This window comes from Pyxicephalus adspersus, chromosome 7 (assembly GCF_032062135.1).
Source record: "Pyxicephalus adspersus chromosome 7, UCB_Pads_2.0, whole genome shotgun sequence".
In the NCBI taxonomy this organism is placed as follows: domain Eukaryota; kingdom Metazoa; phylum Chordata; class Amphibia; order Anura; family Pyxicephalidae; genus Pyxicephalus; species Pyxicephalus adspersus.
In genome coordinates, this window is record NC_092864.1 from 64,650,415 (window position 1) to 64,794,593 (window position 144,179).

At 36.7% G+C, this 144,179-nt stretch overlaps 4 protein-coding genes across 4 annotated transcripts; 3 read left to right on the forward strand and 1 right to left on the reverse strand.

Moving 5' to 3' along the window:
• Nucleotides 1-1,777: 1,777 nt before the first annotated feature.
• LOC140336091 (putative olfactory receptor 2B3) lies at nt 1,778-4,346 on the forward strand. The gene is made up of 2 exons (XM_072419144.1): nt 1,778-1,844; nt 3,724-4,346. Exons 1-2 carry the CDS (start codon nt 1,778-1,780, stop codon nt 4,344-4,346), a joined length of 690 nt encoding a protein of 229 aa, XP_072275245.1.
• A 12,901-nt stretch (nt 4,347-17,247) lies between these two features.
• Nucleotides 17,248-18,177, forward strand: LOC140336092 (olfactory receptor 5AR1-like). The gene has a single exon (XM_072419145.1). The coding sequence runs from the start codon at nt 17,248-17,250 to the stop codon at nt 18,175-18,177; it is 930 nt and encodes a 309-aa protein (XP_072275246.1).
• Nucleotides 18,178-29,274: 11,097 nt separating this feature from the next.
• Nucleotides 29,275-30,207, forward strand: LOC140336093 (olfactory receptor 5V1-like). Its single transcript, XM_072419146.1, has one exon. It carries the CDS (start codon nt 29,275-29,277, stop codon nt 30,205-30,207), a length of 933 nt encoding a protein of 310 aa, XP_072275247.1.
• A 10,413-nt stretch (nt 30,208-40,620) lies between these two features.
• Nucleotides 40,621-92,322, reverse strand: TRPM2 (transient receptor potential cation channel subfamily M member 2). The gene is made up of 32 exons (XM_072416839.1): nt 92,188-92,322; nt 91,264-91,349; nt 89,842-90,013; nt 86,132-86,315; nt 85,819-85,985; nt 84,122-84,302; nt 80,440-80,501; nt 79,527-79,727; nt 78,721-78,823; nt 78,233-78,354; nt 75,922-76,272; nt 74,223-74,360; nt 73,362-73,491; nt 72,188-72,333; nt 71,400-71,512; nt 67,820-68,057; nt 66,362-66,480; nt 65,352-65,484; nt 63,569-63,740; nt 62,740-62,923; nt 59,495-59,676; nt 56,413-56,545; nt 54,611-54,698; nt 52,559-52,646; nt 51,101-51,246; nt 50,167-50,243; nt 47,757-47,858; nt 47,390-47,476; nt 45,282-45,387; nt 44,485-44,586; nt 42,402-42,518; nt 40,621-41,955 (listed from the first exon to the last, which is right to left on the reverse strand). Exons 1-32 carry the CDS (start codon nt 92,320-92,322, stop codon nt 41,830-41,832), a joined length of 4,491 nt encoding a protein of 1,496 aa, XP_072272940.1. The 3' UTR covers nt 40,621-41,829.
• Nucleotides 92,323-144,179: the final 51,857 nt, after the last annotated feature.

Consider the following 144,179-nt stretch of genomic DNA (forward strand, 5'->3'; position numbering starts at 1 on the left):
GTATTGAATCCAATACAAAATAAATGAATGAGTTTCTATTTGAATAGAAACTCATTCATTTTTATTTCACGTCATCACGCACGCAGGGAGGAGCCGTCCGGTTTTTTTTCTCCGCCGGACGGCTTCTCCCTGCAGAGATCATCCGGCGCTGGACGAAGACGAACGTGGACGATCAGCGGGACCAGGTAAGATGCCGGCCGGTATCTTGTGTTCAGCCGGCCGGGATCATGTGTTCAGCCGGCCGGGCGGCGGAACGCAAAATGCCGGGCAGTGGAACACAAGATACCGGCCGGCATCTTACCGGTCCCGCTGGCACCCGACGCTGGAGAGGGAGATCGACGGACGACGATGGACGGAGGACGACGCTGGAATAGGAAAACGACGCTGGAATCCTTACCTCCATGGTCCCGCTGGATGTGCGGGACCATGGAGGTAAGGATGTGACAAAATTACGGGGTTAACCATCCTAGCCATTTTTTTTTGCCCGACCTTCGTACGGGCATACCGGCTAGGTGGTTAAACTATCATCTCCAAAACACTCTATGGCTAGCAAACACTCCCAGTTAGCCTGAGAATCCCCCCACCCTCTCTAATTCTCATAACTAAAACTCTGTCCATAGCAGCTAGAAAAACACACCAGGCTGTCATAGCATGAGCAGAGCAAGAATTGGGCTGGTAATGGATTTCTGGGGAACCCAACCAGAACCCTTTACAAGCTAGCAAAGGAGGTGTGCCCCCAAATCCTCTGGCTAGAGTACGTTTGTCTCCTTAGACTTCGACAAGTTCTGCACCCCCTGACTATCTGTTCTCACAGGCTAACAAAGAAAAAGCTGAATTTGAAAATGAATTTGAAAAAGCTGAAAAAGCTGGAAATTAGAGCATGAAGAGTTCAAACTGCAGCAAATTCAAATTGTATTCCGATCACTGTGGACAAAACTGAAGATTTAAATCCTCAAAACCAAATCTGTTTGCCTAACAAAGAACAAATGCCACAAGGTTGTAAGTGGAGGTAGGACAGATCTCTAGTACTTCCCATGAGTGGGAAGTTATAAGCTTGATACGCACTGAGCATGTGCAACGTGTGGTTCAAACTGAGCATGTGCTATAAGGTTCATTTAGACATAGGTCTGTGACAGACGCATATCTAAAGCTGCATACACACGTGCAATTCTTGTCGTTGGAAAGGATCTTTCACGATCTTTTCCAACGATAAGAACCGCAAGATGCATGAACAAGTGCTGTACATACAGCACCGTTCTGCTCTATGGAGAGGGGAGGGGGAGAGCGATGGAGCGGCACCCTGCTGCGTGCTCTCCCCCTTCCCTTGTATTAGGATTGCTCATCGTTCATCGTCCGTGGATCCGCCAGGACGGATCCACGGACGATGAACGACCTGGACTGTACACACGCCAGATTCTCGCCTGATATCTGGCCGATGCCGATTATCGGGCGAGAAAAATTTCATGTGTGTACACAGCTTAAAGCCGAATTGCAAAGATTGACTAGCAGCAGGTCAGTGTTTTATGGGTGACATGAAGAAATATGTGTATTCTTACCACTCCAATACCAGAATGTGTGAAATAATATTACCCCAAAGAATGAGCAGAAAGATAACTAAGTAGTAACCTATGTTTATTGGCCTAGTTGGAAGAAGCCAGAGTTCAGAAACTGGCAGATTAGGAAGCCACATATGATTTTCTTGGATAGCTAAATTAGAGAACTGTCATCTAACCATTTGGATGACAATCGACTTTCATCTAGAATTTTCTTTCCATCTATGTTTAAATTTACTGCCAAAAACACACGGCTAAACCATCCAAATAAGAGCATTGCAGCTCGTCCAGGTAAAAAAAGATTAAGATTGTGATGGTCATTTAACAGGTAAAGGGGCTGGGAAAACCTGGTAGGACCATGGGAACAGACAAGCAGATTTCGAGACCACAGAACACAGACAAGAGAAGACAGCACAGGAGAAGCAAATATTGCTTTGCCCTGACATAGCAAACCTTTAGGAATGAAGTCCCCGATTTGAAGCTAAGTAACAAATAAATGTGCAAAATATTGTTAGATGCTTAGTAGGTCAGGATTTTAGGACTGCTCACTCAAATATTGCTTGTGTGTCGATGTATCCACTGTTTTTCTTAGTGCTCAATTGCCTGTTTACCTTTTTTGTAGACACTTTTACATCTTTAATTCGGTTCCATTTCAAAAGTTACCACCAGAAATACATTACATGAATATATAAAAAAAGATTTATAGACTGTTTTACCTAGGACCTACCAAAGGTTTATTCATCTTATTGCTAAATACACTCACTTTCATTTGGTGGGATAAATTAGTGGATTTTAGATAAAGTTTCCTAAAAAATCTTTAGAGGTGATAATAGACATTTCTTGGACACTATCATAAAGCTTAAATATTGATAAAGGAATAGCTATAAACTCTAGCAGCAATTTAGGGTACAATCAGCAGATATAGTTATTTAAAATTATAAGAAATTTCTGTATTCTGTAACTGAGTACATGGAATTTCAGTCCAAGCCTATGATACATATTATCTCAGGCATTATGTTATCTATTTCTGGGTGCACCCCAATGCAATATAAACCAGATCAGGTCTCTGCTAATTGTATTTAACATGTTTTTACATATGCACAGGATTTATTTTGTCTCAGCAAAAAATTGTGCCAAAGCTGTGCGCCTACAATGTGCAGGCGATGCTCGATGTACAATTAGAAAAAAATGCTGGTAGGCAGCTTTTGAAGCAAAAGAGCCGCACAGATTGTAAACTTTAAAAAAGTTGTCTGCAAATCTTGGAAAATGCACTAAAATCCCCTTTAAAGGATAATGTCATGCAAACATTAAATTTATTTTTGAAAATTCTATCTGTAAACTGTTTTTCCTGCTAAAGACGTATTTACCCATTTAGCCAATTACTTAGCTGGAGTCAGTTACATACCTTACTAATCTAAATCTCCACTCTGAGATTGTTATAATTCTGCAGCATTGATTCCACAGAGTTTATTTTTTTATATACTTGGTAGACCGGTATTAAAGGCTGTAACATCATGCCATCTCTTGTTTGAACTCAGTGCAGAAAAAAATACACCTAAAACGTCTTCCATACACTAAAATTTCAATGATCAGCATTACATTAAAATGATGAATGGCTTTGATAATTAATCGTTTTACTTTGTTAAGCTATTTTGCTGAGAGTTTTGCAACTACCTTATTGTCTAGTTGTTGCAGTAAATTCTAAGGAATACAGCTTGTATTATACTTTTGTGCTTTTATTAAACAACAAATGATGCATATACAAATTATTTACCGTTACAGGAAAACACGCACACACAGTTCTACAAATATGCATCCATACACCCATGGACATGCTATCTAGCCTTTCCTAATTCTGACATTAGGACATTAAGTGATCACAGAAAAAACAGTGCTTGATTTTCATAGTCTTTATAGTAAAGCTTCAAAGTGGTTCCAGGTCAGCAAGGTTTGATTATAAGTGGATACAATGCAGATAAATAACAGCACACACTCCTATCCTAGTAGGGCTGCAGAACTATAAAACTTCATAAAAGATATACAGGTAGACCCCGGGGTACAAGATAGGGAATATAAGTTTGTTCCTAATTTGAATTTGTATGTAAGTCAGAACAAGTACTTTATTTTAAAAATGCAATTAGGACAGATGTTTGTCGCAACATATTATTAGGCTCCTTAGGAGAAACTGAGTGTATTCTGTTAGCTATAATGGCCTATGATCGTTTTGTAGCTATATGTTACCCATTACATTACACCACCATCATGCGGAAAATTGTCTGTATCAGAATAGCTGCATGTACATGGTTGTGTGGATTTCTTCTTTCTATTTCTCATGTGGCTCTTACACTCAGTGTTGATCTTTGTGGGAACAATAAAATAAATCATTTTATATGTGAAGTACCAGAAATCTTATCACTGTCATGTGAAAATATTGTCTTAGTGGAATTTATTATTTTTGTGGTTGGTGTGATTATTCTTATTATTCCCGTCACATTTATTGTGGTGTCATATATTAAAATAATCCTGAGTATCCTAAAAATTGCATCATCAGCTGGACGGAGGAAAGCCTTTTCTACATGTGGATCTCATATGATAGTTGTGACAATATTTTATGGTTCAGCTATGGCTGTCTACATGAAACCAAGGTCAAGCTCTATACAAGGAACAGACAAATGGATGGCTGTGTTTTATGGACTTGTGCCTTCAATGTTAAACCCTATGATTTATAGTCTTAGAAATCATGAAATTAAGGTGGCATTTCTGAAAGTTAGAAGTAGATATTCAATCTGCTGATAAGACACAATAAGTTTTTCTTCAGCTGAAGCCTAGTGTCTTTGGTTGGTCATACATAGATGGAAATCTAGATTTGAATGATCATTTTGATTATTTTAGGTATTTATTTATAGTTACTGAGTGCGTAGTGAGATGGGCACTCTTTTTTCCCTATTTACCACAGGCTACGTCAACCAAACTTGTGCCAGCACAGTGCAGGATCAGGTCAAGCAGAAGCAGGAAAAAGAGAAAAAAAGATGGAGGCACCCACGCTTAGGAAGATGGATAATTGGATGGCACGGGACCCAATCCAGGAAACCTCCCGAGGGATCGAGGGATCTTTGGAAGTTAAGCTAATTATGTTTTTTTTTTTAATTTAGTTCTGCTTCATTTAAAGAAAAGCCCATGTATAACCAGACTAATGTAATATCATAAAACTAATTTGAATACTTTTATTTTATGTACTTTATACATTTATTTTGTTGACTTGTATTTTATATCTATATTGTTAAGCTTGCTGTAAGAATAAATCAATTGTTCATTTAAACTGTCAAGAATGTCAATGCAAACCTAAAATTTTTGCTTTAAAGGTCATCTAAAGTCACATTCCTTACATAAAGAATACCAAAGAGAAACAAGCACACATTATAGATGTTTGAAAGATTGTGACACCTTTTCTATACCATTTTCTATATTTTTATATAAATGTCTCAAAATAAGTTGTTGACTTCTTCCATTGAATTTTAATAAACAAAGTAATATTCAAATCATTTTTAGTCTTATGTACATGCTATGAGAAAACCTTATTGTATATCTCTAAAACCATTTCGAAGCTCATGAAGGATAGTTAGGTGCATTTTGACTTTTTTGTATAATGTGGGGATGTATTAAATGTGAATACCATCACAAATTTTACAGCAGTCAAGTATGGACAAGAGTTTTTTACTGACAGTTTTTCCAACGTGTGTTATGAGTATTTCATTATAAATACTGCATAAGAAAGGATATACTATTTATAGGAAATGGTTTTCATTATTTAATAATAAAAGCAAATTTAAACAAAAAACAAACATTTGGATCCATCCAAGTTTAAATCCACAAACTATGATAAAGGGAAAGTGTATTCCAACTCATGGAACACATTGGATGTTTTATACTTGTTTGTTATGAGCAGAGAAAATATAACTACATTCTGTAGGTTCTTCAGAGTTTGGTCTGGCACTACTTTTTTGGAACTTTTTATGTGGATTGCATTCTCTAGCTGTGGCTGGTATTGTTCAGTGTTTTACAGTAGACACCACGGGGTGGTAAACATCACCACAAAATACCTGTAGTCTGAACAAAGCCTAAGCGATCAACCATTACCTAGCTTCAATATAAAATTATAAATTATAATCAAGATAATATTCTAATATTCTTCTGACAGCAGCACAGTGTCTTAGAACCTTGAAATGTAAAATCAGTTCTACCTCCAAATTAATTTTTTTTAATGTAAATACTTTAAAATGTTATTTATACACTTAGTGTACTTTATTAAAAAAAACATTAAACAATCTTTAATGTTTTGAATACAGTACAGTGAAACTTTTAATACATATGCCCTAAGGTATAAAAATGTCTCTCAGGGATATATGCCAGAATTATTAAGGGTTCTTTAAAACACAACTAGTTACAGTTAAAAATGTACAGTTTGCATTCATATCAAGCTATGTTTATGTTGCAGTTTGAAATGAACAACATTGAATAAATTGGAAAATACCATTCTCAGCCATTTTTTCTGACAAAGTATTTTACGTGTTTTGAAATTCCCTAATTCTTTTTTTTTGTTTTTAAGTTTTTATTTGTATGACTTTATAATTAGGCGGTGGAAAGAAATTCCTATTACTGCAGTACTTTATCTTACAGTTCTGTGAAAATCTCCAATGAATACAAAAATATAGGTCTGTACCTTTGCTTTACATACTGCATTACTAAATACACGGATTTGTAAAAAATTACACTAGTTTTATGCATAATTGTGATGTGTGCACCTACAACACAACAAACTACTAGCATAGTAAAATATAGAGATACAGAAAATGTAGGCAATCTGGAGCAGTAATTTAGTGTACATTTAGATTATACATTGTTTTAAGCTTTTAGATATTGCTATACTGTGTCATATAGCAAATGGAATTCCAGAAAAAGCTCAATATGCAGTAATAAAATTCTATTTTAATGTTTCTGCATTTTATTTTGGATTGAGTTGATAGTAAAAGAAACATTCACTGCAGACTGGTATAACCCCAGGAAAACATTGTTTGTATTGTTGATACTGTGTGATTTCTGCCATAACGTGAAACCATGCATAAATGTGATGCAAAAATTGTACTCCTCTTATCCTTCCATTTCTGCTACTTCCATCTTTTCCTGGTCTTTTAGGTTTAATTGTGTTCAATAGAATTTAATGGCTGGACAAGGATTGTGTAAATCCAGAAGTGATGTATCTGCTCTAATAAAAAGCTTCCTATCAGCATTTTTAAATATTGCACAAAAATCCGTCCAAAAGGTTAACACCGGGCAAACTTTAATGTTCTGCCAGTTTTTTATATAATATCAGTTACCATTGATCTAGTGAAATAATCAGAATCTCCACTGTCAGATTCAGCAGCTTTACCCCTCTTTGATTCTTTGATTTCTCTTCTTGTTAGACCAGGAGAGATAAATTATAAGGTTGTGCTCTTGTCTGTTTAGGCTCAGTGCTAAAAATGCAAAACAAAAAGAGAAATATTCCTCCCAATAGATAGATCACATACCTGCCCTGAAATTATTCAATACAGACAAAGCAAAACATATATGGGACATTAAAGGCAGCAAATATAACATTACACATATTTTTATATAATAAATATTTAATTAAAAACAAACTAGTAAAACAATACTATTTTATGTTAAAATACATCATAAAAACTGTCACCATAAAGGTGTATAATTAAATTTCACAACACATGAAGTAGAATGCACCAAGGGCATTATCTCAATCTGGTCACAGAAAAACAAGGGAAAGGGATCACAGAGAGGTCAACCTCTAGAGGCAACAACAAATAGCTAATATGGACATTAAATCGTCATCCTATAGATACCCTGATGCTGTAAATGACCATACCAGTGCTCACACAGCTATTTGCACTGCTTACTCCATGATCCAGATGCATGTTCCCCTTACTTTCTGGAGTCTCAATATATATTTGACAACTTCTGTAGGCTAAAAGGTCTCTCTTGTCTGAGCTCAGTCTTGAAAACAAACCCCTAAAAACCTGTTATATACCAAAGTTGTTACTGTCAGAATGACATAAAAGAAAACTAAAGCATTTGATAATTCACACTTTTGCCTTATTAGCCTCAGCTCTCAGCGTGAAAGTCTCGGGAATCCTAACATTTGACTTATAGTTTTTCAATGATAAGAATACAATACAGATGAATAACATCATAGCCTTCTATTTCTGAAAAGTAAAGTAAAATAAATAAATAAATAATAATAACAATGACAATAATAATAATAAATAAAAGAAAAGCTGCAGTAATAAAACAAGTTATTCAAAGAGATTAAGATTCTTGCAGATGCACATTCTGATTAATTGCATTGAGCTCCCGTCTTGTCAGCAAGCTCCCATTTTTCTTGCAACATTATTCAATGAATTAGAGATTCTTTTTGGTCCATAATTCTGACCCTTCCTCTTCCAGTCCTTTTACATTTAGGAAAATTACAGTAAGGTAAGACAATGGGCCTCATTTAATAAAGCTCTCCAAGACATGAGAAGATAGACTATTACTGGTAAATGTGGGTGATCCAGCAAACCTGGAATGGCTTGCTTAACCTCCCTGGCGGTCGAATTATGACAGCCCGTCCAATTAAATTTCCACCCGGTCACGCCCCCGCTCACACGTCCCATTGATCATGTGGCAGACACAAGGCCAGGGGACACAGATGCTGAGTGGACATCAATGGAGGACGCTGCGGGCTCGTTGGGACCACGTAAGTCATTTACAATGCTACCCAGAGTGTGGCTTGGAGTTACCGCTTTTGGTAATCAAAATTAAATCCAAGCCACACTCGGGAATACCACAGGTTAAAAAATATTTGCTATTAGTTTGCAAATGTTTTCGATTCTGGACTAGACCCATTTCACCCTCATGATAGTCTATCTTCTCCAGTCTTGGAGACCTTAAATAAAACAGGCCCTGATGCTTGGTTACCACTGGATGCAGACTGACTTGTTTTGCAGTAACCCATGCTAAGTAGCATGCCTGGTGTGGGCCTAGCACCCTTACCTGTAGTGGCGGCATTCACACTATATATGACATAGGCCCAGTCAGAGGTCCATTTCTGCTTTTGACAGATTTTGGACTTAATGATTTGCTTGCTTTATTTTTGTCACTATCTTGACTTGAGAAAGCAAATCCTGTGCAACCCTCAAACTTTGGATTTTTAATGTTTTTGGAGTGCTGGTGACTTTATGTTCTGTTTCTACACAGCACCATCCATGGTCATCATTTAGCACACCCTTTCTCTATTACAAAGTCTGATGTAAAGAGTGCATTTCTATCTTGGACATTTTTTCTCCATAATTTTTGCCTTTGTTTTCAATGCCCTTTACTTATGTAGAAAAACTCCCTACTCTGTCCACATTTAAATATAAGACCAGTTATGTTCTGGAAGTACTAAGGGGCACAATCTCCTTTTAACTACAATTAGGATGAATCAAGTTCTGAAAGTCTTGCATATAATATTTGTTGTACGTGCCATAATCTTGTATGATCCTACACAATTATCCATTTTTATATAGTATGTTTCATTACTATATATAATTGTTATGTTCTTTTTATTTGTAGTTGAAATATGTTATCTGTTCTTATTCCTGATACTGTTTGATAAATTGGGCCTTATTTATAAAAGAGCTCCAAGGCTGGAGAGGATACACTTTCATCAGTAAACCTGGGTGATCCAGAAAACTTGGAGTAGATCTTGTGCAGGATTGAAAACATTTGCTAAGAAATAGCAAATTACTTATGAAAGCCATTTCAGGTTTGCTGGATCACCCAGCTTCACTGATGAAAATGTATGCTCTCTAGCCTTGAAGAGCTTTAATAAATCAGGCCCATTGACTTTTAGATCTTTATCTTGTTGTTGAACTTCATTCTTTTATTTACTTACTGCTCTTGCATCATTATTATAATCAAGTATTATACCTAGTACATACTGTTGCCAAGCCTGGTTTAGTTATAAACATTAAGAGAAGCAACAAAAGATGGCTTTTTTGGCAATAAAATGAGAATTTATTTAAATAAGATTCTTCAATGAATTCTTTGATACATATAAATCTGCAATGTAAAGATAGTAGTTCAAAAACTCAGGGTTCACATATAACATATAATCAATTGTGAATATTCATAATTTTGTCCCATTGCCCGATGCGTGACGCTGTATGGCTTCATCAGGGGATTCAGAGACTTTGGTTAGGAACAGACACAGAAAGAAACATTATGTTACCATTGTTTTCAAGACTTGATATATACATATTTTGACTGTGTGATTGTTGTGGAACACCATGGAGGATTGACATAGTGTTCTTCCACAATACCCCGCAAGGATAATGAGTTAAATTCTATGTAGAACTTACTTGTTCTGTGGATAATTGTGTTGATTGAAAATTATCCACAGAACAAGTACCTTGCTAAGCAGCCTTATCCAGCAATGCAATGCATATGCTCCTCTCGTACCTCGTATTGTTGGCACTTTTTCTCCCAGCCTTCTTATAGGAACAGAATATTTGATAACTTAGATTGGCTGAGAAGATGTATGGATGGCTGTGCATGTTACTAAAACTCATGAAACTGTGCTTAATGTGTGCATCTTGAGATGTGCATATATGGTTTGGTGTATAATTTCACTTGTACCTGTCAGCATTTTTTGGTCAATGCACCAAAATTCCACGTAAAATGTGAAGAACAGACAAATGATACACGTATCTTACCATCTTACCTTCTTAAAATCATTTTTTAATAAATTTTGTATTCTAATTTTATAAATTTTTTAAAAACGTTATATTCTGTTAAGGAATTTATTAGAATTAGCTGCAGGGATTCAGTATTTTGTTTCAGCATGACTGAATGGCTAAAACAAGCATAGCTTCAACATATTCCCTTGCAGAATGATAATTTCCTTTTATAGGTGACCTAAACTCCTTTTATTAATCAACACCATTACAAGTAAAAATATAGCATAAAAATGAGAAATGGTTCTGCAGTATTTATACATAGTTACATAGTAGGTTAGGTTGAAAAAATACATAAGTCCATCAAATTCAACCACTAGGGATTTAAACATATCCCAGATATAAAACCCTATAAGACATAGTTGGTCCAGAGGAAGGCAAAAAAAACCCTGGTATAATTTGCTTCAACAGGGGAAAAAAATTCCTTCCTGATTCCATGAGGCAATTGGATGTTCCCTGGATCAATAGTCACTGTTATTTTTATTTTAAAGCCTTAGTACCCAGTTGTTTTCTGTGCTTCTAGAAAAACATTCAGGTTTTCCTAAAGCAATCTATAGTAGTTGCTGAAACTACTTCCAGAGGGAGCCGATTCCACATTTACACAGACCTTACAGTGAAGAATCCCTTCCTTATCCGGAGCTTACACTTCTTTTCCTCCAGACGCAAAGAGTGCCCTCTTGTTCTTTGTAATGATCTCATAGTGAAAAATGGGGAAGAGCGTTTTCTATATGGACTGATTATATATTTATACAGGGTGATCATATCCCCCTTAAAACGTCTCTTCTCAAGGGAGAATAGATTCAGTTCAGCTAATCTCCCCTCATAGCTGGTTCCCAAAACTGGGCTGCATATTCCAGATGTGGTCTGACCAATGCTTTGTACAGGGGCAGGATAATGTCTTCATCTCTGCAGTCTATTCCTCTTTTAATACAAGAAAATACTTTGCTAGCTTTAGATATTGCAGCTTAGCATTGCATGCTTTTATTAAGTCTATGATCTACCATAACCCCCAGACCACATCTGGAAACTTTCCATTTCTGACCTCCCAAATTTTATCTATATTAAATGTCATTAGCCACTTGCTGCCAAATCAAACAGTACATCCAGGTCTGCTTGTAGATTATAGACATCCTGTATAGACTTAATTCCATTACATAGTTTGGTGTCATCTGCAAACACAGAAATGGTACTTTTAAACCCAAACTGTATATCATTTATAAAGATGTTAAACAGTAAAGGTCCCAATACTGAACCCTGGGGTACACCACTAATAACCTTAGACCATTCTGAGTATGAATCAATAATTACAACTTTCTGGATGCAATCTTTAAGCCAGTTCTCTATCCATTTACAGATTGACTTTTCTAAACTTATGGACCCTAACTTGCATATTTACCGTCTGTGGGGTACAGTGTCAAATGCTTTAGCAAAGTCCAAGTACTGCTATTCCACTGTCTACCTGTTTACTTACTTCCTCATAAAAAGAGAGTAAATTTGTTTGACAACTTCTGTCTTTCTTGAAGCCATGCTGACTATCACTATATTATTATTTTCTAGCAGAAACTCTTCTATGTGTTTCTTTATCAAACTCTCTAAGATCTTTCCAACTATTGACGTTAAACTAACGGCTCTGTAGTTACCTGGTAATGACTTTGCTCCCTTTTTGAATATAGGAACCACATTGGCCTTACACCAATCCATCAGTACCTTGTCAGTGACTAAAGAGTCTCTAAAAATTAGAAAAAAATGGCTTTGAAAAAACTGAGCTCAGCTCTTTGAGGACACGTGGATGTAATCCATCAGGTCGTGGTGCTTTGTCAACCTTAATTTTTCCCAGCTGTTTCTCAATCATATCAATACTGGGTCATTGAAACTCATTTAAGGCAGTGACATTGCTAATATGAATTTGGACTTGAGCTCTGCCATTTTCCTTCATGTGCACAAAGCTAACAAAAAGTGTTTACTAAATCTGGCCAGTTACCAACCCAGCGGCATCCTTTAAGTGGCTCTGCATTGTTAGAAAAAACTAGGTCCAGCAGAGTATCATTTCTAGTTGGGGCTTTTAAAAACTGTACCATAAAATTATCTTGTATTAAATTCACAAATTTCCTCCCTTTTGCTGTTCCTGTAGTGCCATTACTTCAGTCAGTGTCAGGGTACTTGAAATCTCCCATGATTAAAACACTTCCACATGTTGCTGCTTTTTCTATCTGTGCTAGTAGTTGATTTTCAATTTCTTCTTTAGCACTGGGGGGCCTATAGCAGACTCCAATAATTAATTGTGTGTTATTCAATCCCACATTCAATTCAATTCATAATGCCTCAACCTCATTGCTTGTTCCATCTGCAATTTCTTCGTTCACATTCACTTTTAGATCATTTCTCCCTCTACAAGCTAGCAAAGGAGGTGTGCCCCCAAATCCTCTGGCTGAAGTATGTTTGTCCCCTTAGACTTCGACAAGTTCTGCACCCCCTGACTATCTGTTCTCACAGGCTAACAAAGAAAAAGCTTATTTATATTAATATTGGGGTTCCCCATAACAAAAATGGGATGACACCATTCACAGGTTGGGACTTCTTTTATGAAATATCAAATGAGGAACAAGGCAAAACTGGAACTGGAGCTACTGAGAGAGCAGCTTGCAGAAGCATCTAGGTGTTTGCATGAAGCTGTTGATTTGGAAATTAGAGCATGAAGAGTTCAAACTGCAGCAACTTCAAATTGTATTCAGATCACTGTGGACAAAACTGAAGATTTGAATCTTCAAAACCAAATCTGTTTGCCCTAACAAAGAACAAATGCCACAAGCCTGTAAGTGGAGGTAGGACAGGTCTCTAGTACTTCCCATGAGTGGGAAGCGTGAGCTTGATCAGTTCTACTAGTAACAAACAAGTTGAACCACGCAATAGGAAGGTCGGGTCTGTGACCCCTGGAAGAGTGCTGTAGACTGATTTTATTAAGATAGGGATTCCTAAAGAGAAGATAGATTGAATCACTACACTAGCTTTGCTTGAGAGGTGTATTCTTACCACTCCAATACCAGAATGTGTGAAATATTAATACCCCAAAGAATGAGCAGAAAGATAACTAAGTAGTAACCTATGTTTATTCTAGTTGGAAGAAACCAGATATAATTCAGAAAATGGCAGATTAGGCAGCCACAGATGATTTTCTTGGGTAGCTAAATTAGAGAACTTTCATCTAAGCGCTGGATTGAATGACAATGGACTTTCATCTAGAATTTCCTTTCCATCTATGTTCAAATGAACTGCCAAAAACACACGGCTAAACTATCTAAGAGCATTGCAGCTAGTGCAGATACAAAAAGATTAAGATTGTGATGGTCATTTAACAGGTAAAGGGGCTGGGTAAACCTGGTAGGACAATGGGAACAGACAAGAGAAGAAAACAGAGGAGAAGCAAAGATGGCTTTAGACAGATGGCCCTGACATAGCAAAACTACGGAACGGAAGTCCCCGATCTGAAGCTAAGTAACAAATAAATGTGCAAATTATTGTTAGATGCTTAGTAGGTCAGTAGTTTAGGACTGTTCTCCTAAATATTGCATGTATGTTGATGTATCCACTGTTTTCTTTAGTGCTCACTTGCCCGTTTACTTTTTTTGTAAACACTTTTACATCTTTAATTCAGTTCCATTTTGAAAGTTACCACCAGAAATACATTACATGAATATATAAAAACTATTTTATAAACTGTTTTACCTAGGACCTACTAAAGGTTTATTGATCCTATTGCTAAATACACTCACTTTCATTTGGTGGGAAAAATGAGTGGATTTTAGATAACGTTTCCTAAAAAATCTTTAGAGGTAATAATCCTGGACATTTCCTGAACATTGTCAAAAGATCATCTATTGTGCATATAAAAAAAGCCCTGACTAGATTAATTACCCCAAACATTTAGTGATAAACTATTTTCCAACTGCTAAATATAGATCAGAATAAAGATAATATTTTTTTTACATTTGAGACATACACCCTAAGGTATATTATTTGCACTTAGGAATATGTCCCTGAATTATTAGGTGCCCTTCAAAAAGCAAAGTCACAGGTGGAGATTCACAGCTTGCATTGATGCCAAGGTATGTGCCTGTTGCACTTTGATATCAAAAAGTATTACATTTTATTAGAAAATACATTTACCACTGTTTTTTAACTGTCAAATATTTTGCCTTTTCACAATTCACCAATTCTATTTTCTTTTTTAATTATCCCTTAAGCTGTTGAGAATTTCTAAATACTACAATATTATTTATTGTCCTGTGTTTTGCCTAATAAAACGTTATCAATTTAAAATTAAATCAAATTGTTTTATTTCAGCACATGAACAAAGTAAAATAGATATTTACATATACATATAATTACAATGCTGGGAAAGTAAATCATAAATCAATACATCACCAGATATTGCATCAGATTTACTTCTTTTTGGCTGGGGGATTCCCGACACTTCAGCCCGAGTGCAATCGAAGATCTGGGAGTTTTCACAGGCCTCTGGACAACACGTCTGTTCCTAGAGTGATAGTCCCAACGTGAAAAATCCCTTCTCTTCTTTTAACACAACCTATTTTCTAAAATTGCGCAACCTTGGGCCCAGAATGTAATTTTAGACATATTTCCAGTGTGACTCTGATAACTTGTTTATGTTAGTAGTCAAAACATGACTTTCAGTGTTATTTCATTAAGGTCACGAAATTCACACATCCATACAGACCAGCTGCATCACATTTGTATCACAGTCCTGTTTAAAGTTTAAAATTTCGACCAATGTTTTTCTGTTCTACTAAACATACTGATTACTGCAGGGTATGTTTGTTTTGATCAACTTATTTCATTTTTAGGTATTGCTCCTACCACATCCTATCATAATCCCTGTGTAAAGCTTAAATAATGATAAAGAAATAGCTATATTCTATAGCAGTAATTTAGGGTACAATTAGCAGATATAAGTATTTTAAAGTAATTTCTGTATGATGTAACCCAGAGCATGGAATTTCAGTCCAAGTTTGTGATATATATTATCTCAGGCTTCATGTAATCTATTTTTGGGTGCACCTCAATGCAATATATATCAGGTCATGTGTCTGCTATATTGTGAAAATATATTTAACATGTTTTTACATACACACAGGATTTACTTTGTCTTTGCTGGTAGGCAGCTTTTGAAGCAGATGTTTAAAAGAAGTTGTCAGCAAATCTTGAAAAATGCACTAAAAATCCCCTTCAAAGGATAATGCAATGCAAACATTAATATTGGTATTGAAAAAACTTGTCTGTAAACTGTTTTTCCTGCTGAAGATTTATTTATCTCTTTAGCCAATTACTTAGCTGGAGTCAGTTACATCCCTTACTAATCTAAATCTCCACTCTGAGATTGTTATAATTCTGCAGCATTACTTCCCATTGATTACTTGATTCCACTGCATTTATTTTTTTATTTACTTGTTAGACCGGTAGTAAAAGACTGTAACATCATGCTCTCTCTTGTTTGAATTCACTTTAAAACGTCCTTTATATACCAAAATTTCAATGGTCAGCTTTACATTACAGAGATGAATGGCTTTGATAATTAATAGTTTTACCCTGTTAAGCTTTTTTGCTATGAGTTTTGCAACGACCTTATTCTCTAGTTCTTGCAGTAAATTCTAAGGAATACAGCTTGTATTATACTTTAGTGATTTTATTTAAACAACAAATGATGTCTATACAAACTATTTAACCTTACAGGAAAACACGCACACAAAGATCTGCAAATATGCATCCATACACACACATGGACATGCTATCTAGCCTTTCCTAATTCTGACAAAGTAATGAATGAAATAGAGATACACTTAAGAAGCACCTAGCTTCAATTACAGCTTGTCACAATTTCCTTGGCAAATAGGAAGCTAAGCGATCGTAGAAAAAACAGTGCTTGGTTTTCATCTTTGTATTAAAGCATCAACTTGGTTCCAGGTCAGCAAGGTTTGATTAGAAGTGGATACAATGCAGATAAAAAAGCAGCACACAATCCTATCCTAGTAGGGCTGCAGTACTAAAACAACTTCATAAAAGATATATAGATTCCTGCAAATGCAAATTGGTTATCTTTAAATATCACAAACTTCTATCTTTTAGCCTGCATTGAAAAGCAACACCATACTGATGAATAGAAGTGATTAGAGCAAAGTCTGCATATAGATTAAATAAAAAAAAAAAAAAAAAACTTAGTATGAGTGGAAAATCACTAGCAATTTTTTTAGCCAGTTTTAGGAATCTTGAATAGCGTGAGGCCAGTCTCAATCCATTTCTGGAGTCTAAATCCAAATGGTGGAAGCAAATGTTCAAAGCATCAGAAACCACTAATTATGAAACCAGTGAAGCCCTCAATCTGCAAATCTACGACCCTTCTAAACAGCTGCATACATGCGACAAGTCTGCTAAAATTACAAATTTAGGTTATCCAGACAATTGCTTTTCTTATAAATCATGTTTTTCAATATTGAATCATATAACTCTCATTTCTGCATACATATATTTGGCCAGATCCCTCTCTGGGCCTGATTTGTTAAAGCTTTTTAAAACTGGAGAAGAAAGACTGTCATGGGATAAAACCAACCTGGAATTGATCTCCAAAAAAAAAGTGTTATTAGTTGGCTAATATTTTCAGTCCTGGACCATATCCATTTCAGGTCTTCTTGGTCACCTATGTTTACCCATGATAGTCAATCTTCTCTCTCCTTGGAGAGCATTAATAAATGGGGCTCAATTAATCAAATTATTCCATATAGCCAGTGAGCAATCTTTTTCATCATACTAGCATTCATTTAAAAAAACCTGTATTAACGTATATATATATATATTTCTTTATTGTATTTTGAAGAATGCCTTTAAGAAATGACTCAGTGGTTGTCGAATTTATTCTTCTTGGACTTTCTAGTAATCCAAAAACCCAAGTTATTCTTTTTCTAATATTTCTACTTGGATATATGATCATATTGATAGGAAACACTCTCTTCATTATTCTAATTGTAACAGACACCAATCTTCATTCACCTATGTATTTCTTTCTTTCAAACCTTTCTTTCCTGGATCTCTGTTATTCAACTTCAACTGTACCAAGAACATTAAGAGATTTGTTGTCATCAAAGAAGATCATTTCTTATGCAGAATGTGCAACACAGATGTACATTTCTCTCTCTTTAGGAGAAACTGAGTGTATTCTGTTAGCCATAATGGCCTTTGATCGTTTTGTAGCTATATGTTACCCATTACATTACACCACCATCATGAGTAAAGTGGTTTGTATCAGAATAGCTGCAGGTACATGGTTGTGTGGATTTCTTCTTTCTATTTCTCATGTGGCTCTTACACTCAGTGTTGATCTTTGTGGGAACAATAAAATAAATCATTTTATATGTGAAGTACCAGAAATCCTATCATTGTCATGTGAAAATATTGTCTTAGTGGAATTCATTATTTTTGTGGTTGGTGTGATTATTCTTTGGACTCCCGTCACATTTATTGTAGTTTCATATATAAAAATAATCTTGAATATTCTTAAAATTGCTTCATCAGCTGGACGGAGGAAAGCCTTTTCTACATGTGGATCGCATATGATAGTTGTGACAATATTTTATGGTTCAGCTATGGCTGCCTACATGAAACCAAGGTCAAGCTCAATACCAGGAACAGACAAAATCATTGCTATTTTTTATTTTATTGTAACTCCAATGTTAAACCCTATTATTTATACTCTTAGAAATAATGATGTTAAGGCAGCATTTCTGAAATTTAAAACTAGAAATAATTAGGCGGAAAATGTATCTACAGACATGAGATCATCAGATGTTACCAATAAACCATGAAGCTGAACATCAGCCTTACTTTCAGGCTTGCACAGTTGTTCTCCTCTATGGTACTAAAATTTCCTGCACAGTTTTTCTTCATATTGTAAGCTTCTCACGGTTTGCATTAGAAGCTTCAGTGGACCAGATAGGGTCTGTCTCATTTCCAGGCAGGATGACATCCAGCTTCCTCTAGCCCTTTCTTGAAAATTTGTTTTATTTCAAACATTTAAGTAGTGTTCATGTTCATGTGAAGAGAGGGGTGTCAAGAAAGAATACATTTAGGAAGATTAGCATGGAACCAAGATTTCAGTTACTACTCATGGCCATTAATATATTGGATGAAGTCTACTGGCAATGCTTGGCCATACAGTAACATTGAAAAAAAGATTATGTAAAAATACAGATTTAAATAGCTACAAATTACTTTATTGTTTATATAATTTTATAGCAAAAACATTTTAAAAACAGCTTTTATAATCTTCACAAGCTTCATAAAAATAGCCAATGTGTATTCAAACAATGGAAGTTTTATAGTGCTATTACTAAAACTAAAGAGATAACTAGACTTTTTCCTTGTGGTCTGGTAACCTATTTAAAATGTTTGTTAGGCATGCTATTGGGAAATTTATAAATCAATAAAACTCTTCTTTAAAAAACAGTGTCATGTTGGAGGTCCCCAGGGCCAAATTAACCAATTCCAAATTAACCAATTTGACTAAACAATTTTAACTGTTTGCTTTATCAGAATATTTATACATATATATATATATATATATATATATATATATATATATATATATATATATATATATATATATATATATATATATATATATATATATATATATATATATATATATATATATATATATATATATTTACATTTATATCTATATATACATCTAAATATATCTACTATAATTTTTTTATGCAAGGTACCACCAAGGTAAGATCTTAAAATTCTCCTCCTCAGCTACACTAGTTTTATTAGTCTTATATGTGAGTAGGAAATTTTTCTCCAAGTCTGTCAATGTAAACTGGATCCCTAGGTCATGCTCCCATGTACCTACATCATAAGGAATTCGAGGTAAAGCCTGACAAACCAGAGTAAGGTAAAGTTGACAGATAAGATGGAACAGAAGGGGAATCTTGAGTGCATGGGTGTTTGAAAAGTTTAGATATATAACTACCCACCCAGTTTGTGGAGTTGAGTCTGTGATTAGTATTGAGAAAAGCTGCAAGCAGTCTGTAATCAAGACATTCAATACTAAAGAGGTTCCTGTTGAGCACAAGCTTAGAAATGAGCAAAACTGGAATCCTGCATAAAAAGAAAGATTACCCAAAGGTGTTTAATAAAAGAGTACATGTCTTGGGAAAAGAGCTAGTTCAAAAAAAAAAAAGATTGAATGATAAAATAGGAAGAGCCAGTAAGGGTAAAGGACCAATGCAGAAGCTTTACGATATAATTTAAAGTAGCAAAGACTAGGACCTCCATAGAGCTAGGGGAGCGCTAGACGAGTTAAAGATTCCCATGTATAACGCAATATGGCAGATCCTAACTTGGGAAAGCTGTAATGTGAAGTTGATGGGGATGTGATCTTCAAGGGATAACTGTAGTGCACCACTGAAACAGGAATGTCTGATAAAGGGATACAGGTTGTAGTGTGGCATGCATGAAGCCCCAGTGCAAGCAATCGAACACTTTTCAGCATCATGGGACAGAAGGCATTATAAGTGATGATGTTTTATAGTATTATCCTGGATCTCTCCACTTGTTTCAGGTGAACAAGAGAGGGCATATAAACTTTCAGGCATGTCAGCAAAGAGTTTGGCAAAGATCTTAAGGTTTACATTAATTAATAAAATAGGGGTAGCAAGATAAAGGGTTTCTGTCAATACAGTGTTAAAGGTATTCTCAAGTATTAGAGAAAGAGTATCAACAACATTTTTATTCAATAAATTAGTAAAGCTATAGCCCTAGACTTTTCCTCATCTGTAGGGCAGAGACTGGGTGCTGAATTTCCTGGGCAGAAATCTGAACCTCCAAGGTTCATTATTTTCTCAGTGTTTTTTGCAAAAGTTTATTTAAAGTCTGCTTTAAAGGTTAACACAATTGAAATATAACATTTAAAAAAACAAATATGGTGAAATAAACTGTCTTACATGTAATATTATGCCTTAACCTCCCTGGCAGTATGATTATTTTAGCATTTTTAAATGTCAAAGCAGGACAAGGGGACGTCGATCCTGGCCATGCATCGCCAAGGGGACACATGCTGGGCCGGCATCGCCAGAGAACTCAGGGGGTTTGTGGGGACCTGGTACGCCCTCAATTACACCCCGAGTGTGGCTCAGGGTTACCGCTTTTTGTATTGAAATTTAACCCCGAGGCACACTCAGGATTACCGCTAGGGAGGTTAAGATTTATTATTCAGTTTAGCCAGTTATTTAGAATTAAAATTGGGCCTCTATATTATTCTACATCTCATCAGCTTTACCTCCAATTGATTACTTGATTTCTAATTATTTATTTAGATCTTTTCTCCTTACATGACTAAATGGCTAATGTCATCTGTGCTTCATCTCAATCCCATGCAAATAGAACATTTACTTTGCTACTTTTGTAAACCTCATAACAAATAAATAAGCACAAGCTCCTCTTCACAGTATTTATACCAGTTATTAGGAAATTTAGGATTCTGCAATCGAGCATTCCTGAATTGTTTTATTCAACTATTCCTTTTATGAGCAAGCTCACTTTTCTCCACTGCAGTTCACAGTTTGTCTTGTTCACATCTGGGTTTGGACTATGAATCCATCAGAGCAGCCACAATCCACAGTAAATTGGCAGGAAAATTGTTTATTTGGTCATTCTTTCTTTGTTGTTCCTCACAAGACCAAATAATAGGGTTAAAATAAAAGTGGGTTGATCAACGAGGTACAGATTATTCCTATTGCAGTATGGACAGTAAAATAGAGGAGCTTGCACTATGCTATAATGAAGGATAGTGGAGTTTTTCATCACATATCTGAGTTTGCATGAATATAAGACATAAAAAATGGCCAAGTAAAATAATGCTTCTATGTTTCATGGCTTAGTGGATCTTTAACATATTCTAAACATGTAATTCACAGTTGTCCCTTGTAGGATTCACAAGAAAAAAATCTTTCCCCAGAATCTTTCCCCTTTTTTCCCAGGATTGGGCAATTTCGGAGTTGTTTCATTTATATCTTGTTAGCATTTTGTTTTTGTGCTCAATTTCATTCTACAGCCCAAGGGTAGCTATAGCTATAAGTTTTCTATGAATTCAGGAACAAGAGCAGTAGGCTGTTAGCCATCGCTTTCCAAACCCAACATGAAATTACCTATGTGTAATATGTAGTAGAAAATTCGGGCCACACACAATACCAGACGGAGGATATTGCAGCCTCCTTCCATAAATGTTATATGGACCTGTACGACATTTTTACACATCAGATAAATCTTCAATATGCAATAGGTTTCAGTAATCCTGGGGTAAAATGATGTCTAGGTGGTAAAAAAAACTCTGTCTGCATCGGATGTACCCGGCAATCACCGACACCTGTCGGGAATGTGGTGGAAATGGGGGGATGCTCCTACATATTTTTTGGAGTTGTCCAGTATTGAGACCTTTTAGTCTGGTGTTAGGGACAATACTCAAAAAATCACTGACTGCCCAGTGCATAAAGGTCTGGCTTTCCTACTCCATCACAATTATAGGCCCCTGAAATCATACTGTGGCTCACAAATCCGTCACCTGGTAAATGCAGCCAGGTCCTGTGTGCCCTTGCTGTGGAGATGACCACATTAGGCTGATGGAGGATCTCACCTCCACTATACATGGCATCGAAGAAAACTTCCATACTGCGTATTATTGGAAGCAATACAAAGAATCTGATGTCTACAGAGCATAGTTGCACCCAGACCTGAGAACCTCTTAGGGATCTACTTATTGCTTGGAATGAGCCCTGGTGCTCCTCCGTGCTGAATTGTTTTGGGGAATTTCTCCTTCTCTTACTAAGTGTATTCTGCTGGCCATAATGGCCTATGATCATTTTGTAGCTATATGTCACCCATTGCATTACATCACCATCATGAGTAGGATAGTTTGTATTAGGATAGCAGCTGCAACATGGTTATCAGGATTCCTTCTTTCCATTTCCCATGTGCCTCTTACACTGAATGTTGATCTTTGTGGGAACAATAAAAAAAAATCATTTTGTATGTGAAGTACTTGAAAACTTATCACTGTCATGTGAAAACATTTTCTTAGTAGAAATTATTTTTTATGTGATAAATGTAATTATTCCTATTACTCCTGTCACATTTATTGTAGTATCAAATATTAAAATACTTGATCTGCTGTTTTTGCCCTTCTGCTCTTGTCATCAAGCTCTATCTCTTGCTGTGGATCTGCCTTTACAATTGGGAAGAAGTACTCCATTGCTATTTGGTTATCAGTGTTATTTACAGTAGTCTCTATATTTGATTCATCCTGAAGAAGCGACTTAATAGTTGCGAAACGCGTCAATGTAAAGTAGAACTACTAAGAGACCACATGTTATAAAAGAGATTCATGTTCAAGACCTTGAAAAAGAACTTGTGATGTATATTGTAACATTGTTTATGATATATAGACAATTGTACTTTTTTCTTTTTTTTTTTTGTTGCATTTTTACATGATTCTTTTTCCACCTGCCTGGGTTGCTTCCAACTTGGCAGGAGTCCTGTACTAGAATTAGTACAGCCCCCACTATACTAGAATTTGTACTACAGTTCTTTTCTTTTGGGATCCTGAAGGTCATTTATAAAAGACTGAGGAGCTAGCCAGCAAAATGGAAATTAGATTTTTTAATCAAGTTGATAGGTTTATGGGGAAAAAATAGGAATAGCTAGAGCATCAGATAGGCCTTTGCAGCACTAGGTCTCAGGTTTGAATTTCAGCCAGGACACTATCTGCATGGAGTTTGCATGTTCTCCTTGTGTTTGTGTGGGTTTTCTTCTGGGTAATCCGGATTTCTCCCACATTCCAAAAATATGCAGTTAGGTTAACTGGCTTCCACCCAAAATGGACCTTAAGACTATGGTAATGACATATGACTATGGTAAGGACATTAGATTGTGGGTCCCTTTGAGGGACAGTTAGTCATATGACTATGGCCTTTGGAAAGTGCTGCGTAATATGTCTGTGCTATATAAATACTGTGTAGTAATAGTAACAATAATAATAATAGAGGAAGTGTTAGAAATATCTACATTCGCCACAGGTAAAGTGTTGTATTAATCATGGATTCGATACATTAGATAGACTAACCTTGATGAAGTCATGTGACAAAATGCATAAGTTATGCTTGGTTTTTATTTTATTTTAAGCAGCTTTAATAAACTTTGTGTAAGGGGGCTTCATGCATGTAAAGCTAATCAGATTCATTCAATTCAAGAGTAGCTCTGCAATCTTCTAAATTTAACCACTCATCATTATCATACTTCCTTATCATCAACCAAGAAACTCCCTCACTGATAGCTTTTATGGACTTAATTTTTCAATTTCAGCCTAAACTGACTAACACAAAAAAATGAAAGCATTATAAAAAGAAATATTCTTTTTCGAAGGCCTACATTTGTCCTGTTGGAAAACAGGGTAATTGTGAAAAAATATTTAAGTTAATTCACAGCATTTGTTTCCAGTTGCACACAAGGAATTTTCACCTAAAATTCCTAATAAAGTTTGTCAATTGTTCTGATATTTTGACTGTTTGCATGCAATATATACATGACATGCAAGAAATTTTCTTTCATTGTCCCTAATAAAGTTGACCAGTTGTTCTCATAGTTTGACAGTTCACCAAGTTTTTAGATCAAGTTATAGTTTTATATTATGTCATATTCATGTACGAGGGGGTGCTAAGAGGTTCCTGGCTTTGCCCAGAAAGAAGAGAGCCAGAGTTATGAAATAACACATTTATTCAACATTTTCCCCCTGAGACTGATGCACTTGGTACAGCGTAGTTGCAGCTTTTCTAGACCGTTCAAAAAAAAGTCCCATGGCTGGACCACAAACCATCTCTCAGCAGCATCTTTGACGTCAGAAATGTCCTCAAAATGTTGCCCCATCAGGTGTTTCTTCTAATTCAGGAACAGATAATAATGAAGAGGCCAGGTCAGGTGAGTAGGGGTGATGGTGGACCAATTGGAAACCCAGGGTGTTCAATTTAGCAATCACAACGTTGGACGTGTGCGCAGGTGCATTGTCCTGGAAAGAAACGATCCCTTTGGTTAACTTTCCACTGCGTTTCGTCTTAATTGCCTCCTTCAGCTGGTCTAGGAAGTTAGCATAACACTGTCCAGTGATAATAGAGCCCTGAGGTAGGTAGTCCACCAACAGAATGCCATCTTTGTCCCAGAAAACGGACGCCATGACTTTTTTGGTTGATTTCTCGGTTCGGAACTTCTTCGGCCATTGGGACCTGCTGTGTCGCCATTCCTTTGACTGTTCCTTGGTTTCAGGATCATAGATGTGGAGCCAGGTTTCATCCTCAGTCACTAACTTAGCCAAAAATTCCTGTGCAGCTTCAAAATGGGCCAATACGGCTTTGGATGCTTCAACTCGTTCCTTCTTCTGATCACTGCTCAAAACATTTCGGCACCCACTTCGCTGAAAGCTTGCGTATGTCTAGGATACCAAACCCAACATGCTCCCGTGAGATGTCAAGTATCTGGGCTATCTTTTTTGCGGAGATTCGCTGGTCCTCAATAATCAGCTCATGGACAGCATCGCAGGTTGCCGGGTCAGTTGAGGTTGGGAGGGGCCCACTGCGGGGCTTATCTTCAACGGTTAAATGCTCAGTCTTGAAACGAGATATCCAGGTTTTGACAGTGCTGTAGGAATGACACTTCTCCTCCAGTGTTTGTCACATCTCAGTGTGAATGTGCTGACTTTCCCTGAAGAAATAAAAACTTCATGACAGCCCGTAACTCCAACAATGTGAAACTTGCTTGTGCCTCTGCCATCACAGCTTCTCACTAAAAGAAAAAACAGTTTTAGGAAGTTACATACTAAGATATTAGGCTGTCATATGCCCCCACAACCATTTTTCTATTTCATCTAGAAGGGGGCAAGGCCAGGAACTTCTCAGCACCCCCTCGTACGTGACGTAAACAAATGAAGAGCAGAAGATATGTCGTTTATCTATCTTACTTGACAAAGTTGATGATATTTTGGAGTTTGAGACAGGCCAAGGCTGGAACAAATATACATGAGTTGTGTAACCATGTGGTCTTTGTTATCTATTTCTTTATGTATAACCATATTTGAATGTATTGAATGGTATATATCACATTGTAACTACATTTGGGAGACGTCACATCCATTGGGCGTCACCACACACATATATACATATTTACACTCATGTATTCCTACTAAACTGCTGCTGTAACTTTCTATGAAGATTTTTGAATAAATACACAAGCTTTTTATGATGCAGAAAATACATTCCTGTTCTTAATGTGCCCATACAATAATTAATAATATTATTGCTTTTTTACACTAGTAAAATCAAAGTATTTATTTGCAGTCACATAGAGAAAATTTTCTCCCATCTGGCTAATAAAGTTCATCAGTTGTTCTCATAGTATGACTATTGACATATTTGAAAATGTCATCATCTGGTCTGGTTGAAATAGGTCTGGCAACAGAAGTAGGCTTCCAAGAGACCATCAGCCTCTGGTGGAACCTCAACCTAAACTAAACCCTCTTGGGTCTGGTACCAGAATTCACCAAACTATGGGTAGTTGCAGGAAGTAAGGCATCGGCAGCACTAATAAAGACACCACCAGCACTCAGCAGCAGACAGAAATAGGTCCCATTATACATGTTTTCACATGGTAGTAAGTAGTGTCAGTGTTCGAATAGACGGCTATTCGATCTAATAGCCCAATATTTTTCGGGTGATCGATCGCCAAATTCGAACATCATTAAAGCCAATAGGGGGAAAATGTTTGGGTTATTATTCGTGACTGTGTAGAACTACAAGAGCAATCAGCTCCGCTCCCCTGATTGCTCTTGCAGCCCTGATGTAACTGTCCAAGAACACAGGAGTCCCACAGCTGTGCTCATGAATAAATGCAGCTGTGGGAATCATCTTGTGACAGGATTATTTACACAGCTGCGTTATTTCATGAGCACAGCCGTGGGACTCCTCCTGTCAGTGTGGGATCCCTGGGCACTAGAGGTTAAATGAGCACAAGTCCCCCCATTTATCACCTCTAGTGCTCTGTGATTGGCTAAGGAAAGGTTAACATTGATGACAACTCAAGAGTCATCAGGATTTTCCTTTCCTCAGCCAATTAGAGAGCAGCCCTAGCGGAACTGTAGTATGTGTTTTTGGATAGAAATTCTCTATCCAAGAACACAGTGTTCTTGGATAGAGAATCTCTATCCAAGAACACATACTACAGTTCCGCTAGGGATGCAAAAGCAATCAGGGGTGCGGAGCTCCGCTGACAGCTGGTGTCAGCAGCAGGTACCCCATCGAAGCAGCAGGTACCCCAGACTCTTGCACAACCCTGAAATGTTTAAATTTTAGGGTCCAGTTCATTGGGTTTCCACTGCATGGGCATTTTAGGCCAGATGATGAATCTTTTGCTGTAGGAACAGTGTGTAAACCCAGGGAAGCTGGGGGTGGCAAGGCACATAATATTCAACATCTTCTCCTATCTAACACATAAAGAAGAATCATTTGTTGATATGGTAGAAATATTGTGCTCAGTTAAACCTACCTTGTCCTTCCCATCCCCCATTCGCTTTTCTAAAGTTGAAAAAAATCTAACGTTGTTGCTATTACTCATACTCATACCTTACTCAAACATTACTAGTTGCCAGCACTAGTACATTGTCAACAGGACAGGAATCTTGGACTATACATGTACAGGGAAGGTCCTCTGTGCCTTTCCCTCTTCATTCTGTTTGGTTAGGAAACAGAAGTGCACTCTAATCCCTTCCTGCATGCCAACTGAACACATTCCTGGCCAAGCTACTGGTTACACAGCCCCTGCCATACAAGTTAGCGGAAGCCAACAACTTTAATGAATTCAAGCAGTGTGCTTAACATAATTAAGAGATACCAAGCTGCTATTTTTTTAAACCGAGCAATTACTGCATTCCATGGACATGTGGCTTGTAAAGTTTCTACTTTCCTCAATTTTCAGTGAGTAACTAGGTCTTTGGAACAGCAGATATCTGTACATGGCATCATGGTTTGTGGCATTTTGGTAAATGGCATTTGGCTGAATAGTGGTACTGACATGTCTCCATGGTGGGATCTGGTATGGCCCAGTAGGTTGGTCATGAGGATGAGCTCCATAGTTGGCTCTCATTCCTATTCTTTCTCCTCACAAAGATTAGCACTCTGCACACACACCAACATGACAAAGCTGTTTCACCCTTCAATATGGCATGTGTATGTTCAGTTTTTGTCATGCAATTCTCCATCTGGTTAGTCTAGGTGAGAAAAGTCACACTCCTGCTTTTCACTACGCCAAACAAAAAAAAAATCAGCATTGTGGTCAACAGAATCATAATGAGGATGGAAGAGGGCGTTCCTGGAAGAGGAATAGTCAGGCAGACATCTATCGGGCAAATCTTAGGATGTAAAGGAGGATGAAGGTCCATGGTGGGGGGCAAAGGGAGCAGATTCACAGTCCACCTTGGCAAAAAAATGTCAAGTTGTATGCTAGCTTGTTTTTTGCAGTAACAAGGTAATGTTTTCAAACCTTGATACAGCTAGTGTAAAGAAACACTCTTAGGCCTTCACTATTTCAGCAAATTTCAGCAAATAATCTTCAGCTCCTTTTGTCTCAGCCAGCTAACCCTAGATTTAGCAGCAGCACAAGCACCAGCAGCACCAGAAAGAGTTGTGGTGACTACAACAGCACAGCCACATAATGGTCAGTTGTTTCCTGACGCACTAAGGCATAAGGGCAGGGAATTACAAGATCAGAAAGGCAGATGGTACGGGAAGTGCCTAATTACCTAACTCTCATTCCCATGGATTACTGGGCCATTAAACTGATTTTCTTTGTTTCACTCATGAGATACTTTTCTCTTATAACTGAAGTTAACTTTAATAAAACTTGTGAAAATAACTGAATGTGCTCAAGCGTATAACAGATTCACTAGGGTATACATGATACAACCAGGAATACAGTAGGATATGCCAACAAAACTATAAAAACACATGTTAGAACAATGAGAATTTATCTTTAAAAATGTCTACAAACCTTTGAGTTCCAGGTAGGTTTTTTAAATTTACAAATCTACTATAAACAAGTTCTTACTCAAAACATTATTGCATATTATTTGTTTTTTGTTAACACAAATGTACACTGTTTTAAAACAACTTTTTGTATGTTATGCATATATATAGCAATTGGATATCAAACAAAAACCTGAAAATCTAGAACAACGTAATGTACAAGCAATAATATTAAACTACATGAAACTACAATCACATACCATTTCATCTCACAGAAAATAGGCAAACTATATATTAAATTGCGTTGCTTAAAAGTGTCCGAAAAACACCCCCGATATTAAATTTATAAACATAATAATGTTTTATTTGCACATATTGTTGTCCATTCTGTATGTTAGATTTTAGTCTTTTCAGCTCCCTTTTGCTGCCACTCTTTTGGTACAATATCAGAACTTAGATATAATTGACAATGCTAAGCCTGGCAGCTTTCATATATATATAGGTAGGCCAGTGAATACATATGATATTATAACACAAGTTATACAAGTCAGTAAATAAAAAACCATAAAGCTATAGAAGATATCATAATAACTCAAGTAATCTGCTGACATTTGTTTTCTTATAGATATGTTGGCAATGGAGATACCAATACTAAGTGTACTTGTCTTGTGATCCGAAACCAATACAAACTGTCCAGATGTTGTAGAACTTACATCTTTGGTGTTTTAAAACAAAGTTGAGATTTTATGCATCTAAATCAAATCCAATACTAATAATATTTAAACAATGTCTTTTAAAAATAATACAGTGGCTGAAGAATTTATTCTTCTTGGGCTTTCTGGGGAAAATGCTGTGCAATTTGTTCTCTTTTTTGTTTTCTTAACTGTTTACATAACTATTATAACTGCCAATTCTCTTATTATAATTCTAATAATACTAGATAGTAACCTTCACTCTCCAATGTATTTCTTTATCTCCAACCTCTCATTTTTGGATCTTTGCTATTCATCATCAACAGTGCCAAGATTACTGAGAGATTTAATGTCATTGAATAAAATCATCTCCTTTGCAGAATGTGGAACACAGATGTACTTTTCTTTGTCTTTAGGTGCAAGTGAATGCATACTGCTTGCTGTTATGGCTTATGATCGGTATATAGCGATATGTTATCCATTGCATTATAATATAAAGGTTAGTAAGACAGTTTGCATCCGTTTGGCCTGTGGTACCTGGGCAACTGGATTTCTGATCACAATTTGTAATGTTATAATGGTGCTTAATGTTAACCTATGTGGAAATAACAAAATAAACCATTTTGTTTGTGAGGTAACAGAAATATTATCACTTCGATGTGAAAGTATTCTGACTATTGAATTAGTGATATATTTTGATGGTGTGTTTATTCTTATGATCCCTGTTGCTTTTATTATGGTAACGTACTTGCAAATTATTGTAAGCATTCTCGAAATTGTGTCATCAGCTGGGAGGAGGAAAGCTTTCTCTACATGTGGATCTCATTTGATTGTGGTGATAATATTTTATGGCTCAGCTATAGCTACCTACATGAAACCGAGGGCAACCTCTTTACCAGGAACTGACAGATTGTTTGCTGTTTTCTATTTGATTGTAACACCAATGCTAAATCCTTTAATTTATTCACTAAAAAACAAGGATATTAAAAGAGCCTTTTATAGACTTACAAATAAGATTCTTAGTTAAACTACATATGAAGTCAGGGAAAGGAAAAAAAAGACAGGCTTTTAATGGCACTAGATATAATGAAAGATAAAGATGTTTATTAAATTCAAAGAAAATGTGGTCTAAATTTTACAAAGCTCTGCTGTGATAGGAATTCATCTAACACAGTTTCCTAAAAAATAGGACAAAAGTCTGTAGTCACTTTGCACAGACTTGGGCAGGTTGAAAAAGAAATTTGAAATAACTTGGTCCCGATGCGTTTCGCCTATTTAGGTGTTCCTCAGGGGATTTGAGAGTTCAACATATTTTATCTGCCAATGTATGGTATAAGGGACCATGTGTAAAAAATAGGGATAAATTATTTGCTCTCCTCCCAGAGGGTAACTCTTCCATTATCAGCATCATCCCTAAACCAGGAAAAAAGCTAGCTATATATCAATATCATTGATCAATTGGTCAACTTGTTCTACCTCCTTGAGGCGATGGACTATACTTTGCTATTTTATCTGTGCCATATGTCACTCCATCTGGTCAAATCATACAGGTATAGGTCTACTATGATTGAGATCAGAATAGGGATCAGTAAGGGTAGCCCCTTCTTCTTTTTTGCTTTGGCCATTGAACTGCTCATAATTGCTATCCTTGCCCATCCTTATATTGCAAAGCCTCTTCAAAAGGGATGTGCAGATAATGACCTCATGTCAATTACCTTTCCCCAGATTACATTCTATTACCTTTTCACCTGTTCTTTGCTTCTCATTCCAGTCCTCATATGAATAAGGCTAAATCTGTTGCACGCAATGATAACTTACCTAGGGATCCCCTTAATCTTCTGCATGCCAATTATGAGTTTCATTGATGCTCAAAATCTCCTAGCTCAGAGTTAACCTTACTCCTTCACTTGCTACATTATATCGAGAGTATAACATCCCCCCCCTTCAGATTGTCAAATTCAAGTAATTAGAGGACCCATACCTAGAGGGTCATGTTCTTTTCTCTTACTGTTTAACTGTTACTGGGCCTATTTATGAAGTTTTGGAGTGGGGGACCTGTTTTCCTTGTCTACTTTTATGCTTTTATTTTAACTAATAAAACAAAATGGAAAGTAATATGTGTCATAACGTGTTTACTTTTGATTTATGTTTAATGCATATGCTGTTTTTTTGTAACAATAAAATTGTTCAAATATAAGCTGCATGTGAAATATAAATAATTTTGTGTAATGAAATTTAACATGTGTTGACAATTACCTAATTTGCAACAAATAGGTTTCCATAATAAACACTAGAATTTTTAAGGTTTAATTTTAAACTAATCACACTTAATATGTGATTTAAAATGTGGTTTATCTCATCAATGTAAATGAATACATATATTTTTATCGCTTGAATAAGAGATCTGTTTACATGGTAGATAGCATTAAGTTTATTTCTGACTTGTCTATATTGTGTTCAGTTTTAATTGGTTTCCACATTTCTTTCATGTTTGCATAGGTTTTCTTCAACTCTTAGTTTGTGACTTACTATGAAAACGCCAATTTATATGCACATGTTGTACTGACATATATACTGCATTCCCTCGTACATTACTTATGGGAGCCAGTGGACCAACTTTTAAAAGCTTGAACAGCTAAACAGAATAATATTTGTCAAACAGTTACATTTTAAATAAAATAAAGATAAGAAGGTAGAGATCTGCTGAAAAAAAGATAGAATATTTGTTACAATCATTGACATTTACAAGTTTTAAATTGGTGCATTAGTCATGCATATTAGATTACTAGTTTAGGTAGACCCTTGATAAACACAACTGAAAATAGTGAAATAACAGAAATTTCTTTATCCAACATGTTACCATTTTTTGACAGTGTGCAAGTGTACATTACTGCTGAAATGAACACAAGAAAGTATTTTGCAGTTTCTTACCAGGGATTGAGTCAGAAGTAGCTTTTTACACATCACTTATCACTTGATAAATCTTCCGATGTAAAACTGTACAAATTTTCTTGCAGAAAGCAGGCTTGGTTGCAAATATACGTGTAAACAAAAGATTACATAGAGACAGGACAGTACATAGGATGCTGAATTTTAATATGCAAACACAAGGCTGATAATGGTACCTAAAGACCACTACCTGGGAGCTGTTCTGCAGCAAATTCCATGGGCCTCATTTATTAAAGCCCTCCAAGGCTGGAGAGAATACACTTTCATCAGTGAACCTGGGTGATCCAGCAAACCTTAAATGGATTTCTTCAGTCATTTTTTGCTAAAAAGTGTATCCTCTTCAGCCTTGGAGAGCTTTATTAACCTCCTGGGCGGTTCATTTCTGTCTGGATTTATATGTCTAAAAGTGGTACAGTAGAACGGGCAGTAGAATCGGGTTTCTTGTCTAATTTTTATCCCGGCGTCATCTCGCTTGGAGCAACACACCACGCCCATTATTTTGGCACTTCCTTTCTTGCGCTTGGTGGTACATGCTCCATAAAGTGATGACCAGTCAGGCGTTCTGGGTTCACCATTGTAGTAGCACGCCTTCCAACTCAACCTGTGTCCATCTGTGGTGTTTGGTATTTCAAACATATGGCCTAACAAACCTTCCAAATGAAATCAGGGTAAGGTACAGGCCTGTCATTCTGTTGTTTAAAGAGAATGTAGGCATTCCACAAACATTATTCCACAAGATGTCTGAAAATCTTTTTATAGTACTTTCTTTGTTGTTTTCTAACAGCCGAATAGAAAGTCATCGCCGTGTCGGCTCTGTCAACACCTCCCATGGTGCTATTATAATCCAAGACAACCTGTGGTTTTAGAATCTCTTTCCCACCTCTTGTTCTTGTCACAACAGTGGCAGTGTTATGCACCATGCTCCAAAGGCAGACATCTTTCTTGTCATGCCATCGCAGTGCCATCTGCCAGGCAACTATTTCCTCAGTCTTGAGCTTCTGTTTGGCGAACATGGATGGCATTTTGTGCCGGTTAGCCCTAACAGCTCCATAAGCATCTGTTTTATGCTGAATGAGGAACTCAAATAGTTCAGGGGAGCTGTAAAAATTTTCTGTAGTTACACAATAGCCTTGATTGAGCAATGGCTCAAAAAGTGACAGGACAGATGATGTTGCCACTCCATAACTGCTGAATCTGGGGCTACATTTTGTGCCTTTCCCAGTGTATATTAGAGAGTTCCAAATATACCCTGATTCGCACAGCATAAATGATTTCCCACCGGACTGTGCTCTCTTGGATGCTATGTATTGCACCCAGCTGAGCCTCCCCTTGTACTCCATTAGACTTTTGTCTATACTTATTTCCCTTTGAAGTTATCTAGGATCATCTGATAGACCCTCAAAATTGCTTTGAGCTGAGGTGCAGGATGAGCGGTCTCAACAAAAGTGTAATTATTGGAAAAATGTAAGTATTTCATGATCAAGCCAAATCTATGTTCTGACATAATTGTGCCAAAAAAGGTGTAGCAATCAGTCTATTTGTGGACTCATACGACTTCTTCAGGGGTTTCCGCACCACTCCATGGAGAATAACTAGGCCTAGAAAAAGCCAGATGTCCTTTTCGGTGACAGGTTCCCACTTCCTGCTTCTGGAAAACCTCCTGTGCGTAGCAGCTAATTGTTGCTGGGCGTAAATTGGGTAAATGGGAATCTTGGGGACATTGGCCGATCCTGACTAATGTCAATCGAGCACGAAGTACAAACATCACTAACGTCAGTGACAGAATCTTCGCGGTCACTTTCCGTGTCCGATGACAGGTCTCCAGGCGAATCACCGTTGCTTGACTCCACTAGCAATTCCAAAGCGCTCTCGCTGTCTTCAAGTTGTTCAAAAACAGCTTGAGTTGAAAGACGCCTTTTGGAAGCCATGGCAGAGGTCAGGGCTGGCGGCAGGCAGAGACGCTGTCAGAATCCAGGCAGAGGTCAGGGCAGGCGGCAGGCATAGACATTGGGCCTGATTTACTAAAGCCCTCCAAGGCTGGAGAGAATACACTTTCACCAGTGAAGCTAGGTGATCAAGCAAACTGGGAATGGATTTTTTCAATGTCATTCGCTATTTGCTAGCAAATGCTTTGAATCCTGGACCAGATCCATCCCAGGTTTGTTGGATCATCCAGCTTCACTGGTGAAAGTGTATTCTCTCCAGGCTTGGAGAGCTTTAATAAATCAGGGCCATTGTCAGAATCCAGGCAGAGGTCAGAGCAGGTGGCAAGTAGAGACATGGTCAAAGGTCAGGCAGAGGTCAGGCAGGCAGTAGCCAGAGACGTGATCAAGGTCAGGCAGAGGTAAGGCAGATGGCAGGCAGAGATGTGATCAAGGTCAGGCAGGCGGCAGGCAGAGATATGGTCAGAATCCAGGCAGAAGTCAGGCAGGCAGAGACATGGTCAAAGGTCAGGCAGAGGTCAGGGCAGGTGACAGGCAGAGAAGTGATCAAAGGTCAGGCAGAGGTCAGTAATCAAAAGTAAAGGCAGACAGGCAGGGCACTGTAACGCTGTAACACTCACTCCAACAATCAGAAATATACTGATTACTTTGTATTGGATTCAATACAGATATTTTGTATTGAATCCAATACAAAAAAAATTTGAAATTCCAGCCACTCCCCCAACACAATAGCCACACGCACCGACGTCACCTGGAACCGCGGAGTGACTGATCGGAGGCAGAAGACGTAGCCCGAGGATGCGAGCAGACGGGCAGGACGATGAAGAACCCCAGTGGACCAGGTAATGCTTTATTATTCTTTTAGCAACCCTAGCAAATTCTAGCAAGTGTGGCTCGGGATTACTGCTTTTAACTATTGTTTTTTACCCTGAACTACTATGGGGGTTTCTGCTTGGGAGGTTAAATCAGGCCCTATGAGTGGGCTGGGGAATATCAGATGGTTTTTTAGACTTTGTAACCCAAATTGGCCACTAAGGTGTTGGCTCTCCTTGATACCTGCAACAACAGGGCAAGGTAGTGTTTAAATTGCATATTGGGCCACTTTCTGCCAGTGGTAGAACCTTGACATTCAGCAGTTCATAGAATGATTGCCTGCAAGTGTTTTAGTTACATTCTTACTATCCCTGCCCCAGTTTGCTTGACCAGTAAAGTGGCCGCCTTATGATGAAAAAAATAAGGTATATGTAAATCCAAATTGTAAATGTCACAATTACCTGTTTCTCACTAAAGCACAGGCATCTCTCTCCTGCGCATGCGGGGAGCTCTGATGCGGGCATGCCTCTCTTTCCAAGCTTTATCAACTCCGTCCAATCCACTGGCCAATCAGAAAATAGCCTCTTCTTGATCAGCCCTGGCTATTTAGCTAGCTCACAGACTGCATTCTGTGATCGTCCAACAAGCCTTTCTAGTGCCGCACCCCCTAGCTCTGTGATCTGGTTCCTGTACACCTGTTGCTTAATCCAGTGTTTCCACTGTCCAGCTCCTGTGTTAACACCTCGTTGTCCAGTCTGTTGGTTCCAAGCCAACTTCCCTGTGCTGTTCCAGTATTCCTGTCTGTCAGTGCATATCCCTGCATCACCTGTACCTCCTGTTGCTCCCAGTGTCTCCTTTGTTCCTTGTGCCCACAGTGCTCTCTTGCTTGCTGCCTGCCTCAATTCTGGGTTTTCCTTGACTATCCTCCTGCCTTGTGATTTTGTACCATGCTTGCCAACCTTGGTGTGCCCAAGGACCGCAACCTGGCTGTAACGAGCAGCACAACACCCTCACCATCAGATGCTCTGGAGAAAACCTGGTTACGGCTAGACTCTGCGCCCTCTAGTGGTCATCTCTCTCCGTGCAGGTACCTACAGACCGGTTTGTTTAACGTCCATAGTTGGAAAGGTCCTAGAGAGTTTGATAAAGAGCCACATAGAGGAGTTTCTGCTAGAAAATAATATTTTAAGTGATAGTCAGCATGGCTTTGAGAAAGACCGAAGTTGTCAAACAAATTTACTCTCTTTTTATCAGGAAGTGTGTAAACAGGTAGACAGTGGAGTAGCAGTTGATATAGTGTACTTGGACTTTGCTAAAGCATTTGACACTGTACCCCACATTTTCCTAGTGGTTGAACTTGATGAACTATGTCTTTTCTCAATCTAACCTACTATGTAACTAGCGTTGTTGTTCGAATTCGGGTCATCCTAATGTTCGACCCGAATATGACTGTTCAAATTCAGGTCGACCCGACCCGAATTTTGTTGGATTCAACACCCCGAATTCGTCCCTCCCACAATGCCTAGGGACCTCCCCCATAATGCCTAGGGCCCTCCAATAACAGCAGGGATGCTCCCCTCATGTTTGTTGTGGCAGGCAGCCGATTGGCTGTCTGTCACTGCATGCCAAACTGGCAGCCATTAGCCTATATAGGGCCAGGGCGTGCCTGCATTTTTTTATCAGGAAGTGTGTAAACAGGTAGACAGTGGAGTAGCAGTTGATATAGTGTACTTGGACTTTGCTAAAGCATTTGACACTGTACCCCACATTTTCCTAGTGGTTGAACTTGATGAACTATGTCTTTTCTCAATCTAACCTACTATGTAACTAGCGTTGTTGTTCGAATTCGGGTCATCCTAATGTTCGACCCGAATATGACTGTTCAAATTCAGGTCGACCCGACCCGAATTTTGTTGGATTCAACACCCCGAATTCGTCCCTCCCACAATGCCTAGGGACCTCCCCCATAATGCCTAGGGCCCTCCAATAACAGCAGGGATGCTCCCCTCATGTTTGTTGTGGCAGGCAGCCGATTGGCTGTCTGTCACTGCATGCCAAACTGGCAGCCATTAGCCTATATAGGGCCAGGGCGTGCCTGCATTTACCACTCCTGACAGAGATTTGCTAGCATCACAACCTTTCTGTGCTGCTTGGCTTGCTTTGTCAAAGTGAAAAGAAGTGATTTACTTTGTTAGACTGTGTCACACTCACACTATTAGTCAGATAGATTGTTGGATTGTACTGTATTTGTGCAGTCCTGAAATCTACTGTACTCAGATAGGTAGTGTGTTTCACTGTTAGCTAGATAGACAGATAGACAGATAGATAGATAGATACATTGATAGATAGATAGTCAGTCAGTGTGTTACATACACACAGCCAGAGGCAGGGTACCCTCCTTGATTGCGTGCACAGTATCACACTTGTACTGAGAGACAGACACACAGACGCAGTGTATACTGCATTATATAGTTTGTATACTGTGCTGCATATTACAAGCGTCACCTGAAGGAAAGTGCTGCATACAACACACAATGCGCACTTGCATTTTTTGTGTCAACCCCCCCAATAAAAAAATCCACTTACTGTACAAATTTTCACTTTGTGGAGAATATTTTGCAGAGTGTCAAGCCACACAAAAAAATTCTACAATGTCTGGCCAAAGAGGAAGGGGCAGCTTTGGCAGGGGTGGCAAGCAAAGCAGTATGAGTTTGTTTTTAGCTGCAGACCCGAGAACAAGAAGCGTTGCTGTTGATGGTGGGCATCCATTATTGCCACATCTTGAACAAAAGGTAGTAGAGTGCATGACCCAGCCTGGGTCAAGTGATTGTACCCCCTCTTCATCCCCATCCCAGACACAGGCCTTACAGGTGTCCCAGACAGGCCATGTTACACCCGTTCCTCCTACTTCTTCATCAGCGGCTGGAAAGTCACGTGTACAGCAGTATGTATAGGAGTCCCACCGAGGGGTTGGAAAGGCGGATCTGCAAGCATTCCTTCAAGATGCTCAGTTGTTTCACTCATCTGACGAAGTAAGTCAGTTCACAGGCTTTCCCCCACTTACTTTTCACCCAAACACTCTGAGCTAGACGAGCCAATTCAAACTGGCTCCAAAAGGCCGCTGCTTCCTTTCGGCACATACAAGGAAACTGTCTCTTCTGATGATGATGTCCTTGATCCGACATGGGGCGAACAAGGAGATCATCATAGGCAGGAAGAAGAGGAGGAGGAGGAAGAAGAGGAGGAGGAGGTTGCAGAGTGACCTCAAAGGGGGAGAGGGAGGAAGAGGGTAAAAGCTGCCCACACTCTGCAGTCTTCACGTACCAGTGAGACAAGTTACAGTCATCCATCATCGGAAAACCACAGCTATGCCTCAACAACCGCGGACTGCCACCACGAGCACCAGCTCCAGAGCACCTGTCGGCCCAGTTAGATGTTCGCCCGTGTGGGCATTTTTTAATGTCCATAGTGATGACAACACTATGGTCATCTGCAAACTGTGTGCTCAACACTTGAAACAAGGCAAAAACCTAAGAAAACTTGGAACAAGTTGCATGAGCACACATTTCAAAAGCCACCACCCGGTAACCTGGCAGGAACACCTTGTCAAAGCACAGAGCTCTGGGCGACCACCACAGCCCAAGAAGCAAGCTCAAACTGCTAGATCTTCCTCCGCTGCCTTTCCTCCTTCTGCCACCAAAGTTACTCATGCTGCGGCCAGCAATTTGAGTGGGACATGTAGCCGAGCATTTCAGGCTCCACAAGCAGTGAGCAGGAGCTCCAACGCAGTTCGGCTGCTATTTGTTGCATTGCTAGCAGTAAAGACCAGGCATCATTGCTATCCCCCACACCTTACCCCATTGTCCCAAATGAAATATGGCCCAAATGCTAACACCTTGTCAAAGCTAATCAATGCTGCAAGTGCACAGCTGATTGCGTTAGAGCTCCTCCCTTACCGGCTGGTGGACTCCAATGCATTCCGTTACCCATTCTTCTGTGAACCCACAGTACGTTATGCCTAAGCGACAGTATTTTGCAGAAAAATGTGTCCCTGCTTTGCATGCATGTGTCCATCTGCATCACTCAGTTTCTGGCAAGGTGCACCTGACAACCGACAGTTGGTCAAGCAAGCATGGAGTGGGAAGATATATTTCCTATACAGCTCACTGGGTATCTTTGGTGGCAGCAGGGGAAGATGCAGCTGCAACAAGACCTGCATACCTACCTCCGCCTAGAGCACATAGTCATGCAATCTCATGAATATAAAGCATTAGGATGAAGGTGTTTCAGAATACTTGAACATAAATTCTTTAACTCAAACTCCTAAGGGATCTCAAATAATAATTGGTGGTAAAATATACGCTTGAATGTAGGCTTTCTTCGAGAGTTGAAATGTTTTGATTTTTAAGAAAGACAAAAAAATAAAGGTTTGGCACCCTCAAGGATAAAGCTCAAAGCAGTTTACAGAACATAGATTAGACTCTATAGAACATATTTTACTTTGACATGTTTTAATTTAAATGAAACAACATTTCTAAAATGTTAGGAATTTCAATTTCTCCAAACTTTGGGACAAGTGCATTGTACACGTGTAGTCATGTAAGGGAACTAATATGTTGCAGAATAGTTTGCCTAAACAGCTTTTTATTATATAAAGGTGAAAATAGCAGTCCTTCCTGAGATATATTGTTTATTTCCTCCCCAAGTAGATAATGCAATCAAAGAAAAAAAGACGTCTCCTATCGTTTCACAAGGAAGCCGATAGGCAAAATGCGTTTGCCTAGAGACGTTTGGTTTCGACAGTTATTCTTTAAATTGAGCCAGGGATCTAATTTGTATAGCCAATCGGTCTATTCATCCCATGAATTTACAATGTGAAAAGACCACTTGTAACCTCTGTATGTTTTAAAAATTGTTATATATGGGACAATTCATTACAATATAAGTGTCTATTGCCAAAAAAACTGCTTTATCTCTATTCTCTTTTTATTGCATTTATTTAGCTTTTCATCAATACAACATTTGATTGGTGATTACTTTTTAGGTTCTCACTGTAGTTTTCATGTAATGAGTAAAGTACTAAAACTTAAAAATAATAATAAAGTTGTGCTAAAGTTTTTAATAACCTTGGAAAACAAACAATAATTTATAGTTGAGAAAAAAAAGCCCACACCTTTGAGGAAACCGTTAAATATATAGTTTAATTTTGATATAGGTAAATTTATTCAAAGATATAGGCAGGTAAGAATATTTTATTGCCACAAAAACACCTGTCTGCTCACAATTTTTTTAAAATTTGTAAGTTTAGTTCTGCAATGACTAAAAATAAAAGTACTGATTTATTTAGAGCTCCCTGCATAATAATTATTTACTGGACTTTGATATTGACAGTATTTTTTTTTCAAATGAAATGTAAAGGCAGTGAATGAGAATTTATTCATTTTCATAATAAATCAGAAAAAAAATATTATTATTATGTTTTACTTTTGTTGTACAATAGTGCACTGTACAGCAGCACTCTGTGTTAATTTTTCAAATGTAATTTTTTAACATATAAGGAATTTTTAATATTTTTAGATGACCTTTTCACTGTATTTCACTATACTTATATTGTATGATATGCCTTATAACATTGATAACTTTTTCATGTGAAATATCAGTGTCACATTTTATAAGTATAAGGCCAGTTGAGTACCAGAATAAAAAAAAGCTATTGAGCTACAAATGTAGAAAAGGCTGAGGTCGGAGGAGGGGAGAAAGTATGCATAACCTACTATAGCAGGGGTGTCAAACTCAAATACACAGAGTGCTAAAATTAAAAACGTAGACAAAGTCGCGAACCAAACTTGAAATTATTAAAAAAATTGAGGACGTTTTTCCTTCATATTAGATATAAAACCTTTTCATATGGAAACAAAGAGGTTTTGCTTAACATTCAATCTGCAACAAGCCTATAATAGAAAAATAGCACCGCTATTACAGTTCCCTGCATCAATAAAACAGTCCAATGCGGGACCTTGCATAGGCAGAAAGGCTGCTGGTCTATAGACGCATGTGATGCCGCTACTACAATTCCCGGCATTACTAGTGTCCATAAAACAGTCCAACGCGGGACCACGCATAGGCAGAGAGTGATGCCAGGAATTGTAGTAATTGTGCTATTTCAATGCAGTGGTGGGCCAGCTGCAATTTTAGCATATGCATATTTAGAATCCATTTGGGGGCCAAAAAAATTCCTTTTGGGGGCCAGAGTTTGACACCCCTGTACTATAGGATGGTGAAAGAATAGCGTCCATTTATCTGGATGTCTATTGTAGATACCGCTTGTTAAGGGGTTCCTGCAAGTCCATCGAGAGCATAAACACTGGGCAAGCTATTAAGGGATAACTGTAGCCATTTAAAGATATAGTTGCCTTTAAAGCTTTGGGAGAAGTAATATATTTTATATTGTATATTTCTATATATATATTATATTATTGTATAATTATAATTTTAAACATATTCTGTGACAAATGGACCCAGACTATATATTAAAGTAATATTATATGTAAATACTTGCATCCCAGATACTCGTTACACAAGGCTTTTAGTGTAATGTTCATAATAAAGCCTGGCCCCTGCTTAAAAGTAGGCTGAGCAAAAGTAACAAGCCTTTACCAAGAATTTAAAGGGGAATCATACTCACCTAGGCTCCAGCGATGTGACATTTGTGATTTCCTTTGTGGGTGCTGAAATTCTTTCTGGGGTTTTGGATCTTCGGTCATCTTAATGTGCAGCTCTGCTTTGAGTTTTCTCAAAGAGTTATGTCATTTTAAAGTAGCTTGTTAAAGGGCACTAAGTATAGTCTACCTGAAGCTGCTGAGTACATTCAAAATGTGACAGCAGAATAGTAATGTATTGAAAAAAAAAAAAAAAAAACCTCAAGCTAAAGCAGGAACTGTATATTAATAATATGCATTATAACAATCTACTACTTTCTGAAGAATGTCTTTGTGATTTGCATAAAGGGGTATCTTCTGGTCTACAACTTGCCAGCGGACAGATAATTCTTGATCATTACTTTGAATATTCTGGAAACAAACAAAAAAGTTTGCTTTACAATTTTACAACTTTACAAATTTTCCAACCAATTTAAATATTATTAAAATTTTAAAATGTAATAAAAATAGCAATGGTCACCTGCTAATTAAGGAACCTAATAACAAAATTGAATTCTTAGAACAGAAAAAAATACAACTTTGTAAAGCTGCCTAAACGTGTGCATTTTTTCTATCCATCGTTATAAACAAATTGCCTTATCAGTCTGTCTATTATCTGTCTATTTCTTTCATTTTTGGTGGATAAAAAGGTAAGAACTAACTTACTCACTACTAGTCATGCCTAGTGGACTTTCTACCTCTTACAGCCTTTATAAAATGCCACATATTGAGCTGACAATAAATATTAAATTAGTATAATCATACATGAATAGATTTTTTTATTATTAGGATATAATTAGGATAGGAAACATTCTTACCTGCTTCACTTCCAGTAATGCAGGATCATCTTCTCTATCAAAGTGCAGGCTTACTGCAGTGGTTTCAATCCAAGCATTGTCCGTATTTCTTGGATCATCAACATACCCTTTATATACCTAAAATGAGTTTTTGAAACAGGTATAGTAGTCAATACAGTTTTCAAGGTATAACTTTGTGCTTTACGGCATTACAAATAAAGTATACAAACATGTACATTAGAGGTCCAGTTGGTAAACTAATCAGCCTGCTTCTATTATACTTTTTTTTTAACATCGATTTTAAAACCTTTTTACACAGTGAAGTTATATCACAAAAAAATGGTAATTATTATTGATGGTCTTAAACAAGTAGTTAAAGCGTTCCTAAACTCAGAAATTTCACTTTACAGAAAAGGGTAGACAACCCTTTTACGTAAGACAAAATTTTTAAATGTTTGTTTTTTTTTTAAAATGCAACCACCCTTTTTTTTTTAAAAAAAGGTGCGGCACCGCCCCCTAAATGAATGGGAGCGCAATGCCTCTCAGGATACCTACGTCACGCATCCCAGGAGGCTCTTGGGTGCTCCTTTTGCACCTGCCTGAGATCCCTGAGGAGCCTTTTGTGAAAAAAATTGCCAATCTCTCACATGCGCAGTGAGATCAGCAAGTTTCTTTCCCACTTACGTCACCCTATCTCGCGTCTGGGTCTGGTAACCTAGGAAGAAGAACCTAGAAGAAGAGATGAAGATGGCGGTGCCCGACGCGCTGGCTCGAAGTCGGATGCCTGGGACGACGCAGGACCTGATGGAAGACAACTCCGGACCGATCAACTGTGCTGCGGGATTGAAGGTAAGTGGATTTTTTTTTTGTTTTGGGGGACTTTTGAGTTTAGTTCCTCTTAACATATGGGATGTCTTTATTATATTGAGGTTACATGGATGTTACATAATGTTAAAAAAAGTTCCTGAAGCACTGATTACTTTTCCATTTTCCAGGACTGTCCTTTTCATCCTTCTTGGCCTCTGACCTCCAATCCGGTTTCAGTAATCCACTGAATTACTGGAAAAAACCCTGTTTGACCTTAGTCATTTGCCCCCAAATTACTTTTTTATGGCTGCTGGTGGCCCACCAAGTACTGCTTCCTTACAAAAACTAACACTGTTGAAGGAAGCTGGTGGGATTTCCTTCTTAGCACCTCTGGTGGGCCCCAGGTCTCCACTAAGACCCTGCCCACAACTGACACTGGAGGAGAAAGGAAAGGATCCCAGTAATCGTGTGACTGGCCAGATTACACTGGGAATTTCAGGTCTGTTGAAAATGTTAAAAAATATAATGTTGGAGTCACTTTAGCTGAGTTGGGCTTTTTTATGTTTATATCAAATGTTATGTGTCTAATTTTGCTACATGTATCCAGATATTGCTGTGTTTTAATGCTGAACCCCTGGCAGATATAGAAACCATCTTGGTATGTGTACAGTAGAAACACTTCAAATGCATTTGTATGTAATTAGTATGGATCCTTGATTCAACCTAAATATATTGCCACTTTAGGTCAGTCAGGTCTGTTTGGACAATTTATAATTTACAGGAGAGAGAACTACATTAATGACCTCATAAGCTTTCTGTTGGTCCTTCATTGTCCACCCACATAGTGGTATAGACCTAAGATCAGGCCAAACTGCATAACTACAGAAAGGTTTACAACCTGACTATACTGTCCGGCAGAGGAAGGAGTGTCTGATTTGGACTAGTTGACCAGAATTACAAATGATTTACCATGTAAAACATGTGAAAACATAATGCTATTCAAAATTGAATTCAATTTAAATAATTCCTCCCTCCTACAGTGTGCTTCTTCCTCCACCTCTTAGATTGTAAGCTCTTCTAGGCAGGGTCCTCCTCCTGTGTCATTGTTTCTATCTGTCTGTCATTTTCCACCCCTGTTTAATGTACAGTACTGTGTACAATGCTGGTGAGATAAAATACTGTTTATTATTATTAAGATTATTTTTAATAAAATATTAATATTTTATTTGGCTATTTTGACCTTTCTGGCTATTTGCCTAAAGTTCAACAATCTGTATTACATTAACTTTCATCTTACTTCACTGCCCTTGTTCATCAGTTCTTTAAAGGTTTCTTGAAATCTGTATTTCAAAATCCTCTTTAGTTTGCGTGGAAGTATTTCTCCTGGTTCTAGTGTACCCTGTTAAAGGAAAAATAAAAATAAAACTCTGTAAGTATATTTGCATAAAACATGTGAGAACAACTAAGTTTCTTTAAAAGTGCATACACAAGTAACAGAAGATTTTTGCTGCCCTGTATGTGATTATTGCTGTAAATTTCCTACTTTCATCAAGGAAATATCTGATTGCCATTATCCTTACATTTATGGCTACAATATATTTCTTTATATTGCTTCAGGTGACTGTGTAGCTAATATAAAATATATCATTTACTTTTCTGAATCTGGTTACTGTAAAATGAAATCTATATATAAGTGTTGGTTGTTTTGTAAATTAAAGTTAAATGACTTCCCAGATAATGGTCTTTCATCTTACCGTATTGCTCCTAATTCTGCTGTCTCAATCCCTCTGATTTCATTTACCTCCATACATTTTATTCTGCATTGGGGATCAGTAAATTGTGAGCAGAAAAATGTCTATGCTGGGCAAGAAGGCAAAAAAAAAAGTCTAATTCAAATATACTTCACCATGTAATGAATCACTGTGCTAAAAGATTTTTATATTAATAAGTTTTATAAAGTTAGTCAAAAAAATTAAATTGAGTACTATATACTGGTTCCTAGCATGAACAACAACTAAAAGTGTATATGGCATTTATTAATCTCTTTTCCTCTATATGTAATTTGTATATTTGTAACCTAAATGGAAAACCTACACCAAGAAGAGCCCAGTGCTCTGATGAGATATGTTTAATAGCCAAAATTTCTAGCACTCTCCTGGACTTTTTTCTGCTAATAGAGCCATCTTTGTTTCTTTTCCACCTGTTAAAAGATAAAATGTAATAAAAGAAAACCTATTATATTTTCTTCAGCAATATTTATTTCATCTGTTTCTGCATTGAATAGAAAGGTTGAAATAAAACAATTCCTATTCCAGCTGCAGTATGTACCGGTATTAAATTACTTGGGAGCTTAGATATTCTTTAACAACACAACCATCAGAATGAATCAGAATATATACAGTATATGCAAATATTAAATACTCAAACACACACATACATATAAATAAATAAATATATATATTTATATACACATATATATAGTGTACATACATATACACTGTATAATAAACAGTATAAACAGTGTAAACATGGCACTATTTTGCTGTTAATTTGTTATGATTCTTTGCTAGCAAGTCAATCATACCAATGGCATGCCTGGTGCCCAACACACAGCTCAAAGACTCTTAGTGTGTGGTCCACTGTGTCTTGGGCAGGGACCATCAACTGATCAGCACCTGTGCAGAGTCATTGGTGCTTTCTGTGTTTCAGTGCCTAACACTAAAACAAATACAATAATGTCAAAAGGAGTGATCACTTTCTGACAGTAGAAGTACTAGCAGGATGGGGGGAAAAAAAGAGTCGTATGGGAGAGAATGATCCGATAAATGACCACTGACCACCAATGCTGGCAGGTTTAAATTTTACTACCCCTACAATAACCACCAGTGCCAGGGGTTCAAAAGATACTGATACTGATGTATGTGTGTATGGGGACAGGGGAGGGGGTAAAAAGTACAGCAGTACAGTAACACTAGGGGTGATTATTACAGTCACTAACACCAAAGTTAGGAATTATTATTGTGGAACAATAGCACAAATGCTTACAGTTATTATTGCTAGAGATAAGCGAATCGAAGCTGACGAAGTGGAATTCGATCTGAATTTCAGGAAAAAATCGATTCGTTCCGAATCTGAATTTCTTTGCGATTCGTGGGCACTAAGAATACAGGGCACTAAAGGGGATGAATGGGGACAAGTCTCCATTCATCACCTGTAGTGCCTGGACATTGTAGTGGAACTGCAGAGGACTACAGTTCAGTTTCCCACGTGACGTCACATTGTGAAACTGAACTGCAGATGACCTTTGCAGTTCTACTACGACCTCTTGGCACTACAGGGGATGAATGACGACTTGTCCACCTTCATCCCCTTTAGTGCCCTGTATTCTTAGATAGAGAAACTCTATTTAAGAATACATAGTAGAAGTACTGCACGGCAACCACGAAATAGCCGGAAATAGCCGTTTTTAACGTGATTCGCCGCAAATAAATTCAGATAGAAGCAAATCTTTTCGGAAAATTCGGCGAACCGGCCGAATTGAATTTTCGAGAAATTCGCTCATCTCTAATTATTGCAATCAACACAACCAATACTGGGGGAGGGGGGTTATTACATCCATGAGTTATTATTGTGGTTCTTTTTGCCTCCACTGACACCTGTGCTGGAGATTATTATTACAGTTAGTAATATCAATGCTGGGGTATTTACTTCCTCCAGGTGTGTTTAAGGGTACCATCATTCTTTACAGTAAAATGATGAGTTTTGCAAGGAACTAACTTTAAATAGGGTAACTTCTTTGGCTGTGGCCATAGAAAATTCTCATGATATAATTGCTTCTGTGTTCTTTGTAAAGCTTTATATATTATGTCGGTGGTAAATAAATTCTGGAAAAAAAGCTAAATTCCCTTCATTTATAAAACTACTCTTCTGACATATCTGGAGCTGGCTATTCATCCTGTATATCGATTTTTATACGGAATACCTAGTTGGTCAGGTACCTGCTTAAAATCTTTTTGCTTCTATATGTATAGTAAGGATGTTCCTAAGTAATGCACTAGATTTTCTTCATAAAAAAACAAAACAGCAAGGTATTAAAAAACACCAACAAATGCAATCCTAACATTTTAAACAAAGTACTTATGTTAGTTAGAGCAGGCATTCAATATTACTGATCAGGATGTAAATAAGCGATATCTACGTACTGTGATATTATAGGATGTAAAGCATGGTTTGGACCAAACCAGCATAAACTTCCTCTGCCTTTTAATCCAGTTCGACCAATGGGATTCCTGCCAAAACATGATTTATGATATGTTTATATATTTATGATTATATAACTTTATGCATTAAAACTGCACGTCATTAGCATTATTGGTGCATAAACTTTTACTCAAGCTTAAGGCATACTTGGAAGCATTAGGTTTAACCTATTTACTAGATATACTTTAAATGTTTTTGTGGACCGAAGTAGCAAATGCAGAGATGAGATCACTATCAAGAACAGCATGAAGTAAAGACATACATTGTTTATTATAAAGAAAAACTTTTCAAAATAAAAAAGATACTTACAGTGGCAGACCATCCTGTACCACATATGGTGAACAGTAACTTTGGCGGTTTACTGCTCCATCTAGAGTGTTGTAGTTTATTTTCATCAGAGTCTCCAGGGAGCTAAAATAAAAGGGAACTTTCCAGTTATACTGTTAAAAACACTATTACAAAAACAGTTTAAAGTATTCTAACTCTATATTTTAAATAAAAATAGTTGTGTGGCTGTCTTTTTTTCCATATTTTCTTAGTCGTTGATCTGGCATAAGTATTTTGTCTCATCAGAATTCTTTATATATCAATTAGAAAACCATTAAATATAGCAATTTGATGGGACTTTTAAGGCCAACAATAAATTTGTAATAGCACACAATTTTCAATACTTTAAAATGATTTTTTGGCTTTTATTATGTATACTTAAAAACAAAAAACATTAACATTTCACATTTAAAATACATGCAAACCAGGGATATTCCTGTATGGGGTCCCCCTAGAAAATATGGGGTTCACCCACATTATTTCTACGCGTTTGTTGTGGTTCCACAGTTCAAACATTTCTTTCCTCTCTCATAAATTTTGATAGAGCAAGGAGTGCTTTTATCGGTCAATCAATTTATCAAAAACGCATCTCTAGTAGTTCTGGACCATTGTGGTCACTGTTCAGTGCTGACCCGCTGTTTGAGTAATGGCCATAAAAGCACTCCTTGCTGTATAAAAATTTATGAGAGAGGAAAGAAATGTTTGAACTGTAGACCCAGTTTGATTGAATGAAGAGATGATCTATGGCAACAAATACGCTATTTATGGAATATTATTGCTGTCTTCGCCTGCCACCTCTCCTAAAGGAGTGAGGTTTACATGCTGCAAGTAACAGATATACCTGTCCTGTTTCCTGAAGAAGTGGCATCAGTCCGTGAAACGCATAGAAATACTGTGGGTGTACCCCATATCTTCTAGGGGGACCCCATACAACAATATCCTTGGTTTGGATGTATTTTAAATCTGAAATTGTAATGTTTTGTGTTTTTAAGTATACATAATAAAGTCTAGAAATCATTTTAAAGTATTGAGAATTTTGTGCTATTAAAAATGTATTTTTGGCTTTCAAAGTCTCATCAAATATGCCATATTTAATGGTTTTCGAATTTGATATACTATGGGGATGTGGCCTTGAATTAATAACTTCTATGAATTAGAATTCTTTTATATTCCAAATATTTATATTCCTTTCATATCTGCTCCATGTCAGTGACCCTTTTAAGAGTTGAATCTGTTGCATAATCATATGTTTCACCTAATATTTTAAGAAGAGGCCAGGATAAACACAGTCTGTATACTATCCTCATTACAGGTTCCTTTTGAAAATAATCACACATAATTACATGGAGAAGAAGCCAAGCAGGTTTTTTACTTCAATCACAATAACATGAAAACAATCACTTTCATTGCTCTGGGACTAGTATGTGGAGGATGGTTAATGGAACGGTTTCCTCCATCTCAGAACTAACACACTGGCAAAGGTATGTCTTTTTTTTATATGCACAACATTTGGAAGAAATTGACAGAAGGGGTTTTAAGTGTGACCAAAAAAAACCTTTTTATAGAAGAAAGGTTTTGAGATTTTATTGTGATACAAACAAACATAATAATCTTATGGCAATTACAATAAAAATAGGTACAACACACAACATTTCAAAGGAAAAAAGGTTACTGTGAAACCAATTACATATGTTATGGGAGATGGGTCCTTAATCTTACTAGACAAGATTCTCCTATTACTGTTTAATAACTAGAAAAGAGAGAAGGTCCCAGGCCCCGACGCGTTTCTCCTCTTAGGCTTCTTCGGTGTATTGGAGAGAAAGTAATAGTAATGTCACAGAGGCTAAATAGAGAGGTAATTGAGTCTAGGAGATATCAAATCCCAAATGGTAAATCAGAAATATTTTTGACAGCAAAAGAGACAGTGGATAAACCAACCAGGAAAAGTCCCTTGGGGGTAAAAATATATTAGAAGTTGATTACTTTAGGGCAACATTCCTGAGTGAAGATTGGCCAGAGGAGGGCAACTGAAAGCCTTTCGACTGCCTGCCTCCAGCCATTCTTTACCCAGGAATTTTACCCTTAAAGGAATCAATTTCTAGTTTTTATAGAGGGAATTTAGACATTTAGACATAATAGACAATTAGAGATGGGGCCAGATGAATTAAAGCTCCAAGGCTGGAGAGGATAGACTTTTATCAGTGAAGCTGGGTGATCCAGCAAACGTGCAATGGATCTGGTCCAGGGCTAAAAACATTTGCTAACAAAAAACAAATCCATTTCAGGTTTGCTGGACCTCTATATTTTTCATGTCACATCTTTTTATTAAAGGTTACTTTTGTGTAAATATAGTCTTAATTAAGAAAATGTTTATAAAATACTTAAATCTTACTCTGTATACGGATCATGGAAGGGTTTGTCCTTTCTAACAGCAGTATAAAAAGGAGGATTATAAATACTGAATTCAACCTGAAATAAAAGACAAATGCAAGTATTTACAATTATGTATATTTTAACAATTAACATTGTATGTAACCATTTATTTTAATGAACAAGTTGCAGGAAGATACTTAGGGGTTGGTTTAAAAAAGTATAAAGTTATAGATTCACTCATACATTGAAGTTGTTTAAAAAAATGTAGGAATCTTGATTAAAGTTTTATTTAAACATTTTCTATCTGAATCCAATATGCAAAAGTGTAAATTCTGAGATGAACTTGTGTATAAACATGTATAAATAGATCCAATGAAAGAGAGAAAGGCAATTAGGAAATCTAATACTGTTAAGTCTCTCAGCAGAGTTGTGTAGTGCCAAGCTTAGCTCTAGAGCATAATTGAAGAAGAGAAGGAAAAAAGGCTCCTTTTAAGGCACCTAACAATTACATTTGAAAAATAAAAATACATTTTATTTACTTAAACAAATTCTTTAAAACAAAATTCAAGAGTGGTATATACCTAAATGACAATATAAACGCAAACTTTAAAGGTTGTTCACTATCAGAAAAAATATTAAAATAGATCCATATAGGTTAAAAGTGTTGATACCAGAAGCCAAATAAAGCTGGTTGTAAATAACTGATTGAAAAATCACTCACTGTGTGTACTTTTTACAAATAAAAAAAAAGACATTTGAGGCTACCTAACTCATGCTCAAAGCAAGGATGCTGTCAGTACAACGAAGAATGTGACAGGTGAACAGCTATAAATTATTATTATGGTTGCATACTATATTGATATTGGTATTACAAACAAATCATGTAAAAAGAAGATAAAAAGAAGAAAAAGAAGAAAAAAAAAAAAAAGAAAAAAACCATGATCTGTACTCACCTCCCAGGGAACTTTTTCATCAGGCACAGGAAAACGTATTACATTAGAGTCGGGGTAGTGGATATTCCTAGCATTAACATGGCAGGGAGAGAAAAGTGTTTCATCTTTATCTTTTAGTTCTATGTCTCCAAGGATTTTGCTGGATACTATTGGGGAAACAAAGGAAAGCAAGATTTGTGACTGAACCAAATAAAAAGGATGTCAGGAAATAAATGAACCTGGCATTAAAATTTTAATTTAGGCCAGTTTGAATATAAAGCTGTAGAACTTTTATTTATGATTATCCTTCAGATTTTGATCCCCATGACAAAGCTTTTTGATTGCCCTTGGTGAAAATCTAGTGCCTGTACTGCTGTCCTTCACAGTCATTTAGTAATCCATCCTGCCAGATCATTATTGAACAACAGGAAGACCACTGCAGTTTCCTAAATGGTAGAAAGTGCAGAGTGTCTCCCTATAATCCCTGCTGTACTCTACATAAAACAGGGTAGTCTGTACATTGCTGGGTTTTTCTACTTTTCTATTCATCAGAGTTCATTTTTTCTAAACAAAAAAGCACTTAAAGAGAATTTTACTGTGCAGTCATGAGCCTGATATGATAGAATACAGGATACACAGTACATGTATGAGAAATGAAATAAAAAACATAACATCAATCATTTTAAATTTTAGAGAAATGTATGGCAAAAGGCAGTGTATGCAGTAAAACCTCTTTTTGTTAAAGTTCCATTTTTTTCTAAAAGCGACGTGATATGCAATGTACAGTTCACAATCTCTGCATCTTTACTGGACTGGAGTATAAGTCTGGCATTGGGATCACGGAATTCTTAGGTACATGCATTGTTAGTGGTGGGCCAATTGCTGAAGGACGAAGACTCTAGATTTAGAGGAGACCAGCAGAAACTGGCAGAAGTGGCAACAGACCAACCGAGGAAAAGCAAGTTTATTGCATAGATTTGCATACTTCCACATTATAGCATAGCTCTGCAGACCTGAGTTTAATACAGTCCTTCTTACATACATATACAAAACTATTAACACCAACATTTTACCAGTATAATGTTGGCTGATGCACATTTGTTCTTTACATTTGTTACAGTCACACAATATGAGTCATGATAAGCAGTGATGTCAACATAATCAAATACATTCTAAAATACAACTGGATGAATTAAATGCATAGCTCAAGTTGTTTTTACAATATGAGGTTATTCCTCCAGTTTCATGAATTCCATAACTCTTTTTTCACCAACTAAGAGCCTTGGAAGGTGGACCAAGTTTAATATGTACAGGAAAAACTTTTACATGTTTGCAAAAGATTTACTTTAGTTTAAAAAAAAAAATTGTATGGTAAAAAATGTAAATACCTTCACTATCTGCATATAGGTATAAGGTTGTTGGTACAAATCTTTGATTATTTCTTAGTTTTGTCATACCATACATTAATTTCTTACTCACCAATAACAGGAGCAGATTCTTTGGAGCCGAACCCGTTATCTAGGAGTGTGTTAACAATCCAGTTCAATGCCTTAGCACTTCTTAATGCCTGTTTAAAGAAAAGAGGTTTCTACTAAACAGTTATGCAAACAAAAAAAACCTAAATATACAGGCATAATTTAATGCATCATCCTAATATAAGCAAACATCTAATTGTCTTAATCTAACATGTTGTAAGAAAATAAAGAGGGCAAGTATTTAACCTCTAGTTATAATGGAAATTGGCTATGGCATAAGTAGTGCCCTTTTAGTTGCACTGCCCCATTAAGTGGGTGCTCCTAGTCTAGAACCTTCTGCAATCTATGCAACTGTGATGTTAGGTGATTGGTTAAGGGGTTTCTGGCTCTCCGGCTTGAGTGATTGGTTGCACCCTCCAGTTGTCAGGTTGGGTGTCTGACTATAGTGTGTGTGTGTGTGGGGGGGGGTAATTTACAAGGAATAGGTGTTTTTCTTTGCCTTATTACTGGTTTTAATGCCCACTGGGGCAGGTGGTTTGAATTTTATTAACGCCAGAAGCAGTGCAGGTGACAGACAAGGCGATGTTGGAAATTGTGTTGCAATGTATATTGGACACACACAAGCATCAGTTTATTCAGGAGTTAGCATTTTGTACGCTTGTTATTTAAACCTGTTTGTAGAGTAATCAAATACCTGTACCACAGCTGGCCACTGCTTGTCTTTCAAACAGTTGGAAGAGATATCACCTTCCAGAACATATAAATCAGCTATTCTTATTGCTTAGAGGCAACGATTTGAAAAAACAAATTTGGGGCAAAAGATTGACCTTTTAATATGGCTGACCAATGGCTATTAAAGTGCAAGATTGTCATCTAGAGTTTGCAGGCAGGACTGCTTCCCTGATAGACTGTTCTGTAAGCTTGAGTGGAAAAGATTGTGGACCAACTGGGAATGATCACAAACTTTCTTGATAAAAGGTTTCTATCCAGCATGGAAAGGGGGACTAAAAGGGACTACAAGGACTCTACAGTCAGGAGAAGCTAGGGGAAACTAGAATGGACTCTGTCTGGCTGACATGGGGCCATTTTGAAGCTTCCAAAGACAAAGGACCTGGTTTATAAAAATTCTCCAAGGCTGGAGAAGATACACTTAGACCAGTGAAACTGGGTGATCCAGCAAACGTGGAAAAAATCTGGCCCAGGATTGAAAACATTTGCTAACAAATTTACTAAGGAAATATAATTGGGGCCAAAGGGATACAAATTGTATTAGGATTTTAAATAGATGAGAAAAATGTTAATAAAACCCAGAGGGACCAATTGTTGATAGTTGTGCATATCTTTTCAGCAATGGATGACAAAAATTTTATTGATTAGTGTAACTATGAAGTGAAGTAATTTAGCAAATAACAGAAGGAGAGAAACCACTCAGTTCACCAAAATGTGTAATATTATCAGCCCACAACCGGGCTTAAGAGCTCAGTGTATTTCAAGAACATTACAGTTATTTGTATGAACCTGCATGGTCTTTAAAAGAATAAAGTAGGGGTGCCCACACTATTTTGGCTTGCAAGCTACTTTTAAAATGACCAAGTCAAAATGATCTACCTACAATAAAAATGCTAAACATATATTTATTTATATATATATATATATAATATATATATATTTTACATATATATATTATGTATACCGAGTATACTAGACAGAAGTGACTGAAGATAATGGGACATTGAATGGTAGAACATTGCCCTCCCTCTCTCTCTGCCTCCCTCCCCACTGTTAGAACCTTCTCACACACTGAAAGACATCTCCAGCATCCCTAAAGACGTGCAGCAGGGTTGCTGGTAAGCAGCAGGGAGGGGTAAGGCAGGGCTCCATGATCGACTCTCCTTGCCTTTGCAAACGACTAGTAGATTGCAATCTACATTTTGGGCAACCCTGGAATAAAGCATGAGGAGACACCAAATTCATGGTAACTATTTTTCAACTGCATTTTTTATGCTTGTGTAGATATTTTATAAACGTGATGTGATATGCTATCAAAACATTGTACCTGTTCCTCTAAGAAAATGAGTCTGTTTTCCATGGATCCATTTCTTTTCACTTGATCCAATTCTAGCATATCCACAACTGTATTTACTCTTACAAACACATAAAATAAAGTAGTGTATTAATACATAGCAAACCAAAGTTTAATAACTGCAATTTTGCTTTAAATATGGTCATACATCCAGTTATGTTAACTTTGTTTCAAAGGGGTATTGTATTCCCATAAAAGTCTATGGTAATGCATGAATAGACATAGAGCCTTTCACACAAGAACAGCTTTCTAATTCCAGACCAGTTACCTTTTTCATTGATTTGATGATTTATTATGCTTAAAACTGAAAAGTATGAAAGCTAAACCTAGGAATAGGTAACAATTGTCTAAATATAAGAGGCACATGTATTCTTACTTGAATCTTAGTGCTTTTTGTGTATGTGTTTTTCCTTTGTGGAGGAAATCCTGTAATAAAGACCAATCATCAAAACATGAGCTCCTACTATTAAACAAAAACTAATAATAATACAATGATAGGTGTCCTCTATTTGTAAAGTCCTCTGGGTGTAAAAGGGGTATCTTTGCTGTATCTATCATCTATAGGATGCTTACTACATTTTTGCACAGGGGAAGACATCAAACTAGAATTGCCTGCTAGAAAAGGAAGTGAAAATGGGGAGTTTGGGGGTAAACAAGTTATTTTAAGAAAATTGGAGTATACTAATCTAATACTAAATCTGATTATAGACAAAAGTAAGGCAGAATACAGATTTTACTTGGACTTTGATTTCTGGAATAGCATATTGCTTTGTGCGTCAGAATGTTGTGACTGATATTTTAATTTGGTATGTCACTATGTTTATTACATTTTTTACACTATAGGTTTCTTTATTGCTTTTTTTTGTTTTGAATATGCTTTTATAGGAACAATATGATCTGTAATAAAGCTATATGCCATTTACCTGTGGAACATATCAGTTCATAAGGATTAATGGATATGTATGACCCACTAAGAACAATCTTGCATAAGCTTTCCTATGTAAGTTTATATATTGTTGTATTTCCACTTTTTTGTGTTTGATCATTACATGCAAATACATTGAGGAGTTTATGTATTGGCATAACATTGGAGTTTATATAAAAAATAATAAATGTATGTGTAGGTAAAAAGGGAGTACTACAGCGTATTACTGTTTTGTTTTTCTATAGATCGTGCTCACTTATGCTATTGACAATTTTCACCTCTGCCCAGGCTGAATACAATTTGTGGCAACACTAACTTGACTAATTTACCATGGTGGTCAATGTGGCCACCCAAGCTGAGACAGGGGATAGAGAGGTTCAAGCTGAGAGCTTTCACAGGGCAAGACATAATGAGGTGCAAAGTGTACCACTGCATGATGGCCCCAGACACTCTTCAGCCAATATTGGACACCACAGGGGCCTCAAGTTAGTTACCAGGGGGCCAAAAGTCAGTTCTCCACAGGGGCCATTGGTGGCTACATCCCCCAATGAGCTTGCACATTCTATGCACATATAGCTAAAAGCTGATCAATGATAACAAATGGTTAAACTGCTCTAACTACTTTCCTACCTTTTTTGTTCTAAGGACACAAACCTATGGTTAAATGGTAAATGGTACCACAACCATTTTCTTCTCTATCAACAGCATTATGTGTGTGTGCCATTGTGGGTCATGTTGTGTTCCATTGTGTTCCATGCAGAAATCCAAACACAGATTTTACTATGAATTATGACAACTTTACTACTAGGCTTTTTTATTCTTCTGAGAAAACATATAATGCAAAGCTTACTTTTCCGAAGTATCACGAATCTTATGCTCTGTGCTTTGCTTCATTTGTTTCTGGAGGTGCTGCAAATAATTTTCTTTGAGATAGGTTTCCCAGGAAAGGAGAGCAGCTTCTTCATTCTTTTCTAGTTTTTCCTCTAACAGAAATGACCAATCAGTAAGAAAGAAAAGATAAGTAAGGAAACTACACCATCAAGTTGATAATAAAAGCTGGTATATAGATATGTTTCTGACCTATGGGGACCATTTTTCTATCCTGACTAATCTTTGAGTACAGGTATCTTCGCTGGATATAAAAGTACAAAAGAAGAGGAATAAACCAAAAGCTTCCGGAGAAAGGGACAGCTAAAAATCAAGCAAGGGCCAGACACTGGCAAAAGGTCTAAGATGAAAAAAGAGTTTGAACATGAAGCACATGCGATAAGCATTTCCTTTTGTGGTAGCTGCGTAAATTTAAAGATCAGTGACTGATGTTAAACCATGTACTTTGTTCATTAGGTACTAATAATTTTACAATGTTAGGGCAGAAAATGAACTTGTAATAATAACACACACATGTTGTAGAGAGAGAAATATTTGAGGCAAAGTACAGTATATACTATAAACAAATGTTTTTTAATCAGGGTTCCTCCAGATGTTGCTAGGGGTTCTATGAGCAATGAGCAATTTGTGACCCTTGGGCCTGTTTAACTAATACCAATGATCCTATTGGCCATCTGTAAGGGTGGCATTCTTCCTACTAACAACCACACTAATGTACTTTAAGCCAGCGGTCCCCAACCGGTGGTCCCCAAGAAGATTTTGGGGGTCCACAGCTGTGATCCGTGCACCCCCAAGCGGGGTCAGGAAAAGGACCCGCCGGGGGACGCACAGGCCGCAGACCACGTGCCCCGTGCAAATCCCTGACTCAGGGAAGTGGGTGGGCTGTGTTTCATGACACAGAGATCTGCAATGGCAGAGTGGGCGGGGGTTATGGCGTTATGACGTCACTATGGGAAGGTTCTCCCCTTTAATTGACAACCGGCTCCCCGCGCATGCGCCGTCAGTCAGGAGCCAGTAATTATAGTGGTCCCCGGGACCAAAATGGTTGGCGACCGCTGCTTTAAGCTGTTGATTAGGTAATTATATCAGGAATTCCCTGAAGACCTGAATGTTTTTTTAAGGGGTTCCCAATGTTAAAAAGGTAAGGAAACACTGCCATAGACTGTCAAGTTGAAACATCATGAAAAAATGAAAACCTAAAGTTAAACTCTAGGCATGTATTTTATTTTAGGTCGATGCAGCTAGTTTTAAAACTAATTAAACTAATAAAACTAATATATAAAAGTTTAAATGCAACTAGCATACAACTACAGTACACAAATGTGTTTTGATAGTAGCCTGTTTTAATCTCCTGTACAGTAGAGCTAGTTAAGTTAAGAAAGAAACAGATTTTATGATAATTTCATTAGCTTCACATGTATTGCATATGTATTTCTTATGTGTATTTAGAAAGTATGTACAAAAGACAGAAAAGAGGGGGGTGGCTCATGGGGTTGTAATTACTAAGCTAGACAAAAAGTAACTACTAATTTATTAACCATAAACTGTTTTAGCCGTATGCATTGTATAAGGTCTTGTAGCCCGACGCGTTTTGCCTATTGGCCTATTAGCCCAAAGTAATGATAATTTAGTGATGATTAGCCCGGCTGATAATTTAGAGAAAAAGAGAGTATTTCCAATTCACAAAAACAATGAAGTTAAAAGATATGTACCAATAGTAAAAGAATTTGAAAACAAGTAAATAACCATATCTTTATAGGACCAAAGGCAATATCTGCATGGATAATATACATGTTACTATTCAAATACCAATGTATTATTATTATTATTATTATTAAACAGGATTTATATAGCGCCAACATATTACGCAGCGCTGTACATTAAATAGGGATGAACATATTAGTATTCAATTCCAAACATATCAATTTAAAGGCAATTTTCAACGGATCAATTTAAAGGTAAGTATATTCCCAACATAATCATTTAAGGGTAAGTATATATAGTATAATATAAAACCGTTTACATTATATATATGGAAAACAAAACTTGACTTAGGAGTTAAAATGAATTAATAATCTATATTAAAGATACATATTAGAGGTAGAGCCAGTCTAGTAATGATTTGTGAATTTGTTAAAATGTATAAAAGATTTATGAAAAAATTGGAAGATTTGCAGTGATATTGAAAAGTTGAGTTATGGTTGAGGTGTAGGGTAAGTGATGCTGGGTTTATTATTGATTATTTGGAATAGTTGCTGCTTATGGGTTGTAGTGGATTGTCCAATTATTGTAGTAGAGGGAGGTAAAGGTCAATGGGGGGTATTGAGAGTATCCAATACTCGGTCAAGGGTTATGAGGTGTATAATGCAATACATAGTAATATGTTTTATACAATATACTGAAATATTACAAACAGCTTGGAACTAGTGAAAGGTAGATTAGTGTAGTAGTAGAGTGTGGCTTAAAAAGGTAAAACTTATAGTAATGTAAATATTAGTTATAACTTTTTTGTAGTTACGGATCGGTATATGGTAGTGAAATCAGAAGGTTGATAATTATGGCTGGAGCCTGGTGGAAGAAGATCATTTACATGTAATACAGTAATCTAGTAAGAAAGTGTTTGTATAAAAACATTGGCGTATTGATCTAGTAATTATACTTGTACATATATGTTTTACTAACATAAGGAAAATAAAGGACGTGTAAGGAAATATCTCACAAAGAGATAGCACTGTGGGGTTAAAGCCTGGTCTGGGAGTTAGTAAAGGCTGATGATCAGGTCCTTATAGAAGGAAAAGTAACAGTAAATAATAAATAATTAAAATGTATGGCATGTATGTATTGTATTTAGCCAAAAAAACCCTCTTTACAGTCTTTTGTAAATACTTTCCAAATTTCAAGGGGTGGCTATACCTATATTTACAATTTATAACCAGAGTGGGATTTAGCTATACAATATTTGCATCTGATGTGTATTTAGCCTTTTGCCATGAAATCAGCTTTAACAATACAATAGGACTTGAATAATTATAATTAGCTCTTACTAAGTTGTTTTTGTCGTCCTGCAGGTTCATGAAGAATGACATTTTTGATAAAAAGATGTAGATGGTTAAAGAGAATAAAAGGTGGAGGAGCAGGCGGCCGACCGTGATACTCCTCAATTAGATAATGTCGCTGGAATTTCCAGATCTGATCGGTATGTTCCTGGACCTGTTGAAAGGTGTAGCTAAAAAAATAATTCTAGATTAATAAATATAATGCAAATGTAACTAAATAACAAAATATTGTATTCTAAGGTCCTAATAGCAAATTATTATGCTGCAATATATGTGAATGTTTTTTTTTCATACAAAACTGTAAAAAAAAAAAAAACAACAGTTGTAACATAAAACACAGGTAAATGTGCTAGTAAGCAAAGCTTCAAATATGCTTCATTGACATTTGTTCTTGAAAACTGGTTTGTAATGACAGTTTTCTCACCAGTGTACGCACAACTTAAAAAAATGGGGAGTGGAATAAAGGTGAGTTATTTGCCTGATGTAAATAGGCTATGCATGTGATTTGACCTTTTTTTTAGAAAAGCAGTTAAAGTTTGTTCCTAAATACATTTTTTTTACCCTTTTTTGCTACTCTGTTGTTACTCTTATCTAGTTTATTAACCTTTACATCAATACTATCAATTAACTGACCTAGGACCTAGAAGTGATCATTATTACTGGAGAAATGCTGTGTCATCTTGTATCATTGTCCACACCTATACCAAACTATTTAGAAATAATTATGTATAAATAACTATGTTGCTAATGCTGGTGTAAAACACTGCAAAACCTTTCAGGATTGCCTATATATGATTTATATTCATGGACATTGTAACAGAATTAAGACTTTCTCATTGTACTGTATATACTCAAATTCAAACCAACCTGCATAGAAACTAAGGTACAGGTTGACAATCGAAAATCCGGCCATCCTGGCCCTTCAGTTTTCCGGCATGAATTATGGATCGCATTTTCAATACAAGGATTGTAGTACACTGTTTGCCTTGTTTTGATGGCGCTGTTCTGCAGAAACAGTTGTTAGGTCTTAGTTGATAAACTAAATACAGATTTTTGATTGTCAGCTTGTACCTAATTTTTACCTGAAAATACTTGAAAAGGTTTGACTGAAGTATAAACCTGGGCCACAAAACATGGCCATCACTGTTAACTTTCAAAACAGTAAATATTAGAAAAGCCAATAAAATAAACTGACTAAATACATCCACGATGTGTTATTTTAAAACCTTTACTTAAAAGGACAACAAAAATCTAATTTTATGAGCTTTCGTGCGCTCAATCTGTAAATATTGTTTTTTTTCTTACAAGTCAATGTATTTTGCACTTTTAAGTTGGAACAACATAAAACCCATGATAGATCTATGATAGATCAATTGCTCCTACATTTGATTTTGTGCATTATTGTTGAGCATCATTAGAAGGCACTTAATACTCATGTAAAGTAAAAAACTTATATTTCTGGTCTCAGATAGAAAAAAATTGTGAAATGATTTACAGGACTCAACACAGCCTACTGTGTGATCCAAGTAAAAATTGAGATTTTTTTCATTTTTAATTTTTTGGCATTTTGAATAGAAAACATTTTTGCTTTATACTTGAATATATACAGTAGTTTTACATTAGCAGGCCAAACCAGTAAACTAAAAAAAAAACTCATGTGACTTCTAATAGTTTTGAATACAATTTCAATTCAGTGAATTTCATTTCAGTGAATTCTCACTGGGCAAAGTGTGATTCTATTGGCTTGGTTGATATGATAAAATTTCACTTTGAAAAAAGTACCCACTAATGTGCATGGAAATGTAGCAAATGATTTTTGCTTGCTCATGATTGGATAGCTTAAGTGAACAGAGCTTCACTTCATACAATAAACTAGGTGAATTAGTCTTTGTAAAGTAATAATTTACTTTGCTGAACCCATTTAGAAATTTGACCTTTGAAAAGGTAACATTTATCTGATATCCTTGGCAAGCATTTAGCTTCCAGTTAGTATTTTATTTGTCAAGGTTTAAACATTTTTTAAGGAACATGTCCTCAAGTAACAAGTATTCAGAACAGTAGTGAAAACTGACTATCAGTAAAAACAGAGTATGTTCACACTCTGTGAATCTAGTGAAAGATGATGATAACAGTATTCAACTAAATGGAGAATTAATGGAGTATTGTACTGGTATATAGGATGCCACTGAGCAGAAAATATCCAAGATATCATTTAGTACAGCGGTCGCCAACCGGTGGTCTCTGGCTGGTGCACCCCTGTGCGGGGTCAGGAGAAGAACCCCACTTATGGGGACACTTCCCTAGTACAAGTCCCAGGTTCAGGAAAATGGGCGGGATGTGTCCCCGGACATAACCCGCCCACTCCCCCATAGCAGGCTTAAGCTGCGTACACACGGCAAATTTTTCTCGCCCGATCTATGGGGGAGTTTCTCCCCCTTTGATTGACACCCGGCTCCCTGCGCATGTGGGGTCAGGAGCCAGTAATTTTAGTGATCCCCGAGACCGAAAAGGTTGGCGACCACTGATTTAGTAAACTGAAGGTGCTGTGATTTTGCAATGCGCTAATGTGAAGATTGTACTTTATGATGCAAAAATGCCTGCCTAGTTGTGTAAAATAGTGGACAAGGAGAGAGGAGGGAACATGCAAGGTCACATTGATGAGTCTGTCAAAAGTTTCCAGGAGTTATATAAAAAGCCAAATGTCAAGGATGCTTAAAGGACAAGTTCAGGTTTAAAAAAAAAAAACCTAACCTTCCCTAGGCAAAAACTTCTCCACCCAGGTGTTCCGTACCCAGGTTGTTTGTAATTTTTGTCACTCAGTCTGTGTCAGAGCATTAACTTTCCCTAGACTTAAATAGGATGTACCTGAAGAACTATGACAACGTAAAAACGTAAAATGAGCTTTAGGCAGGAATTATGCATTTAGAAGGGAAGCCTAAAAATAGAAGGGGAACCTGGTACTGTTAAAGCTGGACTTGGGGGATCTGAAGCTGAACACATATATTTGAGAAGACTGAAGCACTTCTCTCTGCCGTGGCAGTTGTACTTCACTATGGCACCTCGATGAAAAAAAAAGAGATGACATGAGATGACAGAAATTCCCTGGTACATATCAACATTTTATGTCAAAACATAGCATTATTAGATGTACATATCCCAAAGTTCTTGTTTTGCCCAAACTTTATACATTGACAATTAAATCTGAGCTATCGTTATTTGCATAAGTTACTTACTTAAACATAGCAATGAGAAGGTTTAGAAGGAGAATGTTGGTAAAAAGCAAGTAAAGACACAGTAATAAAACAGTGAGCCATTGTGGAAACACTGGCTGGTGATTCTCTTTATTGGATTCAGGACATTTCTGCTTGTTTGGATCTGTTCCATTTAAAGTGCATTGTTCAATATTAAAATTCACTCCTATAATTGAAAAATAATACAGCACAATCAATTTTCAGTTAAAAAATATGTGATTAATGTATATTGGATGCTGACAATCTTTCTAACTGACAAATGTCATGGTATATCCTAATATATAAATCTTGGTAAATAAATCACAATATTATTTTAAAACATTTTGTTCCATTTGGAAATACAGGTATGGGGGAAGGCTTTAGGATAAGATGCTTTACCCACTAGGACCAATTACATTCTCTAAAAATGTAATGAAAATGGGATCATTCTGGTGGATATTTTTTATCTTACAAAATAATATTACATAAAGGTATTAAATACATTTCACAAAATAGCAAACCATCAGAAGCATATGTATATCCTAATTAGGGTGGCCACAGATCCACAATACATGTTTGTAGATAAAACTAATATAAGTATTCGCTTCGTACACTTACCAGACACTTTATAAGGTACACCTGTTCAACTGCTTGTTATGATCTAGTAAGAGAATTGTTATTTCTCCTACGTTCACTCAACAGGCGCGGGAAAGACTAGACTAAGCCATGCAACTGCATGGAAGACAAGTATGACCACTGACCTAGCTATGCTGTCTTGCTTTCTTTTATTTACAATTACAAAAATACTGTTTTAATACACTGTATTACATACCATCTATATAAGAAGGAATCTGCCCAAATAGTGTCATGTAGGAATGATAAACAACTCCACGAAATATCCAGTCAACTCTTATCTCATTGTGAATTAAGATGGCTTGTTTTGCAACTCCAAATGATACCACCCAAACAGCCAGAAGGAAAAGGAAAAAGAAGACATCCTTCATCTGCACTTGGAAAAAGGAACAAATTGATTAATGTAGACGAAGACATGAATGTAAAATAAACAACACCACTATCTAAAAACAGTATTCTGCAAAAAAGAAAATGGTATAAAATCAGTGAGAGGACTTGTAAGTAAACTTGTTCACTCATTCAGTTTACACATGATATATACCACAGATTTGTTATGGAAATTATTGAACCAATTACCTGGATTTTATACTTCAAAAGTATATGTGATGAAATTTAAAAATAATTTCCTACCAGCAGTATAACTTAGCATTTTAGTGTGTAGTTGTGTCAACAATTGAAGCTACTTAATGTGATGAACATTACTTTATAAATAATACATCACATAATAGGAACATTTTGGTGAAAAGCAATATATAGTACCTTTTTATTACAATTATTAATCAGTGTGTTTTTTCATGAAGACCTATTTAATTAAAAATGTAACTATATTTCTAAACTAAACTGAGTTTTGAGTTTAAGAACCAACCACAGAATAAATAAAGCATGACAACTATATGAAGTAACTGGTTTGGTTTATTAAACAGACTGCAAACCTTGGTCATACTGTTACTGGCAAGCAATAAGGGGTAAGACATTTTAAATATACATTTTATAAGCTACACAATGTACTCTGTACACAGTGAGTACCCCCTAAACTGAGTACATTGTTTTTGGCCAACCACATTTTTAAAGACAACACCACAGCATGTCCCTCTAACCAATATCCTATTGTACACACCAACCACAAGCTAAGAAGTGTCTAAAAGCTGTTTCTGTAAATCTAGGTGTGCTTTGTTGTAAATGGATCTGACAAAAAAGTCATAAGGTCATAGTGACCATAGAAACACTGGGATAGTTTTAAATAATTATTATTACTAATTTAAATAATATTACTATTTTAAATTATTATCAATAATATTCATATTATAATTCATTTTATTATTACTATTATTATTATTATTATTATTATTATTAATAATAATAATAATAATAATAATAATAATAATAATAGGCAGTATCCATATAGTGCCATCATATAGGGGCTGATTTATTAAACCTCTCCAAACTGGAGAAGATTATCATGGGAGGACCTGGGTGATCTAGTAAACCTGAAATGGAATTGATCAAAATCATTTTCTATTACTAGGCAAACATTATCAAGTCCTGGACCAGATCCATTTAGGATTTGCGGGATAAACTGGATAAAGTGATAAAAAAAGCGGGCCCAGGGTCAGAACATAAAACACCTGGACATTACCTGGACATTAAAGAATGATAAATATACAGCACAGATGTACTCTGTGTTATTTATTATATTCTGTAATTTTATTTATTCTGATGGGCTAAGAAAAACAGAAAAAACCTTACTAATTAGTCCACTGTTGCATGCCCAAGCACTGTATTATTTGGGCACACAGCAATTTAAAAGACTGTCTAACATTATAGATAACAAAGTTGTTGTTTTTTTTCATTTTTAAATAGACTTACTTGGTCTAGGTATACACAGTTTGTTTGCTTTTATTGTATACCACAAAATCTGAGCTGTGTCTCCTTAACTGGAGGTGCTCAAAAAACCAAAAAGATTTTGCATACATTTTACTCACCATTCTTTTAACAATTATTATTTTGGGTCCAAGTGTTTTGCTAATAGTAAATATATGCATAAGACGTAAACAGAATATCACAAAATCCAATGATAAAATAATTCTTCCAGGATAAAATGTTGCTGGAATTAACCTGTAAAAAAAAAATGAAAAGTTTGGTAGTGAGATTCTTGTAAATGTTAAAGGTCTATGTGTGAATAAAGTAAAATTGTGTTACGTTACCTAATCAAGAATGAAAATTACTTTTTGCTGGCTTGGACTATTACAGTCAACACAACTCTACGTTATCCACAAGTTAAAATAGGGGTAAATTGGTAGGTGGTCAGGCCGGTTTTTGGAATGGTGTGCAAATATAAACTGCATACTTGCAATTTATGGAATTTTGGCACCTTTGAGTGGGCACTCCACCAACATTGAAAGGTGCAAGCTCCCGATAACACTTTCTTGCAATTGCGGTCATGTTTCTTTCATATTCTTCTGATTCCAGCTTGTTCTACCTGCAATCTTTGGGAAGGCTCCGGTAAAGTAGCTCCTGCGCATGCACATTAGAGTTACATTATCCCTTCTTAGCCCCTTTTTTCCATCTTACAAAAAGATGACTGTGTACATGTTATCATGAATTAGCAGGTAATTCTTAAATTGTTTTGCCAAAAGAGAATTACGAAATCTCTTCTACAAGAAAAAAAAAACCAACACTTTCTTTCATTACACTTTAACACAAAACAGGATTAGGTGAACAGTCGCCATGTTAGTAACAAAGCAACCCCATTGAAAAGTCATAAAAAGTAGATCTTTCCAAGCTGCAGCTAAAATACTGTTATATGCATATGCAGTTATCAATAAATTGTCTAGAATAAGTTCCATAATTTTTAAACACAAAACAATGTTAAGTAAGGTATGCAACTGCTGTGACTTGGGTATGGTGTTTTGTAGAAAACGATGTTTATTATTATGTGTTCATTATATAGGCTTCACCTCAATCGTAGTATCAAAATTAGTTAATGACAAACCTGCAAATCAGTCCCCCAATGAAGATCAGAATGGCACAGACATCAAGTTTATTCCAAAAATCATTAATATACAAGGAAGCTTGTTTCAAGAGTCCAAATCGATCAGGGTCATAAATCAACTGTAAAGAAAAAACAATTTAATTAATAAACTGCAAAAAAAACATTTTAGTACAGTGTTCTGTCTGTATTCCCCTCCCCTAACTTTTTGGTTTCCCATTTAAAAGCCCATCAGTATGCATCAACGGTAGAATCTCGTGAAACTGCTTCACTCAATATTATAGAAAAAATTAAATCTGTTCCTCATCTGCACCAGTACCCATGCAGCTATAAAGAGTGGTGCTCAGCTTTTATAGTAAAAGTCAAAATAAAAACAGGGGGGGGGGGATCTGGAAGCTAGCTAGCAACTAAAAATGACTTCATGGTATTATTATCACAGGCTGACCATAATAACAATGGGCCTGATTTATTTACCTCCCTGGAGGTCTGAATAATAAGTATCTTAAATGTCAAAATGGTACATTTAAAAATGCCTATTATTTTAAATTTCCAGCCTGGTCCTGCCTCCCAGCTGCACGGTCCCCCCCTCCAGTCTCACTCTCGCACTGCCCGGCCAGCATCTGCGTTGCCTGGCCGTGGCTGTAATCATTGAGAAGAATGTGCGATCCCCGGGGCGCTACAGGTTAAAATACCTCTAGTGCCCCGGGGATCGTAGTAGAACTGCAGAGTTCAACACATACAACTAGTAAAGGGCTGCAAGAGGAATCTGATTGCTATAGCAGCCCTTAATAGTCCCTAAAAATAACCCGAATTCTCCCACCATTGACTTCAATAGTGTTCGAATTCGGCATTCGATCACCCGAACAATATCTTACAATTCGATCGAATAACTGTCGAATCGAATAGTGATATATTCTACCAACACTGGTAATTATAGCATACAACTTTTTTAAGATACTTGTATAGTCCTAATTTCATAGCTCGGAACTTTAACCCTATAACAAAAGTATGTTTCAGTCATTAGAACAATTTTTTAAATGTTTGCACAGTTCTTTACCATACTGTAACATAGAGAAATGTTTAGACTGAAAAATGATTGATTTCATTAGGAGAACAGATTCATGTAGACAGCATCAGTAAGCTGCTGCAGAATTCTATAATGTGCAACCACTTTGTTCTTAATATATTTTTTTCTGTATACCTAAGAAAAATATAGTAGGGACCAGAAGGTAAGCAATTATATATTTTTGCCATGCATTCTATAAGTTTTATATTCATTCATTATCTAGGATGATACCTATACTTACCATCAGATAAGCTTTTACATTTCACTTGTAGTATAGAAAAGATTTACATGTTTATTATTACTAAACAATTTTTTCAACATCTCAGGAAACATAATTGACTTTTATGTTACTATATGTTCAGTAACATAAACAAACTGTGGATATATCTTCCTACCTGTCTTATTTCTTCACAAACAAGTGAGAAGAGCCAGAAGTAGATGACATGCTCCCTCCAGGAAGGTGAAGGCTGAAAGTCAATCATTAAAACGTATGCAAAAAGCAGCAGAAAACCGAAGTATGCCAAAATATTCAAATGAAAAATGACTACAGGCGCCATGAAGAATGCTTCGAAACGTTCAATCATCGTCCTGCAGGTTGACTTTTTGGGCACATTTTGAATGACTGCGTGAGGCCTATAGATTAAAAATAACAATCTTTTGTAAATATCTGTTTTTTCCTATATATTTTTTTAACAAATAGAGCCAATACTGGGGAGACTGAGGAATTGACCAAAGAATTCTTACTTGGTCACTTTGCCGATGATCGTATTCTAATTATTTCTGGTATAGCCTATACTATAACCTATACTATAACTGGCACCCTAGCTATATAACTCCATACCTGCTAGAATAATGCATAGCAATTAAGCCGTACCTATTGGCAAATAGGTTTTGCAACTGAATACACAAATATTATTGCATGCAGGAACCAGCTAGACCAATGTTTTAGAAAGAAAGAGATTTACTCAAAATTCCAGTGGTACCAGAAGGCATATAGTAAGTTAAAGGTGATTGTTATGTGATCTTGCAACTGTAAAACCCTGGTCAGCGCCAGTATTCATCAGACTCCAGTCCCCCAATCTAACCCCGCAGTCTTCACCTTTAGCAAGCCCCCCCGCTATAAACGCTATAACAGGCACTAGAATCTGAGAGAGGCTATACGGACCCAGCAGCCAATGGCAGAATGGGATAGATCGGGAACCATTCTGCTAATCAGCTGCAGCACAAATCCCCTTCAGCTGTGCAAACTCAGTGCAGGGGATGCACAGCTAAAGGGAAACAATGATGCTGCAAGCCACAGAGACTAATTCCTAGAACTCCTCTGCTGCTGCAAGCGCCACTGCCGGAGGGAATAGACCGAGCGCACTCCACTGCGGTGGAACACCGCCCGGGATTGTCGACCAAAAGAGCGTCTCCTAACTGCTACATTCACGATTCAAGCAATGGCAAACCAGTTTTATTGTCTTTTAAAAAACCCCCACACTCCCTGTCCTTACCACTCATCCCAACTAATGTTCATATCTAATGCATATTTTGCAAGGAAGGCTATATACATTCAAGGAATGAAAGCAACACCTGCTTTTTTTAAGATTAAAAATTTGCTTGCATAGCACTTTTCTGCTCAGTTTAACATTTGTTGTTTTTTTTTCTATATATACTTATCTTGATGACAGACTGTTTTTTACCGCCTCCCCAGGTGTACATTCTATAGGAAACTCTTCAGTGTTAATTTCTTTCTTCATAACTTGCATCTGAATGACTTCCTCATCTTTCCTGTTGTGTTAAATACAATTTGGATATAAGTGTAATTAGATTCTTTTCATACTCAAGTTTTCACCATTATTAGCTCTGAATATTGCCAATCCTATGGAGAATATACTATGCAATATAAATGGTGTTAAGGAAGTAATAGCATTTGGCAATGGCTTCCAGTAGTTAGATTAAAGCTTGGGAACAACTAATAAAGTAAGTGGCTCATTTTCTAAGATAGCACTAAAGTACTCAATTCCTTCAACATAATGAGATCGATTATAATGCAATTGATATCTTGTTCTGTTCAATTTATGTTAAAAGCAGGAATATGTAACTACAGAGTAACAGTTGAAATCTTTTTATATATTTCAATAAACAAAAAGTCTGCTCTATATACAGTCTAATGCAGCTACCAATTAAATTATTCGCTTGTCATGAAAGGACTACCTGTGTCCACTTTCTTCATTAAATTATGCTAATGGAAAAGTAAAGATATAAGTACATTGAGAATGATTTATTGAAGAGAATTTAAATTTTATACATTTAATGGGATATCTATTATTCTTAGTAGAGATCAGATACCACCCTCAACAATGATTACTACACCCTGCGCCTGCATTTTGTATCGCAATATAATACACAAAATATGGTGCTCTGCAGAATTTTATTTATATAATAGAGAAGGAACATTCTGGATCCTTTATTGCAGAAAAGATGTGCTATGTCTTTCTAGGTTTACTTTCCCTGGCACTTTCCTTCCCTGAAATTTATTTATCCCTTCATTGCAGCAAAGGACCAAAACGAACAAAGCAGACATCACTTTTATAAAGTCCATAGCTGTGCCTTATACATGTGACAAAATCGTTTTTCCTAATTTCTTTATTGAGCAGCAACATGTTCATGGTTAATTTCCCTTGCACATCATTGGGTTTTTACAGTGAACATAAGGTAGTTTATCATGTTCAGTAAGGTAAGTGAACATGATGACCTGTAGTATATTAGTGGCCACACTCAAAATGATAAATTAAAGGATGCGGCACTCTATTAGCAATACTGTCTTTGGTGGCTAAGAAAACCATCTTACATAAAAGGATAAGCCCTTATTAGCCTACTCTTGCCATGTTTCGGGAAAAACTATGGTAAGTCTTTCAGATGGAATGGATGAAGGTATCTTTGGATAAAGAAACTCGTTTCACAAAATTTTTTGAGGTGTGGGAATCTTACATTGGCACTCTCTCTTTGAATATTAAACAAAAAATTATCTCCACCTTCAAACAATCTACATGGTATGCATATCCCCTGCTTAATAATGGTTCCCCGGTAATATGTTAAACAAGACTTGTAACCTTGTATGTGAAATCTTTTCTTCCTCCCCTAAAATGTGACCATATCTTATAGTTGGCACCACCTATAAATAATTTTTCTTCTTTTGTTTGGAAATGTATTTACCCCAACACGTGCTTTAATATTTACCCCAACACGATATGTACGTGCTTTAATTTTATGTATGTTGTATACTTAATTCCTCTGAATAAATAAAAAAAAAAACATAAATTAAAATATTGAATAATTTTTTGCAGGTGACAATACTTTATCCATTCATAAAATGGGTTGCAGTAATAATTAAAAGCAAACTGACTAATATACTACTATGTGTACTAATATAAACTATGCGTACTTTGCACACATGGCAAAATAACTGGTTCAGTCACCTCCACTCTACTATCACTTATTTTTAATTTGCTCCATCATTGCCATGTTTGCTTGTCAAGGCTAAGTAAATAGGCTGTGCCTAAGCTCTAAGTCAATCTTAGATTGTCCACTTATGACCCAGTGCTTCATCAAGAGTGGAAAAACAGAAAGACTCCCCAATTCCTTCGTAGTGGACTTGGCTCAGTTACTTGACTCTGGCAGGTGAATATGGTAGCATGGAAACAGCCAGAAGGTAAATATCAGTAAAAGTTGGGTGAAGTTACAATTTTTTGAATAGGCAACATACAGGTACAGTTTAATATTTTACGAATATGCTTAGATGTGAAATATGAAACTATGTTAAGTAACAATATAGCATGGCATTGTTAAATATGATGATGATGATGTAAAAACCACTGTGAGAGCCCCTTAAATAAAAAGGCATAAACAAATATGCAGACCTTTATAAAAGTATATTGCCTATTACATTCTACTGCTATAAATTGTTGCCTATGTTAATAAAAAGGTTACCTGAATGTTAACAGACGCGTATAAATGAGAGGGAAAAAGAGCATACAAACTATCACCCTCCATAATTCATTGTCAACGCTTAACTCTCCAAACCAGACTCGCGTTAGGAATGCCTGTAAGAAAAAAACACTTTCATAATTATGTTTGGAGTTGTCAATTCCAGGAAAATTGTCATAATTTTAGAAGGAAGGACATAAAGCTTATACAGGGATAATTAAAGAGAATGTTTACACATCTTTTAATGAAAATTCTCAACATTAGAAAATGAGCTGCCAATTCTACGTTTGTGTTGATGTAAATGTTTGATGTCCTTGTGATTATTTAGGTGAAATAAAGGGGTTGTGTGGATATAAAAAATTTGTTTTTCTGTTAAGAGAAGTGTGATGAAATCTGATGGATGAATACAGAGTTTGCATTTTTGCCATAAATGTTAAGTTAGGGTCTATACATAGCATTTTATTTTATCTGTTGTTCAATCCAAATATTCAGATATCAGCATCAAACTCTTGTTTTGTATTATCTCTTTAATATCCTGCTTATTTTCAGAAAACATGTTCCCCACTTCATTGTGTGAAAATTTAACAGCATGCCTTGCAGGATCCTGATTCCTTGCAAAATGTCACATGCAATTTACCCATGATTGAAGGCTTTTACAACTAACATTTATCACAAACAGTGATTTATATTGCTGTTTCTTCCAACTGTATTTCTAATGGCAGAAAGAATCAGAAAGCAAAGAGAGTTTTATATAAAATATAAATGGATTTGGATTTAGTAACCAAACCAACCTGGACACCTCCATGAGATACAAATTTCATATCTTTGGCCTCAAGAGCTAGTTGCAAACAGGTGGTCTGTCCCCAGGCTTCAGAAACCCGTATGAGTAGTTTCAGTGCTCTTTCTTCATCTTTTCTGTAGCTTTCAGTGAAAACACCTGATTTCGCAGAATAAAAATGTCAGCTATTAATTACATATAACGGAACTAATAGCCAATTTCAGAGATAGAGGTTTCCAACAAGTACACCCACAGACATCAACCTCTTTCCCTAGAAAAATACTGCAAGAATTAGATCACATTTATTTAATGCTATGGATGTGTTAACGTTTATTTTAGTTTTAGATTGAGAGCAGAAGCATTAAAACATCTATCAGGGTTTATCACTGCATGTGACCCTGCTCTGTAGAATAACCTGTCACAAGAAAATGATAAGAAAATAAATAAAGGTACGATCTTTCAAAGGGAGACTTGTTCCAGTGGCTATCTAAAAGGGATTGTGTTTCAAACTTAAAGATATTTTGTTTGATTCCAGTTGTTTCTACAGGATAAGAAGTAAAGGAAATGAACAAATGACCAAAAGACAAAGAATATGTTCTAAAACTAACAAAGGTTTTAACCATTTTGAGTTCAGTCAAAATCAAGTTTTGGAAAGAAGTTAAGCTTAACAATTGAGAAAAGGTAATGTAAAGACATTAAAACTCTGAATTACTGAACACTGGGCTTCACTGTAAACCAGGCATGAGCAAACTATGACCCGCGGGCCATATAAGGCCCAATACGGTGGTTTCTCTGGCCCTTTGGGTGTTCTGTGGCTCTGGCCGGTGCCACCCCGAGCAGGGTCAGGAGAAGGAACCAGCTAGGGGGACTGCATACGTCCTGGCTGGTGGAGGTGGGCGGGCTGTTTCCCTGCACACAACCCGCCCACTCTCCCATCACAGGCTCTGAGCTTGTGATGGGAGAGTGGGCGGGCTGTCACTACACATAACCCGCCCACTCTTCAATCACAGGCTCAGATCGACGATGGGAGAGTGGGCGGGGTTATGTCATCATGACGTCACGTTCAGTGGTGTCATGATGGCATAACCCCGCCAACTATCCCATCAGCCCGGCCCCTATTTCAAATTTTAATATGTGGCCCCTGGCTAAAAACGTTTGCCCACCCCTGCTGTAAACCATTTATGTACCTATGGCTTTTTGCTCATACTCTTCTGCCAAAGCCAACATATCTTCAGATGTATCTGTGTCTTCCTCTTCTTTTGAAAGTTCCTTTAGAATCTTACTACAGCCCAGGGCAGCTGCTGTGCAGTCATGGCACTAGGGATATCAAAGAAAAAGACAAATGTTGAAAACTTGTTTGCACTTGTGATATGGCCTGTGCCTACCAAACCCGCCAACACAAAAAGGAAGACCCCATAAAGTGAGGTAGATTAGTCCACATTGCATTATTAAATAATACCCTTGTAATCTTACTTTTTTGGCCTGTACCTGTTTATTTCCTGTGCTAACAGTGTGGATGAAAGGAGTAGAGAGAAAGGGCCTAATTTAATAAAGCTCTCTAAAGCTGGAGAGGATACACTTTAGTCAGTGAAGCTGGGTGATACAAAAAAACTGGAAAGGATTTCTGGATCACCCAGCTTCACTTATAATAATGTATCCTCTCCAGCCCTGGAGAGCTTTAATAAAACAGGCCCAAAGAGTAAGGCTCCAAGCTACCAACTCACTAGATGGAGTTGAAAACAAACAAAATGAAAAGTGCATGCCCGTTTTATACAATGATTCTACCAATTAGCCTAAATCTTGGTTCATTTCTGCTAACTCACAAAAATGATCTCACTAGTTTAACTTACACTGGAAATAGTTTGTAAATATGCACAATAAGCTTGCTTGAATGAATATGCAGTCCTTTCTTTTATTTCCTCTTTAAAGGATCATAGAGTTGTCAATGATAAGTATAAAAACAATATATGATGGTGGGAATTCCCTGTAAGCAGTGTTAATAAATCTAATTTATTGCAACCCTACAGTACAATAAAAATTTGCTGTACCTGTGACCAAAAGATTTCACAAAGTTCTTTACGGTTTTGAACAACAGCCCAGATAAGCAGATCTCTGATTGGATCCATTGAACAGGATAATTTTCCTTGAGACCTTTTGTGAAAAGAACGAAGCGTGACCTTCTGTACCTAGAAATATGGCAAAGAGTTCCATCATTAAAACCACTTTGTTGATTAAAAAGTACATAAATGTAACACAAAATTGTACATAAAATTTAAATTATTTTTCCCTGGAAGATGCTCGAGATTTATTGCATGTATTGTGGAGAATCCTGTATTATAAATTAGACAGAATCTTGTTCACCAAAAGTTGTGAAAAACAAATAACTGGAAAATTCTTACTCAGACTGAATCTGGCCAGAATGATTGAGACCAGATTTGGAAATTCCAAGTCAGAATTTGTATGACAAAATTCAGTGACGGGTATAGTAGAGCTTTTCCAACCTGGTCACCAGATTATGACGGCTCTCAACATCTGTTCACTAGATGGCTGAACCGTGCTACACTTATTATTGACAAATATATGTCAGATCTGAACTCGGATTGGATTTTAGTATAATTTATCAAACGCAACAGCCTTGCATATGCAATGGGCTAACTGTCAGACTAGGCAAAAGTAAGGCTTCCCCTTCATATTTATGCAACACACAGTATTATGTAATATTCCTTGCAGTTTACTTCCATTTATTTGAAATGTACCCCAATGCACACTACAGTGAATGTTGGTGGACCCACACTGCACTGCAATACCCTCACAAAGTTCCATGCATTCAGAAGCAATGCATTCAAAAAGGGTGCAGGTTTGGTTTTCATTGAATTTCTATGTGTCGGCAGCTATTCAAAATGATAAGAGGAAAAAGTTTGTTAATCAAATTCCATTGGTCGAGATGGGCCACATACCCTGATGTTAGTCAAAGTGAGAACAGGAAGAAAGAAGAAAAGCCAGGGTATTTGTTTAATGTGACAATGATGTATTTGAAAATCGTTTACAAATTTGTTCCTGATTTCGGGAATATACATAATATAAAACAAAATTCATATTGTTCAGCATACAAACACAAAAAAGGTCAACCCCACTGTGTTCTAAGGCATGGGGGTTCCTTTTGACCTGGTAGCTAGACACAACATCTCTGAATATATTAAGGTCATTTTACAGTTTATGTCCCGACGTATTTTGCCTTTGAGGGCTTCTTCAGGGGACTTTGCAAAAGAGGTTGTACTGCAGGATGATGTTGTGAGATGGGATGAATTGGATTCAATAGGGGGGTGACTCAAAAGTGCCAATAGGGTCTGGTATGGCTGTTGAAAAACTGAATGCAGAGCTTTTGCGTGCATCAGAGGCGCTGTGTAGAAAAACTGCATTTTTCTGGTGACCAGAAAGGGTCAGTGCACAATTCTTCAGCCCTTAAGTACCCCAGAGTGATGATATGACCCATTCATCCATTCATTCCAAAAAAACATGTAACTTTGCACAAAGCAAAATATTACAATTACAGTACAAGAGATAAAGGCATTGTAAGAATGACAACGTTGCTGTCATTCTTACATTTAAAGGAGTTCACGCCGACAGATCACAAAATTTTCCAGTCTTTTGTCATGATAAGTTATTTTATTACAAACATAATAGGTGACCTAAAATGTCTATAAAATATGTTCAAAATTATAATAAAGATGAGCAAAAAGAACCTACATTTATTTTGATGTGTGGAACTGCAATTGACAGCCGAGGCCGCTCTGTGCTTTTTGGCTTTGGATACAGATGTTTTGTAAAGTCACCCAGAAGTTCCCTTAAAACCTGTGACACGTGGTGCAGACGAAGTTTTGATGTCTTTAGAAGTCCACAGCGAAATCTTTCATCTTCTATTATTTTAGCAAGCTTGCTGTGGAATAGGCATGATGGATCTGTGTTATTGTAGAGGTTCAATATAGTTTCTTGAGTGGCGTATTCTTCTAAACGAACACCATGTTCAAGAAAAAGCTTGACAAAGGCAGGTTTATTGCCAATTAGTGCTGCTGTCATGACTGGGTGCAGATCTGAGGGCTAGGAAGAACAAACCAAAACTCATATAAAACCAACATTACAAACAGAATAATATATGGTTTGCTTACAGTGCCATATGTTCAGAATGGCATAGCCCTGTGGGAGACACAGCTAATAAACCTTTGTATTAGTAATTGTAAACGATCATGGATTTAGCAAAGTTACTTACACTTTTTCTGTACAGTGTTCTGGTTATGAGTGCCTGCTAAAATAACAGGCATTTTCAGCCTGTGCCATCATTAGAGGTGAGATCTAGATAACCCGTATGATAAAAATGTATTTTCATAGGAAACAGTGGAGATCAGCGGTGTTTGTTTCAAACAATCTTAGTGCCACTTCTGCATTGATTTCCAACTAACATTAGTTTACACAACTGCAAAAAAGTCTTCTGGGTTGTGTATTTCACTTCTAAATATGGAGTTCAGTTACTACACTTAAGTTAACGGGTCTGTTTAGTGTAAATACGGTACAGTCATTCCCACTTTTAAAAATATTGTAAGGCCCTGGTCCAGCAACAGTTCTTGCCAGATGCCAGACACTATTCCCCCAATCTAACGCCACACTCTTCACCTATAGCAAGCCCCCCCCCTCAACCTCGGGAGACTGGTTTCGTTTCCCAGCACATGGTTGCCCCCAGGACTTAGTGCGCAAACGATGGTGCCTGGTGAAGGGCTAGCAGAGGACCAGGGACCCACCAAGCGGTACCAAGATTCCAACAGAGACAAGTCCAGAATACAGAGCAACAGGCCATTTACAGATAATTTATCAACCGGATAAGGGCAGGGACAGAAGGGCAAGACCAAGACAGAGTCAGGGTAACAAGGAAAAGGTCGATCTTGGCAAAATATTTTCAGAGGGTCGGAAACAGGCAAGGTCAGCAACAGTAAATCACACAAATTCACACATGAGCAGCAAGTCAGCCTTGCCTAATGCTACAACAGGCACTGGTGACTGGGAGCAGAGAGGCTTTAATGCCCCAGCAGCCAATGACAGCGCAGGATTGAAAAAGGGACTGATCTGCCTTAAAAATCCCTTGGGCTGTGCACAGCCTCACAGTGTGTGCAGGGATGCCGATAAAATAGATCAGGCTGCACGACTAAAGGGAAGCAGGGCTGCTTCTATTTCTTTATTCTCCTTGCTGCTGCACGTGTCATTGCTGGACAAAATAGGCAGTGTAGAATACTGTGGTGGTGCATTTCCTAACAAATATATTGTTATAACTGTGGAAATCAGGATTTCAAATGTTGAGGATAATAAGGAAGTAATCTAAATATCAGATCACTGTTCTTTAAATTCTCCAGTTGTTTTAGTATATTCATTAGTATGCTAAATCTGAAGTGTCATATTTAAGTAAAAACTCTTGTAGCAACAAATCAGAGTGCATTTGTACTGGTCTCATTTGATCAATGTGCTATAACACATGGATTATCACGTTATGGGACACGCATCAGCACAATTTTGCATTCCTCATTTTGAATGACCATCCAACACACCTCACTAATGGAAATGCATTGCAGTGCACTAACTGAAATAGTACTTGCACATTTTTTGGTCTGTTAGGGTGCCCGCTGTATTTATTGTGTGCACAAATGTCCCGCAATGGTGTAAATGGACCCTAAATCAAAACCTAATATACCTGGTATACATGGAACATTTGAAGCAAATTTGTAATTCAGTCAATACAGCTTTAAAGTACATTTATACACAAACCTTAACCTTAAACCTTCGATAGAGAAGAAATAAATCCCCCCTTAGGTTATATTTTGCTTCTATATTTTGAGTTTTCCTAGATAGTTTTCCAAAGAAAATGGAATCCTTTATTCCTAGGAGAACTCTAAAACACTCTAACTCACACACAGGTAATACCACTTTGTTGTTAAAATGCTCAGAGTATAGGTTCACCTGAATAAATAAAAATTAGTATTGATTAGGAAGTAAATTATTTAATTAGCCAACACACCTTCCACTGGTGATCATCTGTAAAAATCTCACTTCTAGCAATGTCAACTCTGTTCCATGCTACTGCTAACTTTAGCTGGTGGTCCCAGTTCTCGTGTCCTTGCTGATCATGACTCAGAGAAGCTGGAAAACAAGAAAAAATTGTAAAAATAGTAAACAATTCAGTTATGTAGGTCTGCGTTCTACTTTCTGCATGGTGGATTTACAGACCCTAAAATACCTTGGTCTACATAGCTCAATAGCTGAAATTTACCAGCACAACTAAATAATGAAAGGAACAGCTAATTTTCGGTTCTTCTTGTTCTGTTTAAAGAGTCCCATACAGACATTAAAGAGACACAAAAAGAGAGAAAATGAGGAGGGCAATGTATGTTAAATACTTTGCAAACATAAAAATGGCATATGCTGAACAGAATAAAATATTATATAAAAATTCATTTAAAACTTATTGTTTCTCCTAAAGCATGTTCTATAGCAAGTGATAAATACCTTTAAGCAAAGCTTGAAGAATAGCAACATCAATGTCATGCTGATCATCTTTGTCTGCCTGGAAAATGGTAAGCAACTGACTGTTTCTCATGATATCTTGTATCTGAAAAAATAATATTTTGCTAAAAGACCTACCTTAAACACATTTAGGAGCATAATTACAACTAATAATAATTACACATAAGAGCTTAATTACAACCTCACTGTCACATCTTTTTTAACTCAAAGCCCCTTTGCAGCTTGATGAGGACAATGCAGGACATTTCCCCTTAAGCAATATGAAAACATTTAATCTGTTTAATAATTTTAGACAGAACAGTTTTGTACAGTTTCATATTAATTAGGTATGTATTGAATAATGTGTATTAATACTTTATATTTACCACTTGCAGGCAGCTTTTTAGAAATTGTTACTACTATAACCTGTATTCTGATTGGAGACTAAACTCTTTTGTAAATCAGCCTCTATGGCCCTTTTTATATAGACCAGATGATGGTCAAAAGAAGTGTGAAATGTATTTGTATTTTGTACCATAATATTTGCTTTGTTTTCTAGATAAGCTAATATCTGTCCAAGGACATTCAGATGTCTGAGAAACTAACTTCTTAATACTACTATACTATACTACTATAAATGTGCAACTGTCTGAGCAACCTTTAGGATAATAAATAAGTTTTCTTAGCTTGATATATTTGCAATTAACATGGTCAAAATGCTGAGATGAAGCTACCTATGTTTCAGAACACGTTTTTGACAAGACAACTCAAGATCATTACAAGTAAATTTCCTGGGGTTCTTGTTTTACCTTTTTAGTCCATTCCACTATCATGTGCTCTGTAAAGGTGTCAAAGGTATCAGGAAAAAGAGCTCGCAATTTTTCTTGAACAAGAGAGATTGTAATTTTTGAAATGGGAAGTTGTGCCACCTGAGCAATGACATCAGCCACTCTTCCTGATCCTTCCACAATGACGCATGGGGTGCTGTTGTTGATAGCATTATAGATTGTCTGCAGAGAGCAAAGAAAGTATTACTTTTTATAACTGAATCAATAACACTTTTATTTATTTAATAACAATTTTAATTTCATAGTATACTAGTGAGCAGATTGGTCAATTCTATTGTATAGAAAGGAGGGGCACAACAGAAGAAATTATGAATTTTATATAAGCCAGAAATACTGTAAGATCTCTTGTAAGAAATACTGTAAGATATTTCTCTAAAATATAATCTTTTATCATTACACAGATATTGTATGCAACACAGCACAGTTGGGTCTTTTTCCCAGTGTGCATTTATGCGGTATGTGGCAAATCTAACAAAACTGTCGGTTCACGTGAAGTGGATCAGATAACAATGGGTGTCATTTAACCTAGAAGAGGACCAGCCCTGGACCATAAAGCAATGAGACAGCATAAACTAAGGAGGAACTTTTGGAATACAGCACAACTACTTTTTTTTATATATTTTACAAATTTGCTACTTCTAGTATTTAAAAGATTTCAATAACATTTAGGGCTTTCATTTTATTTGTTTTGAAGATCTATTCCCAACTATACAACTGTAAGTTCACGGATGGCAAATACACAAAAACTTTTATTTTGTGTTATTATTGTTTCAAAAATAAAGCCTGATTTGTAAAAGTTTTTTTTAACGTCATTGTTAATTCATATGATTAAATCGATTGTATCAAGTAATTGGGATAGATAGCTGTAACTTACATCTAGAGTGCCTGGTCCTCCCTCCAGTACAACACAGACTATGGGTATCTTGATGGCAACTCCTGGAAAAAGTAAAATTGGGAATTGTAGTACAATGTATTGTGGTTGTTCATTTCATAGAATAAGACTTCTGTTTGTTATATAACTGATTATGTGTGACCTGTGTATTTTAAATGTTTTTCTCTTTATGACTTCTACAATATTTCTTCATTTCCCAAGCACTTCCTACTCTACATCTGGCAGTACTGCAATCATTTATTTCTATTACATTTTCAAGCTGATGAACCTAATTTGTAGGAGTGACTTTTGCAAATAAAGACCTTGAGTAATTGCAGAAGTAAACAGGAATCTTTGGCAGCAGAAACAATTTCTCCAGGATCCCATTGAAGGCTGTGTGATCTCTGCCAAAATCAGAGATAAGGCTGAGTGATCCTCATGCAACAACAATCCAGTTGACTGATCTCCATGTGAAATCCTGCTAGGGGATCTTTTAAATTCTGCAGCAATAATGTCTTCGGTAATAATTAATGAGTTTAAATGGGGGAATAGGCAAAAGAGGGGGAAACCAACCAATCTAAAGAGGATCGATTTAATTGATTACTGTTGTAGCAAAAATGATTCAGAGCTTTAACAAGAGAGAATCCTGTAGTTTTTGTAACTGTACTTACGATACGACATAGTTGAAAGTAGTATTGGTGTTGGAATTCGGGTTCTCCCTATATTCAACCTGAGTATGGCTGTTCAAATTCAGATAGACCCGACCCGAAAAAAACAAGTCGACGGTAAAAATTTGGGGGAAAAAAATGTAAAAAATGTGTTTAAAAAAATAATAAAAATTATTTTTAAAGTAATTTATTGAAAGTTTGTGTTTTTTTAACTAACTTTTTTTTTTACAGGTTTTCCCACAATGACATTATGATTCCCGCTGCTGTGCAGCCGTGGGAATCCTCCTATCATTGCGGGATCTCCAGGGACTATAAGTGATGAAAAGGGACTTGTCCCCATTCAACACCTATAGTGCCCGGAGATTATAATGGAACTGCAGAGGTAATCTGTACTTCAGTTCTATTGTGACGTCACATGGGAAACTGAAGTGCGGATTACCTCTGCAGTTCCACTACGATCTCTGGGACAATAGGTGATGAATGGGGATTGCTGTTGCAGTGCTGTACTATGTATTCTTGGATAGAGTTTCTCTATCCAAGAATACAGGGCACTACAGGTGATAAATGGGGACAAGTCCCCATTCATCACTTGTGGTGCCCAGAGATCGTACTGGAACTGCAGGGGTAATCTGCAGTTCAGTTTTCCACATGACGTCACGTGGGAAACTGAACTGCAGGCCTCTGCAGTTCCAGTATAATGTCCGGGCACTACAGGTGATGAATGGGGACTTGTCCCCATTTATCACCTGTAGTGCCCTGTATTCTTAAAAGACCCTTTAAAAAACCCAAATTCTCGCACCATTGACTTCAATGGTATTCAAATTCGGCATTTGATCACCCAGAGAATTTCTCACTATTCGATCGAATAGCTGTCGAATCAAATAGTGAGATATTCGACCAACACTAGTTGGAAGTTTACAGTTATTATGGAACCGATATAAGAATTTAAAGCAGTAAACTAGAATGTGGGTATCGATGGTGTAATCCACACTAGGATTCCAATACAGAGGTAAATTAAACCTCCCAGCCTCTAACTGTTTCACATTATTGCAACAAATCGATGAGCATGAAGTACTAGAATGTTGTAGAATACATTCGGAAACCTAGTTTATTTCTTGGAAGCTTTTTGATGTGCTGTTCAGTGTAAAAGACCTAGGACCTCTTTTGTTCCCTGTCAAGGTAGCTTGGCAAGTTATTTAGAAAAATCATTGCTCTACAGAAAATGACTTTTATCCACTACTTCTTAAACTTAAAATCATTTTTCTGTAATGAATTGACAGATAAATGTGTCTCAGCCTATACTACCTGCACAAGTTATTAATTCACTGCACTTTTGACGCGTGCGTGGATTGAAAAACAAAACCCTCTAAAGCCAACTGCAGGAAAAATGTATTTTTTGCAATGATTTAAAACAAGCCACTTGTTGAGAAAGGGGCCAATGCCTTTTTAAAGAACCCAGCAAAATCCTACATGAAGCCCTTTATGCTAGATGTTATCCAACTAAGGAAAAAATAATGTGATTTTATATATTAAAAGAACAAAAATAAAAAATGTCATTCCAGATTTCTTGCTGTGTAGGGAGACTACAGGAGTAAGACTTGCCATTTGAGAAATGCAGTCACCAATGAAAGCAGCGTAGTCACATCCAGATAGATAGTGTCATCAGATATCCAACATGTTAAGAAATAAGCAAGCAAAAGTCAGTCACCCCAAGCAGCTATGAAAGCTAATGCTCCACATGACTCCTTTTAAAAGGCAGACATTTTGTTCTGAATGTACATTAGAGTTTGGTACCATTGATTTCCAGAAGGAAATTTTGTGAACCTGTTGCTTTTTTTTTACAGTGGCCAAAGCAGAACTTTCTCTTTATGTAGTTCATCTCTGCATTACCTGTGGGGAGATTTTGTTTTACATTCTTCCTCCTGACCACACGAAAACGTTGAGCAAATTTCACCAAGGGAAAAAGTGTTTTCTCTAAATTCGTTAAGTTGGTCTTTATGCCTTCCGCTGTAATGCGTCTCCAATGTCTTTAAGATGCAGAGAGATGAGCCAAAGAAAGATGTATGTAAAGACAGTTAAACAGAACTGCACAGAGAAATCCTGTACTAATACAATCCGGAGGGAGACTATGATAAGCCATTGTAGCAGAGATAAAGTGGAACAGACTAAACAGCACAACATGCTCCCAATTTCATATGAGGTGATTTGGGCTTGTCATTTAACTAAATTAAGTCTATAAACTGCTCTGAGCAGATGGCAATAATGATATTCAAATTACATAATTATTGCTTTTCACTGATCTATTTTATTTGGGTATCTTTTGGTAGCAAAAACTAAGAGATAAAATTAATTAGTCCTTAAAAAGAATTTAGAAACAGTGGGGGTATATGGATACTTGTCATGCTGTTTTTTTTTACCCTCAACAGGTGTAAATAGGGGTGAATTAAAATTCACATAAAGAGGTAAATAAACTTGTTCTGATTTATCAAAGGATTAGAGAATGATACCTTTATGATTAAAAGCAAACTAATGTTACCGTTGAATACAATCAAATCCAGGGGAATTAAACTAAACAAAAATCCAAATGATATCCTGTACATGCTTAGGTATTTGAGCTGAACACACTGTAACTTAATTATTAGTATTACTAAGTTCAGATGGGCAGATGGAACAGTGGTTCATGGGCAGCTACCAGGCGTCTGCGTTTAGCAGCCCCAACCGTTATGTCAATGTTTAATGAACTTTTCTTTGAACCATGGACAGCGTATGCCAGCTGCAGTATCCAATGTATACTTCATATCATCCCATTTATTCCCATTTATTCCATATATCATCCCATTTATTCCCTGTGGGTGAGATCCTACATGAAACATTGAACTGTGAGCATGATTTCTAGGAAAGAGAAAGGGGTAACCACACCAAGTTAAATAAACATTCACTTTCCACATATTTCTCTATACAGTATACATTTAAATTTGCTATGGGGGCCAGTCATTCCTAGTTAGACACTTAATTACCTCCTTTCTCTTTTGTCTGCTCTGAAATAAACTTTTCCAGCTTTGCCCGCAGAAGGATTTCGACACCATATTTTCCATTTGTACCATCATCCACAAGAATGAAATGGGAATGATTATTATCTAAACAGGATAGACTTCCTTGGTTTTCTTCATCTATCTGGTATTCAGCTGGAAATGCTCCCTGCATATGTCAAAACACAAGCATAATACATTGAAAAGGTAATTTTGCAATTAGATCTGTAATAGGCTTGTAATGCACTGCTAAGTTGCAATGGAGCAAGGATATAAGCGTGAGTTCCTCTACAGGAGGTCAGGCCCATGTTCAACCATAATGAAGTTTTTTTTTGACAGTTTGGTCAAAAACACCAACACAAGTAGCCCAGTGGGCATAGGGTTCTGGCAGTGCTTCTCCTGTTTCTCGTCATACAAAGATGCATTTGCCATGTCCAGCTCTCCTTGTGTAAAGGCCCACTTCATGGTATCTCCCCCACACTTTTGCGACTGTGCTGAGAGACACAGCAAACCTTCTTGCAATGGCATATATAGATTTGGCATCCTGAAGGATCTGGATTTCCTGTGCAATCAGAGTGAGGTACAGGACCACCTCATGCTACCGTACAGTACCAGTAGTGACAAAGAAAAAATAAAAGGATTAAAAGGCAGATGAAAATAAGGTAGGCCACAATAAGGAAATATAAATAGTCTGTGGTAAAACCATTCCTTCTTTGGAAGTTGACTTGCTGTTGTTTCTCCTTTCCACCTGTTGTTTTCATTCGCACCAAAATGTATCCTGTGACCTCCAGTTAACCCGTGTGCTCCAGAGACCCTTTACCCTCCTGAGAACCTGTCCCCTTAAGATCCCTCCTTTAGGACCTGTGCACTTTAAATTCAGTGATCCTGTAAGTGTGGAATTTCTGCAATACTGTCTCTCCAATATCAACTCTTTATGGTGCCTAAATCTGCCTGGTTTCTGCCTGGACCTTTGGCTTATTCCTAAATCTGATATTGCTTGTTGTTTCTACCTGCACTAGCGTGTAAAACCACCAGCGAAATACTTCTCTGTACTCTGATGAAGATCTGGTGGGTCTTATAGACTCTTATAGCTCACATTTCCACTGGCTATTGTGTTGAGAATCTGCCACCTGGGCTGACCGGCTTTCTGTTGATTTGGATCCTAGTTCCTGGCAAGAAGTAGGTATAGTTGAAGAAAGTCCAGCACACATTAATTAGAAAATATTGACCATGTTTAAATTAAGATCTACAACTTAGGCAAGCTATGAGGCAATGTAAGCAGTAGCTAAAAAGGTCTTCCAAACTTTTTACTTTATCTTGCCTTATTCTAGAACTGTTGTAAATTGCATGGTCTATGACCAAAAGTTACTATGCAGAAGATTTTACTGTACAAAGAGATAGATGATGTGTGAATATAGATCACCTATACAAACAGCTATATCTGAAAAGTGTACAGCCTGAGGTCCCATTTACATTATTGCGCATACATACATGACTGAAATGCTGTGGTATTTACCTTAATCACCTTGCTAATTAATGTGCATTAGAAATTGTAAATGAAACCTTTTTCGTGAATTACACAACCCATTTGAATAATAATTTGCCTTAAAGCAACAAGTGTTAACCCATGTCCTAAGAAAGCACAAAAAATATTTTACATGAACAAATTGAAATATAGTACTTACTGTGGTAGAGATCAAACTGTTTCGATTATGAACAATTCCCCATGTAGCTATACCAATAGTAACAATCTTATTGTTCTTGTTGGCGTTGCCCATGCAAAAGTCCCTTACTGCTTCACCAACTTGCTTCATTACACCAGCATGAGAACCACCAGTTATAATCCAGGCTCCTAGGTAGCATACACAAAATATAGAACACAGTAAGCAGTTTAACACACTATACAATATTTGTTTTTTTTTTTTGCCCAAGCCTAAAAAACAAACAGTAAAATGTCATAACTTGCAATCAACACAACAGCAGCAAGTATTAAATCACCTGTAGTTTGTGCAGCTTTTACCAGACCTCTACGGAAAATGTTTTTCAATCGCATTTTCATACGGAAGTTTTTGGCCCCACCTGTTACTGAAATTAATAGATTGGGAACTTCAAGACCCCACTGCTCGGTCATCAGCTGGTAGAGGACACTGGATGGAGTATCAGAGGACACCCTTACATACTGCTGGATTAAAGGAAAACGGGAAATCAGAATATTAATGCAGAAATTTACAATGCACCAATAAAAGACGTCAAAGTTAAAAATGATGAACGTCTGGATCCACTATACTTAAATTAGTAAATGCATTAAGTGGAAAATGTTTTAAAAAAGTTCTACAGTGAATTTGTTCACTTGAAGTGTTTGTTTATTTGTTCTGTGCTAATTGAAATGTATTAATGAAATAACTGTAAGTAGAGATGGGATGAGATGTGTAAATTAGTGGGAATTCTAAAAAAAATTATTATGTTCTGGTATATATGCTTTAAGTTTGAACTGTTATGTTTTTGTGATTAGCAAATAGTATACAAATTGGTTTTTGGCTAGTAATAAAGTATACAGTAGGCGCACGTCTAATAATTAGTGGTTGTAACACCCGCCATTATAAGCCTGCCTATCATGTATCTTAATAATTGGCAGAATACTAGCCCAGGTATACCTAATACTTTTTTAGTAAATCAAACCATATTAACCCATCTCCATATACTATCTCCAATGAATGCCCGTCTGAATTTGTTCAGAAGGAATAAATAGAGGGATTAAAGCCAGCATACTACCTGCAAGAGTTAAATAAAAACAAATACACTAGAAAAAAATTATGGTATGAACTGCCCACAGCCTTTATTACTGACTTACCAAAAGAGATAACCACACTCATAACTCATAACATGACTCTTAACTCTAATCTTAACATCTTTACTTTACACCAACCATGGAGCTTTGTCATTACAGCTCAAGCTCCTTGCCAATGTGAAAACCTCTCCACCAGCCGGCAACTGTTGCTGGCACTTACCCAAACTGTGGCCTGTTCCTCCATTGCTTGTAAACCTGTACTGCAAAACCTAAGTGCATGTCATAAGACCAATCTAGGCCTACCAAACTACCATTCATTCAAAGAAACATAAGAAAAGTCTCAAAATAATGACATAACTAAGAGCCTAATAGGCAAACATTTGTCGAAGAAGAAAAACAGAAAAAAAATAAAGAGTAAAATGAAGAATATTGTATTTTTAATAGGCTGAAACAGATTGTATATCAACCTTAGCTAAAACAGACACTTGAGCTAAAGACCTCAATTTATTAGGGACATCATCCCCAGGAGAGAAATCCTAAACTTACTAAAAGGTAGGAAAGGCCACAATTCCATTGCTGGATGATTACATGTGAAAATGTAAAATGCTGGTAACCAGTCTGTAATGCGCCTGGGCACACAAACCACAACCAACTCCAGATATCCTTCAATCAGGCTTTATTCAATGTCATAAAGCACAACAAGGGTTAAGTCCAAACAAGCGAAGTACAAGAGGGTAAGGCAAAGACAGGTCAAGAACAATCCGAGGTCAGGGCAGGCAGCAGGCAGAATGGTCAGTAACAATCCGAGGTCAGGGCAGGCAGAGTTCAAGCAGAGTCAACTTTAGACCAGGTCACTATGGAGATGACAAAAGCAGGTAAACTTAAACCAACACAAGGACGCACCCAAGCACACTGTATTAAAAGAGGCTTATAGCGGGCAATGGTGTACAGGACAGGCTCTCCTTAAATGGCCAGAGTGACCAATGGCCTTGCGCCACCTGGCGCCGTCTGATAGAAGACTAACTGAATCCCCTGCGGCCGATTGGCCGCAGGGATTTCAAACTAACTATGTCCCGCCCCGGGGAGAGGCAGCCCAGTGCCACGCCCTCGGGGGGTACAAGAGGGACGCATTGTAGCACGCACACCTCTTTCCACAGCACGCCTAGGATGTGCACTACTTTGCACATGCAAAGGAGTGCTGAGAGCAGGAGTTTCAGTAACCACGTCCGAAGGGATGCTGGTGATGCCGCCTGGCTGAACAGTAGTTTGGCCAGGATGGGTCCCTCCGCCTGCAGAGAGAGACACGCTGCGAGTAGAGCAGCAGCCTCGGCCATGCTGCCTGCTACAGCGGCGTCTCCCTCTGTGGCTGGGATCCCCAGGGACACCGCGGGCTCGCAGGACGGGTAAGTTCCTTACACAGTTATTATACGTTCCCACAATGGGCTTGGTCCCGCCTACCTCCTGTTCCCTATTAATATATTTTTTTTCAAACGCATGAAAAAATCCCTAGAGGATGGGAGAAGTGACAAGAGAACCACAAACTTCAGGATCCTCTTTTCTATAGCGGACAAATTATAAACTAAAGGAATATTTGCACAAAACATTGCCTTCCTCAAATAGCATTCCTCAAATGGCCATTAAGCCCACTAGCTCCTAAATAAACTCCTTTCTGACCCTGAGCTTCTGTCCTACCCGGGCAGAAGAAACATTACGTGCTACACTTCCCAGTCCTTTCCCACAGCCTTTGTACCAAACTAGCTAAAAAGAGATTAAAGAAGATAACATTCCCCAAAGTTTTTACCCGCCTGATGACTTCCACAGACAATAACTGTTTTCCATACGCAGAACACAACCTGATTCTTCCATATTGGAAAAACCAATGAGTTCAGACACCATAAGTGGAATTCCAGGCGTCTGAAGATTGGAAGTTCCGGCAAAATGCACCTCTACTTGGACTTCAAGACCCATTGTTCCCCTAATCAACTGCTGCTCATCGGCCCACCTAACTCCCAAACACCAGCGACTTTCAACTGAGCTCTGCTGGAACCAAAGGCGACTGCACAGATGAAACTGGACCTGTTCTGCCCTTGTTCTTCTGCTAGGCTGAATAAATAGAACATCTTCTATATTCTTAAACCTTTGATATACAAAGCAGGGACTACACACAGGGACCACTTCTGGTGCCTGCTGCCATCCCCAGTGCAATCTTGACACACAGAAAGTGATTAAGACCAGGGCTGTGACCCTGAAAGTGGCAACATATATGGTCGCCTGCCTGACTGGACAACTGAACATGATGCCATGTGCGCTTAGATTTCGGAGCAGAAGTTGTGAAGATTCAAGAACGAAGCCCTTGCCCCCCGGGGGGAAGTCCTGGCACCAGCATACAGTAGAATCTCTGAAGATATATGAAGCTTCTGCAACATAAAGTAATAAACCCAGAACATGAATGTTATGGATGCAGTAGATCCATCCTTCTTACTTTTTCCAGCTCAACATTTATTTTTACAACCTTATTCCTATCATAAAATAAAATAATATAAAGGGAGAAATAGAGTTGGGGGAGACAGACCCAGGAGTGTGGATCTTCTCCTCAGCTGACATAATCTCATTCACAATTGCTATTGCTCCCTCATGAGCACCTTTGTTGAACAAATTCCCAATGCAAATTGTTCATAAACATACCCTAAAATTCAGAAACTGAAACTGCTTTTATATTTTTTTATTTCAGTAAGTTACATTCTTTTCCCATGACAGGGAAATACTAACGTTAGAAGGCATAAACTGTTTTGTCTGAAAGCTTTGGATGATAGATGCTTCTCAAAATTCTTGAAATATTAATAATACCAGCTTGTAATGGAGCAACTTACAGTAAGAAAACTATTATATAATTATAAAATACAATAATTATAAACCAAACCTTTCCAACTCTGGGACCAAGTCCAGTGAAGCTGATATCTCCAAAAGCATCTGTTGGCATCTCCTTTATATGATCTCTGTGATCCCATGTCTCTTTACTTTGGAAGGGTTGTGGTCTTGTAGCTATATCCATATGTTGCTCCTTGGGGTATCCACACATGCAGATACTCTTTCTAAACATGAAATTAAAGCTTTAAGGTTGTAAGTCTCATTTGTTGAAATACCTCTGGTAAATGACTTAAATCACAGTATTTTGCAAATTTTTTGAACAGACTTTTTTCTTATGTGGGACAATGCTGACCCCCCCCCCCCCCCCTTGCTACTGATAATTTATTTGGGATTCACCAAGTTTTTTCTGGAAGCAATGCTTAAATTTATTAAAAGACATTCACTGGGCAAATCTTGTAAATTTTAATAGTACAATAGTACTGTTTGTTTTGGAAAATCTTCTTGCTCCAGAATTTTAAAAATCACACACAGTTGAGGCACTAAGTTAGCACTAAGTTTAAGCACTATGTTAAGTTAGAAAAAACAGCATGCATTTTGGCTTATTTTTTTAACTTTCAAAAACTTCCCCTCCAAACCTCTTCTTTGGGTCACCCTCACACTGGGCCTCCTTAGGTTTTATGGTGCATAAACACTGCACAGGGCTTAGGCTACTCACACACGTACAATAATTGTCGTTGGAAAGGATCTTCAAGATTTTTTCCAATGACAAAACACTGAAAGATGCATGAACGAGTGTTGTACATGCAGCACCGTTCTGCTCTATGGAGAGGGGAAGGGGAGAACCACGGAGCGGCACCCTGCTGCCCTCTCTCCCCTTCAATTTAGTTACAATTGTTCGTCGTTTGCTGTTTATCGTTCTTTTTCTGTAATTTCTCCCTTAAAGTGGAACTAAAGTCCCAGTTTACAAAATACAGATGATTATTGCAAAAAGAGATGGGTGCCCCTTCTGCATTATTCTGTCTTAAAAACAGGAAGTCAAAAAGCCAGAAATGCATGGACTTACATATCTTTATTATTTACACATATTATTTACATATATTTAGTTATGTCATTCAGGCAAGATGGCTAAAGATTGTCTCTAGGAAGAAGAAAAAAAGGAAAATGGTGGGTTTGTTCCACTTTAACTTTCTTTTATTCTTTTCCACTTTCATTTTCCTTTTATCCCTGATGCCTTTTTATACAGTTAATATAGCAATTACACTACATTGTTTTTTTGTAGTGGATTGCACTCTTTTACTGTAGTCTACAGGATCCATTGGTGGTAAGCACCATAAATTCACCTTTCAGCTTTCAAGATTTTTATTATTAAACAGGATTTATATAGTGCCAACATATTACACAACGTTGAGATATTAAAAGGGTACAAAGTTTCATCTCATAGCAATAGAACTATTTATAATACATAAAAACTTACCTGGTGTCAGTCATTTTTGAGCTTTCCACATAGTACATGCATTCTTTTTTTTTAATATTTTCTGAAATCCAGGAGCATATGTTTTCCTGCAATAAATATGTATTAGTCAGATGTCTTCAAAACAAATGATATTAACAGTTTTTGTATTGTATGTTTTTAAATTGAAATTATGTTCACTGTCCTACAATGCAGACATCCTTTTAATGCAGGAATATAAGGAAAGCCATCTATAAGGCCACATACCTTGAAGAATTTCTTAGTGCCCTCTGCACAAAAATGCATAACATCATTGCTGTCCCAAAGTCAAGGTGCTGCTTCACAGGTGAAGATTCCAAGTACAAGGTACTAATGTTTTATAAAAGCCCAAGTTTTACATGTACTTTAAAAGTAAAACATTTTTTTTTTACAATTCAAAGTTTACATTTAAAGAAACAATATCAATTGGCTTGGGGGGGAAAACTGTTGTAGACTATGAAGAACTGTGATGTTAATAAAATTCAGTTTATAGATTAACCATGGGTCTAATGTTTTATTTTTCACTTGGTACATGTTTTCATAGGCCCCCTGAAACCAACCTCCTTCCAGCAATGTCGGTGGTAGGTGAGGGGGGTGTTGCTAGCAAATACCTATGCGAGCTCCTGATTTCGCCTATATACCAGCGAGAGAAGCAGCACTAGGTGGCACAGACATTAACTGACACTTCCAGGATATGGTCAGATTCCAGCTAAAGTGGCTTAATTCACAGCATGTGTAAGTCGGAAAACAAGCAAGTAACCAGCCCAAGTATCCAAATATTAAAAAAAAAAAAAGTAGTGTTAAATATTATCACACAATGCATATTGTTAATCTAAAATATACAGCAGCAGGCTTACTAAGCTTACTGTAGATGCATTAAAAACAGTCAATAAATGAAAACTAAATTACCTTTTCCCCGGCAGAAGGTGAAAAATTAGTCCTTTTCTTCCGTCTAATTTTCCTTGTATGTTTCAGGTTGGATACTAGATGTGATATGCTTTTAGGTTCTTCATCCTGGCTAAGGTTACCCTCGGAAGATGACATCATTACTTGTAAATCATGAATTTTGCATCTGAGTAAATAAAGCAAAACTGGCTTCCTTAATTTTAGCAGTCACTTTGACCAGAACTTTGTTCACATAAGTTTTACAAGCTGGAATATAGTGCATGTTCCATATCCTTTCAAGAGGGGACGAGTTCAAAAGGGAAAAAGAGTTGAATGGATCCACATAGCTTCAAATTGTGTTAAATCATCACGAATAAGGCAAGCCCAATGACTTTAGTAGCTCTCACTATTGGAACCTAGCCCAATATCATGCAAGCAAAGGTTTAAAAGCAACTCCTTTATTTCTATTTAACCAATGTAAATTTACATACTGAGATGTATTTACATACTGATAATCATACACTTCAGGTATTCAGGAAATTAACACAGTTTGATAAAATTTATATGACGTTTTTCTCTTTTACATGTATATACAAAACATCATTAAACTAGCTGTATGGTTGGTTTGCTAAAGGAGTTCAGGAGTTCACTCTAGAAGGGATAGTTCACTTAGCTTAGTGAGTGAGTGAGGTCCCGCCAACATCAGCCATCCAATCATGTGCAACTCTATTTTCCCTTCCTTTGTGTGTGAACGACCTAAACTCCCGAAACCACTATATTTGTTGCATTACTGTACATATGTTGGCAAAGCATAATGTTGTGAATCATAAAGGCAGCCCATTCCTTTATTTAGAAAAAAATACATGTACTGTATTTTTAACTTACTACAAAAGCACAGATGGTTCAGTGCAAATGCACTTCAACATATTTCAATGCACTTCAATGCTTAGGTATATTATTTAAAATAAACGGCACCACCACCACTCTGTGTGTAAACATTGCCATAATATGCAGTAAAATCCAATGTAAGTTGATAGCATGGGCCGGATTTAATAAAGCTCTCCAAGGCCGGAGATGATATGCTTTCATCAGTGAAGCTGGAAGATCCAGCAAACCTGGAATCCATTCCTGGTACAGGATTCAAATCAATTGCTAACAAATAGCAAATGACTTCCAGGTTTGCTCGATCACCCAGCTTTATTGATGAGAGTGTATTCTCTTCAGCCTTAGGGAGCTTTATTAAATCGGGCCCTATGAGTGGGCCTTTGGTTAAGTACTATCATTTTATCAGTTTAACATATCAGATGAGAGATGGTTTTTGTTGTGTTTGGTTTGGGAATAGTAAGGATAAACTAGTTCATGTGTGCTTAAAATCTGCTGCATTCATTTTTCTCCTAAAAAAAGTTTGTTTTCCATTATCACATATTGACAGAGACTGCATATCACATATCATACATTATACACAGTACCTTGGCCCACGTTTTAATCAAATTGCCTAAACATTTATTCTGTATAATGGGAAAGATTATTTTTACACAATTGTAGGTAAATTACAAAGATCACACAGATTTTACTATAGACAGGAGATCAATTTAAAATATAGTGTTATGTAAAAGACGCTTACAGCTGCAGGTATACATAAGGACACACAGCAAATATATATTGTAATACACTTTAGTGTTATGCCAAAATTGCAACAATTATTTATAAACACTCAGTAACCAAAAAGATCTAAATAAAAACAAAATGTAATATATAGACTGTACCTTTTCACTTGTCCTTCTGGAACTTGTTGTTACCCGACTCTTCCATACAAATAAACCACAAGTTTCTCAGGCTTGAATTTATAGTACAATTTTTGTGTTTTTTTTTTTTTTTTACACCGGGCAAATGGAAAAAAAAACTGTCAATAGGAGAGAGAGAGTGCTTTTCAGAAACATTAGCTAAGATGCCTTTCAAAATACGGCATTTTAAGGATGGTTTGGCAGAAATCCAACGTCACTGAATGCTGTAGTGCTTAGAATACATGGTAAAGGCATCTCTGGGTAAGAAGCCATATACGAAATGTATAATATAATAATAAAGGATTACAATTAGACAATAATAACTGTGAATGGCATCCTATTTATCAGCCCTATGAATGTGTACTTACAATATTCACTGCAAAGTCATGATCCAACGAATCTCTCCTATGGCTTGCTGCAGTGAGCTGAAAATGCAGTCTCATCATTGCTGCAATGTAGTGTCCTATAAAATTGTATTGGCTGCAGTAAAGGCTGAATGAAAAAGGAAAAATGCATGTAAGATTTGTCAACTAAGCTATACAAAGAGAATATATATTGTATGTACATTGTGTAAATAATGCAGCATTACATAATTATTATGCACTCAAACAAGCTAAGCATATCTGCACATTTTCATTTATTAAAAAGCAGTAAACTTGCAGTGAATTTCTGAACCGGTTAAAGTAAAAATAAACTTTGCTGTATTCAACCTGCTCTTAGCATTTTGATGTTTGTGAGCTCCTGTGACGGTGCTGACATATTCACCTTGTCTTTTTCTGGGTGCAGCATTTAGGGTTGTCCTGGCATGACATCATTCCTGTACATACCTTGGCACCAGGGCATGCTGAGTATGTATACTAAAATGTACATGAGAAGGTCAGTGTACATTCTGAAGAAATTTGCAATCAAAAAGGTTAGTTTTTACTGCAAAATAAACTAAAGTATAAAGTTTAATAAATGCAAGGAAAAAACAAAACAATAAAAACATTCTTGCAATGTTTATGAGCTAGGCAAAGTTTAACTGGAAGTCTGATGGCACTGGGTGGTCACCCATTAAAAAGTGGCAGTGGCTATTATTCTAGATCTATACTGAGCACTGTTTGTTTCTTTCTGACCTCTCCACGTGCCCTTATTGTGGTTTTAAACCTGATTTCACATCTCCATCAAATATGGGCCTGCCATTCCCCCCTTATGAGACTCTGTTACTGCATCAAAAGTAAGGGACTGCTCCGTTGTCAGTTGAGTCAGGATTGGAAGAGATATATTTGACAGTTGACTTTTTGGTGGTATCCTCCGTGGACTTATTTAGGATAGTCACAAAATTGATGGGATATGCAATTGCAGTGGAATAGGCTCTGTGGTTTTGTATCAGATTGATTGGTGGCAAATCTCAGCTGGGTTCACAGGACAAACACAAATGTCAGCAATCCTTTCAATCAGACAAGAGGGGGATTTAGTGACTCCAGACTCTTCAGGAACTAGGACTCTGTCTGTCCCCAGTGGGGGGGGGCAAACCTATCTTTGTAACTCAAAGGCTAAAGTTCCCCTGGCATTTGGTTCCACAAATAGGACCTTCTGGTCTCATTCATAAGAAATAGAATCCCTTCCTCTATATTCTCGCTATTTAGAAAAGACTAGTCCCTAATACTCTGGATGGGCAGGAACCAAAACGGCTAGTTTACTAGGCCATAGTGTTTCAAACCTTGGCTGGATTTTGATGGCTGGTGAACTATTAGTTAATCCCTCATCAGAAGATGGATTACCATGGAGTGACTGCAGAAGATTATATGTTTCTTGTAGGGATGATGACATAAGCCTTCTCTGTGGTTTTATGGGCAGAGTGGTTTATTAGGCATCTTAAGATATGGTTTCTCAGCCAGTCTAACCATGCTTCATTAAATCTGGAAATCTTTACTCTTGTATCAGTTCACCTGAAACTATTATGGTGGACTCTCCAAATCATTCTGAGCCCAGGCCAGTCTCTGAGCCCAGGGAAATGGGTTGTTGTCACCTCAGATGCCAGCCACATAGGATGGTGAGCGAGCCACCTGCACAGGTTGTCAAGTGCAAGGTTATTGGACCTGTCCAATACCTTCTCATTCCAACCTCCTAGAGCTGATGCCATCACCGGAAGCTTTTTTCCCAGTTCTTCACTGAAAAAAGGAGTAAATATCTTAATAGTAAGAAAACTGGACTGTTGTATCCTACATCACCAAGCAAGGATGGTCAAGAATTTCCACTTTGCAAATAGTATCACTGATTTTTCCATGACCAACAGCTTGTGGACCTATCTGCTTTGTATCTCCTCGTTATAGAGAGAAAATGCAGGCAAATCAGTTAAACTGGGTCTTCCCAGACCACAGGAAATAGTCATTGAACAGCAAATACCTCCTTTCAGTCTTCCAGGAAAATGGGGTTTTCTTTCACTATGGCATCCACCAATAGCCCTGATTCTCAGGGTCCTTCTGAAGGTCAAAAATGAACAGATAAGGCTACTATCATTTTACTGTGTTGACCGAGGAGACTATGGTTGCCATAAGTTCATCAAGTTCAACCACTAGGTAAACAGACATATCTATTAGATAACAACCCAATAGACATAGTTGATCCAGAGGAAGGCCAAAAAAATGTTTCAATTTGCTCCAACAGGAGAAAAGAAACATTTCCTGATCCTGAAAGGCAATCAGATGTTCCCTGGATCAACAGCCTCTGTTATCTTCACTTTAAAATCTTTATAATCTGTGCTTCTAGAAACCCCCCCCCCCCAGTCCTTTGTAATGACCTTAAGGTGAATAAGTTCACTGTAAGAGCGAGTTCTCTATATGGACCATTTATATATTTATACAGGGTGATCAGGGTGAACATAGCTGAGCTCCTCAATTCCTTTTAATAGTTTAGTTGCACTCTCTCCAATTCCACAATGTCCTTTTGGTGAACTGGTGCCCAAAACTGCACTGCATATTCCAGATGTGATCTGACCAATGCTTTGTACAGGGGCAGGATTATGTCTCCATCTCTGCAGTCCATTCCTCTTTTATTACTTTAGATATTGCAGCTTGCAATTGCATGCTGTCATTATGTAAATGTTCTACCAAAACTCCCAGGTGCTTGTTGTTAGCCCCCAAGTGCATAACTTTTATCAATATTAAATGTCATTTGCCACTTGGCTGCCCAATCAAACAATACATCAAGGTTTGCTTGTAGATTATAGACATCCTATATGGACTTAATTCCATTGCATAGTTTGGTGTCATCTGCAAAGATAGAAGTTGTACTTTTATTCCCAAACTTTATATCATTTATAAAGATGTTAAACAGTAAAGGTCCCAAAACTGAACGCTGGGGTATACCACTAATAACCTTCAACCATTCAGATTATGAATCATTAATCACTACTCTCTAGATGCAATCTTTAAGCCAGTTCTCTATCCATTTACATAATACATTTTCCAAACCTTTAAAACTTAACTTGCATATTAACCAACTGTGCTTTAGCAAAGTCCAAGTACAGTATATCAACTGCTACTCCACTATCTACCTGTTTACCTCTTCTTGAAAAAAGAGTAAATTTGTTTGACTACTGTATTTCTTGAATCCATTCTGAAAATTACTTATATATAATGTTTTATAGCATAAACTCTTCTATGTGGTGTCTTATCTAACTCTCCAGGATCTTTCCAACTATAGAAGGTAAACTTACTGGCCTGTAATGACTTTTCCCCATTCTTAAAGATAGGAACCACGTTGGCCTGAAGCCAATCATGAAATAACTGAGCTTAGTTATTTGAGGACACGTTCAGGTAATCCATCGGGTCCTGGTGGTTTATTAACCCTAAGTTTATCTAACTGTTTCTCAGTCATATCTATTTTGAGCCATTGTGACTCCTTTGTGGCTGTAATATTGCTATTTGCATTTTGACCTTGAGCTCTGCCATTTTCCTTTGCGTACACAGAGTTAAAAAGTGTTTAGTAAATCTGCCTTTTTTGATCCCCAGTTACCAACCTAGAGACATCCTTTAAGAGGCCTACATGTTGTTAGCCCCAAACATTACATTTCTCAATATTAAATGTCATTTGCCACTTGGCTGCCCAATCAAACAATACATCCAGGTCTGCTTGTAGATTATAGACATCCTGTATGGACTTAATGTCATTACATAGTTTGGTGTCATCTGCATAAATGGTAATTTTAATCCCAAACTCTATATCATTTATAAATATGTTAATCAGTAATAAACCAAACACTGAACACATAGATGATGATGCCCCCCTCCATATCACCTGCTCTATGAGAGGGATCTCTTTCATCAAACACAATGGAGACATGTCAGTCTACACAGGTTTAACCTGACTGTATTTTGATTTGAAGGGTAAGGCTCAGGTTGTTGAGACTTTGTTTAAAGCTTGAAAAACTTTGGCCAGAAGAATATATCACTGTATCTTACTAAAGTTTTTCCTTCTACCAGAAAAACAGGCAAGAGGGTGAAGTGCAAACTTTAGGCGTATGCCTGATCTTTATTGGTAATTTGCCCAAAAAATAAACATCAAAATAAATATAGCCATCCAACTCCTTGCTAACTCACGTGGTAGCCCTGTCTAATTTTTTTTATGGACAACTCAAAGTCTCGGGAGACTTCCCTTGGCAAGGCTCCCAGAACACTAGACCTTGTGAACTAAATTGTACACCTGTTCTCGGGCTGCACAGGCAGGAAGAATCTGGACATGACCCGTTCAATCTCTTCCCTGACCAGCTGCAGGATCCTAAACTGGTTTTTCAATTTTCCAACACTACAATGGAAAACTTTTCCTGGAGCTTTTAACTCACAAAACGCCTGATCCTGAATGCAATATAAACACCATTGCACACCTTCCAAGTAAGTTGCTCCCGTTGTCTCCTTAGCATTTCATTTTAGTCATGAAGCATCCCATCCGGCTTTGGGCCTACCTTCTTCAAAAAAGCCTTAAAAGGAGCTGAAATTTCTTGAAAGGTTTAACATGGCCAGCTTATTTTCCACATACCTCAGGAAGACAAAAGAATTTCATCTGGTGAACAACATATATATCTGTGCTAAGGGTGCCAAGTGAGGGGCAGTACTATCCATCTCGTCTTTTATCCTACAAACAATACAATACGCTTACACCATGAAGGGCTTGTCTCCTCCAGAAGGTGCACTTTATGAGGGGAATGGTGGCTTCTTGGGCCTAATTTGCAAAAAGTAATGTGGAAGTAATCTGTAATCTGTGGAGCTCAGCAATATCCAGCAATACAAACTCATTGTGGCTTCTAGTTCCTTGGATTATTTTGGAGTATCAGTAATTTGTTTGCCTTGTCTAAAAACGTAATGTTTTCAGCAGCATATGAGTTATTTATTGCTTGTCATGTCCCAGAAGTGGGCTGTAATGAGCAGTACATATATTATGGAAATTTTAGTCATACTTACCCATATCTTCACTTACCTGGCTATTCCTCATAACAGCACTCCACATCCTCCACATCCTGTTGCAAGTTGATAAAAGAATACAAGTGAGGGGGTAGGAGACACATTTAAAGACTAGTTAGTGTGGTTCTGTGGAGTTGGAGGGCAGAAATGACCCATAATTGGCTGTCATGAGGAGAAGACAGGAAAGCAAAATTAAAGGCAAGTAAAAAAGTATGAATAATTGTTCATGTCTGAAATAATTATTTTTTGCTTTCCTTTTATGAAGGTTGAATAAACACAATTGAAGGGAATTTACAGGTTTTTAGTATGTTTTAAAAATATATGATTCACTTTTTATTGTATTAGCTATTATTACTATTATTATGCTATTATTAGCACATTATATTGTCTGTAATACTGTTTTGTTTTCTTTTTTCCAAAGCCTTTGTTATTTTTTGCTTACATTTATATATAAAAATGCTGATTTAGTCTACATAATGATAATATGTTTTTTAACTAACAGCTGCTTTTTGGGTGTTTGACATTAATAAAAAATGTAGGTCTGCAACAGCCAATTAATCATGGCATTTATATGCAAAACTATTATCTTTTATCATGCCTTAGGAGGCTCAATTATAGTCATGGGCAATATATCTTGTTTTATGTTCAGATGTAACTTTAAACCACAATGACTGCTGTAAAATATAATTTAATCTACCCACACAGGTCCCATTCAAAACCTAGATGTCTTAATAATCAATTACAAGACTCTTGATTTATAACAATGGTATCAGTCATATCTTATTTTTAAGTTTTGCATATTCATTTACAACTAGTGTGCCCTGAAAGAAAATTCTAATGAGATTGGTAATGCGTTTCAAACAGTAGCTGATGCAGTATAAGTTTTTTTTAATCCTCTATTAATAGTCAACCTACCAGGTCCACCGTAAATAGACAAAAACAGACATATGTTTTATGAACAAAAGTAATTTGCTTGCAAATATGAAAATATTCTCAGAACATCCTATCATAGTTTAAGGTTTTAACTAGATTCCTAAATAACCGTATACATTTATTTTATTGGTATGTACACTAGATGGTGCAATTGAACTTCTATACTTCTACCGGAAAGCCTCATCTAAAACAAATCTTTGTAGTCACGTTATTACTCATATATTTTGGTCAATATCAACAATATATAAAATGTATTTTTTGTGTTTTCAATAGCAGTTTAGTTAGACAAAATTGTGATCTGACATACCATGGCAGGTATGATAGCATAAGCTAGAAAGATGTGTTGATAAGAAAAGTCCTTGAAGAAAGAAACTTACCTAAATGTGTCCCTTACTTGGGCCTGATTTATTAAAACTCTCCAAGGCTGGGGCAGACACACTTTTATCAGTGAAGCTGGGTGATCAAGCTTACCTGGAATGGATTTCTTCAAAGTCATTTGCTATTTGACAGCAAATATCCAGGACTAGATCCCTTCCAGGTTTACTGGATCACTCAGCTTCACTGATAAAAGTGTATCCGCCCCTTGGAGAGCTTTAATTAATCATTCCATTCCATTGTGTGAAAGGGAATTCGGAAAAACATTAATATACATTAAAATGGTGTAGAAAAATAATTGTATACAGTTATGGCAAAAACATTAAATGAAGGTACATCCATTACAAGCTTAGAAGGATCCCTGGTTGTCAGAATCTATACTCACAGATGGGCTGGGGATTCAAGCAGGTGACCTTAAAAAGCAATGCCTACAGATGATCAGCTCCAATACTCTGGGATTGAACCTTAAATTAGTGGAAATGGGCAAACAATCCAAGGTCAGGGCAGGAGGAGTTCAGGCAGAATCAGATATCAGACTGGGTTGCTATTGGTAATGACACAACAGGTTAATATGAACCAACACAGATAACGCACCCAAGCACACTGTACACACAGGGGCTTATAGCGGGCAATGGTGTCCAGGACAGGTTCTCCTTAAATGGCCAGAGTGCCCAATGACCTTGCTCCACCTGGCACCATCTGATAGGAGGAAGACTGAATCCCCTGCGGCCAATCCCCTGTGGCCGCAGGAAATTCAAACTAACAGTAGTTCGGCCAGAACGGATCCCTCCGCCTGCAGGGAGAGACACGCTGCCTGCTGCAGTGGGATCTCCCCTGCCGGCTGTGGTTCCCAAGGACGCCCCGGGCTCGCTAGACAGGTAGGTGCCTTACAGCTCGTTATTCACTTTAAGATCATTACAAAGAACAAGAGGGGACTCTTTGCGTCTGAAGGGAAAGTAGTTTAAGCTCCGGATAAGGAAGGGATTCTTCACTGTAAGGTCTGTGAAAATGTGGAATCGGCTCCCTCTGGAAGTAGTTTCAGCAACTACTATAGATTGCTTTAAGAAAAAGCTGGATGATTTCTAGAAGCATGGAATATAACTGGGTATTAAGGCTTTAAAGTAAAGATAACAGTGACTGTTGATCCAGGGAGCATCAATGGTCCCATGGAATAAGGAAGGATTTTTTTCCCCTGTTGAAGTAAATTGTATCAGGGTTTTTTGCCTTCTTCTGGACCAACCATGTCTTATTGGGTTTTATATCTGGGATATGTTTATTTCCCTGGTGGTTGAACTTGATTGACTTATGTCTTTTTTCAAACTGACTATGTAACTCCTTCCTGATTATTTTAATACAATGACATCTATGCTTCTCTAGTCTTTTCCTAATGTATTTCAAGGGACATGCCACAACACACATAGCCTACACTGTTAAGGAGTAGTTGGGGCCGTTTGGTGGTCTACGGACCACCGGTTGGGGACCCCACCAGTGCAACGCCATATTTTAAAAGTCTGTGCATAATTATTAAGCCCTCTACTGAAAGCATCACCCCCACCCATGTATTTACTTCCCTCCAGTCTCTTCAGTGTTTACATCATTCTTCAAAAGTCTTATTTGACACATAACTCCAATACACCTGATTGTCTTTCAATCTGAAATTTTAAAGCATTTTCTACTTATTTTTTTTTTCTTTATTTTTTATGTAATTTTAGGGGAAGCCGCCTTACAGATGTAAGTATTGTATACAAGAAGATTTGTATCTTGAATCTTGTCCACATTTCATTTCACAGTTTATTCATTCCTAGCATGTGCAGAGCAAAATGGGAATGCCAAGTATCCTGGCAACCAAAACTGATGCTGCACATGCTTAGCTCAGTTTTATGACGGAAACCTGGAGTGATCAGGTAGGGGGATTATTATAGAAGGGACATCACTTGTCCCTTTCTGCATTACCAACCTTTCTGATCATATATTTTAAAATTGGAATCTTGGTTATGCTTTAGTGTATGTGTGTATATATATATATATATATATATATATATATACACATACATGACACATGTTTCACAGACCACATAAGGTTGCTTGACAAAAGTAGGGTCCTGTCAGGCTTTCCCCATGTGATTAAAATGTTAAGCGATGAGGCCCTGTTATGACTAAGTCATTTGTTTTGTACAAATTTGATCTTAAACCTCAATAATAAATAAAAAATAACCTTGCACTTCAGCTTCCCAGGATTAAATGCTTGTTCAGGTCTAGAGTATCTAAAATACAACTTTTACCTACTTTATCCTTTACCTTTATCCCAGACTGGTCTTTGACATTCCCGGTTTGTGGGTGGGCCAATGTGGTCCTCACTTATGTTTTCACTTACCAATAGTCCTGCATTGTAGGGAATGACTTTGGAGCCTCCGGCTTGCACATTAGAAGTGACTTTGGCAGGCTAGTCACATGAAAGAAAAAAGTCTGCAGAATCGAGGGATAAGGTACGGATGTTTTAAGAAACTCTAGTCCCAAACAAGGAGTTAGGCTTAGGTTATTGATCTTTTCCCAACATCATGGAAAAGATTAAATGGAAACTATGTAAAAATAATGATATATAAAAGGGAAGAATCCCAAAAAGCATGCGTATTATGAAATAGTAAGTTGCCAAGCCTTATATGTGAGTATCATTTGGGAAAGAAGACAAAAGAACAGTTCTTTAAGGCAACAGTAGTAATTTGAAAGGTAAATTATATTTAATAATTTTAAGCTATACAGACAAAACAATTGGTATCATACTTAGCTGAGCTCTGTAAAGATTCAGAATATTGAATAAAAATTACCTTTCAAATTACTACTGTTGCCTTAAAGAGTTCTTTTGTGTTCTTCCTCACATATGTAAAAAGAAACCTACAGTTCAATTTGATGACCAACAGCAAAAGATGGAGTGTTTGTACACATTTGATTTTTGTTTTTTTTCATGACCACAATAAAAAAACATACAAACTCAATGCAGTAACATGGCCCTAAATGTTTATTCTGAAACAATTGTGCATGATTGACTATATCCTAATTAATTTTATTAATTGAAACACAAATGCAATAAATAGAGGAGGAGGATAAAAGTTACAAATAGTTAAACAAGCAATCGATCTGCGCTGTATAATACCATGCTTTACTAAGTTTAAGGGAACAATTATTTAATAAAATAATGTATTGTATTAGGAGCCTGTTTTTTTGTAAATCCAAATGGACTGACAGCTTCAAGTTAAAGGCAAGAAAGCAACCAGTCCAGCAACATCATTAAGGGAAAAATAGAACATTGTTTGTTCAAAAAAGTGATGTTGTAATGATAGCTCAGATATATCCCCTGAGGAAAAGCTTAGAAAAATGATTTTCTGTTTCATTGGGAAATATTGATCACTTGGTTTAGTAAAAATGAAGAATTGAAATAGCATAGGATGAGCGAGCATGATACAATATTAAATGAATTTGTGATAACAAAAGTAAGGTTTTCATGGATGCACAGACATTTCAAAAATTAAAAGCAATGAAGACATTCAGATAAAATTACTTTGCTTCTAGATGGGCCAAATCCCTTTTTCACGTGTCCACATCATTACACCTGGATAACATAAATACTTTCCATTGGCTGTAGTTCAAAGGGAACCTTTTCAGATCCTTGAAGACTTTAGCAGTATGATCAAGTCATGAAGTGCACAGACCACAGTGCTGGTTCACAGGTTTCTTTATAATTTGTTAGTTCCGATAATAATAATGTTAAAAGAATTTAAATACGAAAGCAGTTTACATTCCTTTTATCTAGTAAGATGTTAAAAAAAAAAACAAAACCAAAAAAAAAACAGGAAAATACATCTTTATAGTATTCCTTTTAAAATGTATTGGTCCAGAGCAGGGATAGGCAAACTCCGGCCTTTAGGCCAGATACGGCCTAGCCAGTAGTTCGTTCCAGCCTAATGGCCCTCTGGTCGATCCGTCCCAATCCCAGCTGGCAAGGGTCGGCAACCTGCGGCTCTTGAGCCTCCTTGTTATGCCTCTCTTCCCTATTTACCGTGGCCAGCGTTAACACTTCCACCACCGGGGTAAGGGGACATTCCCTCTCCTCCATATGCATTGCGGAGTAGAGAGATTTCCTTTCAGGGGTGTACCCTCTCCTCTGTATGCATTGCATGGGAGAGGGATTTCCCTTCAAGGGGTTCCTGGTGGGGGGCAGAGCCATCAGCGCAGAACTCGAGAGAGAGTCCTGCCAAGTGTGCCTTCTTGACTTCCTAAAATGGCCTAGTAGCCAAAATAGTTTGCTGACCCTTGGACTAGAGGGATAGAGATTTGTGGACATCTTTTAAGTTTGAATCAATGTTCTATACTTCCAAATAACATTATTTAAAAACAAATTGTCTTGTCCAGTCACAACAAAAAATGCTGGTAGGTGTTCTGCGTTCATTGAGGTTGAAGAGCTGGAATTTGTCATATGGAAAAGGATGTCAGACTTGTGTGTTTAGCATAATGTATTGCAATAGTTAAAAAAGAAAGAAAATAGCTATGCTACAGCAATTCGATCAATATACAGTATACAAGTACTTCATTTTTTTTCTGAGGACCATATAAGCAAACTCAGATGAGGGAGAAGTGATGAAGTATAATTTACAGACACAAGATAATTACAAATACAATCAAAATTACTAATGAAAGTGTACGCATGGATAAAAAGAAAAAATGACCATCAATACAGAAATGTAGTCTGCTCTTAATTCACAGAATTAGTCCGACAATACTGGCAATGCTGCACTAAAACCTGAAGCTGTAGCTGAATTTTCTTCTCTTGGACATTGTCAGCACTCTCACAACTCTCAGCTCATCATTTGCATTTTTCTTATATGGAAAGAAACAAGCTTGAATATGTCCTGAACTATTAACCCAGATAGTTAAATCAGGTTATATCATACTATAGGAAAACGCCAGGACCACACAATATATTTGAAATAAAGAGTAGACATATATGAATAATATTTCAGGAAATAAAAGAAAAATTGCACATTTCTTTTCTTTTGAAAACACAGGAATACTTGAAACACAATTTTTGAAAACACCTTCATTTAAAAATGTATATATTTTATGAAGGATCTACGCAGTTCCATTCTTTATCCCAAGTCTGGCTTGTTTTTGTTTATGTTTGATAGATGTATCCAAGTGGAACTAGTTTACAGTGTCTTTGATAGATTCTTGAAGTGGAACTATTTTAGCAGATCTGCCAGCTATCCTAAACTGGAAATATACATTATTTGTTAAAAAAAAAAACTTTAGGTTGTACAGGCAGTAGAACTAAACTAGATTTTCTGATTTTGTATGTGTGTGTGTATTGACACCAAAGGGTCCACTTACATCCAGGTGATTGGCATTCTTTAGAATGAGATCAGCAATAGCAGTTTACATAATCTCAGTGGTACAGTGGTCACCTAATTTAGCAAAGTTCATGTTTACATGGCAAAATAAATGTTAATGGCTATGGTGAATTTTTGTGTAGTTTGAATACCTGGGTGTATGCAAGGAAAAGAACCTGACAGTTTTTTTTAAACTAGAAGATAAAAGTGCATGCAGTTTGCAAAGTAAACATTCAAATCACTAAGTACTCTACTCAATCTTGTTTACTAAACCAACCTCTATGTATTGGCCCTTGAAAAACTTTCTTGCCTAGTCCATGTAAACAGAACTTTCACAGTCCTTGATCATATTAGTAGAGATTTTATCTAGTCTAACTTTTGATATGAACCTGTTTGGTAATTTTTGGTTCCTAACACATTTGTCCTCACTGTTAGGGCAGTGATACAGGTAGTTTACTGTATGTGGCTGTCTCCATTTTCTTCAAGGCTAGCACCCATTTTCCATTTGGGAAACACATTCTCTATATAAATAAATAAATATCCATGCTGGTCCCAGAGTCTTCGCTCAAAACTATGAAAGCAGTTACTACACCTGAGCATTCACATCTACTCAGAACTCCTTAACACTATAAAGCTATACCTGCCAGCATAGGTAACCCCGAGCACATAGGTTCCTGTCCAGCTTAGGCTTCCTCCTCAATGTAAAAAGGCCCACCCAACCTGCCCTTGTATTCCAAAGCCCAGGACCCCAAAACAGTTTCTTTGAAATGTGCAACCATTGATGGCTATAATAAGCCCGGGCTGCTTTCCTAGTGCCCTTTCACCTCTATAATGGTATCGGAAGCCAAAAATAGGGGATATTTACCTCCCATCCCTCCCACTCTTATACTAATCACACATTGTCAGAAGTGATGTATACTGTGTTTTTTATTGTACATCTGAGCTGTAACTGTAATGTAGACAGTGTTCTCTTTCAGGTGTAAAATGTAAATTTGGATTCTACTCTTCCAATCAGTTTAGAGTTTCAGGGGAATTTATCTTACAAAAAACGATTCATATGCTTAGCTAATGGTTGTTGAAGAAAAAATACCTAATTGAGTATGTATTTCTTTGTTTCTTCATCTTAGTACTGAAGCATGTTTACAGTGAATCTTAAAGCAAACTTGCTAGCCTAATTAATTTTTAAAAACGAAACTTACCTAAAGAATAAGCACTTAAACATGCTATCAAACTTTTAACAGGTATTGGTCTGGTAAGTTGACCATGCCTAATGAATACAATGCATCTTATATCTGCAGCCAGGGAGGTTTGGGTTTGAAAGCTAAATAAGACGTATATATTTTTGTTAGAATCAGAGGGTTAAATCAGAAAGTCCCAGGCAGGTCATTATTATTATTATTACACAGTATTTATCCAGCGCTAACATATTACTCAGCGTTTAAAAAGTCCATAGTCAAGTCTCTAACGATTCTTCAAAGGGGCTCACAGTCTAATGTCCCCACCATAGTCATATGTCCTAATAAAGTCTAAGGGCATTTATAGGGGGAAGCCAATTACCTAACTGCATGTGGGAGTAAACCAGAATACCCCGAAGAAACCCACACAAACACACGGGGAACCTTTAAACTCCATGCAGATAGTGTCCTGGCCAAGATTTTAACCTGGAACCTAGTGCTGCAAAGGCCAGAATGCTAACCACTGAGCCACCAAAAAAGAACTGACGATGTCCCTTCTGCAATAATCTCTCCTACCTCCCTAAACTCTCTGAGTATCTGTCAAAAAAGTTGAGATACACTGCTTAGCTTTGGTTGGCAGGATACCCGGCAATCCCAGCTTTCCCTGTGTGTGGCGGGAAAGAATGAACACATGTGCGGAAGTTTCCTTGTTTCCTTCTCAGCCAGGGCAGGAAGAAAAGGAGGAATTTGACACAAGTGCAATTATTATCAGTCCACTGGCAGCCATTGGAGAATACCTAGAGAATAGTTATATATTCCAGATCCATGAGTTAACACAGAGGTTTGTAGCCCATACCTTGCAACCCAGAATGAATTGTAGTTATTTCTATTTCCATTTAAAACTTTGTGTATATATTATGTTCATTTAAATATTTTGAAATTTATGTTTTTCTATTCATTACTCATTCATACTGTTTATAACTTTTAGACCGTTTACCTATCCATCTATCTGTAACAACTCTAATGATTGTTCTAAAACATAGCAGAGCATTATCATTTTACTATGTAAACATTGCATGTATTTTACAATGTTCCTTGCAGCTCTGATTTGGAGCCAAGGACTGTTTCCCAGGGCCATCTGTTGGATGATTATCGGAATTTCTCCAGCATCAAAACTGAAAGTTGGGCATGTTAACAGTTATCACAGGAAATAGCTAGTGTAAGTCATTGACATGTCTTGTGCATTTTCAATGTAAATATTTATGGAACTAATATATTGGTGGCAATAACTGAAAAAAGATAGCTAAAAAATCTAAAATGCATTATGAAACTGGCAGGTCTTCCTTAGCCAGGCAGTAAAATATAAAAATTGCATTATGTCTTCCTGTAATCTATGTTTTCTGTTGTGCAACTTAAATCTTTAAGTTTTAAAGTTTGTTTTTTTCTTTTTTCCAGTGTAAATAGCTTTTCCACCCTTGAACCAATAGGCCACTGTCAAATCTGAGTTGTATATGTGAATCAGAGATTACGGGTTATCAGAGAACCCGTGCTGTAGCCAGATCCTCACAGATACAGAATGACAGTACTGAGAAACCTGCCAAACCTTCAGAAGCTCAACAATCAAGGTAATGTCCACCTGTAATCTATATTCTATTTTAAGCTTTCTATTGCTTTAGGAACATCTTTTATCTGCTTAAAAAGATTTTCACAGATATACCAATACCGTTAAACTAAAAATAGCATTACAATTGAAAACCCTAGAGGAATGCTGGAGATGCCATATTTTTTTTTAAACTTTAGCTGTTAGCTATTAGTATTCCCTCTTTACTTTGCCTGTTTGAGTGTATTATAGAAAGGCAAAAAGAAAGTGTATTAAAAGAAAGGCAAAATCTAGTAAGTTTAATGCTGAACTTCAGTTAAAAAAAACAATTATAAACCCTTGCAGCAGGGTTCCGCTGCATTGGTAGGGATGAGGGCAAAATATGCAGTTATACTTGCCTTATACCCTGTGCAGCTGCGCTTCTTCTCTGCAGCTGCACAAGGTATGTGCTCTTGTCATCCTTACTACTGTTCTGGGATTGTATGTGATGACGTCTTGTTCCTGTTACTGACAAAGCAGCAATAAGAACTGGTTTTAAAGTAATGAAAAAAATCCTGCAAAGATCGAGATAAGGTTCCTGTAACTTATTTTCTGTTTTTCACTGCTAGGGTCAACTTTTTTTTTTTTTTACTAGGGATCAGCGTTTAATAAGTTTTGAAATATCCATATTTTTGGTACACACTTTTAAGGTACATTTTGGTCCAAATTCTTTCCTCTGGTATTCTGGAAATTCAGGGAATAATTTGATCCGAAAAAAAAGTGCTTTTGGCTTGTATGGACGTTTTAATGTTTTAACTGCAATTCCCTGATAGTAGTGCTTGCAGCTCATGTGTTAAACACAATAATGACAAAGTCCTTTAGTGGCTTGCAGCACTTTGGCACTTTTTGTGCGGCCCCTGTTGACATTAGTATTTTTCCCTATTTTAGACACCTCTAGCAGTCTCATGCAAAAGGAGACATCCAACAGCTTCTATAGCATATTTCAATGCCTGGCCTTCTCCTGCGGGACATGTCTGCAATCCTTGACTTTTCTCTGTACCATGTCTGAAATCTCTGGACATCTTGATTGGCTATGCTGGGATGGTGTAAAACCCACATGTGCATGGTAGTGACTTTGTCACACCAAAGAAACATGCCAAGACCTTACGGAGACCTGCACGTGTGACCCAATTTACACTCAATTTAGCAAAAAATTCTGACAGACAGAAGCATCTTTAGCAGAAGAGACCTATGCAATCTCCTCTGTCTTATCAAAGCCAACCTGTCAGCACTTCTGAAGTTTAAGTGGTCAAGATTCCCGTTCTGGTCAGTTTATTTCATTGCTTGTCAATAAACTCACGATTGGTCAGCTGTTGATCAGTTTAAAGTGTCAGCTAACTAATAAAAAGCCCAACTCTGGGCACAATTTCCTTGACATATTTACATCAGCCACAGATTGCTGTACCTGACATATTTATGTTTTGCAGATCAGATAGTTTATTGGTTGGGAATATTACATCTCCTACTTTATTTCACTTATATGTAAGAGATGTAGGTCTTATAGACCCCATTGCTATAGTTGTGTCTTTGCACCAATCTCCTACCATTTAATAAAAATACACATTCCCAGGTACTGGACAGAACCTTATTACAGAACTCTATGAGACCTTAAACACTTATATTTGTAGTTGCCAGGAAAGTACATCAGCTAGATGTATTACTGCAGGTAAACTATTTGCATGATTTGCAGGACATATTATTATTATTAAACAGGATTTATATAGCGCAAACATATTATGCAGCGCTGTACATTAAATAGGGGTTGCAAATGACAGTCAGATACAAACAGTGACACTGGAAGAACAGAGGAACCTGCCCTAAAGAGCTTACAATCTAGAAGGTGGGGGAAGTATTACACAATAGGATATATTACACATAGACATATCAGATATATAACTTCATAATGTCCATTGGCTTCTGAGACACGGGAATCTTTGACTGCTGTGAACAAGATAAGGTGATAGCTACTGGATTTGTTTTAGGTTTGTTGCTGGCTCTTGTATAGGGGTGTTTTGTCAAGTGCCGTCTTGTGCTTTCAAAGCGTCAATAGGCTGTGTTTACACCTATTTTACTGCAACCTGAACACATCCTAATTTGACCTGCTTGGAGAAACCCAACGTAAAGCAAAATCATTTCAATGCAATCTCAGAACTGTGTTTTAAGTTGCATCATTAAGGCAAATGGCACATGATTTTTGGATATTATACATATCTTACATTGCGAGTTTACAGCGATATGGAGTCAGAATTTGTTGTTGATTCCTCAACAGATGTCTTAACTTTTGTGGATGTGCACTGGAAGCCCTACGCCCGTCCATTCCTACACCCACTGGATTCCATTATTTTACATTGAGCTGTGCATGTAACAATGGCAAATAAAAGAATCTGGCAGACAGGGGTAGAACAGACATAAATTGGCTCTTTGCTATAAAAACTGCCTGTGAAAAGTTGTTTTACAATCACACCAGTGTAAATGCAGCTATAGTGAGGTACAGTATATAAAAACAGTACAGATGGTAAATATTCTGCCTTTTTTTATCCATTCATTATTTTATGTTTTGCCTCTGTGATTTCTTGTTTGAATCGTAGCTTTATTTTGTAAGTTATTTGCCGAACATCCTTGAGAACCATTTTCACTAAGGCTCAGCTGCACCATATGCCCTATTGATATATTCAAATAAAATTCTATGTAACTTGGTGTGACAAGAATTTAAATCATATATATTACGCTTCAGTCTAGTATATTTTTCATGGCATGGTAGGTAGTAATCTGTTTTATTCAGCTCACTGTGTTATTCCCCATGTGAATGCCTCGTTCCTGATTTTCTGTGTCGCAAAGGTGCAATTTCATATAATGAAGTAATTTGTGCAAACACATTTTTATGTATAGGGTCAGGTGTTAAATAGCTGGCTGTAATTCAGGCGATAGGGATTAGGAAAATTGCATGACTTGATATGTTGATTCTGTTTTCTCTGCTGTCTGCAGGTGGCAGCAGTTTATAATGATTATAGTGATTTATTTGGCTGGTTTTACGTGTACGTTGAGACCTGAGAAAAGATCATTACTTTTATGAGATCAGGCTATGCCAAATGTTCGGTGAATGTTGTGACCTGGGTTTACAGATGTTACCATTCATTTATGATTGTCATTTCTTTATTACTGAATCAGCAGTTGCTTTTAAAGCCTACCCAAACTCAGAAATTTCACTTTACATAAAGAAGTAGACAGTAAAAGTTCTGTTTTTTTTTTTATAAAAAAGGGTGCAGCACCGCCCCCCAATTCTTGATTGCCTAGGCCAGAGGTCAGCAATCTTTTTGGGCACTAGGCCATTTCAGGGGTGGGCAGGACCATACTAGGCCAGACTCTCTCTGGAGTCCCACCCTAATGGCTCTGCCCCCACAAGGAACGCCCTCTAAAGGGAAATTCCTCTCCTCCGTAATGCATACGGAGGAGAGGGAATGTTCCCTTTTTACCCCGGCGACGTAGGTGTTAACGCTGGCCGGGGTAAATAGAGATGGGAGCCACCACACAGAGGCTCAAGAGCCGCATGCGGCTCTGGAGCTCCTGTAGTTTGCTGCCGTTTGGCTCCGGTGCAAGTTACCGGCCAGCATAAGGGCATTAGGGTGGAACAAACTACCGGCTAGGCCTTATCTGGCCTAAAGGCCTGAGCTTGCTGACCCCTGGCCTAGGCGGTCAAGAATGAATAGGAGCGCAAAGCCTCCGGGGATATGTACGTCATGCATCCCGGGAGGCTCTTGGGTGCTTTTTGTGGGGAAAAAAAATTTGCCAAACTCACGCATGCACAGTGACATGGCAAGTTTCCCTACATCACTCGATCTCGCACCTGGGTCGAGTGACGTAGGAAGAAGAACCCAGAGGAAGAGATGAAGATGGTGGAGCCTCGCGGACGGATGCCGGGATGATGCGGGACTCAATGGAAGAGATGGATCAGACTGCCCTGTGGGATTGAAGGTAAATACATTTTTTTTTTTCATTTTAGGCACTTTTAGGTTTAGTTCCTCTTTATCTGTATTACAATACCCACTCCTTCATAAAGTGTACTGTTTACTACCATGCTTTAAGTTAGCTTGTGTTTAATTGTAAATCCCATAGTTGAGACCTTTATTCCTTCTCTAACACATGAACACCTCTGTGCTATATGCTAATGTTTGTGTTGCTTCTTTTGATTAAATATGAACAAGTCAATTTGTCCAATCTGCAGAGGGTTTTACAATGTAATAAGCACCTTTGTCTGGATCCTGAATTGCTCGGTTCCCTGCACATCATGAAAATATTCAGGTGAATGTTCCCTAACAGATCTGTCTTGAACTTTGAAAATTACATAATCCACACAATGCAAATTGTAAGAATATTCTTAAACTGAGCAGTCCACATAAATATATACAGAGTGTGGTGTTAAATGTAAAATTGAATTTCAGCAGATCTTCCTGACCACATTTCTTTGTTAGCTTGCCATACTCAGTAGAGTCTGATAAAACCTTTCATCCTGAAAAGTATTGCTGTTATTATTAATGTATTATCATGCAATCTTCTTTTATACCCAAGGTAAAGGATTACTAGTGCAGAGAATCTATAGTAGTAGGTGCCTACTGCAGCACAACAGCACACGTAACTTGCTTTACCTTGCATTTCTGTAATTCAATATTGTGAACCTGGCTTAAACCTCTATATTTAGGCAAATAAAGAGAAAAAATGTGTACATAACCACTATTCACAACTGCTGTTGTTTTTCACGGTATACGGGCTTCATTGCAAATGCACATTACCGTTACTTTTTAGTTTCCTTCAAACCTGACCAGTTGGATATACTTGGGAATGAATATAAAGAACACAGATCAATTGTTTAGCCCTTATTCACAAGCTCTTACCCTCCTTTCCCTACATCTATTTTCCATCTATACTGTAGTCTGATGTCATTAGGTCCTTACTTGGAATTTTCTTTATAACTAATAGTAATAAAATATAATACAATTTTAACCTATATAAAATAATAAACTGTATTCACAGTGAAGAACTTACATCGGTGGGTTTAAGTATGATCTTTTCTATTGGAAAATTGCTAAGGGAGAAGCGGCCTAAAGAGATCCTCTAAAATTTGCATATATGCCCCTTTTATTTTACAATGTCCCTGTTTTTAAAAAAAAACTTTCAAAGCTTTGAATATTTTTCTGTTAATTGATGTTGTGTAAAAAATGAATGGCTACATTCATTCTATTAATATTAATATTATTATTATTATTATTCAATCTATTATGAATGCTGCAGTCAGACTCATCCATCCTTCCCTCCGCTCCTCTTCTGCTGCATCTCTTTGTAGTTCTCTCCATTGGCTTCCATTTCACTTTAGAATCAAATTCATCTCCTGTGCTTTGCCTTCAAATCCCTCACAGTTCTTGTCCCACTTACATTTCTGACCTAGTAAAAATATACTCCCCCAGCTGCTCTCTCCGCTCCTCCAATTACCTACTAATGACTTCCTCACTCATAACCTCATCACACGCATGGCTCCAAGACTTTTCTAGAGCTGCCCCAACTCTCTGGAATGATCTACCTCGTCCTATTCGGCTTGCTCCTACTTTCTGCTCATTTAAAAGAGCACTAGAAACCCATTTTTTCAAACTTGCCTACCCATCTTCTTCTGTCTTTTGAAACTTTCACTATGTCCCACTATTACATATCTCCTTTCCTATTGTGTGTAAATTCCCCCACCTACTAGATTGTAAGCTCTTCGGGGCAGGGTCCTTTCCTCCTTCTGTGTCACTGTCTGTATTCGTCTGTCATTTGCAACCCCTATTTATTGTACAGCGCTGCATAATATGTTGGCGCCATATAATTCCTGTTTATTATTAATAATAATAATAATAATAATAAATTGTGAAGTATGGTGAACACTGCCAAATAATAAAATTCCAGGTTTCTCAGGTCTGTTGTGGGTTCCTCCTTTAAAAGGTGGAAATTGATAAATGAAAATGGCCAAAGATCTTGCAAGCAGGATTTAGAGTAATATTGTACATAAAGTTTAGGTATCACCAGCAAATGTACTAGACAATAATTGTGGCTCTGCTTTTAGGTTTCCTACTTGAGGAAATGACCTGCTAGATTAGACTAAAACTTTTATCAGCTGTAACAATTTCTTTGTTTTCTTACTTTCAAGACAATTGTTATCCTGCATTTATGCAGCTTTGATTATAATTTGTTACTTGATGTTATTAAAAAAATATTTGTACATTTAACACCACTGTAAGAAGTGAGGAAGTACAAAGTTACAAAAGTTACAAACTGTACTGCTGAATATTGATCACTGCCTATTCTTGTTTGCAGCTGTGACGGCAGATGAAGTATCCCAAGCCATTTTAGAAGGTGAAGAGTTTATTGCTCTTCCAACTGTAATTTCCAGCACAGAAAATGGTCACTCGGGACCAACGACAGAACAGAATGGGGCTGAAGTAACAACAGAGTCTGAAAATGACTTGCTAAACTTTAGCATGGAAGAAACAAAGTAAGGCTTACATTTAATGACTGTACTATCACACAAGTTTTTATGTACTGTTTTAGTGCATTGTTTTTTTGTGTAAGTTTTAGTGCATTGAGCAAGTACATTGAACAGAATGTGTATTTGCTACCTGGTGAGGTCACAATCATATGTTATATTTGCATGTTGAGGCCAGAAGATGAGTGAAGAGGTACATAAACTTCCAACTGCCTGAAGATCTGCTAAATGTTCTAATTATTATAGCTATTACAGTCTTTGAAGGTTAGAAATAAGTTTATAAATAAATATATTCTGATTTTTTTTCTTAATGCACCCCTTTTTTATGTGTTCTAAAAAGCAGACTACATGAATTTAGTTTACTTAACTGAGTTTACTGAATTATGTACAGAGAGAATGACTATACATTTTCTTTCCACCCTATTTATATTCTACTTAAGATATTTTATAAGCTGTAAAAGGTCTAATTTATAGAAAGGTATCATAAAACTTGGACAATTTTGAGCCCTAAGCATTATTCATAGTAGATTTCTTACCAGCCATGTGTACTTTGTCTCTAGAAAATAAACAGGATAATGCAGTGGTGTCCTTTTTGTCTGTTAGGCTTATTCAGTCACTGACATTTTAGAAAAAGTAATAAATCCTAAAGTCATTTCATTATCGGATCCCAGCAAAATGAGCCCTATGCTACACACTAATCGTCTAACACAGGGTCAGAAAACTTTTTGGACTACCAGGCCATTTCAGGAGGTCAAGAAGACACACTAGGCCAGAAGAAACCAGGTGTCCAAGGAAAGGCTTTTTCCAACCATGACTGCAAGCGAGTACCCTCAGTTTTCCGTTCATCCGCGGTGTAGTCTCTGTACGTGTTGCGCATGATTGGCATCGAAATGCCCCTTGAGATTCGACTGCTTGAAAGTGCTGTTGGTGTCATTGCACACTAAACACAGGGCTTTGTTGCCGCGTTGGACGAAGAATAATTCATCATTTTCTTCGGAGTTTAAGACGTTGGAGGTCAACCTTCCAGAGACTGGTAGCTACACATTGCTTCTCCTCTTGAGGCATTGTAATTGGGGTTATTGTGCGGGTACTAGATGATATCAATGATAATGTGATAACTTGGCAATTCAGTTAGGCTGGATCCAACAATAAATAACTAGGGGGGCGTTAGGCTGGACTGGAATACTGGCTAGGATGTATCCGACCTAAAGGCTAGAGTTCGCCTACCTCTGGTCTAACAAATAAAATAGAGCTACATTTTTGCTACTACATGAGATTTTGATTCCACTGAAGAAATGCTGAAGAACTGGTATCTATTACCAAAGGCATCACTTTAAATTAATTAAACAATTATTTACACTTCCGTCTGATCCATGTTGAGCTTCCAAGCACAAGTTTGAAGTGTGCCCAACTGTGCCCAACCCAAGCTCAGAACAGCTTCAAATGCCAGAACTTCAGTAGGTTGTAGAAGCTTGAACATATAACAGTGTAATGACAAGGGAGAAGGTCTTCATCTAGATTTGGACAAAAGTCAAATTCCTATGTACAACCTGGCTTTGGGATCCGGTAGTGCTGCACAGAAATCTATTTGAAGTTTAGCAAGCCTTTTAAATATTTAAGATGTTTACATTCACTCACTGAAATTCTGTACAGCAGTAATGTGCAGTAACATATTCAGTGGTAAAACAGTTATTTGACGTACTATAGAGCATAAAGGGCATTGAGGAAATAAACATACTATAACTGCAAAGGATCAAATAAGTTTACATAAATGTTACTGTAAAAGCAGAGTTAGTAATAGTAGTAGTAATTGTACTTTTGTAATGCATCTGTTGAAAGAGATGTTTTGACAAGAAAATCATGTTGAATAGCTCTCGCATTCAGCACTAAAGGATTGTCATTTAGGAACAGGCATTGGTTTTAGTGTATTATATGTAACCCTTCATTTTACTTTCCCAGTAAAATCTGTGAACAGCTTTGCCAAGAGACAAATTTTCTGTCTTTGCTTCTCCAATTAAATCTGATGCAGGGAGAAAGAAAAGATATTTAATATGTTTGTTTTACTTTATATCCTGGAAAGTGATACATGACAATTTTTTTAAATATGCATTTATGGCAAAGGCTTTTATTTATTCAACTAAAAAGCAAAGGCTTTTAATTTAATTGAAATAGTCGTTTTATAATCAAGCTTCACGATGATATTAAAAGTTAACACATTTCTAGCCATACTGTGTCACTAGCCATAACTAGCCATACTGTGTCACTTTACCTTGCCTGAAAAAAGATTCTGTTCAAGTAATACCTTTTATGTTTTATGCCATGATTTAGTAAGCATCTTTCAGAGTTAGTGTAAAAAAATATTTACTCATTTTCTTTTGTCAAAGCTTAGCATCAGGGGAGATATGATTTACCCCTGAGGGATGTGTAGGTTGGAGTGGTATGCATAAGTGGTTATTTATGAGGAATACTTACCTCCATACCTGTTTTTTAAAGGGCACATAACATCTTAATCTGTTCAAGACCCCAACACACAGCTACCCAATCCTGTGGCCATTCAGACATTGTATTGTATTTGGAGAGCCAAGGGGAAGGCCAAACTTTTCTTTAGCTGTCTTTACCTGTAAGGTTGGTAGGAGTTTAGTTGTACTAGTAACACCACTGCTGTTATCCAAATGACAGTGAGAAGCAAAAGAAGTTGCTAATAGAGATCAGCGAGGTGAAGAGAATGTAACAGCAAAGTGTGACATTAGGCAGATGAAGGCACTGGCAACTGACTGTTTATTAACATTATGAGGAACAATTTCACCCCACCTTCCTTAAAGCGTACATAAACTCACAAAATCAACTTTTGCTTATGGATAACATTAGCCAACGTTATAACCATCTGTATACTTTTTTTTGGCTTGCTTTGACTTTAAAACATGAAAAAAGACTTCTGGCCACACCCATCTCTCCATCGCCTAGGCGGTGAAATGCATTCTGGGAAATTCCATCCTTGTTGGGAGTGTTTCTAATACATTCCCACTGCCCTGTTGATGCAAATTGTTTTCTTCCCTCCTGGGACTCTCATGTCACTCAAGTGCAACTGCTCTGTCTGCAGCTGCTTCCTGCTTCTTCTCAGCTTGTGAGCTCTCCGTGCAGGGGGCTCCAGCTAGTTGGGGGGGGGGGGGGGGGGGGGGGTTGGAGAAGAAGGTCAGGAGAGGAAGAAAACATAAACTTGCCAGTCACAAGCTTGCCACTTCTAAACATTTCATAAATCATTATATTATATCATGGATACAAGCTGACCCAGCCAGTGCCACCAGGGAAGACTGACATTTTAGTGAAAGTAAGTAAGAATAGATTATTAATTTAAAGACTAGTTTTTGAATTTAGTTCCTCTTTAAACTCCTCTTGGGCTTGCCCACATCAGCTTTTCCAGGCATTCAGTGAATGCAGAATAACAGGCTGTACACCAGCTTAATGCTTATTAAGAAGTCTCCCTCGCCTGCATACCATGTGAATCTTTTCACTGCACACTGCCATGCACTGTCCAGTCAGATCACCTTGGACTGTTTTCCTATTTGATTGTATATACAGGGACAGGGAATAAGTTGAAGAGTTTACCCTAATACAGAAAACATTGCAAACAGGCAGGTGAGTATGTTTTATTGCAGAAGGGATAGTGCTTGTCCCTTCCAACTGTTTTCAGTATTTTATTTTAACAGTATAGTTCCATTTTTAATAGTAAAGGAAATAATTATAGTAAAGGAAATTGTGAAGGTTGCCCCTAAACATAGAGTAAATATAGTAACCGCAATATCACCCTATAAAAACGTTTAAAAAATCAGTATTTAGTAAACTATGTTGTTTGTCAATATGACTTATTATTTAATTACTAATAAAAAATCTATTCATTTTCCTTTCCAATTAGGTTACAAATTCACACAATGGGCCTGATTTATTAAAGCTCTCCAAGGCTGGAGAAGATATACTTTCATCAGTGAAGCTGGGAGATCCAGCAAACCTGGAATGCTATTTGTCAGCAAATGTTTTCAATCCAGTAGCAGATCCATTCCAGGTTTTCTGGATCACCCAGCTTCATTGATGAAAATGTATCCTATCCACCTCTTAAAATTACAAATGTTTTAGTTAACTCAGCTGTGACCAGTGACGCCACAATATCCTCCCTCGTTCATATTTTAAATGCACTGACCACCAGTATCCTAATGTGTTATTAATATCATATTGACATGTGCGGCCTAAAAGATGCTGTCATCAAAACAAAAGGGATAAAAGTGTTAATTTCGAAGACTTGATCCCATTGGGCCTGGTTTATTAAAACTCCCCAGGGCTGGAGAGGATACATTTACATCAGTGAAGCTGGCTGATCCAGCAAACCTGGAATGGATCTGGTCCAGGATTCCAAACATTTGCTAGCAAATAGCAAATGACTTTGAAGAAATCCATTGCAGGTTTGCTGGATCACCCAGTTTTATTGATGAAAGTGTATCCACTCCAGCCTTGGAGAGATTTAATAAATCAGGCCCAATGTCTCTACTAGAGAATCATTAGTAAACTTTGCAAGGAATTCTTTGGTAACTAAAATACCACATGATGGCAGCCAAGCTATATTGTATTGGATTCTTTTTTAATTTTCTATTGCTGGTTTGTTTGGAAATGCTTACTGAGTTTCCTAATTATTCACCATACTGGAAGTCTCTGCAATCATATCATTGCCGTATTGGGAGAGCAAATTCTAACTAGATTTTATGACACATAGGATATAAGGAAGTGTGGCTCTGGTGCTCTGGGGTCTGAATCCTTGATAATATTTCACAGATGCAGGGGTACATTTTGATAAACATATCCTATTTATATCTATTAAAATATTGATATACTTTTTATGATATAGTTTCATTAATGCCAGTGGCTGAATGGATGAAATACAATGTGCAGGCATTATCAGAAGCTATTTTTAACTCTTCTTTTGAGAACTCTTTAGGGTTGGGGTTTTTTTTATAAATGTTTTAAAACCAGGATTTACATTTATTTCCAACTGAATGCTATAACCCTTCCCATCGGTAACCCCGAGTGTTACTCGGGGTAGAAAAAAATGCTGCAAGTAACCCTGAGCCACACTCGGGGTAGGTAAACCTATGGGAAAAGATCTGATCTGCCGGCGTCCTTCTCCGCGATGCCCATCTTCCTCCTCTGGCCGGCTTCCTCTGCACTCAATGAGACATCGGGGAGTTCCGTTCAGGGCGGGGCGGGAAATTCAAATCTATTTGTATTGCATTCAATACAAAATTACTGTATTGAATGCAATACAGTAGATTTATATGTGTAAAAGCAGTTCATTGTCTTTCATGAACATTTATTTTACAGTATAATAGAATAGTATGAATATATTATTTATTTTAAAAAAAATAAAGATTGAAAAAACTATTATTTTATTTAATTTATTATTTTGACATGATTTTATGTTTCAAACTTTATTATACTCATACTATTATATTGTACTGTAAAATAAATTTTCCATGAAAAACAATGTACTGCTTTTAGACATATAAATCCAGACATAATTGAACCGCCCAGGAGGTTAAAAATGTGTGAATCTTGGGTGAAAGTGGTGTGAGTCTATTATAAAAACACAACTAAACCCCTTTGTGTTCATACCATTTAAAAATAACAGGTTAATATTATCGCTCAGTGTTAAGAATCTCCTAACATTTGTGTCTCATCAGAATACCATTCTTAATGCAATTTTGCTGCTGCTCAAGGACCTGGACACAGAAGACTTGGAAATTGCTCAGGGAACCGCAAGGTTTCATCAGCTACAGAGAAAAGATAAATGTGTCAAGGAGGCAGGTGCACGTACTGTCTGTAACTTTAGCATTCCAGTTACAAACTGCAATCTAGATCATCATCACCACGCTATACATACATTTTTCTGATGAACGCTGGAGTTAAGAGGAACAAATCTAGCAAAATTAGCTGTGCAAGACATTAACGTATTTCAGCAAAATCAGAGCTGAAAACTATTTATTTATGATACTATTTAGGAACAAATTATATTATTGTGCTTTCTAAACATTTCAGACACAATAAAACATGTTTGCGTCTATTGAGCTAAGGTGCCGTTTTTAGCGGAGAAAATAAATGTATACATTTATTCAGCATGTTATTTGCGGAAGATTTATCCATAAATGTGCCTGGTATCCGCAAGGTTTATTGCTTATTCATAAATTCTGTCTGATGTTAAACAGAACAATTTTCAAGCGATAATTAAATAAAGTAAACCAGATTGGTTGAAATCTTATAAGGACTATTGCCTTTGCTGTAAAAAAGCAACATGTTAAAAACTGAACTACAGCATTACTGGTTTTAAAATTAATTTTTTTGTTTCTTACATAGAGCTAAACTCTCATAGCTGCAACCAATAAAAAGATATTTTTTATGTTTACAGCTCTGTAGTAGTTTTGTTTTTATGCCTTGAATTGAAAAACCTTCCACTATGTACTACAGTGGGGATAAATGGGTATGAAAACTTCTAACTAAACTTTTCCTATATGATTCCTTTTAGTCTGACGAATATACTAGTAACAGTGTTTTGTTATATCTGTTCAGTATAAAAAACAGGTATTTCTGATAGAAATTATGACAGAATAACTTCCTGTGGGGTCTGCTTTTACTCTGCCCCCCTTCCATGTTATGAGGAAGAGGAGAAAAGAGGGGGTTTAAAGTAGTTTTCTAGGGTGATGTCACTTTTTCTTCAAAGGTACATAGTGAGTAAGCATTGACCACAATTTATGCCATAGGTTTGGACTTAATTCAATGTAGTTTTCCTGTCTTTTAAGGTAAAAGTATTTACATGGGTTTATATTAAAGTATACCTAAATGAATATTGTGAACATTTATTTTAAAGAATGCTCAGCTGCATGCAGGGTCATTTAGAAAATGGATATTAGCTTGCACATAATTGGATTTTTGAGATCCGAACAGCTGAAAATTCCCTGGCAAGTGAACATCCTTTGCACCTTTAGTAAATCAATTACTTTGGGGTTGCTAAAGGATTTTAGGCTGGTTACAATTTGCAAAGTAAATTTATCCTCTTGAAAGGTATATTTCCCTTAGTGTAGTATTTGATATGAAGCTCAGTTTGACTCCACCCATGCAGTGATGTGCAAGAAAAAAAATGTAATTTACACTGCTAAGTAGTGTTGGTTGAATATCTCACTCTTCGATTTAACAGCTCTTTGATCGAATAGTGGGATATTGTTAGGGTGATTGAACGTCTAATTCGAACACCAATTCCGTGTTTCTCGGGTCGGGTCTATCTGAATTCGAACACCCATATTCAAGTCGAATATAAGGATAACCACAATACAAACACCAACACTACTGCTAAGTGAACAACCTATATTTATATATATATATATATATATATATATATATATATATAATATATATATATATATACTATACTAATTTTACTTCCAGGAGGAGAAAGATGATGACCTACTTGTAGTGCAGTAAACTTGACTCTAAATATGTTAAGCAATAGGAAAATACACTACCCAATCATGTGCCAGACCAGGTGAAAAAAGAAAATGGCAGTGCCTGGCACTTCCTCGGCCCCGGTACGAAAAAAGAATCCAGGACAAGGCGAGAGTAAATGTTGTGTATACGCTAGGTGGAAGTATCATAGCAAGTAGCAGAGAAGAGAATGTTTCATGCCCGTGAAAACCAATTCTTACACCTTTCCTATGGAGCTACAGATTTAGAAATAACTCAAAATAATCAAAATAATTCCAATATAATTTTTTTGGATCAATAATTTTGGTAGTATTAAGTCACAAAAACTGTTCTCTTTGGAGAAGGGAAGGAACCAGCTAAACTCTATAAGAGGAGAGAACACCAGGACGGACTGATAAATAATGTTAGGGGACGGCTCCGTAATCATCTAGCAAATGTATGTAGCTTAACATTTTACATATACATTTTTATCAGTGCATGATGGAAATAGCAGATAAAGCACTCCACTAAATGTAACACTTTCACTTCCTCACACCAATCTAATACATCAAAATTAAGCTTATAAGATTTATACTCTTTTTATACTCTTCAAAGCTATTTTTGACAAAATCATTTTGCATAAAAAGGCCAGAGTCATTATTTGCATAAGAATAGCATTGGTGAAGAATACTCCAGCCTATGTTTTTTAATTTTACACCTTTTCCTCTGAAATAAATCCCTTAAATAATTATGTATTAAATCTGGTATTATAAAACTTCCTAACATACATTATGTTACCTAATACTAACTGCAAAGCTAGGTGTAAAGTCAACATATGTCCTTCACAAAAATAAAATTGCTAGAGTAAAGCACCTATATTACAGAAGTGATAAAAAATCTGTGAACATAAAATAATTTTTACAGCTCCAGGATAAGGCAGCATATTACATTTCCCACTGTCTTCTTCTATCTCTTGGGAACACTGGTGATTCGAGCTATACATCTGTTCTCCCAGCTTTACCCATCTGTAGTGAAAGTCACAAAAGTGTCTGTTCTATTTAACTTTCCATTCCATAACACTTTGCGACACATATAGCATGCTGTGTCCCCCAGCAGGGTGTATGTGCAAATAGGATTTACTCTCCCATAGCCACCCAAAGATGGGCAAGAGCTATCCATTCTCAAAAATGCTTCTACTTTATTGATAAGTCTAATACCCATTACTTTTTAACTCTAACATAGGATCTTTAGGGTTCGCCTTCATATAGATGTTGGTGTACATGTTATAATATTTAAATGACAAATGATACATGGCTTTAAAGATAGTTAAATTACTTTATATGCATACTGGGTTATGCGTACCTAAGGAAATTCATTTTAAAATTCCTAAAGGTACAGAAACTTACCAAAAATGTTTTCCAGCATTTAGTTTTAGTAATCACTGAGTAAATGTTTTTGCTCATCATGGTAATTGGGTCATAAATTAATTTTACTAATCGCCCAAAAAAGTGAATGTATTGATAAATATTCAGAAGTAAACCTGAACATTTTTCATGTAATTCAAAGTTTTGCTTGGTTTTCAACAAATAACTGAACAACATAAAAATAATAACATCATACCGGTATATGGACTGAGATGTATTTTTATTTTTAAATAAAAGTATGTAGCAAATGAAATTGCATGCTTTGTATTTTCTCTTTAAATATTGTCCTGCAGAGTAATGCAATCTCCAGTGCTATTTAGTTGAATAATATCTAAAAATCGCCTGTATATAAAAAATGTCATTTTAATAAAATACACAATAAACACATTATGAATTACACCTTTTCAGCCTTTTTGTGTCTAGGTCCCTAGTTACTGGTTCGTTTTATAAGACTCATGAAATGGAAAGTGCAATGACCTGCAGTACTGTAGCAGATGTTACCTTTTATCCCCTTAGTTTAGAAAATTCATAGATAATTGCTGATTGATTTAATATACAGCGCTGTGTAATATGTTGGCACTATATAAATCCCATTTATTATTATTAATAATAATAATAATAATAATGATAATAATAATAATAATAATAATAATAATTGCTTGCTATTGTTGGGAAGAATTTCTGTGTTTCCTTTATAGGTAAAGCCAAATCCTAAACTACTTAACAGAGACGGAAAAAAAATATAATTCTACAATTAATACAGCGGCATTTAGACACATTTAGTGTACATTGTATATAGGTATGAATTATCTGAATAAAAATGAGTTTTTGTAGCCAGAAGCAGCCAATCAATTTACTTAGTTTTCTCTGTGCATTACTGAAGCAACGGGCAGGTATGACAGATCATACATTAGAAATATTTGTCTTCTCACAGTAGTATTTTATTGTCTCTTTCTAACGTTGGGGCATCAGAATATTTTAGTTTTGCCAATGACATGGTGGTTAGAAAAGCTAGACTTCATTATTATACCATTGACATGCACAGTAGAGCAGCTCGTGGCTGATATAATGAAAACATACCATTTACTGGGAGACTTTTTCTATTTAAGGCATTATAATATTATGATAAATGATATGTAGGGAATCTAAATGATGATGCCTTAAACATTATGCATCATCACTGTAGTACATTTCCCCTGAATCAATGGAGGTCACAGGAGAGGGGAATATAAAACCTGACACTACAAATATTGCAGCCTGGGTACCATTATGACATGGAGAGCGCTGCAGGAGCATGAATGCTTTTGTACTACTGTGTACACAATATAATTATTACAAAAAAAAAGAAGCATGCTTTTGTGAGGTCCTGAAGAAGAGCTCCGCAACCAACAAAGCACATTCCACTTGCTGATTGGAGACCTTTAATTCTGACTCAGCAGGGGATGTCAGAACACAGAGTAGGATGTTTGTCATTTTCATAGAGTACAGATCCTTCTCTGTATGTAACTGTTTTCAAAAGCTTTAGTTTGGCTTTAAAGATGAGTTGGTTTCCTAACTCCTGGAACTAAGCCAATTCTTCAACATTTCATGGGTGAACCGTGGCTGGCAATGCTTTCTGTCCTACAGACATTACTGAAAAATGAATTGATTTAAATCTCTCTACCCAAGGTAGAAATGATACTCCAGTAATGTTAACTGACAGAGTGTTAGCATTCACTTATAAAATTAACAATGAAAGGAAACCATGAGATGATTCCAGCTGTGGATGAGTTCCTAAATGATAATCAAATAGACTTTAAAAGAGAAATAGATAGATAATCAATTACATCTATAATCTTAGTTTTGGCAGAACTTTTTTAACTCTACATCCTGGTAGAATAGAGCTGACAAGATATGCTTTGATAATTGTAATCCTTTTTGTTAAAACTTCATTTGTGTCTACAAAATGCAAATCTAGATTTTGAAATGAACCCTTTCCACACTATGTATAATGAAGTATTCACATACTTTGAAGAAGCAGTAAACATGCTTTAAATTTATATTTTATTCACCTGCATAGATAAAGGTATTGTGGTTGAATTAATCTTCAAATGCAATGTCCAAGGCACTGAAATGCTGTTTAAGAGTAAACACACATCAAGTGCCTGTGGGATGCTAGACACAACTAACTCAAGGCTTTGTTGTAATCTTTGATAATGAATTACTTCACAGTATATGTTACTAGAGAGGTCAGTGATAACACCTTTCTGCAAATGAATATCTCATCTTGATTCTTGATGCTTCATGCTCATAATCTGCAATTTCTTCCACAACTAGCAACATGCAGATGTATATGCTCCTTGCCGTAGACACTGACTAATCCAGGTGTGATAACAATTAGTCCACTATGAAGTGGTTCTGAAATTTGTTATGAAACAAACCTTGCAGACAGCAGCTGTCAATATATTTCTTACTCCCTAATCTAGCAATCTAATATAACAATTAATAATGTGAATCCTCTCTGAACATGAAAGGTAAATACAGTGATTCTTTTCTAGAAATCATGGGTGCATATGTAGTTTCCCTTAGGCAAATAGCCTGAATCCTATTTGAAGTGATAACTGAAAGCTATAAAATACAGACAGATGAATGTGCAGAAAATATTTGCTGTGAAAAAGATAGATATATATTGCTTCAGGGTGGCCCCATGCTTGTCTGCATTTCCTGCCATATGCATGTTCAGTGCTTTGCCCATCTACCATATATAACCATATCCCTATTTAATGTACAGCGCTGTGTAATATGTTGGCGCTATATAAATCCTGTTTAATATTAATACTAATAACCATAAATTCCACGTTGTGGAGGGTGACAGATACCAACATATAGTTTTTTTAATGACCTTTAAAAAAACATGTTTCTGCTCCAATGTTAAATACATGCGAGGAGCTTTGCATGCTTTATCATTTTATTACATGCTATAAAGTAATTTATTAAAGAGTGCTGCAAGTATATATATTTGTGTCATTGGGTTTAAGATATAATAAGGTATTGCATGTGAAAAACATAGGAACTTTTATTTCTTATTATACTAAACATGGTGAACTTAAAAAGAAACAAATATTATTAGTAAACATTACCATGTGATAATGTAATGGAATGTCAAGACACAACATTATATAAAATTGGAGAGATTTCAATAAGAGGAATAAAAATATACAGTATGTACATTTTACCAGGAGCATGTTTTGGAATAAAAGAATCTGGTGTAAATATATATTTTTTCTAACATAGGAGTACAGTATACAGCTTTAAGATTGATATGTTTATTCAGCTCATATAGAGGGCACTTTGAAGCCTATATTACCCTACTTTTAGAGCCCAATCTTAAGCCATTGGGCCTGATTTATTAATCACCTGGAATGGAGTTTGTCCAATTTGTTTGCTATTTGCTAGAAAATGTTTTAAATCCTGGACCAGATTCATTCCAGGTTTGCTGGATCACCCAGATTTACTGATTAAAGTGTATCCGCTCCAGTCTTGGAGAACTTTAATAAATCAGGGCCATTATGTGAGCCAGTAGAATATGAGTTATCAGAATATGTACTAATTTGGGCATATTAAAAAGTTATTAAAGACAGTGGCGGGGTGTCCTTGAATTAGGGGTAAATAGTTGGGGGTAGGGTAAGTGATAAATACATAGCAAATCTGAACATTAATGGGTTCATTACCTAAAGAGGTCCAGAGTCTTTACTCAACACATTTTAAAGATTTTTTTTAAATCATCAATTTGAAAGAAAAAAAAAACCTACCTATTTTATCTGCAAATGATTGGGTATTCAGATTGGATGAAGATGAAATGATAAGTAAGTAGAACTTCCTAAGGTACCATATCAATGCAAAAATAGTTATACCTTACCTTTATTAATCTGATATCTCTCATAAGACAAACATATTCTACTAGGTAATGGAGAACAAAACCATCGTCCAGGACCTTCCACTAAGGTGGAAAGCTGTAATAAATAAAAGGTAATCTAGTTTAGTCTATTTTGATTTTTTTATTGGAATTTGGTCTTTGAACCTGGCTACCAATATGTTGTATAAGAATGGAATATTTACAATGGAAATTCACTGATAATTTTCACTTTAACCAAAGTCTTTTATTTTATATGTAAAATGTGTTTTGTCCTGAGTCTAATCTGTTGAACTTTTAGTAATTTTATTGACAGGCCATGTGAAGAAAATTGTGAATTCAGTAGAAAAAGATTTCTATCCTTGGCTACCCGTGGGTGAAATGAGTGAACATGGCTTTTTCTTTTACTTTTGACAGCACTGCTTGTCTTTACATAACCAATGGAATATTCTCCAGGATCATGGTTCCCCTAGGACTGTGATTAACAGGACCTTCCTCTTATATCTATTGATATGTTTACTGACAAGCTTTGCTGATGCAACTGATGCATAAAATTGAAAAAGACTGGACAATAATTTGTTAAATTTTGTTTTTTATTTACATAAAAAACACCACTAAACACTGGTGGCATAATAAATATTCATTTCAGTTACTTAAATTCAACTATTCCTGAGTTTTAAAGTAACATAAATAAAATATCATTAAAGAGTTAATATGCTGTAATTTGAAAATACATTTACAATATTGCTAAATCTGTAGCTTTTATTAAAATAATATCTGGTAATTCTGCTATAAGGGTACTTTTTTCAGGTATTTCCTATTATAGACTAATAAACAGTCTCTGCCTGCCAATAGGTTTTCTGCATTGTCACACATTCTCCAAATAAAAATAACCGGTGGCCCTGCTGATTTACATTTAACTTGATACAAAATCATCACTGCTGGTATACCAACCCTAAAAAAATGACATGCAAATATTACTAGAGTGAATGAATATATACATGACGTGGCTTTAAAGGGACTTTAGGAAAAAGGCAGCTCTAAAAGGCAACAAATCAATACAAAAGTAAAAACATTCCAATGTCTTATGATTTACAGTGCAGTATGTACATTAATGTCCCTGGGTACAATGTCCCAAGCCAGTGGTATCATAAAAGAGACAGTATAAAACGGTGTCTCCGAAGTATACTAGGATGATGTTCTTATTGCCAGCCCAAAAATATTATTAATTATAAGGAAACAAAAGACATAGGCAAAGAGGGACTTTTTGTGGCACACAATAGTACAGTTTTACTTAGTAATGTAAGAAAGCATTGAACAAGTAAGTGTATCAGTTTCAAAGTTTCAGGTTAAATGCGGTTGTCTCTGTTACGTTGTGCAACTTGGAAGGCTCTTGGCTGCTCCTTCTGCACATTCCCTAGCATCTCAGGCATGTGCAGAAGAAGCCATTTTGCCAAAAGGGAAAGAAATTCCAGATGTCACGCATGCGCAGTGAGATCAGCAAGTTTTTTTTCATCTTCCTCACCTGATCTTGTGATCAGAACTCGGAAGAACAGAGAGAAGATGGCAGCACCTAGCACGTCGGCCCGAAGACAGATACCGGGACAACGCGGGACCCAATGGAAGAAACATCCGGACAGATTGACTGCTATATGGGATTGAAGGTAAGTGTATTTTTTTTATTCGGGTTTACTTTCTCTTTAAATTTGAGAAAAGAATCATTGGTTCCGCATTTATTGATTAATGGTATGGATGATGGGTTCTATGGATGTCCGCTGAAAAGGGTTTTAATGATTTACAAGAACTTCCTCAATAGTAAGATTTTGAAAATGATGGATCAAATGAGAAACCGCTGGATGTGAAGACAGAAAAACCTTTCTCTAGTTGGTAGCTTGAGAGCTTTCTTACATTACTAAATGTACTACGGTATTGTGTGCCACAAAAAAGCCCCTCTTTGCCTATGTCTTGTTTCCAAGCAAAGGTACGTTAATATGTGTTCTTCAACTTTAGAACCAACACTTTGTGGTCTATTTATAAAGCAGTGAATCTGTCATTCACTGAAATATTCCCTAGTGAAGAATCAACTACTCCTAAGAAAAAGCATGGACCTGGAATGTTTTCCACCAAGGGATGTTTTACATTATTTCAGCTTCACTACTTTAGAAATTTTGTATGACTGATGGCTCTCAATACTAGCTACTACTGAGTAACAGGAAACAAAACTGATTCCTGATTATGTGATCACTATTATAGATGACAGGTAATTCTTACCTTATTTCTGCCTTGAAAATCAAGGTAATTACTGATGCAACAATTACATTGCTGGCAATAGATGTAGCAAGGGCATCTAGGCCAGTAGATTGAAATTACAATAGACTTATAAGTACCCAGTGTTGATAAGTTTTGCTCCTCCTATATCAATTTTTGTTCATATAATTGAGAATCAGAGCCTACTTTTGAATGTTATCAGATCCTAGTCTATACCTCTAATTTTAATTCTTCATCATATCCTAATCAGCTTATTCCACCACAGTGTGATTTTGTAGGAAATAGTAAACAATCAGCCTGTTACTGTGTAAAATGTCCATAATGCCATAAGTGTTAAAGTATGTAACAAATGCAATCTTTATGTCTTTCAAGCTTTATAACGACAGCAAATTGTATATCTTTAAAACGACACTTTCAAATCATGTTGAAATACACTTTTCAGGTAGTTTTCCACTATGCTTTGTATATTAAATCACTGCCTATTCTGTATTAAATGTTTTTGTAAAGATCAATTGAACTTGCTGTGTGCAGTCTGAAATTTGGCACAGACGGCTTCTTCACTGTGCTTACCAAAAAGTGCTTTTTTCAGCCTCTTTTATTCAGAGAGAATCCGCAAACGTCTTGTGCCCATTGTGACTGTTCTACATATATATATTACGTATTTGTTTGATCACATAATATGTATAGCTTGTTCTATTGAGGGGCAGAAACTTACTTTGTAATACACTTGTTATAATAAAAGAAAATTTCCCTTAACATTTTCCTGGGTCCTGTGTTCTGAGACCGATAAGTGAAATAAAAATTTGAACAACAAGGAAGATGAGGCTGTAGTGGTAAGAAATGCAATTGTGTGATATAAAGTTGAACTCCAAACAAATATGCAAAATACAAAGTTGTGCAAATTGTTGTATTGAATAATTAATTATTAAATGTGAGTTTTTTTCTTAAATGTAATGAGTATGAGTGCCGGAATTTGACTTTGTATTAGCTCCTTGCAATCCCCTATATACTAGCACTCAGATTGAGGGAGGGAAAGGCGGAGACAGAACTGCATGCAATTATGTTGGAATATGGTAATCAGGGGGGAGAATAATGAAACCAGAAGGATGATTTATTATTCTGCTTTTTGACTGTCAATTCACCTTGTTAATGGTGCAGAGAAGACACCACTATTTTAATACCTGATTGTGCTCTCTTGTAAGAGATGTAAATCCCAGGAGGGGAAAAACAGAAACAAAAATCCTTTGCAGGTAAAACTGTTCCCTTTATTTTAATTCTATATTTTCTTTGCCTGGATATCACACGTTCAATATTCTTTTATACAAAGTTCAACTACTGACAGCCAAGGTTATCATGTATGTAAGAACAAGAAGAATTGGACATGGGTAAACATGTCCAACTTTGCCACTGAAAATCAGTATTCTTCTGATAAAACATTCATTTACATACAATATTCCTGCATGGGATCTATACTGCACCCAGCATGTAGCATGTTCTGAGGTTAGGCACTCCAAATAGGTTCACTCAGCTAGAAGGCCACTTTTTGATTGAAGGTGAAAAAGCTGCAAGACAATAGTAATATATGTGTGTGTGCACATGCTTGTGAGTAATGATAAAGAAAACAATTATTATCCAATCATTTTTAGCTGTTTATATGTTAGGGTTCTTTATATAATACAGCTTTTCTATCTCTTCCCTTTCACTTTGCTTTTACTTTTAATGTTACATTTGTTGTACTCTGAATGTGAAGAGTTTGTGTAATCTTTTTTCGGTAGAATAATACCCAAGTAAGGATCTTTGTGTACACTGTTTGCCAAGACTGTTGGCTTTCATATTTGCCGATTGCTGTTGATTTCCTGTATATATTTTTTCATTCAAAGATGAGTTTATTTGTATTTTAATACTGAGCAATAACAGACTGATATACACTTATTGTACCTTGTTTTCTAAACTGAACTTGTTTTCCTTTTTTTCTTGTCATTATACAGTGTATATTGACTTGTTCAAGAAATATTTTGAAAAGTGCACTTTCCAAATGGCAAGCCATCAGATAAGATTCCACTGAAGTATTATTCTACCCAGCGGACTCATTTATAAGGAATTGGCAATGGCTTATGAACAGGTAATGCATAACTCTTATCTGCTTTATAATTCTAGAAGATGTGGTTGTAAAAAAGCTTGGCAAAAACTTCAAAGATTGATGAACTGACAAAATATCAAAATATTTTATTAAAAAAACTAAAATCTGATGGTGTCTTACAATGGAAGTCTTTTCCAACTTTGTAAAAAAAGTTAGTGAGAGTTAATTTTAATTGCTGTCTTTGAATAGGCATACTACAAAATAACCACTCAGTGGCTGATGGAAAAAGGCATGGCTTACTCAATGCCCAGATTTAAACCCTACTGAAGATCTGGGGAACGACCTAACGGGCCTGATTTATTAAGGCTGGAGAGGATACACTTTCATTAGGGATACAGCAAACCTGGAATCAGCTTCACTGATGAAAGTGTATCCTCTCCAGCAACACGTCTGTGTTGGGTATTGCATTGGGATGCTATTGACAATAAATGACAACACAATGAGCCTGATTTATTAAAGTTATCCACGACTGGAGAATATAGACTATTATGGGTGAACCTGCATGATCCAGCAAGCCTGGAATAGTTTGCTAATATTTGACAAGATCCATTCCAGGTTTGTTGGTTCACCCAGGTTCATCCGTGATAATGTATCTTCTCCAGTCTTGGGGAACTTTAATCAATCAGGGTCAAAGACTGCAGCCCACCAGTAGTCACCATCCAATCTGACAAAGTTTGAACAGTTCTTTAATGTAGAGTGGGCAAATATTGTCTACATAAGTCTACATATATAAGTCTACATGTGCAAAGAAGTATCCCAAGGAAGTTCAAATAAAAGGTGGGTCCAAACTGTGCTAACATGAGGAGGAGGGAGGATCTTTTATCTCAGTGATTCTGTTTTTTATTTTTTGTTCTAAACTATTGCTCTAATATCTTTTATTTGGATGATAGTTGTTAGTTAGTTTTAGATGTAAAGTTGTTTTTTATGTTAAATTGCATTGGATAATTCCTGCTATAAAAATATTGTTTGTGTGTGTCTTCATTTCAGACTGCAAAGCAAACAAATTTGATTATTTTTCTATACCCACTGTAAATATCTTTATTCAGCCCTAGTGGCTGTTGGAAGGGACCAGAGGGAAGCTGTACATAGCTTCTTGAAAATATCACAGCACCCCAACTTAGTACTACTCTCAAAATCCCCAGTCCTGATACAAGCTGCTTTTGTGAGGGTTTATACAATGGTCAAAATATCTTTGAGTGGATGTCAGTCTAGAGCGGGGCTTATCAACTTTTTTTGAGCCATGGCACATTTTTTACATTGAAAAAGTCCTGCGGCACACCACAATTCAAAAATATTACAAAATAACACTCTGTAGCTGATTCTCTAAGAATAAACAAGGCAATTAAGCTACCTACTGCCACCCTCTGACATAGAAGAGTATTACAGTACTCAGCCAGTCACTACAGCACAGACACTCGACAATGGTAATTGGATAATTTCCCATGCTACACCTGAAGATCTCTCATGGCACAGTGATTGAAAATCAGTGGTCTAGAGTAATATGTATTTCATTTACATGCAGACTGCTTATGTAACACACATGTGATGCTGTGACTCTCCTTGATTGAAAGGACTGAAATCTAATTAATGAAGGGCCCTGGAGAGTAAAGCTGGGGGGTGGGGGGAAGGGCTAGCTGATGTTAGAGGAACTCCTGCCAGGTAATGAGACTGACACTATATGACTTGTTGCAACCTCACACAGGGTCTGCAGTAAAATTGTATCAATTGTATACCAGGAGGGAGGGTGTATTTTGGTGAGGAGCTGAATGTACGGATGGAGTTTAGCATTATGTAAATAATTTTGTTTAGTATGTTATGATCCTCATGTATATTTCCCAGTAGATTGTAAGCTCTTCAGGGCAGGGTCCTCTTGTGTCACTGTCTGTATTTGTCTGCATTTGCAGCCCCTATTCAATATACAGCACTGCGTAATATGTTGGCACTATATAAATACTGTTTATTATTATTATTATTATTAAGATCTGAAAAGAATCTTTGCATCAAGGTAAGCATAATCAATTAATTATATAATATGGTATAGGCTGGCCAATTGGTACACACATATCTAGATAGAAAAGTTTGCAGTTCGCTGATTTACTTACTCAGCAGTAATTATAGAACAAGGTTTTGCACAGGACACCATGTTACCTGGTTTGGAATTTTATAGCCATACCACACATAGAAAACAAGGTTTATATAAGGTTAGTGTACAACAGCTTCAAACAGCATTTTTTACCAGAGCTAGAATAATAAAGCAGATGACAGATGTGCAGTTTCAATTCCTCTAATCTAAAATGGCCTTTGTCCTTGGAATTACTGTTCACACAGAAGTATACTGACAGGCCATCATCATTTACAACATTTTGTTTGCTGCCTTTCTATTACTATTTACACCCTGCAGATGTATTGTGCACATATTAAAACGAAATTCCATCTGTTTTTCCTAAATTTTTTTTTTTAACTTTTAAAATGCATTGTTGAGTATTGTCATAAGCCTCCCCATGGTGATACGGCCAGTTTGTGTTTCTGCCCTCTTTTACTTTTACGTGCCTTTTGTAACATGTTATAGTGCATTGCATTAAGACAATTCGTGCCAATTCGAGTGTATAGGCTGCCTATGCTCCAGAAAAGACAAAACAATAGACTTGTACACCATTTTTCTAATGCAGGTCACCAAAACCCATAGTAATGTGTGTTATGGTGGGGTGCAATAGGTCTGTGTTGGGTATTGCATTGGGATGCTATTGACAATAAATGACAACACAATGAGCCTGATTTATTAAAGCTATCCAAGACAGGAGAATATAGACTAATATGGGTAAACCTGCATGATCCAGCAAGCCTGGAATAGTTTGCTATTATTTGACAAATGGTTTTAACCCTGGACAAGATCCATTCCATGTTTGTTGGTTCACCCAGGTTCATCCGTGATAGAGTATCTTCTCTGTTTGCACACTGTCCAGATTTCTGTTCCTGCTCTGCCCTAAATTTTCATTATGATTCATATGAGTTTCAAAAACCCTGATGTATAATCATTAGTTCCCTGCAGGTCTTTACATATATTGTTTTACTACTCAGTATTTCCTTTGTTAAAGTAGATCAAAAGAACTGTGTAAAAGGATCACATTATTTGTATTAATTTTATAGTTTCTTTTTACTTTGTCATACTTCCCAACTTTGGAAGCTAAGAGAGAAGGAAACCTTGGGACACAAAAATAATTACCGGACAGGGTTTGAATGAGCACACTGTAGAGTGTATACATACTATATATACTGTACACAGTCTGCAGTCCTTGTTCTCACAAAATACTCAACAACTACTGTGAAATAAGTGAGGCCAGGTCTATGTAACATATTACACACCACATGGCCTGGATGGCTGCGTCTGGAGGAAAAGAAGTTTAAGCTCCGGATAAGGAAGGGATTCTTCACTGTAAGGTCTGTGAAAATGTATAATCGGCTCGCTCAGGAAGTAGATTTAGCAAGTTCTACAGATTACTTGGATGTTTTTCTAGAAGCACAGAATATAACTTGGTATTAAGGCTTAAAGTAAAGATAACAGTTACTGCTGATCCAGGGAACATCTGATGGAATCTCATGGAATCAGGAAGGAATTTTTTTCCCCTGTTGGAGCAAATTGTACCAGGGGTTTTTTTGCCTTCCTCTGAACCAACTATGTCTTATAGGGTTTTATATCTGGGATATGTTTATTTCCCTAGTGGTTGAACTTGATGGATTTATGTCTTTTTTTAACCTAACCTACTATGTAACTATGTAACTAGAGATTAGCACTCTGAGCTTTGCAGTTCTAGGTCCCAGGTTTGAATCTTGGCTAAGACACTAACTTTATGGAGTTTGTAGGTTCTCCCCGTGTTTGTGTGGGTTTCCTTCTCATACTCCGGTTTCCTCTCATATTCCCCGCAAAATTGACTTTAGACTGAAAAAAGATTAACATACAAAAAGACATTAACATATGACTGAGGTAGGGACATTAGATTATGAGTCCATTTGAGGGACAGTTAGTGACATGACTATGGACTTTGTACAGCACTGCTTGTATGTTGGCGCTATATAAATACTGTGTAATAATAATACAGTGTAGCATATAGGAGAATAAAATGCACAACATAATGTAAGGAGTTCAGCCTTAATGAGATTGTATCATAGGACCCCTATACTGTTGTTTAGTGGGAGGAAAAGCAATTTTAGTGTCAATTGTGGAAAAAAGGCCTGTCCCTATAGATCATCAGGTGTTTTATTGTTCTCAAACCATTTTACATTTATTTATTCTTCCGGAGTTTAAAATGTTATGTTTGGTATCTTTTGCATTGCTTGTATTACAATAAGCTTTACTGTTGTAATTTTGATGCACATATTGTTACTAAATTTTATGTAACCAAAGGCATATGCAGAATCAAAGACGCGTGCATCCACCTGTCCTCTATTTGTTTGAATATAATATTTATACAATGGAAAAAGTAACACAGCTGTATATGTTCTGTCCCCTGCATATGTTCTGGATTGCAGTGAGCATTATTATTAGTATGCTGGTTTGCTTTCAAATGTTTTCCATTGGCTTTCTGTTCCCCTGTCAATGCTACAACATTCCCTTTAGCTTTTGCTTTGGACCCATTAGAATGACAGCTCAGTGCAACGTCTTACACGCTGTTGATCATACAAGACCTATAGAACCTCCTGCTGTTTTAGAAAATGCCAAAGACACATTATATATATATATATATATATATATATATATATATATATATATATAAATATATAAATATATAAAGTAAAATGTTTTTAAAATATCAATAAATTAAATGCCCTCAGGTATATTTTTTTAATTCTAATCTCAAGCATGAAAATGATGGCGCTGTGTCCTCATATAAGGCATATAACAAACTTTTTTCATTAAAGACAGGAGACATTAGTTTGTTACACACTTTACATGAGCAGACATCATCATCTACTGGTGTCCAACAATAATGCACAAAAGATCAATATTGAACCATTGACCTATCATGGTATTGGTATTTCTATTGATTACTGTTTTGAATGTTAGCAGTGATAGCCACATTGCTGGCCTAGGTTTATGCTCAAATCAAAGTATTTCCAAGTAAAAGAACTAAACTTTGGTTTGTATTCGAGTACATAAAGTAAAAAAAAAAAAAAAACACATACAGAAATACTTACATCCATTATCACCCGAACACAATGTGATGGCAACCCAAAATATTTCAGTTGTCACCAAAACAGGAGGAAAAATCTTTTAATAGAGGCACCTAATCAGGTGAAAAAATCAGGTGGAAGAGGAATTTGTGTTTTCTATCTATAGATATTTTCTCCTGCTTCCTGTTTTGCCTCAGGGACATGAAGTGAAAAAAAAAATCCTCTGAATGGGACACATGTTGGAAAAAATAATGAATGTAATATTGGTATTAATGCATTGCTGCTACTTGGACCTCTTAAAGTTTCAGAAATCAGTTGTACTCGTATGGAGTCTCTGGTGACAGATGTCAGAATATTTTGTATACTTTTCAAGGAAGCTGCAGGTTTTTCACTTATTCTTTGGTCCTGATTTATTAAAGCGCTCCAAGGCTGGGGAGAATACACTTTCATCAGTGAAGCTGGGTGATCCAGAAAACCGGAAATGGATTTCTTCAAAATCATTTGATATTTGCTAGCAAATGTTTTGAATCCTAGACCAGATCCATTCCAGGTTTACTGGATCACCCAGATTCACTGATGAAAGTTTATTCTTTCCAGCTTTGGAGAGCTTTCATAAATCAGGCCCATTGTGTCAAACACACACTCACACAAATATATATTCTGTATAAAAATAAAAAAATATAATAAAAATAATATAAATAAAATATAAAATTGTCAGGTGAGAGCTTGGAGGTAACTTCTATGTTACATAGGAAGGATTTTCTACTTCATCACTATCAAACTCGAAAAATATGTTCAACTTGGAGTTTTTTTTTAAATTAGGTTTTTAAGAAAAAGAAAAAAGCCTGCAAGAGATATGTTTGGGAAAAACAGTTCCACAAAAGGTGGCTAACATGGAGGGTTACACTGCAGCAATGCCTAGATGAAAAATATCAATTTGAAAAATGACACATTTGAGATATTTGCCATAGTAGTGTTGTGATTTAATTTATAGCCAGATCCTTCATTGTGCAACTGTCAGCAGAACTGCAGATTGAGTAAACACGAACAACTATGTAGCATAAGCCAATCAGATCATACCTTTCATTCACATAGATCAATTTCTCCTAAAAGCCAGTTGCACCTAAAATTAATTAATAAAAAGATTGAAACTGAACATAGAAGGATGACACAACTGTGTATGTAAATTATGAAACACCAGCTTTATAAACTTTTTTATTATTATTACTATTAATAAATAGTAGTCTCTAAATATTGTGTTCAGAAGTATGTGTTGGTAAAACATGTAGTACAGGGATGGGAATATTTTGCCATTAATCAAATTCAAATTAAGCACTCTAGTTTGCAAACACACAGACTTCGCTTGTCAGTAACAAGATATGAATATTGTATTATAATTGTTATCACTCACAGCACACTTCCAAAAGTGACAGCTTTCATTTATGTACATATTGGCTTCCATCAACTGTATAAATGAAGTCCTGCTTGCAAAACATTTTAGAAATAATTTAGAATAAATGATTAGGTATATCTAAATCCTAACAATAAACTGTTCTTATTTGTTCCCTTTTTGGTGTGTTTAATATATATTTTATTTTTAATTATTTTACCAAAGTGGTAAGAGGTACAGTATGCACACAAATATGTCAAAATGGACAGTAGGATAATATTGGAAACAGCATAATATAGGTTTGAAGGGTCCAGCAAGGTTAACCAACTACCAAACAGCCACTTACAAAAACATCAATTGCCGAAGGAGGATATTACCATATACACTCGGATAGTATATTATTTCAAGTAACAAGACTAGTAACTAGGCATGAGTGAGCAAGAATATTCAATCTTGTGGCGAATTGGGCCTTTCTCGCTTACTGAAAATGTAAGCGAGAACGGCCTTCTGATTCGCCGAGAGGTCAAGCTCTCGCCGAACAGGAGCCCTCGCTGCAGCCCTGGAAATCCTCTGTGATCCCCGGGCATTAGAGGTAATTAACCTCTAGTGCTCCGGGGATTGCACACTCTTTCCAATGAATGCAGCCACGGCTGCAATCATTGAGAAGATGCCCAGCACAGGAGAACCTCCTGACATTGTAATATAAGTATCTATTACAAATGGTACATTTGTATCTGTAACAAATGTATCATTTGTAAGAGATACTTATATTACAATGTCAGGCGGTTCTCCTTTGCCGGGCATCCTTTCAATGATAGTGTGCAGTCCCCGGGGCACTAGAGGTTAATTAACCGCTAGTGCCTGGGGATCGCACGAACAGGAGGATTTCCAGGGCTGAATGCAGCTCTGGCAATCCTCCTGTTTTAATTTCCTCTTCCAATGGTTTCGGGAAATCGGTTTGCTGAACTTTCGCGGAACCATTGGAAGTTCAAGGAAATTTTTGCAAGAATGCCAGAGGCATTTTCGCTCATCCCTACTAGTAACAGCATTAGAACTAAATACCTCCAAAAGAAGAAAAAAGAGAACACTAAGTGGTGGGGAAAAAATAAAGAAGGAACAAGGAGAAAAGCTGAAGAGAAGAAGAAAAAGTATATGGTGAAGATGAAAGATGCACTGGTATTGTATCAATATAAAATGTTAATTGTATTAATATAAAATTAATCCAAGTTGTGTATAGACATTGGAGAATATGAGGGTAATGCACACTGTATCCACGGTTCCCAAACTTACATAAAGGCTTTATGAGTATCATTCGGAATAGTTTTTTCATTTAAAAAAGTTTTTATTGGCTTTATTTTCCCTTCATGAAATTCAAAAAGCTGTTTTTTCCCCAGTGGTTGGCTTTGTTTAGCAGCTACCAGTTTGAATTATTGAATGCCTCCCATGGAACTCTAGGTATTTGTTTTTGAAACAGCTGTTCTAACAACTTGAACCTAAAGTCCAGCATGAGTATTATCACCTTGGCAGCCTCTAAAGCAGTACCCAGTGCCATTATGATGAATATGCTACAAATAGGCAGGAACCCTATGCCATCTAGTCATCACTTTAAAGACCTTTTCCACTATAAGAACATTAACAGGACAAGAAGCCATTTGTGTTCAACATGCAAAATCATTCTTCTGTGGCCTTAACAGCCCGGAGGTCCCTCCCCCATGGGGTAACATAGGTCTGAGCAGCCAGTCTAAGTATTTAATAATCTCAGAATTAAATATAGAAAGAGAGTGGATAGCACAAGCAAATATGTTTCGAAACCATCAATTGGCATGAATGTACCTTGTTACAAATGAGGAATTGAACCCAACAAGTTGTAAATAATGAAAAAACTCCTATTTGGGAGATTGGTGTTTGTCTTGAATGAGATCCCATACGAGGAATCCAGTATTAGCCAAAAAAGAATGGACAGTAGTGCTGTTATTAGAATTCGACCACTAAAAGCTTCTGGAGATTTGGACACCAGAGGAAAATGTGGTCGAAATATACTTTGTATAAAATGTGGGCGAAAAATACTTCAAAATAGGGAATAGTGGAAGATGCAGAGAAAGATTGACAGCATCCCACACCTTAGGAGGGTATGTGAAGGGGAGACTAATATTAGGCAGACAGAATTTAGAAGGAAGCCACGGTAAATAATTTAGAGTAATTGGATAACTGAATAGGAATCTAACTATACAAAAAGGGGAGGAAGATCTTCAAGGAAAGTAGGATGAGCTATTTGGTCAGCTTGATAATATTTTAAGAAATTGGAAACTCCCAATTTGCCTTGGAATTTATAGAAAAACATTAAAAGTTTTCATTGGATTGGTATAGGCTTTTTGCTGTTTCATATAAATTAATGAACATATTTTGTTAAAAGAATGAAGAGCTAAATAGTGAATAGAGAATGGAGGAGAGAACAGGGATAGGGAGAGTATGAAACAAGACAATTGGGTCAGATCGCCAACTAGAAAGAAATAATCTAAGGTGAATTATTATGCTCAATGAATTTAAAGCTTGTTGGAAGGAGGCATTTGTTGAAGTGGGTAAGGTTAGGTTAAGGGCACCAGAGCAGAGATTGTTGAAAACTTGGTAAAGTAAATCAAATAGATTTTAAAGGGAAATAATAGATTGAAATAAAGTTAATAATAATAAATGATAAAGATTATATAATTTATAATAATGAATGATAAAAACTTGTTACTATCTCATATCCAGATTATTTATTTTTAGTTTTTATGCCACAATGTAAAAAATTTAAAGCGCTTGTTTTATTACAAACCATTTAAACATTTTACAAAGTATGTTTTACCTGTTCATATAACATTAAAAGGTCACTCCAAAAAAATAAGGAAATAGCAGCTTTGTATTCAGATAGTATAAGTAGGGACTGAACAAATCAACAGCCAAAGCAGCAAAGAAGCTTCAGTTAGTAATGATCAATGCATTTTTTAATGCTCTTGGCATTGCTTACTTATTAAAAACACAAATAAAGATTGTCAATAGAATATATAAATGTTACTGATCAATGTAGATCTTTGAATGGAGGGACTGTAAATGGTTAAACTATCTCAGCCGAGTAGAACCTAATGGTACAATGCATGCATGGAACATATTTTACCATCCACTACAACCATCATTTATATCCTATAGCTGTTATCATCACAGTTATTTCAGATTTAAAAGCTGAACTTTGGACAGACATAAAGCATATCTGTTGGCATCATGGAGGTGTAATTTTGGATGTGTCAACAGTAACTGCACACTGAGTCAATTTCTTTCCTGGCTCTAGAAGTTGAAATGAGTCATGTGATGCAACCAACAAATTTAGCCTTAGGACCCAATTTGTTCCTAAGTTAAAATATGATTAAAACGTGAATTTATTAAATATTACCGTAAATGAAAAATAAATTGGGCAGGTAGTATAGGATATTGAGATTGATTTATTACAGCTGTTCAAGACAAATACCAAATAACAAATAGCAATTTACTTTTAGGAAATCCATTGAGGGTTTGCTGGATCACCAAGGCTTACTGATGAAACTGTGTCTTCTTCAGCCATGGAGAGCATGAATAAATCAGGGCCATTATCTCTGCCTTGTTAACAATTTATATGCCAAAAGCAATAAAGGAACACAATTCAGGTAAAACCACTGGCTGGATTGTAAAGCCTGAATATCAACCACGTCAAGATCCTTTGGCTAAGCTCATTGACCAAAATCATGGCATTGACTGTAATACCTACCAATCTCAATCTCCATTTTCTGTTTCCTTAATAATGGTGTTTTGTTTACTTTTTGGTAATTTCTTTGTTACTTTTATATTGAAATACACATTTTACCATATAATCTTTGGTCTATTTATGGCTGCTTGGAGATGTCACCTCAAAACAGATATCATCATCAAACCATCAATAAAGTCTCTGGTCAGTCACCTAAAAATTTCAGATGAAACTTTTCTACAATATAAGATCATTTTATTTACCTTTCCATTGGCTTTTTTTTTTACCTTCCAGAAATAAGATTGATAGCTATGGCAGCAATTGCTATGTCTCGAGGCCAAGGATGTCTTTGTGCCCCACTCAGTCAGCACAGCAGTGGAACATAAGGATCGGAGTAAAGACAGTTTGCAGCAGGAGGACTCAGGTATTTAAAAGTGTTGGGAGAGTTAAATCCATTTTTCTTTGGTCAATTACTTTTTGTTATAGGGTGACAACTGTCTCCCAGAGCATATGCAATTTAGCACCATAGTGACATATATTGGGCCTGATTTGTTATGATTATTATTATTAATTATTTCCTAAAATTAATTTGCTATTTGTCAGCAAAGACTTTCTATTCTGGACCAGATTTGTTCCAGGTTTTCTGGATCACCCAGCTTCACTGATGAATGTGTTTCCTCTCCAGCTTGGAGAGCTTTAGTAAATCCGGCCCATTGTGTAGGCATAGTCCATGCTGTCTCTATAAACCTTGATCTGGTTACCAATATTTGTACTCAAGGGTCTAAAAAAGGATTGTTAGGTAGGGGTGCTCCCGTGCAGTAATCAATTATACATGTGGCCATTTCATAATTCATGGTAAGCTTCTGTATTATTTAAAACAACATGAACCAAATTACCATCTCTTGTATACATTTTTATAACAAATGCGTCTAACAGTTAAAATTGTGAAATAAAGGCTTCATCTGCTGATTGAAATTTCCATTGACAGAACAATAAATTATTGACACAACACACTGCTTTAATACACTTCTGCTGACAAAAATCCCCTGCAGATTAGAGCAGCCTTATTTGAAGTTCTTTAAGTAGAAGTGGTTTGCATTTGCAAGGAAAAGGTGCACCCTCACCAATCCCTATTTTTAATGAATTATTCATGTCCTGATGTTTGTGCAGTTTCAGAATAAAAAAAAAAAAAAAAAAGGGGAAAAAAATTTAACCTTTTTATGTATTCCCTACAGCGTTTGTG

Excerpts from the sequence above, each read along its gene's own strand:
- LOC140336091 (XM_072419144.1), top strand. The coding sequence starts at position 1,778 with ATGTTTAAATTTACTGCCAAAAACACACGGCTAAACCATCCAAATAAG. Across the intron at positions 1,845-3,723 it reads GAGCATTGCAGCTCGTCCAG|GCTCCTTAGGAGAAACTGAG; the intron begins GTAAAAAAAGAT and ends ACATATTATTAG.
- LOC140336092 (XM_072419145.1), top strand. The coding sequence starts at position 17,248 with ATGCCTTTAAGAAATGACTCAGTGGTTGTCGAATTTATTCTTCTTGGA.
- LOC140336093 (XM_072419146.1), top strand. The coding sequence starts at position 29,275 with ATGTCTTTTAAAAATAATACAGTGGCTGAAGAATTTATTCTTCTTGGG.
- TRPM2 (XM_072416839.1), bottom strand. The coding sequence starts at position 92,322 with ATGTCATCTTCCGAGGGTAACCTTAGCCAGGATGAAGAACCTAAAAGC. Across the intron at positions 91,350-92,187 it reads CACCTTCTGCCGGGGAAAAG|GAAAACATATGCTCCTGGAT; the intron begins GTAATTTAGTTT and ends TATTTATTGCAG. Across the intron at positions 84,303-85,818 it reads ACAGTTTGATCTCTACCACA|GGAGCATTTCCAGCTGAATA; the intron begins GTAAGTACTATA and ends TGACATATGCAG.